Source organism: Taudactylus pleione, unplaced genomic scaffold, assembly GCF_031769625.1.
Source record: "Taudactylus pleione unplaced genomic scaffold, aTauple2 ptg000711l, whole genome shotgun sequence".
In the NCBI taxonomy this organism is placed as follows: Eukaryota; Metazoa; Chordata; class Amphibia; order Anura; family Myobatrachidae; genus Taudactylus; species Taudactylus pleione.
In genome coordinates, this window is record NW_028285113.1 from 5,507,420 (window position 1) to 5,651,598 (window position 144,179).

Sequence of the window (144,179 nt, forward strand, 5' to 3'; positions counted from 1 at the left end):
ACCCATTCCTGTACTCCCCATTCCAGAGTGATGTTATAGAGAGAAGCACCAGCCTCCTGCATCACCCATTCCTGTACTCCCCATTCCAGAGTGATGTAAGAGAGAGAAGCACCAGTCTCCTGCATCACCCATTCCTGTAATCCCCATTCCATAGTAATGTAAGAGAGAGAAGCACCGGCATCCTGCATCACCCATTCCTGTAATCCCCATTCCATAGTAATGTAAGAGAGAGAAGCACCGGCCTCCTGCATCACCCATTCCTGTACTCCCCATTCCATAGTGATGTAAGAGAGAGAAGCACAGGCCTCCTGTATCACCCATTCCTGTACTCCCCATTCCAGAGTGATGTAAGAGAGAAGCACCAGCCTCATGCATCACCCATTCCTGCAATCCCCATTCCATAGTGATGTAAGAGAGAGAATCACCGGCCTCCTGCATCACCCATTCCTGTACTCCCCATTCCAGAGTGATGTAAGAGAGAGAAGCACTGACCTATTGCATCACCCATTGTTGTATTCCCGATTCCAGAGTGATGTAAGAGGGAAGCACCGGCCTCCTGCATCACCCATTCCTGGACTCGCCATTCCATATTAATGTAAGAGAGAGAAGTACTGGCCTCCTGCATCACCCATTCCTGTACTCGCCATTCCATAGTGATATAAGAGAGAGAAGCACCGACCTCTTGCATCACTCATTCCAGTACTCCCCATTCCAGAGTGATGTAAGAGAGAGAAGCACTGGCCTCCTGCGTCACCCATTCCTGTAATCCCCATTCCATAGTCATGTAAGAGAGAGAAGCACCAGCCTCCTGCATCACCCATTCCTGTACTCCGCATTCCAGAGTAAAGAAAGAGAGGGAAGCACTGGCCTCCTGCACATCATTAGACATGTGTATTTTTGGTAAGAAGGGACTAAACACAGATTTTCATAGTAGCATCTTCTGTCTACTGGGTATAATAAGAAAACATGCATAGATAGAGATGACAAACACAAATAGCAGTTGTAATTGTCCATATATTCTGCCCTAGAATAGTCTACTATCCATATTTTACAGCAAATATAAATATTGATAAGATCTGCGTCACTATATAATGGCCAGACCATTACTGCATTTATTTCGTTGTTTGAATCTTTGCTTCTTGTTATTTATTATTTGTACACCCAGTATCCTTTGCAAATGCCTGGATACCTCAACAAAGAATTTCACTTTATCATCCTGAGAAATCAAATACTGAATGAAACACTGGTAATTGCATTTCAAGCAACTTGTGGGTACACACTGTTGTAGCTGATGAAATGTATGCAGGGACATTGTATGAGCATTACCAATTCCATTACATCTATTGACCCACCGTGACACGAGTCTTGAGTAATTTCCAGGGAAACGTCTCCTGCTGTAAACGAGAAAATCCCGTCATGACAGCCGCTGAACAAAAAAATTGCACTGCAATGCAAAGGGCACAGGATAAAACTGAAATAATTGTAAATAAGGGTTCTCCGAGCATAATGGATTTCACCCATGAGTTTAACCGAGCAATTAGGGAAATGCAGTGTGAAAATGAACTTTTAGAAAGCAATGTTTTTCTTTCTTAAATCTCTATATGTTACATTATCTATATTTAAACTGTTTTTGTTGTTTTTTAATAAATTTTTTAATTTTTGTTTTTTCATATATTTGAACTGAAAGAACAAATCTGGGATTTCTGGTACATTACAAATGTGCACATTTGCAAAGACTGTTCAGGCACAGTGATACTGTAGGTTAGGTAAGTTGAATAAAGATGATTATCTGGATTGGTGGTCATGTCCTCACATCCAGCATTGCTGGACAGAAGTTCATTATTTAATAAGATCAATAGTTGGAATGCAAGTCCTAAATTCTCCTCTGTACAACTCGCTATCTCGAAATATTGCTAATGTCTCGTGCCTACAGCAGAAATTGATCAAACACATATTAAATGCAGCTAAATGTCAAATTGCTGCGCGGTGGAAAATTGATTACACCCCCCTCTTTGGCTGCTACAATTAATTATATTTGGTCCACTTACTGGGCAGAACAAATCACCTCAGTTATACATGATACCCCAGATCTCTTTGTCAGAGTCTGTACTCCATGGACAACCCATTTTGAGACTGAACCTCCCTTGACAACAATATAGCTTCATTCTACCTCCACCCATTTTTATTGAAACTTGCAACTCTCACAGGACTGCCCCCCCCCCCTTCATTTTGTCTCCTATCCCCTCCTCTCCCATCTTTAGCTCCCATTATATGGGTTGGGTATGGGATGCCAACACATTCTGGGTCCTGGCGGTCAGAATCCCGATGCCAGCATGCCGACAGGGTTAGGATACTGACACTTGTCAGTCGGTAGCTTAACCCTTCCAATACCCCTAACCCTGGTGCCTAAATCTAATTTCCAACCTAGTGTCTAAACCTAACCTCCTCTTCACCGCACCCTAAACCCAACCCGTCCCCCTTAGTGCCTAACCCTAACCCTCCCCCTAGTGCCTAACCCCTAACCCTCCACCTAACCCCAGTACTTACCGTCGGTTGGCGGCGCTGGGATTCTGACAGGTGTTGGGCTTCAGGTGCCGGCATTCTAAGCGCCTGCATCCCAACTGTTGGGATTGTGACCGGATCCCCATTATACAGGTACACTTATTTTTTATATGGTCGAAATCTTACCTATTACATCAGTGGTTCCCAAAATTTTGCTGTGTGTGGCACCCTTATGTACTCAGAATTTTTTGGCGGCACCCCTAAGCCAAGGGTCACACATAGAGACATACATACACATACAGAACGGGTCATATATTCATACACACATACAGGCAGGGGGTATGCAATCAGGGGGTATGCAATTATACCGACAGCCGGCTTCCCAACTGTCATATCCCAGCAAGGGTGAAATGACCGGCGTCTAGATGTAGATGCCGCTCATTTTACCGATGCCGGGAGACCGGCGGCCGACATACCGATCGAAGGGATGCCGAGCACCACGAGCGGACAGTCGTGGGGGTGGATGGTTAGGTTTAGGGCTCCCGAGGGGGACTTAGGGTTAGGCACCCCCCCGGGAGGTTAGGGTTAGGCTAGGGGGAGGGAGGGTTAGGGTTAGGCACCCCCGCGGGAAGGTTAGGATTAGGCACCACCCCGAGGGACAGGTTTAGGCAGTGGAGAATGGGGGTTAGGTTTAGGCACTTAGAGGGGGGGATTAGGGTTAGGCACTTTGGGGGAGGTTAGGGTTAGGCACCCCTAAGGGAGGGTTAGGTAGGTAGGTTAGGTTAGTACTTACCTGGGGACGATCGGGATTTCCAGCGCTGTCGGTCTGCTGCTGCCGGGATCTCTTTCTCTGTCGGCCTGATGCTGCCGGGATTCGAACTGCCATCCATGCGGCCGGCGGTATTACATACTGATTCCAGGCAGGGTCACAACTTCACACACACATACATACACACAGGCAGGGTCACACATACAGACCTGGTCATATATTCATACACACCTACAGGCAGGGTCAGACCTACACACATACATACACACAGGCAGGGGCACACATGGAGACATACATACACATACAGACCGTGTTGTATATTCATACACACATACAGGCAGGGTCACACCTACAGACATACATACACACACATACAGGGAGGGTCATACCTACACACACATAACACACACATACATACACACAGGCAGGGTCACACATAGAGACATACATACACATAGAGACATACATACACATACAGACCGGGTCATATATTCATACACACATACAGGCAGGGACCACTCCAGTGTTACCATCCACATGGGCATAGAGGGAGAATATATTTTTGTGGCGAGCGTAGCGAGCCTATGAGGGGACACTTTTGGCTCCCCGTTCTGATCCTTGCCCCTCCCCCTTTGGTCACGGGTCACGTGGGTGTGATGTCAGAGGTCCTTTGCAGCACCCAATTCTAGACTTAACCCTTTCTCCATGCTGTACTCCCATCCTCTCTGCTGGGGTCAGAGGAGCATGTGCTGAGCTCCACCAATCAGGGCTCAGCACATGCTCCTCTGACCCTGAGTGTCACCAGCATAGAGCCGCAGGAAGGAAGATCTGGAGCTGCCTGCTACTCTGTATCCCGGCCGACACTTGACCCTTTCCTAATGCGCTTCTCTTAAAATCTACAGAGACTGGCTAGGGAGAACTCATTGTTCTCCCTATAGCCTGAAAAAAAAATATTAGTAAATGCCCGGCGGTAGACGGGCTCGCGCGGCACCCCTGTAAGTACGCTGAGGCGCCGCACACCAGAGTACCACGGCACACAGTTTGGGAAACACTGTTTTACATAATGATAGCTTTTGTACCGCTAATCACTGCTTTAGTATTTTGGTTATGCAGCTCTCTGTTTAACTAAACCCAAGTACATTATATTCTACCATACCGTATTGTACTGTTACTCAATCTTTGTTATAATCTTTTTTGTATTAGGCACATATACATATGTATTACAAAAACGTTTATTGAAAAGGTTTCTCTAAAAAAATTATAAAATATTATTTGGAATAAGATCCCTTAGAGGTCGGTACCTTTGTTATATAGCAGATAACTTATCCTCCTTTGTTGCAGAATAGTAAAAAATCAAACAATCCCTTCTAAATAATTAATGTTTGAAGAGAGAAGTTTACTTATTAGATGTGAATACCATTACTTATTAGATGTGAATACCATTACTTATTAGATGTAGATACCATTACTTATTAGATGTGAATACCATTACTTATTAGATGTGAATACCATTACTTATTAGATGTGAATACCATTACTTATTAGATATGAATACCATTACTTATTAGATATGAATACCAGTACTTATTAGATGTGAATACCATTACTTATTAGATGTGAATACCATTACTTATTAGATATGAATACCATTACTTATTAGATGTGAATACCATTACTTATTAGATGTGGATACCATTACTTATTAGATGTGAATACCATTAATGTCAGGGCTGGGAGGAGGAACTAGGTCTATTTATTAAATGGGAATGTGGCAGCTGGTTAGGAAGGAGTATTTTATTTATTTAATGTGAATAATATTCAATTAATGATGGTGTTGTATGATGTGCTTTAGGTCTATTTATTAAATAATGATAGTGCTGATTGTAGGGAGGCCTAATTATTAAATGTGAGTGATACTTATTTACATTGGGGCTTGTTGAAGGGGAGGCTTGGGGGAGATTTATCAAATCTTGGGGAGAGATAAAGTGGAAAAGCTGCTCATAGCAACCAATCATGTGTCACTGATTTAGCACAGACTGTAAGATGACAGTGAGAAGCTGACTGGTTGCTATGGGCAACTTCCCCACCCTATCTCTTCACTAGAGTGTTCACCCATTGCTAGGCTTCCCTTGTTGTGTATGCATACCTCCCAACATTTGAAGAGCTCCACTCAGGACAGGGGGCGTGGCCTAGTGACACGCCTCGTTTACATCACTAAGGGGCGTGCCCAGCATCTCCGAGATGCTGGGCTGCCCCCAGACTTCCCCCTGTTCTGTGAATAGAAGCTGTGAGCATGCGCACAGCATCTATTCTCGCTCTGTGTACACGCTGCTCTGCTATGCAGTGCAGCAGTGTATGCTTCCCCTAACTTTCTCCCTACCGCGGGACACTGCGGCCCGCGGGTGGGACAGCGGGACAGTCCCAAAAAACGGGACTGTCCCGCTGAATGCGGGACAGTTGGGAGGTATGTGTATGGATCTATGGTACTCAGCATCATGTGGTGGGACAACGTTACACCTCCCCTCCAGTCCAGGATCCCTACAGATGGGTATGATTTTCCCATCTATGGGTTATTCATACCCTGTCCCCCATCCCCTCTCAACACCATTGAAAAAGATAGTCCCACCCAGGGCCGGATTGGCCATTGAAGTCAGCGGGAAGATTCCCGGTGGGCCGATGCACTTGAGGGCCGCCTGTCGGCTGATGACTTTTTTGCATGGATGCACTTCCCATTATAGTGCTGCATTAAATGACAGGCGGACAGCTAATATATGAGGCCAGGCAGATATTACCTTCTTTCACCCGGCGGGGCTGAGGCAGGGCCGGGCTAACCAACGAGGTGGATGGAGTTAAGGGGCTGGGCTGACCGACGAGGTGGGAGGAGCTAAGGTCCGGCGGAGAGTGTCAGTGAAAGTAAAGTCAGCCAGCCGGCTGGGATGAGACTGAGGAGCGGATGACAGATGGAGCTGAACCTGGGTAGTAAGTAAAGGAAGGTACAGGAAGTACCAGTGTGTAGATCTGAAAGAGGAGCCGCTGGTGCTGATGATTGCAGCTGCAACTGCTTCTCACTCACAGACATATGTCTGCCTGTGAGAAGCAGTTTGGGGCTGGGATCATCAGCACTAGTGGCCCCACTGTCAGTGTTGTTAATTAGATCCAGCAAGGTTTTAGATAGGAGGATTGTGCTCCCCTCCCCCACTCTTGCAGGGGACGTCAGTCAGTCTTGAGTCTAGACTTGCAGTTTCACTTTTCTCTATTTGTTGCCCCACCTCCTATGTCCCCTTCAGCTCCTCCATTCTCCTCTCGCTGTTTAATTTTCCTGGCTGTGCTAGACTGATAGAGGCACTCACTTCCTCCTCAGCTGTACCTCTGCTCCTACCCTCCCCATGTCTGTCTCTAAATCCCCACCAATGGGTTTCTCTGCCACCTTTATCTGCTGTTCCTCTGCCCCTTCCCCCTTCTATGCCTCATTCCATTTTTCCATCAATACAATCTGTCCAGCTCTATCTGTGGCCCTGATACTTCTCCCTGCTGTGCCAGTGCCTCTGCCCCCTTTGCCATCTATCCCTCTGCCACCATCTCCATTTGTCCCTCTGCTTGTTTCCCCATCTGTACTATACCTCTGCTCCCCCCCCTTCCTCCTACCATTGCTGGTGATGGCTGGTGACTCCCATCAGGATCTGTGCTGCAGACCACAGAAGCAAGGCAGTGTACAGCACCACATAGTTTAGCTAAACATTGGGAGGTAAGCAGAATTTTTTGTTAATAATTTTGTATTTCTATTTTATGTGTATATATATATATATATATATATATATATATATATATGTGTGTGTATATATATATATATATATATATATATATATATATGTAAGTAATTTATTTAAAAAAATGTTAGTATGTGTCTATATAGGAGACAGTTGAAATACCCATGTGTGGTATGTCGGCGCTCGGAATGCCAGCGCTGGAGTCCCAACACCGGTGCCGGCATTCTGACGCTAAGTAGTGGGTTTAGGGGATAGAGTTAGGCTTTAGGGTGAGGGTTAGGGATGCCGGCATCTGGATTTATCCTGCCCCACAATTTATGTTACTGTGTATTATGTGGTTGAACCTCTGTTGCATGATGATGACATTTTCTTTATTCCTATGCTAAAAGGCGGCTTCCAGACCATTTGATCTCCTGCATGAATAAGTAATACCGACTCAAGACACGTCTTGTCCAGGGAGGATCTATATCATCAGAGGTTCCCCGTTGCAGAGAAATCATACAGGTAAGAAAATACTCATTCACATACTTGTTGTGCTTATTCACTAGAGAGAGGAACTGTGGGCATGCCCATGAGCTCCTGGAGCGGTGGGCATGCCCCCAGCATGATGGAAGTGTGGAGGGGAGTGGTTTGCTGACATGACACCCCTTTTCATGAGGCCACGCCCACTTTCGAGCGCACTTAGGGCCACTTTCAATATTTTTTCCAGGGCCACTTTAAATTCCCAATCCGCCCCTGGTCCCACCCCTTGCACGCTGGTCATGCTCACTCTTGCAGCATGGTCTATGTTCCCTACACATAACAATGCTGCACTATCCCCTGCTTCTGATTAATATGAAATGTAAATATGCACCTTTTGTGCAACGATCCATCTGCAAACTTGCTATTTGCAGTTACACACATTGTAAAATATGTTTAACCTTAAATCTAGCAAAAAGATACATCCAGAGCAAATAACTTGCTTCTGCACAACCTAATTGCACATTAGTATTGCTGATCCGCCATACTAAGTGCAAGGAGCCACACGTTTAATTGTATCTCATACCAATGAAAAAAACTTGTGTAAGTGTTGTGCAGATTTCACTGACAGTTTTAGAAAAGCTTCTTCTATGGCGAAACCTCTGGCTTTGATTAAATATTTACAGGTTAAATGTGAGGTGCAAAATATGGTACAATAGATACATCCACTTAGGCTGAGGAGCTGACAGTGACGTGTAGCCTATAACATCAGCTGGCGTCCTCCTGGATAATCTAAAGTTATAGAATGAACACAGAAATGTACTTCATTCACCCCAGAACGCTGAGCGACCACAAAGCCTCAAGGAGAGAAGATTAGCATTAAATGGATTGAAAAGAAAAGAATTGAAACACAAGCTGGAATTCCCACAGGTATTCTTCCCTGACAGGCGTGAGATCTGGGGCAGCCATCAGTTTCAGCCGCAATGTTATGTTTTCCCTGCTCTTCAGAATAGTAAGAGATACTTTACCAGAGCAGGAAAAAGGGCAGCATTAAATGTTCATATTTCACTGCTCCTCAATTATTTATAACCAGATCTTATTTAAAACACTACAAAAGCATTTTTTTTATTCTGTCTACTGTTTCAGCCATTTAATCGGTGCATATAAAGAACTGCCCTTCCCAAGCCTCCAATAAAATATGAAACCTATTAAAAAAATGAATGAATGTAATAATTATTTTTTGTTTACTTAGACACTAAAGAGACTTATTTTAAAGATATTTGGACAGCGCCACCTCTCTAATATCTGCCTCTTTTCAGCTGATGTGTACACCTCTCAGGATCACTGCATTGTGTGAAACGGATCATGCTGACACTTGTTCACTGTTGCCCGCTGAGATGCTTCCAATCAAAGCTACATTCCACCCAGTCTTTAGTTTAGCTATGTGGAGTCATATGGAACAGGACTGGTTAAATATAAGGCTTGATTCTGAGTTGGAATCAAAGCAAAATCAAGCAAGTAAGTTTGCACCTGGACAAACCAAGGGGTACAAAACTGCAGATACATTTATTATTTTTACATGCAGGGTAAACACTGGCAGCTTTTGCATGTAGCCCACAAATGCTGGACAGCTCTATTTTTATACTGTAATTTAGATTTTCATTTTGAAACGCTCCATTCCCATATCTACATCTCCTGCACATTTTACTGTACATGTGCCCCACCTGCAACACAACATGGATTTACCAAGGTGTACAGTTAAGTCCCCCATACATCAGCGATGGATTGGGACAATTCTACCATCCCCACATCCCGGGGTGAAAACATGTTGGATTTCCCTGATTTGCCAATCACTATTAAAATATGACTGTGATCAGCAAATCGGGGATTTTTAACATGAAGAGTTTCACTGATTCCCTGACAGATCGGCGATCATCTATGGTCACCGATTGGTATTTCCAACCAGCAGAACAGCGGTTCCAGTTGAATCGGGGAATCAGAGAAACGGCTACTTGATGTATGGGGCCCTTTACTTGTTTTTATCTTTTTTGCCCTCAACCCAGAGTCTCCCATCACTGTAAAGCTGCATACACACACAACGATTTTGTTACCAACAATTTTATGAACAATTTTATGAACGATTATCTGTCAGATTTTTGAAAGTGTAATGAACGATTTGTTTTGAATTACAAACGATTTTTGCATATTCCCTTACTGAAAATCGTTCAGTTGACAAGTTTTACTGAACCACAAACTACAAACGTGAAGGCGCATGAATGATAATCGTTCATCGTTTGACTCAGAAAGTGAACAATTTTTTCAAACGATTATCATTAAATGATATCGTTTAACGATAATCGTTCAAAAAATCGTTGTGTGTGTATGCAGCTTAAGCAGTGGTGCAAGCTAGTGTCTGGCTTTAGATAACATTGGCTGGGTCCTCCTACTGTAAGGATTTAGGAGTCTTTTTATGAAATAGCACATTTTCTATCACAGCGCTAAAAATAAAAATTTCTATTGGCCGCAATTTAACAAAAAAACTTTGCCAGACCAACTTAACGATTCTCAACTCCCCAGCCCATCAGCAGTAAGAGGAGACTTAAGCCGGGCACACACTAGATGATATGTCGTCCGATCCCGAGTGACATATAGAGTGTGTATCCATGATGTGCGCGCTCCTGTGGGTCATTAGCGACATCCACTGTGCAAATCTGCCATTGGCTTTTTCCCAGACCAAAAGTAATACATTAGATGAAGATAAAGTGACAGGGGTGCAGAAGATGGGACATGTACAATATAAGAGGACATATCATGCTTTTACAGAATGGGAATGGGAGTTATCGTGTTAACCATATGGCTTACATATTTTGCCTTATTCAACAGACATCAGCCATATAACGCACATTGCAGACTGCGCCATTCACTCTGCATAGTGCATAATATGGACTTTTTTCATGTAAAGGACAGAATACTGGGCCTGATTCAGACCCGCTCGCGAACGCTATGCGCTCGCAAGCGGGTCGATGGTGGCCCAGTGCGCATGCGCACGGCGGAGCCAGCTCCGTCGTGCGCATGCGCGAGACCCGGACAGCGACGGGCAAACCGTCGCTCTGGGTCTCCTAAAAAAAGGAGACGTGCTGTCGATGTTGAGTGACAGCACGCCCCCTTTGGTGGGTGGGCCGGGGGTGTGGCTGCCCAGACGGAGGCGTTCCCATGGGAACGCCTACCATCTGGGGCCAGCCCCACTGACATCACAAGTGATGTCAGTGGGAGTGCTTTCAGCTCTGTTTGAGCCGAAAGCACTCTTCGGCTTGCGGCAACGAGACCCTACCCCAAGGGTCTCGTCGCAAGCCCGATGGTCGCGATGGTCTTGACCATCGCAACCATCATCATGGCCGCTCGCTATAGCTGTGGGTGGTCACCCACAGCTATGCGAGCGGCCAGGAGGCCGTTCTGGAAAACCAGAGGGCCGGCCCTGTTTCAGAGCGAGCGCTCTGTCAGAGCGTCCAGCTCTGAATCAGGCCTTCTGTTTCATGTGGCGCCCCTATACGTAACAAGTAGCTGTTATGTTTTTATTTGTCTAATTTTATTTTTTTAAAATCCTGATTTGTGCAGAAAATATTTACACATTTACACTGCTTTATTCATACAAGATCGGCAAGTAGTTATAGACCAAAGGACCATCAGATATTGGCTTTTATGTGTGTAACTAACGGCAATTAGCCTGTGGTCAATGATAATATTTGGTTGATGACGTTGGAATTTAGACTGTGCTATTAGAGAGAAAAAACTTGAATGTGTACCAGTTATATAGATGGATTAGACAATACAAGTATTGATCTTTTCTACATGGAGCATTGTGGGCGAACGCTGAGACCAGACAGAAGGTAGAGGTAATAATTGTATTTTGCTATAATGAGAATGGATCGTCGAGAAGCTGTGAAGTTAAACAGTTGCAGGTGCTTCAGACACTTAAGTCATAATTGCAGCTGACTGACTACCTGTGAATCAGTGAGAATTTAGCAATAAATAGAATTTTTATCCCCAGAGAAAGATCAGTATTAGGAGATTAGCACTGACACTGATGTGACTATATAATGACATCTGTCTGAGCACAACGTGAGAGAAACGGTAACTGGAAAGACATAACAGATTAGTATCCGTCTTTGGCAAAGTCGCCTTTTGTTTTTCAAAGCTTAGTTTATAAAAGTTGTGTGTTTTAAAAAAAAAATATGTCTAACTCTACGTTCTTTATTCCAGAACAATTTTTTTTCTTGTATGGAATCTAAAATGTTATTGAAGAACCATAATGACTTGTTTTCTGGTTAGAGCTCAGGCATTAAAAGATAGACTTACCGTACTATCCCTTTATATTGGGACACTCATAAATTACACAGGTTCTGTGGCTGATTAAAACCAGACGTCAGCTAGCCACAGAATCTGTGTAATTCATATGTGGAGTTTGTATATTCTCCCTGTGCTTACGTGGGTTTCCTTCGGGTGCTCTGGTTTCCTCCCACACTCCAAAAATATACTGGTAGGTTAATTGGCTACCCTCAAAATTGACCATAGTGTGTATGTGTGTGTGAGCATGTGGTAGGGAATATAGATTGTAAGCTCCACTGGGGCAGGGACAGATGTGAATGGTAAGATATTCTCTGTAAAGCGCTGCAGAATATGTGTGCGCTATATAAATAACTGGTAATAAAACAAAATAAGGGACAGGAGAGGGGGGGGGGGAGCAAGGGGAGGAGAGAGAGAGAGAGAGCACCAGAAATTATTGCTGGGACATAGAATTGTCACTTCTATCTCTTACACGGTAAACTGATTAAATACTGTAGTTAACAGGTTTCTTTTTTTTATTTTTACAATGCAGATAGATCCTCTTACAATGGACGGATTGTCACTTACAATGGGTGGGCTGTAACAAATGCTGACTTGGCTGCTTATAGAACAGCAATTTAAACTCAGCAAAAACAGACATGTCAATATTTGATCAGCTGAGAGACTTGGGGGAGATGCACCCAGCTTTCTAAAGAGTGTAGAAGTAGGCAAGTGGAAAAGTTCCCATAGCAACCAATCAACTTCTAGGTTCTAGCTACCATTTATCAAATACATTCTATAAAATGATAGATGGATAGCTAGATAGAAGCCTATTGGTTGCTTCTCCACTCAGATCAGGGGCGTTTCTAGAGAGGAGGGGGCCTGTGTGCAGTCTCCAACACGGGCACCCCCCTCGCTGTCCGGTGGCCAGCAGCGCACTGAGCTGTGTGCGGCCAGCGCCGGAGTTACAGACTCTGGGCACTAGAGTGCGCCCAGAGTCTATAGAGTATGCGCATGTCACCGGGAAAATGGCTGCGGCGGCCATTTCCCCTGTACTGTGCATGCGCAAACGACGGGAAAATAGCTGTGGTGGCCATTTACCAGTAATTTTTACAGTGCCGGACCACCGTGCCGATGTGGGACTCCTGAGAGGTAAGTAATACTATGGGTGCAGGGTGTGCGGGGCCCATGTGCCCTGCACTTCCTGCACACATTATAGATACGCCCCTAACTCAGATACATCGCTCCCAAAAATTGTTTTGTCAATAAAGCATAGATGCTAAACTATACCTGCTTACTCTCCCTGTGCGGCTGAGATTCCCCTGAAAATCATGTGGCGCTCCTGGCATCCTAGAAGGGTGGGCAAGTCTCCCGGAGCCGGCTACCACCTGCCTGCAGCACCCCCATACCGAGCAAAAGTGGGTCGTCCAGGCGACGGATGGCGTGATTCACTTTAAATCGCTTCATTATAGCCCAGTCCATCGCTTTACAATGCCAGCAAATGCAGCATTGTGTAGCAGGGGCGGGGACACCTAGTGGGCAGGGGGCGCGATGTGGGCGGGGCCACAATTGTGTCACGAAGTCCACCGGCCTGCCCACTTTCCTGTGACATGCCCCCTTGCTGTGCCGACCTGGCTGAACCCTCCCGCAGGTGGAAGCCAGGAAGTCAGTATGTGCTAAACTGCCCTTTGTCTATAACTACATGATATCATTGTTCAATGTCTGTATACTTAATATGTGTGACATCACACTGCATGACTTGTTTACTGATGATCTACAAAGTCTTAACTGATTGATTCAGTTCAACCAATCAGAGAAGCCCAGTTTTGGTGTCTTCCATGTGATGCTAGAGCTAGATTTTTCAAATTGTATGTGTTGAGATGAGCAGTAGCCCAGGATGCAGACACAAGCTGGACATGGGGCATAATATCACACTGGGGAAGGGAAACACTTGCAATGGTGTCTGTACAGTGTGACCTGTTTATTGCAATGTATTTATATAAATGTTTTTTTATTTTTTTATATATATGAAGAAATGTTTTTCTAAATGTTATGTTGTACCATAGTTAGCATAGACTTCAAGGACAATACATGCTGAAAAGGCAATGAGGCCTGCAATTTTGCATGGGGGTAGGTGAAAAGAAAAATCTCTGGGCATCATTCAGTAAGGATCGCAAGTCTGCGTTCGCACGCAACCAGTCGATGTTTGTGCTCTGCACATGAGTATGCATCATAGTGCGCGTAGGCTGCTGCGAATGCGATCGCGATCGCGAACACAGTGGATATGAAGAGCCACTGAAAAATGATTGACAGGAAGTGCCATTTGGGGGTGGAGAGGGGGGTGGTCGCTGCCTGTGCGTCTAAGCGCCGTTACAGGGGCGTGCATAATTAAGCCCCTGCGATGGCATCCACAGCCAGAGGTCTGCATAACAACAGGAAGATTTGCAGGTTGTGATTCATGTCAAGCTCAATCACAGCTCTGCGCATTGGTCCGATGTTACTCGATGTTACCAATGTTTTTCGCTGACTTGCGGATGTTTGTAATGGGAAGTGGGCGTCTTGTTATAGTGCTGCGATCGCTGTGTGTTCGCATTCATTTGCAGAATTTCACAATGTGCGGGTGCGTGCGAACTCAGACTTGCGATCTGTGCTGAATCAGGCCCTCTGTGCAAATCAACCTAGTTACAATTCTGGTGGCTTTAAATGTCAGTTTGGGTATGTTGGGGTTTTTACACAATTTTATTCTTACATTGTTTTAGTTTTATTCTTGAAAAAAGGGCAAAATGACCCAGCGTTAAGACCTAAAGAAACATGGTATAGATACAACCAAACATTGTAAAATATAAATTTAAATTGTATTGAAAATAGACACCTGGGGGTATATTTACTAAAGTGCTGGTTTTCGGAAGTAAGGATAATGCCCTAAGCAACCAGTCAGTTTTTACTTAACATTTATCTAGCATCTTCTAGAAAATAATCGCCAGAAACTGATGTTTATGTTGTTATGGGCAACAACTCCACTTCTAAAAACTCTCACTTTAGTAAATATGCCTCATACAGTTTGAGAAGCTCACATGGATGTAACATATCACATACACTTGGCTCAATAGAATTCAAGAGACATAAACTCTCTATCGGCCAAGAACACTCCGCATTCACACTCACATGCACAAACTTAACTTCTAAATATAATAACGACACTGACAACTGGAAATGCGGGTGAAAACTGGAACAGCTTTTTATTAGTAGAATGGCAATTTCTTATTACTCTATTCCTATTTTAAACTAATATTAAATCTAATGTATGGTGGCAGGTAAAGAACGGCCTAGCATAATAAGCTAAATACTTGTAACAAATATAACGCATATAAAATGAAACCTTAAACCACTGACAAGGAGAAAAGCTACTCGCCCTGCCTCCCCGTCAGACAACTCGCAAGGGAAAGGCCAAAGCCCCCCACTCTCACAGGGAAAGACATCCAGAAAATGAGTCTGAAAGCCGCCATCGGCTCCAACTTCAGATGTGATCCCAAAATCCCGATCAAGGCTAAGGACCCGGTAGTCCCCTACCCTCTGATGTCTACGTCTATCCTCTGCCAGGGTAAGAGTCACATCCCAGGGATAACACATGAAAAACTCCATCCAAACACCAGCCATTCTGAACCCGGCCAAAAACCAGGTTCCTCAAGAACTGCAGCCCCCACCATACCAAAGACTTGCCTTACAGCGACCTCAAACCTCTGACCAAACCTTCCACAAACCTTCCACAAAGATAGCCATACCTAGCTGGTCAAAGCATTCCCGCCTAAATTGTTGACAAGGAATAAGGGAAACCCGAAAGACGCCACTGATTGGCCCAAGACTGTATGCAGTGCATTCCACTGTAGGCCCCATCGGCCTATCCACCGCACCAACCCCAATACTGGGAACCGCTGAAAATCTACAACAAATAAGCCAAACAGTACACATAAGAATGACCTACAACCCAAATCATAGCATCATCCAAACGAGAATCTGAAGAACTAAACCTAGCAACTAACGTGGGACAACTTGGGTGTGGTGCAGGTCATTAATAAGCAGAGAGCGTCTAGTCTGCCCGCAATTCGCTTGCTTGCACAGATGGTCTTGCGGTGTTTGCAGCATAATCTAGCTTTTAGAGTGAGGCACATTTCTGGGGTGGATAATGAGGTGAATAATGGGGTTGCCGATGCCCTCTCTTATGGTGATTGGGCCAGGTTTAGGCAATTGGCTCCGCATGCAAATTCTGTTGGTGAGATGTTTTGTGTGGCACTGAAGGGATTATCCAACCACTCTCTGGTTTAGTCGACGCTCACTGCGTATCAGTTGAGTCCTCTCTGTTTAAGTTGACCTTTGCCATTTCCAACTGTCTACAGAGAACTCGACCCGGCAAGCGAAACTGAACCTAGCAACGACTGAACCTGCCGCAGCGTCACCTTGCCCGCAGCCACCGAAAGCGCTATACCATCTTTTAGCCTCAGGACTTTAAAAATGGACAGTATTTAAGGGCAACAGGCGAAAAGTAGATTCCACATCTAGCTTGCACATGAGGGCTCTGTATCCGCATGAGCGCACAATGTCCACAGCCGCATCAAAGGATTGATAAACAACTCGACAGTAATGCTCAGGGATAGCATCATTTACTGAGGAACCCTCCGGCGAAGGCAGATGCTGAATGAGCCGAAATTTTGAAAGAGACTGCACCACTCCAACTGGGGAAAGAATGAGATCTATAAAGGAAGGTACGGCAAAGGGCCCCAACATATGCCCCAAAGCCACTTCTTGAATAACCTTTTGGCGCACCACGTCGGGCATTTCCAACACAGAGCGCAAGTTCCTAACTGTAATGGAAAGCGAGAACCCCCCTTCGAAACCCCTTTCCAGAAAAAAAGGCATCAGTATGGTTGGGATAGACAGCTAGCCAGGGCAGCATCGGTCCCTGCCGCACAGGGTGGGAGCTCTACTTAGGACACCCCTCCCCCAACGAGGCTACTGGTGCTATTCCACGCACAGTCGCGCATCAAAGTGACGAGTCAAGAGTGACAAAATCTACACGTAACACCCAAGTTACATTATTGTACCCAAAACACTTGCCATGCCCAATCTTAAGACTACTGGGTTTGAAGGTACAGCCCCATGTACCAATTGATGCCAGGTGACCTGACCCCTCAGCTGCCAAACGTTGTGGCTGCGTGACGTCAACGAAAACTTCTATGTCTTTTGGCACAAAATCTATAATTTCCTGCCCGTGCTGTTTGCGATGAAACTCTTCATCGTAACCCTCCATGCATTGCCACATGCAGAACTAAAAAGCTCATTAATGAGATACGTATATCGTATCACATTCATGTGCTCATCGGGCCTAGTCTCCATATAACACGACACAAATGTGAGCATACCTTTTTACCTCAGCGTTTACCTCAGTTATTATAAGGTAGATACCCCATCCTCGCTTGCGCCACCTCTTTTTTTAGCTGTGGCTAAGGTTTCTTCGCCTTGCTAGTTAAAGCGAAAAAGTTAACATAGCGCCCCCTTCCATATGCGGTCCTTCACCTTAGCCACAGACCTTGCAATACCGCTATATTAGAATAATGTACTGCATCAGAGGGTAAGGACTCAATGGTCATTCTACTGCTGGAGGAGCACCGTTTATGTTTATAGTGACCCCCGTGGACACAAGCTCCAGCACTTGCAGGCACCGCGGATGGGCGAATGATGCACTACCTCCGTGTAAGTCCTCCCATTTCATCCTGACCTGCACCTCCCATACCTCTGCCTCCCCCCGGACTAAAGCCGAGGGCGCTAAGCGTTACATCCTAGTACCCTGTGTTGAAGCCCCGCTTGAGCTAATGAGCGACTCCATGCTGCTGGAGTATATCACGGGTCCCTCCCCGCCATTACGCACCTCTGCTCCTGACACAAATTGGTGCCACTGCCTCACGGCCCGGCACACTCTAGCATTACCGTGCATCATAACACCATCCGCTGTCACCGCAGTCCCACTCCCTGCAATGTCCGGCAACCCCTCAGCTAACCCAATGGCTGTAGATGACATGGGAAGACCCCACGAACCCCCACACCAAGATGTCCTGCCACTCTCTGCACAGCCTCCGGAGGCCAGCGCCAGAGAGCTAGACAAACCTGCTAATGGCCGGCAACCACTGTCAGTGGCCACAGCACCCCGCGATGACAGCACCCCCGCTGAGGCCAGATAACATGCGAGGCCAATCCATCACTATCTCAGCAGAGCAAAGTAAAGATCAAGGGAAAGAATTAAAGAAGAGAGCAACAGGGAAAGACAGATAAAAAATAAGAAAGAAGAATAAGGAATAACAGAAATAAGCCCTGAGGTACTATCACACTATAAAAGGTTATAAAAAAGTATATGTCACGACCAGGGTATCTCTCCACAGGAGCCTGTGGTCCTTACCAGTCTTTACCAGTGCGGACACTGTGGCATAGTCCTTACGGCGGGGGAGCTGGTACTTGGAGACTGGCGCTGGTGCATGGGGGTCTGATGTCGGTGGGTCATGCTGGCAGGGGGTATGGCTATCAGCATCACCACACCACAGGTGTCTGGGCGCGGCCATCTTGGGCATGTGACATAGTGAGCCTATTCTGATGCATCAGGTGATCTCTCCTATCCACTCACGCTCTGCTGCTGGGTACTTAAGGGAGTTTGGAGCTCCCTGTAGTTGCCAGTGCAACGTGTTTCACAGTTTGTTGTGAGAGAGTTCCCTGTGCTCCCAAGCCTTGTTCCTGCTCCGGTGCTCTGCCTCTTGTCAGCTAAATCAGCTACCACAGATCTCCCAGCACAGCTCTGACCAGACCCACAGCCTCCAGTCCAGTGGTGACTGCTCGGTCTCCCACAGGTTACGCACTCCTGTGTTCTGAACCTGTCGTTAACCCCTCGTCCAGCCATTCTACAGTATATCTGGATATCTTGTTCCGCCATTCTACAGGATATCAGGATATTTCATTCAGCCATTGTACAGGATATCAGGATATCTCATTCAGCCATATTTACATCATTTCTAGATTTCACTTCAAACATCTCTGCCACTTTTCTGGACATTGACTTCATCTCTCTCACTACAGTTACCTATCATCCCCATACCCCGGTTCTAAGTTTATTTACATTGGGACTCTAGTTACTATCTGCATATTTTCATGTCTACTAATATCCATATTAAACAACCAACTTTCCAATTTAAATCTGTCCCTGCTTCCACTCCTGGATCCACCCCAGGTCCACAAATAACCCAGTTCGTAACAGTTTACACTGACTAGATGGATTCGGCCCTGGACAGGAGTCCAGAACAGATTTATTCCAGGGCATAGCAACACATCTGGAAGGCCTGGAGGCCATGCACAACAAATGGCACAGTATGTACAGGAGATGGCACTCCTGCAGTTACCGCTGTATCTACTTCTGTGGTCTCTATGGCTGGGTCTTCTCCTTGTTTGTATCTGCCTACTCCCAGCACGTTTGATGGCAACCCTAAACTGTGTCGTGGATTTCTCAATCAGTGCGATGTGCATTTTACCCTTCAGCCTTCAAATTTTCCTACTCCAAAGACCAAGGTGGCTTATATTGTATCATTATTATCCGGTTCAGACTTAGACTGGGTTTCTCTGCTCTGGGAACGATCTGACCCTCTATTGGTTAATTACTCAGAGTTTCTAACTTCATTCAGGAGGATATTTGATGAGCCTGGTAGAACCACTCCCGCATCATACAGTATCTTACATCTGAACAAGGAATCCATCCTGTCAGTCAATACATTATCCAGTTCCAGACATTGGCATCTGAACTCAAATGGAACGAGGAAGACCTGACATCGGCCTTCTGGCATGGACTCTCAGATCGGATAAAGGATGACCTTGCCACTCGTGATTTATCCACCAGCCTCAATGACCTTATCTATGCAATAAAGTAGACCTTCGCTTCAGAGAACACCAGGCTAAGAAACATAGATCGGAATGCCCTAGACCTCATCCTACGCCCTCTCCTGCCTATTCTCCTCCCTCATCTACAGATGAAGAACCCATGCAGGTTAATCAAACCCATTTTTCTAAAGAGGAACAACAGAGACGTCTCCAAAAGATTCTGTATGTATTGTGGAGAGACTGGTCACCTGGTGGCTTCCTGTACCCATAAGCCGGGTAAACTCCCATTCTTAACTAATCTCAGGGACACCCAGTTAGGAGTAATTCTTCCATCCCTAAAGAAATATGATTCTGTTTTGTCTGTAGCCCTTGATATCAAGTCTAGCCCTGTGTTTGTGTCTGCCCTCCTGGATTCTTGGGCAGCAAAAAACTTTATGTCTCTTCAGTTGGTGGATAAACTGCAAGTTCCTTGTGTCACCTTGGACCCTGCTATCTCCCTGACCTCTATCGATGGTTGACCCATATTTAATGGAATTGTTTTAAGAAAGATCCAACTTTTCCAGGTTCGTATCGGAACTCTCCATTCTGAACATATTAGTTTCTTAATAATACCCAAGGCATCCCATGATATCATACTTGGGTTCCCATGGCTACATAACCACAACCCTAAGATTGACTGGATGACTATCCAGGTTCAGTCTTGGAGTAAGGCGTGCCAAGGTTCTTGCCTTCTGAAGATTCAACCAGTAAGAAAGATGGTCACTTCTGAAATACCACAAATTCCTCGAGAATATCAATCATTTTCTGATATTTTTTTTCGGAAAAATCGGCTAATGTCTTACCTCCTCACAGGGAATGGGACTGTCCAATTGAATTGATGCCTGGAAAGACGCCTCCTGGTGGTCGAACTTATCCATTGTCATTGCCCAAGACCGCTGCCATGTCGGAATACATTAAAGAGAATTTGGAAAAAGGATTAATCCGACTTTCTACATCTCCTGCTAAAGCGGGTTTCTTTTTTGTTTCTAAGTAAGATGGAGGCTTCCGACCATGTATTGATTACAGGGGTCTGAATGACATCACAGCTAAAAACAGATACCCTCTACCATTAATTACTGAACTATTTGACAGAGTCAAAGGATCCACCATATTCTCTAAATTGAATCTCAGAGGTGCCTATAACCTCATCCGAATTTGTGTAGGAGACAAGCGGAAAGCTTTGTTCAATCGTGTGATGGTCACTTCCAGTATCTGGCCATGCCATTCGGGCTGTGCAATGCACCTGCAGTTTTCCAGGGATTAGTCAATGAGATCTTTAGAAATCTCCTACATGTCTCGGTTGTGGTCTATTTAGACGACATTTTGATTTTTTCTTCTCCCCTTGAACACTGGCATCATGTTAAAGAGGTCTTGTCTCGATTGAGGAAGAACCACCTATACTGTAAATTGGAGAAGTGTGTCTTCAGTGTCCCAAGTATCCCCTTCTTGGGGTATATCATCTCCGGATCAGGGTTGAACATGGACCCCAAGAAGGTCCAGGCAATACTAGATTGGTCCCGGCCGACATCTCTGAAAGCCATCCAGAGACTCCTTGGCTTCTCTGATTATTACAGACACTTCATTAAAGGCTTCTCCTCGTTAATGGCTCAAATCACGGCCTTAACACGGAAAAGTGCCAGTCCTTCTTTTTGGCCTCCTGAGGCAGAGACAGCTTTCCAGCTACTTAAAACAAGCCTTCATTTCAGCACCAGTATTGCGACAACCAGATGCTAACAGGCCTTTATTACTGGAGGTAGATGCCTCATCTGAGGCAGTGGGGGCTGTTCTATCTCAAAGGTTTGAAGACAATTGGAATCCATCCCCGTGGGTTCTACTTGAAAAGGTTCTCCCCTGCAGAAAAAAACTATGCAATTGGCAAACAGGAGCTACTGGCTGTGAAACTAGCCTTGGAGGAATGGCAGTTCCTCTTAGAGGGCATCAAGTTTCCCTTTACCATCTTCATCGATCATTGCAATCTTCTTTTTCTGAAAAACATACAATGTATTAGTCCTCGCCTGGCTTGCTGGGCCATCTTCTTTGCTCATTTCTCCTTTACCCTAACGTAACGCCCAGGAGTCCTTAATCAGAAAGTCGATGCGCTATCACGCTCATTTTCCACTGATAATGACTTGGACATGCTATGAGATACACCTCTAAAGTCTTTGCCGCTGTCCAAATACAACCTCCCGCTGGAAAGACCTTTGTGGCCCCGGAATTGTGGAAACAACTGTTGACCTGGGCTCATTCTTCCCACTTTGCTGGTCACTCCGGCATCCGTAAAACCATGGAGTTCCTGCAAAGGTCATACTGGTGGCCAGCAATGAAGTCTGAGGTAACTGAGTTCGTGTCATCTTGTACCCAGTGTGCTCAGCACAAATCCCCTCGACTTTCTCTGGCTGGTGAATTGACACCTCTTCCTATACCATCTCGCCCATGGACACACTTGTCCATGGATTTTGTGATGGATCTGCCTTCTTCCAATGGGTATACCACCATCTGGGTGGTAGTGGATCGTTTCTCAAAAATGGTCCACTATATTCCACTCAAGAAGTTATCGTCTGCTCCAGACTTGGCTCATCTATTTGTGCATCACATATTTAGGTTGCATGGACTGCCAACAGAAATTGTATCAGACCGGGGAGTTCAGTTTGTGGAAAAAGTTTGGAGGGCCCTCTGCTCCATGTTACAGGTTAAACTTAACTTTTCCACAGCTTATCACCTTCAAAGCAACAGTTCACTGAGAGGGTGAACCAGGACCTCGAAACTTTCCTAAGAATCTTCATGTCCTCATCCCAGGACAATTGGTTCGAGTCTCTCCCCTGGGCACATCCTACCATTCTTGATCTGGACAATCTCCCTTCTTTGTGGTCTATGGTTTTCACTCAAGGGTTCCCAAATTTAGAAGCTTGCCTACTTTTGATGAGCCTGCAGTGCGGAACTTCTCTTTGATTTGGTCTCAAGTTCGGACAGCCCTTACTAGGATTCCACTGCAATACAAAAAACAAGCTGACAGAAAACATAGAGTCGTTCCTAGGATGCAGGTAGTAGATCATGTGTGACTCTCCACCCATAATCTACGTCTTCGGGTACCATCTATGAAATTCGCCCCTTGTTTCATTGGACCATTCTCGATCTTAGAAGTTATTAATCTAGTCTCCTATCATTTACAACTCCCTCCACACATAAATGGAATTTGAGGTGGCACAGGTACTGGAGTCCCGCATTCATCATGGTCACTTGCAATATCTGCTGGATTGAAGAGGCTATGGTCCGGAGGAATACTGTTGGACCAGTGCTGAAGACATCCATGCTCCTAGACGTATACGTAAAATTCACCTGGCCCATCCTGGTAAGCCAAAGGAGTGTCCTGAGGCCACCCGAAAGGAGTGGGGTACTATCACGACCAGGGTATCTCTCCCCAGGAGCCTGCAGTGCTTAACAGTGCGGACACTGTGGTGTGGTCCTTCTGGCGGGGGAGCTGGTACTTGGAGACTGTCGCTGGTGCATGCGGGGGTCTGATGTCGGTGGGTCATGCAGGCAGGGGGTATGGCTATTGGCACCACCACGCCATGGGTGTCTGGGCATGGCCATCTTGCCTCGGGGCATGTGACAAAGTGAACCTATTCTGATGCATCAGGTGATCTCTCCCAGCCACTCACGCTCTGCTGCTGGGTACTTAAGGGAGTTTGGAGCTCCCTGTAGTTGCCAGTGCAACGTGTTTCACAACTTGTTGTGAGAGAGTTCCCTGTGCTCCCAAGCCTTGTTCCTGCTCCGGTGCTCTGCCGCCTGTCAGCTAAATCGGCTACCACAGATCTCCCAGCACCACTCTGACCAGTCCCACAGCCTCCAGTCCGGTGGTGACTGCTCGGTCTCCCACAGGTTACCCACTACTGTGTTCTGAACCTGTCGTTAACCCCTCGTCCAGCCATTCTACAGGATATCTTGATACCTCGACCAGCCATTATACAGGATATCTGGATATATCGTTCAGCTTTTTTACAGGATATCAGGATATTTCATTCAGCCATTCTACAGGATATCAGGATATCTCATTCAGCCATATTTACACCATTTCTGGATTTGTCACTTCAAACATCTCTGCCACTTTTCTGGACATTGACTTCATCTCTCCCACAACAGTTACCTATCATCCCCATACCCTGGTTCTAAGTTTATTTACATTGGGACTCTAGTTACTATCTGTATATTTTCATGTCTACTAACATCCATATTAAACAGCCAACTTTCCAATTTAAATCTCTGCTTCCACTCTTGGTTCTACGCTAGGTCCACAAAAATCCCAGTCCGTAACAGCATAACAGTACTTCTCTGTCCAAGTTCAAATGAAGAGACTCCTTTTTTCACCAGCTCCAGCACATCAACTTAAGCCCTCCCCCAAACTACCAACAACCAATCCTGTTGCCCTAACTAGCAAACTAAGATGCGCTTAACCCTGTGTGAGCCATGTCAATGCAGAGTGTGCCAGCCTGGAGGTTTATGTCACTCCAGTTATATGCCATGCACCAACATAACTGATGCTGGGAACAACTATCTGATAAAAATAAAGGACACGGCTTGATTCAGACCCGCTCGCAAGCGGGTCGATGGTCCCCGACTGCGCATGCGCCTCCTCCAGCGTGCGCATGTGCGAGACCCGTACTGCGACGGCAGCTCCGTCACAACGGGTCTCGCTACAAGACGGGGCGGCTGTTGATGGTGAGTGACAGCTCGCCCCGTTTTGTAGGCGGGGAGGTAGGGTGGCTGCACAAATGAGTTTGTGTGCGGCCCTACTGACATCACTCGGGATGTCAGTAGTGGACTTCCTGCTCTATTAGAGCAGGAAGTCCACTCGGGCTTGCGAGAGCTGAGACCCTACCACAGGGTCTCCTCGCAAGCCCGATAGTCGCGATAATCGCAACCATCGCCAGGCCCCCCCGCAAAAGCTATGGGTGGTCACCCACAGTTTGGCGAGCGGCCCGGAGGCCGAAAACAAAAAGCCCTGCCCTGATTCAGAGTGAGCGATCACAAACAGCGAGCGCCTCTGAATCAGGCCCACTGTCCATATCCCAGTAATGTACCCATGCGTGGCATGGGTGCATTGTGTACTGCACCTATTGTTCTAAACTTACTGCATTATTAGTTTTTGCATGAATTGCTGGATTGGAGGGATTGAGAGTCAATATGTCTGTATTTGGGTGGAGTTTGATGTTGTAGCCACTATATGTGCGTGTTCATGTCTGTTCATAGGGCGGCCAGATGGAGCAAAGTTTGCAGCGTTTGATATGTATACTTGTTTTTCATCCTTGTTTTATTTTCTTGGTTTATAGTTATACCTACAGAATATTTGCAGTGGTTTATGTATAGTACAGACAATATCAGAATGCATACGCTGGGCTCAATACTATTAGGTGTTAGTAGGGTCCTGCGAGCCGTTCACACGGCAAACTCACATTGTATGATGATCTCTGAAGTCCTAGAGTGAGGTTCAGTGCACCATAACGATAAGCCCCACTCCCTATGCTAAACTACAACTCCCGGCAGGGAATCAGTATGATTTACATACCCAGCGGTTCAAATCCGACAGCGGAGGTGCCTAACCCTAACCTCCCCCAGGGGTGCCTAACCCTAACCCTCCCTTCCCCTAGCCTAACCCTAACCTCCCGGGGGGGGGTGCCTAACCCTAAGTCCCCCCCATGAGCCCTAAACCTAACCCTCTCCCCCCCGGCTGTCCGCGCCTGGTTCTCTGCTTACCTTCGATCGGTAAGCCAGGTGTCGGGCTCCCGACGTAGGTCTAATGACAGGCGTCAGGATTTCGACTGTTTATATACTTTGGGCATAATTCAGGGATGAGCGCAATGGCGTTGTGTATAAAGCCGCACTGCGCTGCTATGTGATAATGAACGTACATAGGAAGATGAACAGAAGGCAGACTATAGAAAATAAAAGAAAAGATAGGATTTTCACTGTGCACTGATGGGGTCTACATATCTTCAGTTACAAATGTTTCTCTGAATTTTATTAAAACATCACTTTTATTGGATATTATTAAAATAATGGTCGTTAGGTCCAAAAAATAGGCGAAATAATATTAAAATAAATAGATACAGTTAGAGTGTGTATACATATGTAGAAAAATTAAAGAAAGTGATTAAAATCCCACCTGACGCCGGACTGCTACATGTTGTTAAATATAATGTATATCCGGTACTGAAATGGGATGACTTGTAATGTACTAATTATATCAAATGGTATCAATATTTCATTACACATAAAATTAATCACAAGTGGGGAGAAAAAAATTATTCCGCAATAATGGTAGGTTTTCTTTTGCTGAATTTGACTGTTTTCTTTTTGTCAGTGTCTTCAAGCTGTTCACATCCAGAGCTTGTCAGCAACTGGATTACACATATATTGCACTTTAAGTATATGGCATTCATAGATCGCTTAATAAATAATGTGAGATGTGACCGACTATTAATTTTATAATTATACAGTAGTGGCTCTCATAGGATTTTAAATAGCTTATCCTATAATATAGTAGCCTTATGTTGGCAAATGAATCTGCTTTAATATACTCGTCTCTCACAATCCCAAATCTTCAGGTCAGTGATGGTATATTGTTAGTATCAAAATTATGTTGCCAGTAACTTGATACTTATTAACACTATGCGACCTCTTGCAATTTAATGTTATGTGCACTTGAATGTAGCAACGTTGTAGCAAACAGTCTAAGCTGACAATGTTGCGTGCACTAAAGTATTTTAACAAGACAGTCTGGGTAGACTTAACATGCTCCTGTCACAGTATCAACTCTCCCCACGCTAGCGGTACTATTGAGCAGTCTAACCGCTTACAGCATCACTCCTTGTTTAACATACAAAGTCCCCTAGTGCTTGGTATGAATATGTATAATGATTTAGTCAGTAACGTGTCTAGCATATGATAGTGCTACAGTCCGGCGGCAGCGTGCTTGACGACGCGCGTTTCGCCGATAGCTGCTTTATCAAGGCAGTGCAACCAGAGTATCTGCCGTGTTCTGCTTATATCCCCCCTAAGGGAATCCCATAGGTCAGTTTGAATCTGCCTCTCTGTAGTGCCATTCTGATTGGTTCTCCTGCGGGCTCTATGATATAATGCTCCATCCAGCTAGTTAATTGAAAACGAAGGTGTTTCACAATAGCGTGTAATGATATCAATATTTACAAAATTTAAATATGATCTCAACATAATAGTTATTATCCTAAGATAGTCGCGATATTATTTTCTTTTTATGTCACTTTAGGATAGTATGATGTAGAGGTATATTCAGCATGATACCCTTATTAATTGATTAATAGCCTAATTAATCTGAAATGTTTATTAATTATCTATTCAATCATTATTAGAGCAGTCATATGTCTATTATACAAAAAATGTAAGGTATTTATAATTTTATTAAAGTATATCTAAATCTATATTGCCTTTCATATACTTTTATAACTATTAATCCCCTAATTAACATCTTTAAGTCTTATTTAAACCCAAAATTTCTGTTGTCACCATGGGAATAGTCATGATATTTTATAGTGCTGATGCCATTAAGGCTAAAAAATATATATATTTACTTATAAATATCGATGAACATGTTCTGTCCATAATATGGAATGGTTAATGATAAATCTTTAGATTTCATGATATTATAGTGATTAAATCCATATTATTATTAATACTATATATTTTAACAGTAAAAGGTGTGAAAAATATTATAAACCAAAAAGAACTAAAGAAAATAAAAGAAAGAGTGGGGTTTGAAAAGTGAAAAACGAAGGGGAAGGATGTGAATGAAAATATAGTGCTAAAAGTCAAATAAATGTGTATAGTGTTAGAAATATTTGTATTATAAAGTTTTCCATATCAAATATATAAAATATTAAAATGGATTGACCTAATATATTAGTTTATTGCCATTGGAGTAAATCTACCATACTATCTATCTAAAATTTCCTAGTTATTTCATACATGTATTAAATCTATTTATATAATAAATATATGAATCTATATAAAAATTCAAAAAGGCTTATTAAATATATTAGATTTCTCTTGATATAACATATCTATATATATATTGGTGCGAGATCATTTTTCTGTCGGTTTCCAGAAGGCAGACTATGCCTGTCGTGGGTTAAACCACAAGGCTATGGGGTCACATGGGTGAATCTTAGCCAGTTAGGTGTTAGTGGGTGGGACTAGAGGTTAGAGTATTTAAGGCTTGTGGTCTCATGGTACAAGCCTCTTTGTGAAGAATTTTCCCTCCTGCCCCTTTCGTTAGGATTTGTTCGGTTGTTGGCTATTTTACATTGGTGGCAAAGATCGGCAGGTCATTCAGCTCGGGTGCAGTTGATTTGTATTTGAGTGCAGTTGATTTGTATTTGGGTGCACTCAATTTTGTCTGAAGTCTGAACCACCCCACCGGGGGCAGCACTACACCTTTCCGGGTGATTTTTCTTATGTTGCAAGGTTGAGTTGGATAACCCTTTTTGTTAGTTGTGTTTTTGTAAGCACCCATATGGCGGACTCCGCCGGCAATGCATGTTTTGCTGGGCTGAGATGATTATTGCCCGTCTTTTCTGGCCACCATACAGTTTTTTTTTTTATTCTGTGAATAAATAGCTAACCTTTTTTAATGCCATTTCTGTCTTAGGAGGGTATTCAATTTGGAGCGAAAAGTCCGTGCTGGACTTTTCGCTCCACATCGGAGGTTTGACGGGGATAAAGTATCGAGCGCGTGCCCGCTTTATCCCCGTATTCAATTAGGAATCAGCGAAAACGGGAGCCGGCGGAAAGGTAAGTATCGCAAAAAAATCTTTGGGAATTGTTCCTGGGACCCCCCTAAAAATGTCTAGACATGGGGGATCACTATGGGTACCCCCATTTCTGCCTGCTGAAGGAAGTCGGGGTTTGTAATAGCCGCAGCAGGTGCATAAATGCGGCATTGAAGAAGGGATGAAGAATAGCGATTAGATTTTTTGGGTGGGGAAAAAACTATTTCCATTAAATTTGGGTACATGAAAATGGGTGCAAGCATATTTTTAAGCCCCTAAAGAAATTTTTCAAAATTCTTCAAAAATGCACTTGCCGCTACTACCTGCATTCTGTAAAACACCTGCCGCATACTTGGGAACCCCTCTGGAATTAATTTCAGTAGTTTAGAAGTTTGTCCCCCATTTTTTTTCACCCCAAAATTAAACTTAATTTTTGGGGGTGTCCCGATTTTTATTTTTTAACTTTTTTTTTACACAGATCTTTTTTAGAGGACATTCCCAGGGGTGCAGGCTATTTTTTTTAAGCCTGCACCCCTAAACACCAATTCTGCACTTTTTTCGGCATGTAAAATATGGTGAAAAATAATCCCGTTTTTTTACAAAGACTTTTCGCATCGGCGAAATGTCATTGAAATTGAATACGGGGATAATTAAAATAGGCGAAAATGACGTCATCGGCGATAACGGCTTTTCACAGCCAAATTGAATGCTGCTCTGTGTGTCATTATTTTATATACATGATTGTTCCAACTGATATGTGCACACAGTAATACAGTACTATACCTCGCCATTACCTTCATCTGTCTGAGTGCTCCTATCTCATCTCTACCAGATAACCCTCTCACAGTTTCCATCACTTCACAGGTCCCTGCTGTAATACTGTAAATGGAAATAAAGGATCATAAAATGAGAGCAAAGCATATAGACAATGAAATAAGAAGTCTGTTCCTCATTTCAGGTTGTAAAACTCTAACGTACATTTCATTCTATGTAAATCAATAATTGAATCATAACGATAGACGTGCTCAGGAAGTTCTGTCAGGTTTGTGTGGCAATATTTGGCCATGTAATACCAGATGTCTTTATTGTCATCATATTTAGGAGCCATTTTATCAAGGGGCATGAGGCAGTTTTGCAGCTGAACTAATGTTTCTTCCATCTTACCCTATGGGGCCGATTCGATTAGGAGGGATTCCTGCGATGCATCGTGCACTTAAGTCACTTACGGAAGCCCCTAAATTGCATATTTTAATCTGCACTCTTATGGGGCTGCAAATTGAAAATGAACAATTTAGAGGCAAATTTAGGACAAAATCTGGGCAACCTTAATGTGCCAACATAACAAAGCCATTGCAATGGCACATCGCAGGCATTGCTCGCAATTTGCCCCTAATTGAATTGTCCACTGGATATTAAGGGAATTAAAACCTGCAAAGACTTCCCAGACTTGTACTGCAGCCATGCTGTTAACGTCATCTCAAGATAAACCCTGTAAATAATACAAGAATGGGAGAACAGGTCACTAAAATGAGTGGTATTCTCCCCCCTCCTTTGTTTAGTTGCCTGTAATTTACTGCTCTGTTAATATGGTTGTTCTTATGGCACAACCCCGGTCCCTGATAGGAGCAAAACAACATTTCAAATAATGTCACAGGTACTGAACATTCGCTGCTTCTCTTCATAGCTATAATGTATGATGCAGTGGTTGACAGAAGTTGCACCATGGCAACCCCCCCCCCCCCCCACAGGTTCAGGAAGTGTGCCGGTGGCCATCTTGTTTACAGTTATGTCTGAGTAATGATACCTACTCCAGTGATATGACGACATGTTGTGTATTCTACACCCACAGCAAACTACAGAGTGCTCAGGACTATGAGCTGAGCTGGCCAAGGCAGTGTGGGCCTCGTTTATCAATGAGTTCTATCATTCGCAAAGAGTGATAAAACACGTTGCGTGTGATAATGGTGCTCCAGCCAATCAGCTCAAAACTGTCATCTGTTTGAAAAATGACAGCTGGGAGCTGATTGGCTGGAGCATCATTTATCGTACGCAACCAGTTATATCACTCCTTGTGAATGATAAAACTTGTTGATAAATGAGACCCTGTAATACATACTTACCGACCTTTTGAAAACTGTAGACACCATTAGGCTCCGCCCCTTTCGGGGAAAAGTCAGAGATTTGCTGGTCTGTGAGGAGGGGCGGGGCTAAATGATGCGTTTTCCCCGTAAAATCTCCCTCTTCTGCCCATTGCACTAGGAAGTGGTCGGGATGCAGGAGATCTGCCCACTCTTCCGGGGGGGTTACCTGAAAAGCACAAGCCTTCCTGAGGTGTAGGCAAGTATGCTGTGATAGCTAGTGCAGCAATATGCTGTTTCCAAGGCCGTTGAGAGCTCTGACGGGCCCAGGTACTGGTGGTGGCGTGGACAAATCTGGGGAGCCGTGGTCATACAAAATAACCTAAAGAAAGTGCTATGCACGGCTCTGCAAAGGGACCGCACTAGAGGGGGGGGGGCACTTGTAGCCTCCTCTCAGCCCACCCACTACCCCTGCCCGTGTAGCACATCGGCACATATAGCAGCACAGCAGCCATAGTGGCACATTGGTCAGTGAGAGGAGACTACTGTACTGCAGCAGCAGTCTCTGTTTTCTTGCTGCTTGATGTGCTGCTTTGCTGTGCTGCTAAACCAGTTAGCAGTAGTGGGAAAAGCAGTGGGAGTGGTCACTGACCCAGGCCCTTGCCGGGAATCTCCAACCGGCCCAGCACTGGGTAACTAGTGCCCCCCATAATGGTTTATGTCTAAGAATGTCCTGAATTGGTACCAAGGCAGTGAATTCAGCCGCATGCCAGACCATGAGGAGCATTCAGCCCAGCAACAGCCTTTTCAGATAGAGCTGTGCCTTCCGAACTTAGCTGAGTACAAGCTGGGAGAAAGCGTAATGCGCAGGTGGCTGTCATGCATGCACATTACTCAGCAGCCCAACACCGACGTGATTCGCACTGAATCGTGTCAACGTGGCCCCAGCTGCACAATGCCTATGATCTCGGCGTTGGGAAGCGGGGGCGTGGCCACGATGAGGTGATCATGCAGTCACGCCCCCAAATTCGCACGAGGTGATCATGCAGTCATGCCCCCAAATTCACATCACGCCCCCCTGCTGTGCCGATCTGCCTGCGTCCTCCCGAGGAAGAGACAGCCAGATTGTCAGCAACCCTTTACTATCTTTATTAAAAGGAGCCCTTTTTTCATGTTTCTAGCTTTACGTAATGTTATGCTGTGTAAGAGTTTCTATAACATTAGAATACAGGGGAAGATCATACTGCAGCTCTGTCAATACTAGATTAGTGGCTTATATTAGCACTATGTAAAGATTAGCGTTAAATCTAATGCACAAATGTAATAGTCTGCGGGATTCAGACAGTGGCGAGATTTTCTACGATGTTGTTGCAAGAAAAGCAGCAATTTCATGGTTGCAGCGTTGAATCTAGCGGCTACATCCAGTAGCTGAAATCTCGCCGCTGCCTGGTTTTCTCAGGCTGTTACGTTTGGGCCTCGTAGTCTATGTGAAGTCATTTTTTTTATTTTTATTAATACAGTATTTACTTTTTGTAGCATGACCCAGTGATCCCCCAAAGTGACAGGTGCACAGTAATGGGTATATTACCGCTTGTCACTAACCTACTTTGTATCACTGATTTCTCCTTCTGAAGCGATGAGAGCAGAGGGGATGAAATGCTGACACTTTGCAGGCGCTACAGACATTTGAAGCCTGACAAACACGTTGGCAGCTCTGTCCTGAGAGGTACTGTGCTTGGCAGACGGAGGAAAACATTACTAGTCAGACAGAGACTCAGGCTGAATATTCTATTAGGTGTGATATGCATGCAACAGAATGTGGAATAATAATTATATGTAGCTGCTTCTAACCTCACATCCATATGACAAGGTGGGAGATATTGTACACAGGGGTGTATCTAGGGGTCTGTGCGCCCCTGGCAAAATAATGGAATAGGCCTCCCTCCCTCCACATTTTCTGAATAATTATATTCTGTCTCCCCAGCCACCCCCTTCAGTGTCCCCAACGATTAGCCTTCCCCCTTTCTGTGTCCCTAGCATTCTCTTTTCTGTGTCCCCTGCCAACCCCTTCTGTGTCCCCAGGCATCCCCCTTCATTCTCCACAGCCTTTCCCCCTTCTCTCTCGCCAGCCATCTCTTTTTTGTGTTCCCAGCCATCCCCCTTCTACTCCTCCCCCCACATTCAGCCCCCGCAGCCCACACAGATACTTTTTGTATCTTCCTGGTGTGGTGTTGCTGCGGCAGGCTCCTCAGTAAGAACAGCAATGCGGCACACGTGACATCATGATGTCATGCGCGCCTTGTGTAGAAAAAACTTTATTGATCAGTTGCTTTGCATTCAGCTCCTCCACAGAGGACGAGGAAGAGGAGGACGCAGCCCCGCAATGGAGGAGCTCCAGCCCCTGGCACACAACGGGGCTCAAGCTGTCAGAGTCCCGGGTCAGAGACATGCCGCTGCCCTCCTCCCAACACTCCCTCCCCGGGCAACCGATCTCTGGCTCCTGCAGCATACCCACACAGGTTCCCATGCCTGAGAACACCTCCGTCTCCGCTCTGTCCCCCTTGGAGGCAGCAGCAGCATCGTGGGCCTGGCCTAGCACCCTCAGTGCCCCTGACGAGCCACCCCCCGGCCGGTGCGGGCGGGCGACTACAGGGGCATATCTACCCTGTATCTGCAGGTGACACCACCGGGCGGCGCACCCCTTTGGCCGCCTCCCCTGGCGAGTGCCATCCTGCCAATGGGTAGATACGCCCCTGATTGTACATTGTAACATATGATCAGTGACTGTGTGCAGAGAAAATATGGGGCCTATTCATCATTACATAATTGTCACAGGTGATAATTATGTTTTAAACTCGCTGCGAGTTTAAAAGATGTTCTGGAGGTATTCATCACTCCTCCCTAACTAAAGTATCACTTCCGAAAAAACTGCTCTTTTTGCGGAGTCAGTTTTTCGGAAAAGTGATACTTTTCCCCCTTACCACCGAGGTATCCATAAGGATTACCTCACTGCCCGGACCCCTTTCCACCCCCTACGGCCACTGGTGTCCATCCTGAACCCCCCTCCTCCACCACTGCTGCTTCTGCTGCTCTATGTGACCCTAACTGTCTTCCCAGCCCTCCTTCCTTCGATCCGCGGCCACCGGAGTCCTTTCTGGCCCCCCTTACCTCTGCAGCCGCCGGTGTCCATTACGGTATACAATCGGGAAGCGAGTTGCTGGAATCCCGGCAGCCGGCTACCCAACTGCTTTATCCAGACGTGGGATAAATGACCGGCATCTATATCTAGACGCCACTCATTTCCCCGACGCCGGGAGACAGGCGCCCGGCATCCCGATCGAGCAGATGCCGGGCGCCGCGAGCGGACAGCCAAGGGTGGGGGAGGGTTAGGTTTAGGGCACCCGGGGGGGACTTAGGGTTAGGCACCCCCCCCGGGAGGGTTAGGTTAGGGGGGGAGGGTTAGGGTTAGGCACCCCCGGGGGCAGACTTAGGGTTAGGCACCCCCCCGGGGGACTTAGGTTTAGGCAGCGGGGAAGGGGGTGGTTAGGGTTAGGCACTTAGAGGAGGGATTAGGGTTAGGCACTTGGGGGGGAGGTTAGGGTTAGGCACCCCTAAGGAGGGTTAGGGTTAGGGGGGGTTAGGTTATATTAGTTCATACTTACCTCACCACGATCGGGATTTCCAGCGCTGTCGGGCTTCCGCTGCCGGGCTCTGCTGTTTTGTCGGGCTGCCGCTGCTGTGATTCGAACTCCCGGCCATGCGGCAGCCGGCATATCATACCGATTCCGTCCATTACCCCCTCCCCCCATGACCGCTGGTGTTCGTCCGTGGCCCATGTCGTTCACCACCCCACGCAGACCTGGGTCTTCATCATCCATTTCATCCCAGCGGCTGCCAGTGTCTGGCCCCTCTTCCCTCCGCTGTTGCCAGTGTCCTTCACCCCGCAGCCCCGGGTGTTCATTGCACATTTCCTCCCAGCGGCTGGTATCTGACCCCCCTTCCCTTCACAGCCCCCAGTGTTCGTCCCCGCTGCCGCTTCCTCCAGCTCCCGGCAGCCCAAGCTCCCCCCCTTCCCCGGCAGTAGAGCACAGAAGGGAGCCAGTGACAGCCAGAGATGCCGGAGGTAAGTAAACACAGCAGGAGGGATCTGAATAGATCCAGCTTGTGCCTGGTATCGGATGCTATACGCCATCTTAGAGTGGCGTATAGTATCACTGTCAAGGTCCGAAAAAAATGCTTTTTTGGAACTTGATGAATTACATAATTTCCACATCCCCATACTAAAGTATGGGGACTGTGGAAATGACCAGGGCAGAATTGTAACCAGGAGATATAAGTGATATCTCCTGTGTTACATGCTTCATGAATAGCCCTGAGCCTTAATTTTTACAAAAGTAGGGGCAAATGTTAATTTTCACCTTTTTTTGTTAAAATTAAGTGCTGATGAATAGGCCCCTATGTCATTTCACTTTTGCCAACGTGTCACATGGCGTCATGTCAATTATATTACTGTGACCAACTTTACTCCATGCAGTAGTATAGTAGCACATTGGCATGTGTATGTGGCATACTCGGCTACTCTCCGAATTTTTGGGAGTCCCCACATACTCCCAGAAGAGCAGGACACGCTCCCACATTCTGTCCATTTCCTGCTTAGAGCAATCAATCATTGGTTGCTTTGGACAACTTCTCCACTTTGTCTCTTTCCAAGACTTGATACATCTCCCGCTCTAAGTGAATTGTGACATTGTGGCATTGGGGTGCCAACACCAATGCCCCAACACAATTCTCGATGATAATGCAATATTAGCCACCCAGCTTGCATGCCCCCCTCTTCCGATGGGACATGTATAAAGTAGGTGATATACCTCCCACCTGTCCGCATCTAGCGGGACAGTCCCGCTTTTGTGAGACTGTCCATCGCGGGCCGCAGTGTCCTGTGGTGGTGGGGGGTGAGTTGGGGGGAGCATACAACGGTGTTCTGCATAGCAGAGCACCGAGTAAGCAGAAGGAGATTAGATGCCGTGCGCATGACACAGCGTCTGTTCTCTAGTGCAGGGAGAGATTGGGGGCTGCCCAGCATCTCGGAGAGTGCTGGGTATGCCCCCACAGTGATGTAAGAGGGGGGTGCCATGAGGCTCCGCCCTGTTTTTCCCAATGCTCCGCCCCTTTTAACAACCGTTTGGACTTACGGCCAGCACTCTGACCAGCTGGAAACCATAGTACAATGACTAAAATATTATTCTGAATGTCTTTTTTTTATAACTTTAATTGTACTGTACAGTATGTAAGAGTTATGCAAAATAAAGCAGTTACAGTATCAAGTTTGAGTTTCCTTTAGACCTTTTCTTTATTCAGAATAAATAAAAATGATTACCTTTATTAAGTCCTTATTTAGTGACCAATTCGTTTAACAACCTAGTCGTAGGAACGGAACTCTGTCGTTAAGTGAGGAATGCCTGTACTTCTAACCAAATTATTGACCTTAAGGGCCTCATTTATCAACGAGTTTTATCATTAGCAACGAGTGATAAAACTTATTGCGTATGATAAATGGTGCTCCAGCCAATCAGCTCCCAACTGTCATTTTTCGAACAGATGACAGTTGGGAGCTGATTGGCTGGAGCACCATTATCATACGCCACGAGTTTTAACACTCTCTGTGATTGATAAAACTTGTTGATAAATGAGGCCCTTATTAATAGATCTGAAATGAGGTCAGCGATATGATACTGAATGCAAAGGAACACTAGAAATAACAGAAAAAAAACAAACAATGGAACGCTAATCACCGCAGGGTTATATCAAAATATTTTAATAATCACACAAATAAAACAATACACATGCGAGAGGTGTTTAATCCGAGGAGGGGGTCCGTGTGCAATTTCCATGCTGGCACCTCCTTAGCGCCAGCTCGTGCACAATGAAGACTGGTACTGTGCCAGAGTCTACTGCACATGCTCCTACCTCCGGGAATATAACATCAGTGCTATTTTTTAGGTGATTGCTTCAGCGCCATCTACAAGGTAAGTATATTCAATGGGTGCGGTGTGTGAGGTGCGGGCCCCCTTGACTCAGAGGCTCATGTGCACCCAGGGCCATAGAGAGCGGTGATGGGCCTAGGTACTGTATGGGACGTGGCCTAATTGTGCAGACATGACAATGCACCCTACAAAAAAGTCAGAAAAATATTAATTGTGGAGCTGCGAAGCTACACGCCCAGTGGTAGTGGGCTGAGAGGAGGCTATAGGTGCTCCCCCCTCCCTTTGCAGAGCCGAGCATAACACTTTCTTATGGTTATTTTGTGGGAGGGGATGTGACAACGCCTCCCCAGATTTGTCCACGCCACCACCGTACCTGCGCCCATCAGAGCTCTCAACGGCCTTGGAAACAGCATATGGCGGCACTATGTAGCGGCAGATCCAAGGGCAGATCCAGGGAGGGGCACAATCAGTGCAATTACTTCCCCCGTACATCAGCTGCAGTAAGGTGTGTTTCATTTTTATTATTTTATTTATAGGGGTCGTGGTTGTTTCTGCCTCATAAATAAGGGAATCAATATGAGATATGCGCATTTCAGCCATAAAAGTCTGTAACCTCTTCCCGTCATAGAGCCGATGCATTTCCTATCTTTGCAGGGAGGGATGCATTCAGATTGCAGCTGGACTCGTGGACGAAAACACTCTGGCTTTGAGAGAGGCTTTTTTTCGGGTGTAACACGCCCATTTTGGGTCTCGCTTAGCATCAACCCCAAAGTGCCTCTGAAACACTAAAATTCATTGAACCTTAGATTTCACTGAATTAATTCGCTCAGTACAAAGTGAATACGAGTATACATTCTGGTTGGCTACAGTTTGATTTAATAATATTGATTTTCTTTTAAGAGTCTCTTTAGCATTGCCTGCTGATTTGTGTACAGCAAAGACATAGCATTTCATTAGCTAAGAAATGTCATTAAAAACAGCTTTTCATTTCTGTGTTAGGATAGGAACCAAGGTAAGTATAATGTGTTTTGTGTAGGAAATCAGAAACTAGACAATGCAACTGCTATTTTCAATATTCATACACATCATAACTGCTTAACAGGCATAATCGTAATGTCCTCAGTAGCGTATTGTAAATAGACGTCTGCAAAACAGACAGCTTAATGTGCGGGGCTGGGGGAAAGACTCAACCGTGTGTAGTATTGTGGGAGCCAAGGGTCAAGGAACTAAGATATGCAACCTATTCTAAGTGTAGGAATAAAGGCATTTTGTCCACATGAACCAGACTTAAGGCACAGCAGAAATAATATACAGTATATTCTGATATGTACCAAAGTTCCAATCTGTGAATATTGCTTCACATGGACATTGGACAACTACCAATTTGGCCTATATAAGAGGAATTCCAAATTGCTATATATTAGTTGGGACCTTATGCTCTAAGGGGCCTATTCATCATCACTTAATTGTCACAAAAGCAGGTGAAAAAGCACATTTTCACCTGCAATTGTGACAATTAAGTATTCGGGCCATTCATTAAAAATATCACGGATATCTCCTACTTACCTTCCGTTTGCGGAGTGGCCCGCTGTCCCCATACACTAGTATCACAGTCAGGGCCGGTTCTAGACATTGCGGAGCTCAGGGCGAAAGTTCCCAGTGGCGCCCCAATCCCCCCCCCCCGAAAAGGGGCGTGTCCTTGAGGATCACCCCCAATTCATCACACTGTGGGGCATACCCAGCACTTATGAAGGTGCTGGGCTTCCCCCAAGCTCTCCCCTCGTGGCGAATAATTGCCATGTGCAGTAATGCCCTGTATAACACATTATGCCACATGCAGTAATGCCCTGTATTACACATTATGCCACATGCAGTAATGCCCTGTATAATACATTACGCCACACGCAGTAATGCTCTGTATAACACATTATGTCACACACAGTAATGCTCTGTATAATACATTATGCCACACGCAGTAATGCTCTGTATAATACATTATGCCACACGCAGTAATGCCCTGTGTAACACATTATGTCACACGCAGTAATGCTCTGTATAATACATTATGCCACACGCAGTAATGCTCTGTATAATACATTACGCCACACGCAGTAATGCCCTGTGTAACACATTATGTCACACGCAGTAATGCCCTGTATAATACATTATGTCACACGCAGTAATGCCCTGTGTAACACATTATGTCACATACAGTAATGCCCTTTATAACACATTATGTCACACGCAGTAATGCCCTGTATAACACATTATGCCACATGCAGTAATGCCCTTTATAACACATTATGCCACATGCAGTAATGCCCTGTATAACACATTATGCCACATGCAGTAATGCCCTTTATAACACATTATGTCACACGCAGTAATGCCCTTTATAACACATTATGCCACACGCAGTAACGGCTTTATAACACATTATGCCACATGCAGTAATGCCCTGTATAATACATTATGCCATACACAGTAATGCCCTGTATAATACATTATCCTCAATTCAAGTTATGCCACACAGTAGTCCCTTATTCATATTATGACACACAGTGGTGCCCTTTTTACACGATGCCCAAATTAGTGCCCCTTATACACAAGGCCCACAGTAGTAGTGCCCCTAATACAATACCCATGGTATTACTGCCCCTTATACAATGCCCACAGCAGTGGTGCCCCTTACACAATGGCCCAAGTGGTGCTCCCCATACAGTGCCCTCATTAGTAGTGCCCACAGTGGTAATGCCCCCATTGGTAATACCCACAGTGTTAAGGCCCCCAGTAGTAGTGCCCCCATGGGTAATGCCCCCAATAGTAGTGCCCACAGTAGTAACGCCTCTATAATAGTGCCCACAGTTGTAGTGCCTACATTAGTAGTGCCCCCAGTAATGCCCCCTATAGTAGTGTCCACTGTAGTAATGACCCCTATTGCTGTGCCTCCAGTAGTAATGCCCACTATATTAATGCCCCCATTTGTAGTGGCCACTGTTGTAATGCCCCCATTAGTAATGCCCCCCTATAGTCGTGCCCCTAGTAGTAATGCCCCCCTATAGCCATACCCCCAGTAGTAATGCCCCCTATAGAAATCCCCCCTATAGCTAAGCCCCCAGTGCTGGTGCTTCTGAAGAAAAAAAAAAAACAATTAAAATACAAACACAATACTTACCTTAAGCCCCGCTCCTCCGTCCACTGCCGTCCGGTCTGACCGCGGCTCCAGCACAGATCTATGGGAGGGACGTCCCTCCCGTAGTGCTCTCTGCCGGAAGCCGTTGCAGGGAGGGACCCGGGTGCCCGCTGATAACAAATATCAGCGGGCGCCCGCCAAATGAAGCCTCCTTGCGGCGGCTAGCGGGGGGGGGGACTGGCGCAGTTTTTTTTTCTGGGATTTTTTTCCGCTTCCTCCTGGGGACTCAGTGGCGCCCTCTAGGGGCTGGCGCTCTGGGCGACGGCCCTGTTAGCCCGCCCCTAGAACTGCCACTGATCACAGATATCTCCTGCTTACCTTCCTCTTGCGGAATGGCCGCTGTCCCCATACACTAGTATCACAGATATCTCCTACTTACCTTCCTCTTGCAGGAATGGCCCTCTGTCCCCATACACTAGTATCACAGATATCTCCTGCTTACCTTCCTCTGGCGGAATGGCCCGCTGTCCCCATACACTAGTATCACAGATATCTCCTACTTACCTTCCTCTTGCAGAATGGCCCGCTGTCCCCATACACTAGTATCACAGATATCTCCTGCTTACCTTCCTCTTGCGGAATGGCCCGCTGTCCCCATACACTAGTATCACAGATATCTCCTACTTACCTTCCTCTTGCGGAATGGCCTGCTGTCCCCATACACTAGTATCACAGATATCTCCTACTTACCTTCCTATTGCGGAATGGCCTGCTGTCCCCATACACTAATATCACAGATATCTCCTACTTACCTTCCTCTTGCGGAATGGCCTGCTGTCCCCATACACTAGTATCACAGATATCTCCTACTTACCTTCCTCTCCCGGAATGGCCTGCTGTCCCCATACACTAATATCACAGATATCTCCTACTTACCTTCCTCTTGCGGAATGGCCTGCTGTCCCCATACACTAGTATCACAGATATCTCCTACTTACCTTCCTCTTGCGGAATGGCCTGCTGTACTCATACACTAGTATCACAGATATCTCCTGCTTACCTTCCTCTTGCGGAATGGCCCGTTGTCCCCATACACTAGTATCACAGATATCTCCTGCTTACCTTCCTCTTGCGGAATGGCCCGCTGTCCCCATACACTAGTATGGGGACAGAATTCATCAAGCTCCGAAAAGAGCTTCGGGGATTGACTGCGGGGGCATTCGCCATCTTCAGATGGCGAATACCCCCGCTTGGGGTTTGCAACCCGCTCTTCCCTATGGGAAGTTGGTCCGGGTTGCAAGAAGGGATCCTTTGGGATCCCTCCGCCCCTGTCCGGCTCCTTTTGCTGGACATCGGGGCACTTGTGCGCATGCATAACCTGTAGGTCGCGCATGCGCACCGCCGTCACTGCTCCGACAGGAGCAGTGAAAAGATTAACTGCTCCGAAAAGGAGCTGTGAAGCCGCTCGCGGGGGCAGTCACATCAGCTGCCACCGTGCCGGAGAAATGCTGAATTGCTCCGGTGGCCGCGGCACATTAGAATGTCAATTATCGGGGTCTGTCAGACCCCGATAATTAACATCATGAATAGGCCCCTAAATGTTCAGATTGTCATCTCGTCAATTTATGGCACTGTGGGGCCTATTCATCAACACTAAAATAAAGTTTTTAAGGACATTTTCCTTAATTAACGTTATTTTAGTATTCATGAACACACTTAGCACAGGAGATATCACTGATATCTCCTGGTTAAATCCCCCTGTGTTAATTTCCTGTAAGGTGGCGAATAGCAGGTGACACTTACCTGTGTCAGCGTGGACAGGTCCCACGGCTTTTCCCTTCTGCGCTCTTGTCCGTCCTCTGGCTCCGGTGGCTGCTCTGACACGTGTTCTCCCGGTAGAACACAGTAAAGTTTAGAAAAAAAAAAAAAGTTTTTTTTTTCTAAACTGTACTGTGGTCTGCTGGCAGAACACGTGTCAGAGGAGCCACCGGAGCCGGAGGCGCTGCAGCGGGCAGGTAAGTCGGGGAAGGGGTGGAGGTATGCAGAGGGGGAAGGTATGCGGAGGGGGGTGAGGGGGACACAAAATTACCGCAAGTGTAGGCAGTGCTGCGCATGTGCCAGTTTTACAGATGTAACAGCGCATGCGCAGCACAGATTCCAGCTGCGGTAAGGTAGTGTAGAGTGGGAAAACTATCTATTTCCCGAAAAGCTGTCATCGCAAAAATGACAGTTTTTCGGAATAGTTAGTTATGGGGAGGAGGCATGATGAATTCCTCCGGTAATTAGGTAGAACTCCATGCGAATTCTAAACCTAATTACCTCCATCGATTTTTTTAGGTATGATGAATAGGCCCCTGTATCTCTTCTATTTATTTTATATTGCCTAAACTCTTTTGAACTGTGCTTGGTAGAAATGCAGGAGAAAAGATTAGAATTCTGCTGCCCTCTGGTGGCTATCTTTATAAGTGCACACAGCTTAATGTACTACTGTGTGAATTATTATTATTATTATTATTATTAGCAGCGACTCCTATCTTCTTGGATGATGGAGGCTGTCCGTGCTGCATTGCAGTCCAGAGAGGATGAGTGGAGGAGATATTCCCGGACTGGCTGAGCCCCGGCGCCTGTGTAATGGACCTGGCAGGCGTAAAGACTGGCACATGCGTTCAAGTGGTGGTGGGACTGCGTATGTGCAAAACACCGGCTTCTAAGGACTGCATCGGCTACAACCCCTAGAAACTGGGTAGGGTTGCCCGAAAGGCAGAAGAGTGGCTTCCCACTGGAAGCACGCTCTTTGTTAATCACAGACTAAACTGGTAGTCCCAGGGGGAGAACACACCTCCCCTGGGACTTCCAGTCCTGTGTGTGATTGGCAGGTAGTGCTTCCAATGGGAAGCCACTGCCAGTGAAGCCAGGGCACAGTCTCACTGCCTCAGGATTTAACTAGAGGGGGCTAGGTAAAATCCGCCATTTACTATTATTATTCTTTATTTATATGGTGCCACAAGAGGTCTACAGCGCCTTATAAAGTATATACACAAAAACAATGCAAACAAAGCAAGTAAAACATGCAAAAGACTTCCATTACAAAACATTGCCAACCACGGGATACAAGCTATATAAATATTGCTGCTTATGCAGCTGTAATACCCACAACAACAGCGCCAGCTGAACACAAATAACGGTCATGGTCTGTTGAAGCTGTACACCTCGTTCATTTGGCAACATAATCATCAGCCAGCCAACAGCTCACAGTACACATCAAAGATCCTTCTTTTAAATCTTGAACCCAAATTCTGGGACCACTCTGCCTCGATTGTGCTCAAGATTTCTTTATACACTTTTAGATGGTTGTAGATATTAGCCACGGTTTCCCTAAAGGTGGACACATCTATGGGGATCAGGGCCTCAACTTTTTGCTGAGTATGCTCCTGGCAACTGATGGTGCCGGGGGTTGCTGGATAAATATTTTTCGGATGGCTTTCATTGCTATATTTACGCCCTAATGCTTTCTCTATCATCAGATCCAGAGCTACTAGTAGTTTTAGAAGTGTAGTTTCAGAAGTATGGCCTCCAATTCGCTGATGCTTTGAGGGGATCCTTGGTTGGATGTATTATAGCTCGACCTGTTGACCTCTTTCTTGTCTGAGCCATCTCATCCATCAAGAACGATGTCCCCCTGCTTTCGACAGGCAAATGTCAATACAAGCCAGCAGTGTCCCTCGGGAGCAGCATCACAGGAGTCTTCTTCAAGAGGCTTTCAATAAGCCCACATCTAATACCAGTCTCCACACACAATCTATAACTTCATCCCCTTACATTCTCGGTTGTGTGGCTGGGGACCCATGCTACACAGCTAAGATGGCCACCCTGCATAGGAATGTTAAACGTCCTATGCTGCAGCACCATCGAGGGGATCTGTCAGCGCAATTGGGCTTATTCTGAATTGGAAGCAAAGCAAAAAAAGAGCAAGTAAGTTGCACCTTGGTAAAACCATGCGGCACTGCAGGGACTGGGGGGAACATTTGCAAAATGTGCTGAGAGATTAAAGGTACATACACACTAAATGATATTTTGCACGATTTGCCCGATTTCGACACATCGGAACAACAAATCATGTAAAATATGTCCAAATCGTGAGTGTCTACTCACGATGCCGTTGGTCGTATATCGCATCTCCAGATCTTGCCTACAGCAGGCAAGATCTGCCAATCTCGTACACGACGCACTGGAAATCATTAAGGATGCGCGATAGATTGTTGGTCAGATTGGACACTTTAGCAACATATCGTGTCCTGGAGTGCCAGGGGGCTGCAGGGGACAGATCAAGAAAACTTGCTCATGACATCGCATTGTGAGCACATCGTCTAGTGTGTACGTACCTTTAGATTTCAGAGGGGCATGTCCACACACATCTAAGTTGCAGTGTTACAATAAAGCTGTACAACATTTGTGGGCTACATGCAAAAGCAGTCAGTATTTACTAATTAGCCTGCATGTAAAAATAAATTCAGGATACTTTGACCTTTCAGCAAATGTAAGTGGAAGATTGCAGTGGCTGCAAGAAAATTTGCCATGCCACCAACTGAAGCAAGAGGTAGTAACAAGGTGGAATTTCACCCTTTATATGCTTTAGCAAATGGAGGAACAGCAACAAGCCATCCAAAAAAGTTATGTTGTGCAAGGTGCTGAAACCATTCAAAGTACACAAAGTAGTCACCTGTGAAGTGAGTTCAGGCTCTGCCAGCTTAAGTTAGGTGATTGTGACTTTAGGAAAAGCAGCTCGAGAAACTGAAGGAGGAAATTAAAGTGATTCCGCTAAGTATGTTAGACTTGTAGATAAAGTCCTATATTTGCTTAACCAGGATCCAAGTATTGTCAACATCTTGAAATTGGATCACTACATTTTGGTGACCGTTCTTGATACTACAGTAGGTTTAAGTTGTACATGTCTTTCTTTCCAACTGACACAGATCTTAAGTAATACAAAGAGCTCCTGGTGAGCAAGTTGTCAGCTCAAGTGGAACATGACACAACAATGTCTTCTCCTTCAGTTTCCCCCAGCAATTGCGGCTGCCAAGAAAAACTAAGCTTTACCAAGAGACCCACTGGTGATGCAAAAGAGTCAACATTTTGACAACTGGTCAGGTCCAAAAGAGTTTTCCAAAATGAGTGCTACCTCTACCGTAATGAATCTGATATGGTCACCATTCATAGAATGGTGGAGGATTATTTTAATAACAATGCACAAATTGACATGTCAGACAGTCCCTTTGACTACTGGGAGGAAAAAAACAAATTTGGAGGCCCTTGTACAAATCCTCCAGTGTGTATTCTGAAAGAGTTTTTAGCACAGCTGGGAACTTTGTCATTGATCGGAACAGGAGGCTACTTTAATGTGGAAAAGATGATGTTCATCAAAATGGACTATAAATTCCATGAGGAAGACCTTTACTGCCAATTACATCAAAGTACAGAGACTTCTGTAATGATGGATTCCAGCGGGGATGAGTTAATATTGTTTGAGGATGATGTTAACACTGACGAGGGTGAGGAGGAGGATGACAATGATGACATCTTGCCACTGAGAGATCATTAACAGCACAGTTAGCTGCCTTAAACCCATTGGTAGCTTGTTTTGTGGGGTCCCATACAAACCAACCACTTCAGCTGCAAAAGTGGCAATCCCTGTCGTTGATGTGATTGGTTTGTTAAACTGTGCATGTCCTTTTTAATATACAACATAAGGGTTGGTGGGAGGGCCAAAGGACAATTCCATCTTGCACCTCTTTTCTTTGGAGTATGCGCTGTTTGGGGCTTTGCTGACTGTCTTTCTGCATAGACAACAAACATTTTTATAGTTTATTAAACTGCCATTCTGTCTGCTACTGCTGTGTGGCAATGTTTCATAGATGTCCTATATTCTTTTAAACTGCCGTGCCTCTGTGCCGCTGATCTGTCGCTTAGTTTAGCCAGCCAGCTCGCTGCAGCCTTTGGCCTATATTGGTGAAAAGTGAAAACAATATTGTGAGCCGTGAGGATGTCAAAATTGACTGGAAATGACTGTAAATGAATGTAATTGAGGTTAGAAAAAATACAGGACCTCATTCAGAGTTGGTCGAAGCGGCCGCATGGTCGTACGCCACCGATGTTCGCTATACTGCGCATGCGTAAAGTTCGCAATGTGCGTGCGCAAACTAGCTGCCACGATCAGAAATTTCTCTCTCCTTGAACACAGCCAGGTCGGTAGTTTGAGTGACAGATTGAGGCGTTTCTGGGTGGTAACAGGGGAAGGTGCTTGAAAACGGGGGAGTGGAGATCCGAACGCAGGCGTGCCTAATTATGCGAACAGCGTTTTATGGGAGTGCATACGGTTTATGGGAGTGCATAATTAACAAAGTAGCGTCATGGCACATGTGACATGGGAGGTTTTTACTCTGACATGATCTTAGAGCTTAAGAGAGAGTATGGTCAACCATAAGCTCTACGACCAGTTCCGATGGTCTCGATTAATCCTTATATGCCCAGAGATGACGTGCAATGCGTACGAGAAGGGGCGTATTTTTTTTAATTCCGGCCGCTTCCTCCCCTTGGTCGGCCAGCTACCGATCCGAACTTAGGGATGCAACTTGCGAGGGAATCATGTGCATATCCGGCCCCTTTTCCCGTACGACCGTGCGGCCTCTTCGACCGACTCTGAATGAGGAAAAACCAAATCTGAAACGTGAGAGTGGTTTTGCCAAAAACAAAACCAAAACATGATTATGAATTAGAGCCAAAACCAAAACACGGGGGTTGGCGCATAGGGTATTTTAAATATCTTCGATTTAGAATACTGGTGGCAATGACATAGGGGTAGATTACTAAGCCTTGGAGAGCACTAAAGTGTAGAGAGATAAACTAACAACCTGTCAGCTCATAACTGACAGGCTGTGTTTGCAAAATGACAGTTAGGGGTAAATTTGCTAAAGGTCGATCTTAATTGATATGTTGTTTTTTGGCAAATCGGAGATTTACTAAAGTCAAAACTGTCATAAAAACAATCAAAATCCCGACTTTAGAACACTTTAACATCAGACCAACAATTTATATTTTTACTTACAGTAGGAACCAGAGATTTACTAACGGTCGGTTTTAAAACCAACCAAAATCCAAAGGCAAAACAATGGCTAGCTTGACCAAATTGGAGTTGGGGAGAAGCACTGCTGCGAGCGGCAACGGTTTTCATGGCAGTGTCCGCTCTTAGCCAAACACGCTTCCCTATTAATGGAGTGAGCGAGACTGACTTTCTGTCATATCTCTTGGCACCAGGCACTGTCTGGTGCCAAGACTGAAAGGTCCAGGGCTGGTTATGGATTTAGGGGTGGACCCCATACCAGTTTTTTAACTGTTACATTACTGTTTACTGTAACGAAGTCTGCACAGATCATAGTGATCTGTGCAGTTCTTCTGTTTGGATGGGGTTGTGGTCATGTTTTTGCTTCTATTTCCCATTGCTTTTGAATTAAAAGACCAAAACTGAGGCCATTTAGAGCTGCAAAATCCGACTGACATCACAATCGGGTTTCAATTGATGCTGAACCCTAACGGATGATAAATATGCTGATTTTACACTTCTAAACCCGTTTGATGTCTGCCGGTTTACTGTAGGTTTAGAACCAAAACCGACCTTTAGTAAATTTAACCCTTAGAAGCTGATTTGTTGGTACTTTAGCTCTTTACATTTTATCTCTCTCCAATGCTTGATACATCTCCCCCTAAACCTCTTATGATGCAGTAGGAATCAGTAACATGAAGTTACTGTTAGTAAAAAGGAATCCCCATACCCCACGGCACAGGGGAGTTTTAAGAGAGGAGGGGGCCCGTGTGCACTCCTCGTGCGGGGCCCTCTCCTCTCTCCATGGTGGCTGGCAGCCGACTGATGCGGCTGGCCAGCCACCGGAGCATTAGTAGACTCCGGGCACTTGAGTGTGCCATTATTGTGCCCACGGTGGCCATTTTCCGGCGTTCTGTGCATGTTCAGTAGACTCCGGGCACACTCTAGTGTAAGGGGGGTGTGGCGGGGACTTGACACAGCATTTGGGGGGGAGCGGGATGTGTCACCGGCCCCGCCACCGCTACACAAAGCCAAGATTACCGGCATTGTGAAGCAGGGGGTGGGGCCATGATGCTACGCTTGGGTGTACGGGGGGTCTGGGGGTTGGCAGCCAGCCAGGAGACATGCCCACTTCCAGGCGGCAGGCAGCGCAAACCGATTTTCAGGAGCCTACTGGCCGTTCCGGAAGAGTAGGCAAGTATGGCCGTAGGGCTGATAACATGCCCAGGACACGGTAGCTACCATGGGCTATGATTGCACTGTAAAACATTCCCAAAATATTATTAACAACAGTTTCTCATATAGCGCATATAGCATATTCCGTTGCGCTGTACAATTGGACATGGTAACAGACACAACTTTTCTGTATACTGATTGGTGGGGAAGATTAACCTTTATCACATAAACCACAATACACTACTCTCATTACATGTAGGATGGTTATCTGAGAGGGATCTACCTCCTATTTTTATTGTCCCTGTCTTCTAAAACAATGAGCCCATTTGTGATCAGAGCACAGTCTGGTTACTCTAATTAGGGGCCCCCGTGCTTCAGGGGTGCACAAACTCTTGACAGCCAACACAAATGTTTTGCACCTCTGCTGTGTTGTATGCATTGTGTTAGCCGTAACTAGACTATTTGATGCCCTGTGCCAGAAAGAGCATTGGCGCAAAATTTTTCAAATAGGGACATAGCCTCATGGGGAAGGGCCAGGGAAGAGATAGGGGAGGTCAGGAGATGCTGGGGATAAAAGAAGAGGAAGCTACAAGTGAGAATGATAATAAACAGGAAAGTTGACAGGCCCAACCAGTGCCCCCTGCCCTGCGGTGCCCTGTGCCATGGCCAGGGGCATATCTATAATGGGTGCAGGGTGTGCGGGGAACACGGGCCCCTGTATCCAGGGGGGCCCTGCACCGCACACCCTGCACCCATAATGTTACTTACCTCTCCGGAGTCCCACATCAGCGCGGGGGTCCGGCGCTGTAAAACGACTGGAAAATGGTCGCTGTGGCCATTTTCCCGTCATTTGCGCATGCGCAGTGAAGGAAAAAATGGCCGCCGCGGCCATTTTCCCGGTGGCCTGTGCATACACTATAGACTCTGGGCGCACTCTAGCGCCCAGAGTGTATAACTCCGGCGCTGGCTGCACACAGCTCAGCAGCCGGCCGCCGGGAGGAGAGGAGGGGGCCATGTCGGAGACTGCACACGGGCCCCCTCCTCTCTAGAAACGCCCCTGGCCATGGCACTGGTCGCACTACCTAGATACGGCCCTGGCGCTAGCAGCAATCGGCGGTGGCGGTGATGCAGTCATGGATACATTCAGCGCTGCGGCCTGTTGCATTTAAACGTGGTATAGGAAAGGTAATTATTTTTATTTTAGTTCTCCTTTGAGAAAAGTTAACAGTCCCACGCTGATGAGCCCCGGGGGGATTTTGATGCTATGTAAAGAATCATAAGTATGTTAATTATATTGTTTAAGTCTGACTACATACAGTATATAATTCATTTTGCATGTTTTATGTGGGGTCTTATAATGTGGTTTTTCAAATCTTTTTGAACATATATATATCTTAGTAAAACAAGTACAGTATGCTTCTTTTACTAAATAATTTAACAACAATTTGCCAAGTTAGACATATTTTTTTTTTATGACCTAAAATGACAAGATCTGGGGGCCTATTCATCATGCGATAAATGGCCCGGTAACCATGCGGAAATGCATTCAGATTACTGGACCATTCATCAATACGGGTCCAATAGAACCCCCTGGTATTCTGCAAGTATGCGGCAGGTGTATTCTAGAATAGGTTATAAGCAGCAGGTGCATTTTTGCAGAATTTAAAAAAAATTACTTTAGGGACATAAAAATATGCTAGTACCCATTTTCATGTACCCCAAATTTGATGGGACCACTTAAAAAAAATGAAAAAAATAACCTAAGTGCTCTTCTGCATCACTTCGTCAATGTCGGAAAAAAAACACCTGCCGCGGCTATTTAAAACCCCGACTTTCATTTGCAGGCTAAAACGGGGGTACCCATAATGATCCCCCATGTTTTGACAGCATTAGGGGGGGTCCTACAATTTATTCCAGATAAATTCAGTTGTTTTTTTTTGCCGATCCTATTTCGCCGGCTCCTGTTTTCGTAGCTTTTTAATTGAATACGCCCGTGCGCCCGATACTTTATCCCAGGAAAATCAGCGATGTGGAGCGAAAACTCCAGCATGGACTTTTTGCTTCAAATTGAATACCCCTGTAACTCTGAAAACTGAACGTTTTCGGGGTTTGCTTCTGAGAACAAGCACCATCTTCAGACTGCACTTGTTCTCAGATCCCCGCTCCTTCCTATGGGAAGGAGTTCCGGGGATTCGAAGAGGAATTTGAGTGGATCCCTCCGCCTCCTCCTTACTCCCTCCCCAGCTGCTTTGCGCATGCGTGACCCGAGGTCAGGCATGTGTAGCCGGGACGACGGGAGGCAGGTAAGTAACGCAGCTACAGAAGTAGCTGCGATACTTTCCACTGGGACAACTGCTTTTTGGAGCAGCTGTCCCCTCACCGGAGCAATGATGAATTGCTCCGATGTGACGCTTCCCCCGCTGCGAGTTGAATACTAAAGAATCCCTCGCAGCGAGTTAAAACTTCATCATCGGAGGCCATGCGGCATTCGATGATGAATAGGCCCCCTGGTTACAATTAGAGCCAGAGACAAAAGTATTGTAAGACCTCGTATTCACTGAGGGCTTGATTCACTACTGTATGCAACTGCGTATGCAATAGCGATTACGCACGCAGTTCAACGGCGATAGTATGCTAATTCATTGCTATCTCTATTCCCTCGCAGCACTACACAAGGACGCCCACTTTACTTAGTACACATCCGTAATGTTTATCAAGACTACGAATCGAGTACCATCGCAGCCTCGCGCACACTTGCACAAGCTGTGACCTTACTCAGAAATTGCTAACAGCCACGCACACTATGAGTCCTCAGACTGTATAGGCCATCGTAGTGGATACTTTATGCACGCCCCAGCAACGGCGTTGAAACGCACTGGCATGCCTGCATTCGCCAGACCACCCCCCTGACCCCTCCCATAAACGGCACTTCCTGTCAATCACTCTGCGATGGGTCTGCGTATTCACTGCGATCACAGTCTCGATTGCAATAGCTTGTTTGCGCACTCGCACTGCGATGTATACACATGCGCCGATTATGTGCGTATAAGCAACTGCAATCCTCGCTGAATCAGGGCCTTGCTACAATGTTTAGCACAGATTCCCAGATGTGCTGTACTGTGTGCCAGTGCCACGTCGGGAATGACATCTTCCCTACAAATCAGACTCTCATTGTGTCTGTTCCCGGAGCACCCAGTGCCAGGCGTGTAGGTATATTCATGTCATTGCCTATAAAGCTTCTGCAGTCTTTTATGATTGTGTCATGCAACTAAAAATAAAATGACGACCGGGAGTCCCAATTTCCTAAGTAGATTTGTTTTTGATCTGAACCACATTTTTGGAACAAACCCTAGAAAAGCCTGATCAGAATTATTATTATCATGTCGATGGAAAAACCCATATGTTTTGGTGCTATTGAGTTGAAAAATGATTCTGAACCGTTTTCTAAGAACATATTCATATTTTCCCATCGCTTATCTTAGTTCCTTCTTAGCATGCAAAATTATATAATACAAGGCATTGCTGGATGGACTAACGGAATCTTGCTTAAAGTTCCAGGGATATAAACATTGTGTTTTATTTATTTTTGGTTTGTAAACACTGTTGGTTGATTGAGTTGTTCTTACTGACTGCTCCTGTGGAATTTTCTATAATATCTGCCAATAGTTGGCCTTTCTTCACAAGACCCGCTTAGAGACTTCTTCTATGGGCAGAACTTTTAATGTCTTGGTAAATATATGTGAAGTGGACCATGACACATCCCACAGACAGAGATGTGAGGTCAAAAATCAGCATTTGCGCTTCTATACAGGGCAGGAGAAAAGACGTGGGAGTGAGCCGCAGCAGACGCAGAAGGTGCATGTCCCGATACGCCTCTGGGTTCTAGTGGCCAGCGGCTGTTGTGCAGTTGTAGTTGAGATGGTGGCAGCGCTGGTGGAGTGGCAATAGCCCTGCCATCCCGCCACTGTTTTTATGTACAGTAGATACATACCGACTTTTAAGTTTCCCTCCCCGGAGAAGCCTGGGGAGGAGAAGCAGGTGGGTGGAGTTGGAGGCAGTGCCGGCAGGGTCATTAAGCCCCGCCCCTCATTGAAATTCACTACGAACGCCTGATATTTAAATAGGGGGCGGGGATAAATTACTTGATTCTCATAGATTCACGACATCAGGCCCCGTCCCCAACGCATGGACCCGACGATCACCGGTAATAATCTCCCCATTCTTCCGACTTCACTAGGAAGTGGGCAGAATGTGGGAGAAGTGCCTACCCTTCCGGGGGTGCGGGGGATTTACCCGTAAAATCGGGAGCCTCCCACGTGTTTCGGGGGGGTAGGCAAGTATGATACAGTACTAAGGACCTATTTGCATAACAGGACAACTGTTATGAATGGGTTCATTTTGAAGCATCTAGTGAGCAGGGCCATAACTAGGGGTGTGCAACTGGTGCCGCCGCACAATGCGCAGGGTTCTGTGAGTCAATAAGATTAAACCATTAGGGGTCTATTTACTAAGCAGTGTTAGGAGACAGAGTGAAAAGTGATAAGGTGCCAGCCAATCAGCTCCTATCTGCCATCTCACAGGCTGTGCTTGAAAAATGACAGTTGGGAGCTGATTGGCTGGCACCTTAATCACTTTTCACTCTGTCTCCTAACACTGCTTAGTAAATTGACCCCTAAGATTTATTGGTACTTTTCATCAAAATCAGTGTTTAAATAAAAAATGATGCCATGTAGCCCTGCCCCCTGCTCGGACTTCATCTCCCTCTTCTCTTCTCCAGCCTGCAATACAGTTCCTGCTCTGCTCTGCACTGCAGCTGTGATTAAAGTATTGGGGGTCCTTTTTAAAGATGGGGGCTGTGCCCCCTATGCCCCCGCCCCCTTGATTTGGATCTGTGGCTGCAGGCTGGGGGGCAGATAGAAAATGCTGCCTGGCTGCTCTGATTTTCTGTAATTCACAATCAGAGCGGCCGGGGAGCATCTTTCTCTGCCTGCCTCTCAGCCGGCTGCCCTATGCATGGAACAAGTGGTCACACACTCCATGTAGATGCCCCCTCCGGCCCAGCCTGCCCCTGCTTAAATGCCCCTAGAATGGTGGGCAGCTGCCCTGTGTGCCCATACGTTAAGATGGCCCTGGCTAGCAGGGTGCTTGGAACAGCACAGTGCAGCCAGTTTCACTGCTGCGGTGCCGACAGAGCGTCCTTTAGATGAACCGGACAGGCATCCTGCAGTCTGTGCAGCGGATCGGAGCTCCCTCGGGATGCACCAGTCAGCGCTGCATGCCGCCCCCGCCCCCTCTGCACAACATAATAAGGGGGCGGGCCTGCACAGGGCTCATTTAAGCCCTTTTACAGCTCTGCTAGTGAGCAGTCTTTGCTAGTACTGGTGAGATTCACCTTCACATACTAGACGTCTGCGAAGACTGTGATTTTGACCTCCTGAATATATGTCATCTAGCATTTCTCAGGGTGATAATCCAAAATGCCAGCCATGTGCTGCCGGTTTAAAACCAACACATCATTGGTGGTGATGGACCAATAGTGTTAAAAAACATGCAAATTGAGTTACAGAGCGGTAAGGTCGTCTACTAAATAGACAGCTGGCCAATCAGAAGCAGTCAGCTCCTAACTGTCATTTTTCAAACACAGCCTGTGAGATGACAGTTGGGAGCTGATTGACTGGCACCTTATCACTTCCTTATCACTTTTCACTGTGGCCCTGATTCAGAGCTGGACGCTCTGACAGAGCGCTCGCTTTGAATCAGGACCGTCCGTCATAATTTTTAGAGGGGCCTCCCGGCCGCTCGTATAGCTGTGGGTGACCACCCACAGCAATAGCGAGCAGCCAGGAAGATGGTCGCGATGGTCAAGACCATCGCGACCATCGGGCTTGCGACGAGACCCTTGTGGTAGGGTCTCGTTGCCGCAAGCCCTGGAGTGCTTTTGGCTCTATCAGAGCCGAGAGCACTCCCACTGACATCACTAGTGATGTCAGTGGGGCCGGCCCCAGACGGTAGGCATTCCCATGGCACGCCCACCAAAGGGGGCGTGCTGTCACGCACCATCGACAGCACGCTGAGAAATAGCCTGTGCTTTGCAGAAAGAAGAATTATACATGACATTATTGTAAATTAAAAAGAACATAGGTGTTGTGTTGCAGGAGCGTATTAAGAGAGGAGGGGGCCCGTGTGCATTCCCCATCCGGGGCCCCGTCCTCTCTTCTCGGCAGCCGGCAGCAGTCTGACCTCAGCTGTAGACTCTGGACACTGGCCATTTTACCAGCAATTTTCCCACTGCGCATGCGCACAACGCCGGAAAAATGGGCGCTGCGGCCATTTTCCAGGCGTTCTATGCAGGGCTGCGACAGCTGACGCGGGACTTCGGAGAGGTGAGTATTAGAAAATAAGGGTGTGTGGTGTGGTCCCCCCCCTGGTCCTAGGGGCCCGTGTGCACCGCAGAACCTGCACCCGTTAAAGATACGCCAACTTCAGTGAATAAAATGCTATCTTGAAAAATTTCATATTAATAAGCAGTTTGAAAAGAAAATAAGAGGTTTACATTTAGACATCATCACCCAGTAGGAACATGTCTTTATTTACAGTAGATACACACATAGCATGGACAATTTATAAAGTACACTGAGTTTTCCATAATCGTTGTGTATGCACTAATATAATTTGTGGTAGTGTTTGCCTTCGTTTTTGTTGTTGTGAGGGCTGATTAAGCCCGAGGATATATAAGCGCCTAGGTTGCAGTGACTATATGGAAAATGGCAGTGCCTCACGGCTGTGAGGCAGTATGTAGTGATTGATAAGTTATGATGACTTATGTCAGGCTATGGGGCATATCCAATTAGCCGCGGGGTTTACCCCTGTGGCTAATTGTCGCGCTGGACAGGATTCAATTAGCGGGGATTCCAAGCGCGGGTGTCCCTGAGACCCCGCGCGCGAGTCCCCGCTAATTGACTTTACCTCGTAAAATCAGCCATTCGGCCTCGCGCGAGAGGGTATTACACACTGATTCCGCAGTTCTCGCAGAATCAGTGTGTTCTCGTGCAGGAGTCCTGGTCTAATGACGCGGGGAAATAGCTATTTAATTGAATAGCTGAACCGCGCGTCGCGGGACTTTTGCCTGTCAATTAGCCGCGGGTGAAATCCCGCAGCTAATTGGATATTCCCCTATGTAATACTGTACATCAGTTTGGGTTTATGAACAGGATACAAATTTGATTGGGGGAGTTCTCCCTTTTCCAGCTTGGAGTTCCGGCGCCCCCTCCCTCCCTCTCTCCTTTGTATGACTGTTTCATTTACTGTTTCTTTAATCATGTTTTTTACTACTGTTTTCTATTTATGTCTTGACCACTTTCCTTTTACATATGGGCATTGCTCTTCAGCGGCCACAGGGGGCGCAATAAGTAGTTGTTGTGGCACGGGTGTGGTATGATATATAGACAGTGATGAAATGTTGAGATATTAGAATGGTATACCGTTATAAAACTCTTACTAAACAACTTACAGAATAGATTTTTACATCATCTGGCTTTTCCAGATCCCTGAGAGGTCACGTGTGGAAATATATTTTAAAATCTTGTATGATACAGTTACACATGTTTACATTACAAAACCCGTCAGTGCAACAGCTATAAAATCTACAAGAAAACAGGACTAACTTTTGTTTTTTTGTTGTGCTGAATGCAACATGTTGCACTTCAGTTTGGCCGCATATTTTATTTTGGTACTGGACCACCAACCCGTGGCACCCTTGCAGATGCCCTGTGGCACCCAGTTTGGGAACCGCTGCAACAAAGTATATGTGAGATTCAGGTTTAAATGTTGCATGTTTGGAAAAAGACTTTTCTGTGGGAGACTGTAAGGATCAATTATTTACACAAAAGTGTATTAGCGCAGAGCAAATGTTTAATTTTGTACCCAGTTTTACAGGGATACATATTGATATACTGATGACAACAGCAGTGTTAAAGCCTCAATGCTACAGACTGAGCTAATCTATTAAAAAAAAAAAAGAACAAACACATACAGTAGAGTAGATGGCCTGTAGAATTGCTCCAAAATCAATAATATTCATCTGGTTTGTCCCTCTGAGCAACCCATACTTGCCAACTTTTGTTAAAACCCCTCCTGGAGGAGGCAGCCCACTCCATTGGTGGGGGACATGGCACTGCATTCTTGGCCCACCCCCTGCCGGTTAATGCTGCTATTCACTCCATTTTTGATAGTGGAGCTCTCTGCGCTGCTTCTATTCCTGGCCCCAGAGTTTTTGGGCACTCGGACCCAGCATGGCCCTTTCCGGAGGTCCGAACTCCGCCATATGCATCTTTCTCCAGCGCCATCCTGCATGTTAGCCTTAAGACTCCCAAGCCTTACAGAGCCATACAAGGCCCCCATAGGTTCCCTGTTACACTTTGCCATCACTGCTTACATAGAGGACCATACACAATGCACATTACAATGCCCAGCATACCCAAACGCTCCTGGCTGCAGCTAGCATCCAGTTAACCTGTTTAACCCTTTGTCTACAGCCACTGGTATCTCCACCTGGTTTATAAACCAACACCCTGGTTAAACCAAACTGCTGTGTTGACTCCATATGCACTTCTGCTGCGCACTTGCTGAACTCCGCACATTAGCCAAACTGTCAGTAATGTTTACAGTGGAGGCAGAGCTATACTGCATGTTGGCCCAACCCTGGCTGTTCAAAGCCGTAATTCGCTGCATTTTATCGTGGTGGATGATCCAATTCAGTACGAAACTCATCACTCAACCTCCCGGCCGACCACTACAGTCAGGAAGTGGGTAGCAGCAGAAGACTGGGCAACTTTGTTGGGAATCAGGGAGAGCCAGAACCCCCCCTCCCCAAATTGGGGACTCTACTGGTCCTTCTGGGAAAAAGTTGGCAAGTAAGAAGCAATCCAAAGATCAGCATCCTGAGGAATTCCTAGAATCCTGGCTTTTGTATAAATTTTAAGCCAGGTACATACTGGAACGATGTTTGGTTGATATGCTGTTTCGTAACGACATATTGCCTACATCGCTCAGTGTGTACGCATGATTGCGTGCTCCTGTGGTCGCTAGTGACGGTCGCCTGGTTTCATGTGCTGCACATCAAACCTAGTGATATCGCTAGTGGTGAGTGCATTGTTAATGAATGACGTAAAGTGATTGTTCCATTCATTAAAGTTGTCCAGTGTGGACGCACAATCACCGCCGCTCTAGTGTGTACCCAGCCTTAGGCCCGTAGAGACGCTTCAGCTGAAAATGTAGCCATGCTGGCACATCATCCCTGACTTATCCACTGTTAGTTCACAAGGTTGATATGCCCTGAAAGCCTCATTGAGGGGAATTCAATTCAGTACGATGTTGAATAGCCGCAGGAGGGAGCTCCTGAAGCTATTCAATACACCGCGCTGTTTGGGCAGGCTAAGGATTTCTTCTCGCACCCACCTGGGGATGCGTGGAGAAATACAACAAAAGTTCCGGGCACGCAGCTGTTTTCCTGCTTAGGACGGCGCTAACAGTGGGCCGGCACTTTAGTCAAAGAAAGTTCAGATCAGACCCTTTCTCACCCAGGATGCTACTAAAACCCTCATACACTCACTGGTCATCTCCAGATTGGACTACTGTATCCCCTCCTATCTGGCCTCCCCAACTCCCATCTCTCTCCTCTCCAGTCTATCCTTAATGCTGCTGCATGGCTTATCTTCCTCTCCAATTGCTATACATCTGCCTCCCCTCTCCTACCCTCTCCCTCTCCACTGGCTCCCCTTCCCTTTTAGAACCCAATTCAAGGTTCTCACACTCGCTTACAAAGCCCTCACTCAATTTTCTCCTATATACATCTCTGATCTCATCTCCCTTCACTCTCCTCTCCACTCTTTTTGTTCAACTAATGCACGCCGCCTTTCATGCCAGCTGATTACTTCCTCCCACTCCTGCCTCCAAGATTTTGCCCGCACTGCTCCCCACCTCTGGAACTCTCTCCCACTCCCCATCAGACTCTCCACCTCTTTGCAATCCTTCAAACGGGCTCTTAAGACCCACTACTTAATCAAAGCCTTCCAGCTATCATTCTAACTCCCCCTTACATGCTCCTTCCTCCCCATCTACCCCATCTGTGTCACCCCTGTTTGTCTTCCCCTCCCCTTTTAGAATGTAAGCTCTTATGAGCAGGGCCCTCTGCCCTCTTGTGCTTCTCCCTACTTTAGTTTCATCTACTTCTTACTCACCACTAGGGCACCTAACACTTGGTTGCTGATGCTCTGTTGCTTATCTGGGTGTTATGGTCGCTAATGTAGCAATATATATTATCCATGTCCTGGTCCTGTATTGTATTGTTCTGTAAGTCGCTTGTCTACAACTTGTTTATGTACTTTGTAAGGCGCTGTGGCGCCATATAAATAAATAATAACAATAATAATAAGTCGCAAGGACCGTCATTCTCCTACATAACAGCGCACTGTACTGAATAGCTCCGGGAGCTCCCTCCCGGCGCTATTCAATTTGCGTTGAACTGAATTCCCCCCCATTGTTTGTGTGCAGGAGTTACCATCTCAGATCATGGATTAAAGGCAAAGCTCTCCAGTGTTTTGGCTTTAATAACATTGCCTTTCCCCCCACCCAAGCCTCTTTTCCAATATTGCATGGTGGTTTCACAACCAAAGACCAAAGCGGCACTACTGGGGGCACTGCATAAGAGCCACTACTGGGGGCACTTTATAAGGGGCATTACCGGGGGCATTGCATAAGGGGGACCACTATTTGGGGAGCTGTATAAGGGGCACTACTGGGGGCACTGTATAAGGGGCACTGCTGGGGGCACTGTATAAGGGGCATCCTTGGGATGTCTTGGAAACAGAAATGAATGAATGTCTGACCCTTATTTGTAACACAGGCCATGCTGAGTCGTACACAAATCCGTCACATCACATCCACTTGCAGCTGAATGGATGAAACTGGGTGCTATATGGGGGGGGGTCCGCACACAGGCTATGGCTATCAGGAGCGCGTCAACGGAATTGCAAGTTGTGCATACGGGATCGGTATGTTCAAATCCCGGCAGCGGAAGCCCGGCAGAGGTGAAGATCCCAACTGCGCTAAAGGTAACTATAAACTAACCTAACCCCCCCCCTAGGGGTGCCTAACCCTAACCTCCCCTACCAAGTGCCTAACCCTAACCCCCCTCTAAGTTCCTAAACCTATCCCCCCCCTTCCCCGCTGTCTAAACCTAAGTCTCCTGGCGGGATGCCTAACCCTAACCTCCCCCCGAGGGTGCCTAACCCTAACCCCCCCTTCCCCTAGCCTAACCCTCCCAGGGGGCTGCCAAACCCTAAGTCCCACCCCCCGGGACCCCCTAACCTAACCCACCTCCCCGCGGCTGTCCGCACCCGGCACCCGGCTTACCTTCGATCGGGATGCCGGACGCCAGAGTCCCGGCGTAGGTAAAATGACAGGTGTCAGGATTTCGACGCCTGTCATTAGACCCTTGCCGGGATTAGACAGTCGGGATGCCTACGATCGGGATTTAGACCGTCGGCATCCCGACTGCATACCGTGCACACAGTACACAGAACTTTGGCATGAAAGATAGGGCTGGTGCAAGTGGTCACTGATAATTGTGACACGAATAGTGTAGGTGCCATCGCATAGGTGCATAGAACACTACACATGAGCAAAGATCTGCATTATTCCCCTGTGCACGCAATGCTGCGTCAGCCCCACGGAGCGTAGATGGGAAATTTGTGTGTGATAAATTGTTGGAGGTTGACGCGAAATACCGTGTACTAAAATCCTTTGTAAAGCTTCTACAGGAAGTTTGAAATTGTAATGTCCATTCTCAGTGTAGTAGACGTATTTGTTAATTTTATAGATGAGATTACTATAATGATTGTTTAATAATAGCCACTGTACCTTACCCAATCTCCAATTCCATTGCATAATAGACCCTTCACAAGTAAAAATGGATATAATTATCTGTGCAATGGGGCTGCTAACCAGGAACTGGTAATGAGGAAGATTAATATCATGATTTATAGCTTCTGTTTATTGAATTTTGAAAATGAATAATACATAAGGAAAATTGCCATGTGGAATTTAATTAAATTTTCTAGCAGTAGAATACTTGGACTGGAAACCTTATATCCCATTAAGGGAATGCAAATAGCGTAAAAAAAAACAAAACTTAAAGTACCACAAGTAATAGAAATATATAAATACAAAGATCTTAAATAATATTATTTTAAAAATGTTTATAGACACTTTGCTGTACTTAATAGGTTCCATTTAAGAGTGCTGTATATTCATTATTTCTATAATATTAACAACCAAAATGAGTAAGGAAATCAATTAATGAAAGGGGAAATGAGTTCTCTTAATTTTAATTGAAGCAGATTTGATTTTGACAATTGCATTGTTTTCTTTCCATGTGTCCCAGTGAATGCCCGAAACTTCTACAGATCTTGTCACTCGGTGAAAATCATTCAAGTTGGCTAAACCGCACTGACTGAACCACCAGCCGCTCCTGTTGTTGTGCTGACTGCAGCTGGTCACTTTGCTGCCACCGAAGGTGCACGAAGGATAACAGTTATCGTTGTCTACATCATAGGTGCTGAAGGGCATGGCATTCTGGTTGTCTTCTTTCTTGTAACCACGTATAGCATCACCTGCACATAAATTAACAATTAGGCAATTTATACATAAGGATAAGTGCTAAATATTGCAAATTGTTCTAGCCACATTGCAGAGGTTCTTGGTGGGCTACATGGTCCAGTCACACAGCAATGTCGGGGTTGTGTGAGTGTAGAAAGAGAACATATGTAAGTTTTGTGTGAACTGTGTACAGGTCAGGTAATTGGGGAGAATAGTGTACTGTATGGAGGTTATGTGGGTGGGTCTGGAATTTGATAGGCTGCCTAAAGAGGTGAGTTTCTATGGAATGCTTGAAGGTTTGGAGTCTAGAAGAAAGTGTTATTGTGTATGAGAGGACATTCCACAGAGTGGGTGTAGCCCGAAAACAGTCCTGTTTAGCAGAGAGATGTATGTTGGTGTAGTTTTGTTTATGACCTTGTATGTTAGCAAAAGCATTTTATATTGGATTTGATAAGCTACAGATAACAAATGTAGGGACTGACAGAGCAGCAGCAGAACGTTTTCCGAGGAAAATCAATCTAAGTCACTACATTCAAAATAGATTGTAGGGGTGGAAGTCTATTTAGGGAAAGACCTGTAAGGAGGCTATTGCAGTAATCATTCTGAAAATATATCTTACAAGAATGTAACAGGATTTTGAAACAGATTGAATGTGTAGAACAAAGGACAGCCCAAGTCAAAGATGACACCTAGGCAGTGGGTTTGGGCAGTAGGGATGATTGTTGTGTTTTCAACAGAGATATATATCAAGAAGATAACTTCTGCTGACTGGTGGGAATATCATTAGCTTTGGTTTTGAGAGATTAGTTTAAGTTTGAGGTGAGGATAGGACATCCAAGATAGGGCCTGACTCAGAGATGTACGCTAACCTGATGGTTAGAGCACACCTCCGATGTTTTGGGGTCTGCACATGCATGCACAGACTCTCCCAAGAGCAGCATGATTGACATGCTGCAGCATTTTGGAGGAGGCAGAGAGGGGGCATGGTTGCCCACTGTTCCCAGAAATGGGGGCGTGTTGTCCCTGCTTTGTGGGAGGAATGAGGCCAGGGTCTGCATCAGTGGCTGCAGATATCCTGGCCTTGCAAGTGACCAGGACCCAGTCAGGCTGCGGTAAGCCTGGCCAAATAGGTGTAAAATTGCACTCTTACACATGTACGAGTGGCACATATCTTAATATATATTCAAATTGAAAGAATGTGGTTGCATCAAGATCAGGGGCAGACAGGAGACAATGGAAGGTGGTCAACTCCAGAAGGCAGACATGACGGAAGCACACTGACATCCTACATATCTCCATGTTCTGCTTTATGCACCCTATAACAAAACTAAGCAGGGAGCCCAGCGTGTTAGTAATGAATGCACGGATGGAGATGTGTGTCTTGGTGCTGCTCGTGTGTTATTGAAGGCAGGGGAAGAGTGTATGTTGGTGCTTCTAGGGTTTAGTAGTGAATGCACAGAGTTAGGGTGTGAGTCTGGATGCTGCAGGAGTGTTGGCAGTGAATGCAGGGGGGAGTGAGTTCTGCTGGGGTGTTGGCAGTGAATGCAAGGGAATCTGTGCAATGCTTTGAAACAGCTACTGACTGCTTCTATTTGGCTGTGGAGTCTATCGCAAAGGGAGCAATCCGACTGAAATCGCACACAGAAAAAAAGATGAGTGTAACTGTCAGATTTAAATAGACAGTTAAATACGCTGCTGTGCTTAGTAAATTTGTGTTTTTGTCCTTCCATACTACCAGCGATATCCAGCAATTTGGTTTAGAAGTCAAACATGATTCTTAGTAAATATTGCCCATAGAGAGACATTTATGAAAACATTGAAGACAAGCAATATCGAATAAAATCTTATTGGCTGTGTGGCAATATCAAGCTAGGTGGTGACAGTAAGCCATGGATTCTGGACCTTATTCAGAGGTGGCCATACGGTCTACGACCGCATGGCCGCCTCGATGTTTGGCCAGTGCGCATGCGCACGAGGGAGCCGACTAGGGTAGGGTCTCACTTGTCGTAAGCCCCGGAGAGCTTCTGGCTCTGTCAGAGCCGGAAGCTCTCCACTGACATCACTAGTGATGTCAGTGGGGCCTCCCCCAAACGGCAGGCGTTCCCATGGGAACGCCTCCGTTTGGCCTGCCACCCCCCCGGCCCGCCTTCCAAACGGGGCGAGCTGTCAATCAACATCGACAGCTCGCTCCCTTTGGAAAGAGACCCGCTACGACCAGCGCTGTCGGTCGTAGCGGGTCTCACGCATGAGCACGAAGGAGCCGGCTCCCTCGTGCGCATGCGCACTAGACAAACATCGAGGCGGCTGTGCGGTCGTAGACCGTACGGCCGCCTCTGAATAGAGCCCTGTGTGTCTAGTGTAAGATCCCGGCTGGTTCAGGCGGTGTTGGTTACTGGAAAAATGGGAGGACCCTATGCCTGTTTTTCCCAAAATGTTCTAGTACCAGACTGGGCTCAGTGTTCCGGGGCTGATTTTGCTATTGGTAAAGCATACAATATTTTGACCGATGGTGTATTGCCATCTATTGGCATGTTAAATTGTGTTTAACATGCAATTTCAATGCAATTTTGCCTTTAGATTTGCAAATTCGGAGCGATATAGCATAAAAAGCCAAAATCGCCTATAAACGATTTGTAGTAAATTTTGCCCTAAATGTTAGAGCAGGGATGATAAAAAGTAGTATTTAAAGTGAAGTGTTTTGCCTAAACCATCACATTTCCTTTAGGTTTTTGAGGGATTTTGCTGTGGCTGTCTGTGTATTTGCCTGTAAATAGTAGGCAATATAAGCAACTTGTCTCTATAACACAAGGGGCGGGATGTACTAAGGTTGCAGTGACCATTCCGCCAGTCACCGCAACCTTACTGATCGCATATGTACTAACAAATGCGATTAGTATCGCAAAGGACAGCTCTTGCGATAAGAGCTGCCCTTTGCGAAGCAGCCGACGCTGGGTGACGGGGTCTCCGTGGGACCCCGCCCCCTCCGAGCCTCGGGAGCTTCCTGCTGGTGACCTGTACAGGAAGCCCCGGGCTCCTCCTCCTCCCTGCACCCGGTGGAAGATTAGGAGGCGAGGAGGCGGAGGACGCAGGAGGAGCACGGTCTGCGACAATGGAGAGTCAGATGAGTGGGGGTCATTGCTGTGCGGTGGCGGCGAAGCGTCGGGTGCGGTAAGAACCCCATAGGCTTCTATAGGGAAACGCCAGGTTTTTGCCTACGGCTGTTCTACTTTTGTGAACATTCTAATGCTTATTGATTATATGTTGGTTTAGCCCAGTGGACATTCTAATGCTCCAATTACAGATTAGTCGAGCTATGTGAACATCCTAATGCCCCGATTGGCTACAGGTTGGCTCAATCATGTGAACATTGGGTATGGGTTAATCTAATCATGCAAACGTTAGAACGCTCTTATTAGCTATGAATTATTCTAATGCTATGAATACAGATTGGTTAATCTCTGTGAATATTCTAAAAAATGAATTGTATGGAATATAAGCACACCCATACCAGTGCTTATGCTCCAATCATAAATATTTTACCTGCAGTTCCAAAATAGCGTCCGACATGCATTATAAAGGCAGTCTTTTCATCTTCAATCCAAAAATGATCATATGTTGCATACGCCAACGTCCCGTCCTCAGCTTCTAAGGCAATGTTCAGCATAAAGCTGGTGTTCTTCTGATTCAGAATGCAGAATGTTTTCCTCAGACCCAGCCAGAACTCCCCTGCAAATACCAAAATCAAACCAAAGACAACCATTTGCATTTATCGTTTCAAAAAAGGAAGTATAGCTAAAAACACATAAGCAACACAATAAAAAGTAGTGTCTGTACATTTGCATATACTTATATGAACATGGCAAACTGCAGGATCTGATGACATTTGCCAACTCTCCCTGATTGTCAGGGAGACTCCCTGAAATAGCAACAATCTCCCTGTATCCCTGAAGAGTCTAACAATCTCCCTGATTGCACCTTACCCCCATTATGTAGCTGTTATCATTTCCCTGCATTGGTTAGAAGGCACAATGATCCCTATGGCTACATGCATTTTCTGAAAAGTATCAGTGTGTTTTCCTTCAACAAGTAGATCTTACTAACTGCTTTGGGGCTCATTAACATTTAGATGTGTGATGCTCTGAAAGTCTCTCTAGTGATGCATCACTAGCACCAGGTTCAGGTGTGTACGGTATGCTTCTGTGGCCGATCTCCCCATCGTTGAGGTAGGACAAACCGTGATAGAGAGGCAAGCCTTAATGATATCCCCTATTATAGATACAGTGACCAGTCCGGAAGGAAGGTACAACGCAGTTTTATTGTTGCAAATAGATAATCAACAGCTGATATACAATGTAAATATTAGACAAAATACAAACTTACAGTTTTCAAAACCAATGTAATTACTCAAAACCTCCCTGTCCTGTACCGGTGACCCCAGCTGGCAAATAAAGATAATCAAAATAAAACACAGTTATAGCAGAACCATACGTTCCTAAGGAAAGGAGAAAGAACATGGAAGATACAGGTACAGATTGTACCAAGTACCAGTCCAACACAAAGCAACAGTTGTGAGATTTCTGCAGGCTTCTGGGAGTGCACAGAGGGCCTGATTCAGACCCGCTCACGAGCGCATAGCGCTCGCAAGCGGGTTGATGGCTGAGCAGTGTGCACGCGCGATGTGCGCGAGTCCCGGAGCGAGTGAGAACTTCACTCGCTCGGGGCTCGCAGAAAAACAGGGCGGCTGTCGATGTTGATCGACAGCTCGCCCCATTTTGTAGGCGGGTCAGGGGGGTGGCTGGCCAAACGGAGGTGTTTCCGAAAGAACGCCTGCCGTTTGGGGGCGGCCCTACTGACATCACACGTGATGTCAGTAGCAGGGCCGGCCCTAGCCCAAATTTTTTGGTAAGCGAGTATTTTTTTGGCGCCCCCCCCGTATGCAGTGCCCCTTTTACAGTGCCCCCGGTAGTGGTCCCCCCAGTGCAGTGCCCCTTGTGCCCCCAGTAGTAAGCCCCTTATATAGTGCCCCAGTAGTACTTCCCCCCCCCATGCAGTGCCCCCTGTAGTGGTACCTCCCTATTTCCCCCCCTTGTAGTGCCCCCAGTAGTATTCCTCCCCTTGTGGTGCCCCCAGTAGTATTCCCCCCTTGTAGTGCCCCCAGTAGTATTTCCCCTCCTTGTAGTGCCTCCAGTAGTATTTCCCCCCTTGTAGTGTCCCCAGTAGTATTCCCCCCTTGTAGTGCCCCCAGTAGTATTTCCCCCCCTTGTAGTGCCCCCAGTAGTATTTCCCCCCCTTGTAGTGCCCCCAGTAGTATTCCCCCCCTTGTAGTTCCCCCAGTAGTATTCCCCCCCTTGTAGTGCCCCCAGTAGTATTTCCCTCCTTTAGTGCTCCCAGTAGTCCCCCCCTTGTAGTGCCCCAGTAGTATTCCCCCCCTTGTAGTGCCCCCAGTAGTATTCCCCCCCTGTAGTGCTCCCAGTAGTCCCCCCTTGTAGTGCCCCCAGTAGTATTCCCCCCCTTGTAGTGCCCCCAGTAGTATTCCCCCCCTTGTAGTGCCCCCAGTAGTATTACCCCCCTGTAGTGCCCCCAGTAGTCCCCCCCCTTGTAGCACCCCCAGTAGTCCCCCCCTTGTAGTGCCCCAGTAGTATTCTCCCCCTTGTAGTGCCCCCAGTAGTATTCCCCCCTTGTAGTGCCCCCAGTAGTATTCCCCCCAGTAGTATTCCCCCCCTTGCAGTGCCCCCAGTAGTATTCCTCCCCTTGTAGTGCCCCCAGTAGTATTCCCCCCTTGTAGTGCCCCCAGTAGTATTCCCCCCTTGTAGTGCCCCCAGTAGTATTCCCCCCAGTAGTATTCCCCCCCTTGTAGTGCCCCCAGTAGTATTCCTCCCCTTGTAGTGCCCCCAGTAGTATTCCCCCCTTGTAGTGCCCCCAGTAGTATTTCCCCTCCTTGTAGTGCCTCCAGTAGTATTTCCCCCCCTTGTAGTGCCCCCAGTAGTATTCCCCCCCTTGTAGTGCCCCTAGTAGTATTTCCCCCCCTTGTAGTGCCCCCAGTAGTATTCCCCCCTTGTAGTGCCCCCAGTAGTACTTCCCCTCCTTGTAGTGCCTCCAGTAGTATTCCCCCCCTTGTAGTGCCCCCAGTAGTATTTCCCCCCCTTGTAGTGCCCCCAGTAGTATTCCCCCTTGTAGTGCCCCCAGTAGTATTCCCCCCCTTGTAGTGCCCCCAGTAGTATTCCCCCTGTAGTCCCCCCTTGTAGCGCCCCCAGTAGTCCCCCCCTTGTAGTGCCCCCAGTAGTATTCCCCCCTTGTAGTGCCCCCAGTAGTATTCCCCCCCCTTGTAGTGCCCCCAATAGTATTCCCTCCCTGTAGTGCTCCCAGTAGTCCCCCCCCTTGTACTGCCCCCAGTAGTAATCCGCCCCCCTGCAGTAGAGACATAATAAAAAAAACCACTTACCTGACACCCGCTCCTGGTCCCGCCGCCGAGATCAGCTCCTCCGTTCGCCGCTTTGCATTATGGGAGTGACGCGTCACTCCCATTACCCACTGCGGGACCCGGAAGATGTCCTGCTCTGGCAGTGGGAGCAGCAGCTGATGAGTCTGTCTGACTCTCATCAGCTGCTAAAGCAAACACACAGCTGCTGGCGGCTGTGTTTGTGCTGTGTAGCGCTGACCGAACTCCGTCCGGTCAGCGCTACACACGCGGTGCAGCTGTGTCACAGAGACACAGTCTGCACCGCGGCCCGCATGGTACGCAGCTGAGGCGCCCTTCACTATGTGGCGCCTTACGCAGCTGCGTACCATGAGTAATGGGAGAACCGACCCTGGTCAGTAGTGAACTTTCTGCTCTATTAGAGCAGGGAGTTCACTGGGGCTTGCGGTGGACGAGACCCTATCACAAGGGTCTCGTCGCAAGTCGACCATCACCTGGCCGCCCGTTAAAGCTGTGGGTGGTCACACACAGCTTAGCATGCGGCTAAGCTGTGGGTGACAGGGCGACAGGGCGGCTGTCGATGTTGATCGACAGCTCGCCCCATTTTGTAGGCGGGTCGGGGGGGTGGCTGGCCAAACGGAGGCGTTCCCGAAAGAATGCCTGCCGTTTGGGGGCGGCCCTACTGACATCACACGTGATGTCAGTAGTGAACTTTTTGCTCTATTAGAGCAGGGAGTTCACTGGGGCTTGCGGTGGCCGAGACCCTACCACAAGGGTCTCGTCGCAAGTCGACCATCGCGACCATTACCTGGCCGCCCGTTAAAGCTGTGGGTGGTGACCCACAGCTTAGCGAGCGGCCTTGGGGCCGGCCAAAAAAAAAAAACAGGCCGCCCAGTTTCAGAGCGAGTGTTCGCTGTTTGCGAGAGCCTCTGAATCAGGCCCAGAGACACTAATGAAGAAGCAGGTATCAAGGTAACTTATGCAGCACACATATATGGCAATGATGGGAAAAACACCTGCAGGCCTTTGTGTATGCAGTTTTAGGGGGGTATTCAATTAGAGGCGAAAAGTACGTAATTGTTGCCTGTTTTATTCATCCCGTATTCAATTTCAAAGACTTTTTGCTAGTGCGAAAAGTCTTTGTTAAAAATCGGGGATAAGTTTTCACCATGTAATACATGGCGAAAAAAAGTGCAGAATTGGGGTCTAGGGGTGCAGGCTTAAAAAAAATAACCTGCAGCCCCGGGAGTGTCCTCTAAAAGTAATCTGTGTAAAAAAAAATTACAAAATCCTCGTGGCACCCCAAAAAAAGTTACTTGAATTTTGGGGTAAAAAAAAATAAAAAATTTGGGGACAAACTTCTAACCTAGCGAAATTGATTCTGAGGGGTTCCAAACTATGCGGCAGGTGTTTTCAAGAATGTGGCTGGTACTGTAGCAGCAGGTGCGGTGCTTTTTTGAAGAATAAAAAAAAATGAGTTTAGTGACTTAAAAATATGCTTGCACCCATTTTCATGTACCCCCAATTTGATGGAACAAGTTATTTTTCCCCAAAAAAACCCTAAGTGCTATTCTTCACCCCTTATTCTAAAGCTGCATTTATGCACCTGCCGCGGCTGTTAAAAACCCCAACTAACTTCAGCAGCCCAAATCGGGGGCACCCATAGTGATCCCCCATGTCTCGACATCCTTAGGGGGTGCCAGGATGATTTCCCGAAAATTCTATGCACTTTTCCATATTTACCTTTCCGCCGGGTCCCGTTTTCGCCGGATCCTAATTGAATACTGGGATAAAGCGGGCACGGTCCCGATACTTTATCCCAGAAAAAACGTTGATGATGGCGAAAAGTCCGATTTGTGCCCACAAATGTGAATGCGCATGAACGATAATCGTTCATCGTTTTAACTCAGAAAGTGAACGATTTTTTCAACGATTGAATGATAAACTATATCCTTATCGATAAACGTACAAATAATCGTTGTGTGTGTATGCACCTTTAGACTCAAAAAGAACAAAAAAACCCTCTCTAATACAGCAGAAAACACTCTCTGGGGCCCATTTATCAATAAACGCATTTGTAATATGATCTGGGCGCAATATTAGCACTCCAAAATTGCAGGATGTGATTATACCGTCCAGATGTATTAAATAGCACACTCAGGGACAGGGATTCCGAAAGTAGCCTGTCCCTGTGATCAGGGCCACCAAGACCCGCGGCGGGTCAGGGTAGCAGGTGGCGTGGCCTAATCGCGGGAAGTGTGGCCACGCCCCCTTCCCCAAAAATAGAAAAAAACAAAAGTTTTGCAGCGCTGCAAAGTGGCGCTGGGGAGGGGGGCGCTCTGAGCCACCTCAGCCCGGCTCAAAGCCAGGGGGGCGCGATCAGGGTGATCACTTCCCCCCACAGGCATAGGAGACTGCTGTGACTGCTGCTCAGCTGCCTCGAGCAGACTCCCACTGCAGCTCAGCACACGCTGTGTGCTGGGCTGCTGTGAGGGAGGGGGGGGCGGCGCCAGACCCGGGCCCCTGCCGGGCCCCTCAGGCCTCTGTACCCGCCCCCCCCTCTCGGCACCCCTGCCTGTGATGTGCTCTGAGTGAAGAGACCACATCAGCACTCTCTTCACTCCTGTGCATGCACAGTCTACTAAACACGCATGCACGGCGGCCATTGCTGGGGAAATTTTAAAAATTTTACAAATGTGTAGCCCATAGGCTACAGAATCACAACGCCATTTTGAAATGGTATCAGCTCCGGGGGCCAAACCAATGGGGGGTGCGGCTGCTGATGGAAACAGAGGGACTGCAGCGGATATCTAAGATATCTGCTGCGGCCCCTACTTCATACATTGGGGTGATACTAAATATTTGCAGGTATCCCCCGAAAACGTGTGTTTTCAGGGAATATGCCCAATATTTAATGATAAATAGGCCCCTCTGTTTCAAGGAAAAAGTTTTTCTTTTTGCTAATATACGCAAAGTAAAGCAGAATACATGCCCGAGCAACAAAGAAAGAGCTTTACATTTGCAAACAGCCAATCACATGCGGTTTTCTAGTGCTGGTGATGTTTTCATCATCAGTTTATTTGCACCAGCCTCTAACCAACAAATGATATGGCTTTCTCAGGTGTAAATGCATCTGTGTCCTCACCAGCCTGTGGGCATGCCCTTACAGTACTTGGCCTGGAACGACACCCTGTAGCCAGGATCGCTGCTGCAATGCCGCCAGGGGCATTCTTTGGGTGCTCTAGACCCACACCCTACAGTCTGTACAGAACGTTCCAGATCATGCTGCACTTCCCGGTGTTGTCGACCCTGCTCCCATTGTGCGACGTCATGCGCTCTCGGGGAGGGGACACCACAGGGTGCACTGCAGCCCTGTTATGGCGCTGCCTCTTTCTGCAAGCAGGCGTAGGTGGCAAAATAAATTTACGCTATGGAAACTGGTGCTCACTCTGCATCCAGCCCTTTATACATAGTTGCCTACTTTTGAAAAAGCATTTCAGGAAGATTGTGACAGCCCCACCTATGATCGCGGTGGTAAAGTGGGCGTGTACTGCTACATCTCAGAGGCGTGTCATAAACTGACTTACATGTGTGATACCCCTGTCAGTTTTTTTTTTCCATAAGATAATACAGCACTATTGGCCCCATAGCCAGGAATAGTGAACTCTCACCGACCATGCTCTCTCTGGACCCTACTGAGAATGTGCAAATAGAGGGGAAGAAAATGCCCCTTGGTCAGTAACTCATTTTTGCGGGAAAAATACCCCCCACTCATTGGTAGCCTGGGTGTCCAGGCAGAGAACCTCGGGGGCGGTCTGTTGCTGTGGTTTTTCTGGCCATTCAGGGGAGTTGGACAAGCAGGGAGGAGAGGGGTAGTTCATAAATATAGCACCCCTGGAGAGGGGTCAGTCAGTAGGATTTTTCTGTGGAGTGCCCACAGAAAAAATTAACGAAAATCGTTTACTAAAATCGTTCATTTACTAAATCGTTGTGTGTGTGTATGAAGCTTTAGAGGTATATTTCCTAAAGTGAGTTTTTAAATGTGGAGATGTTGCACATAGCAACCAATCAGATTATACATAACATTTAACTAGCACCTTCTAGAAGATAATAGCTAGAATCTTATTGGTTGCTATGGGCAACATCTCCACATCTAAAAACTCTCACTTTAGTAAGTATACCCCTTAGTGATGCCTAATCGTGAATAAGTATTTTGCGAGCATGTATGTGATGTATACCTGGTAATCACCAGACCTGTACAGCTCATTGTATGGGCGGAGTATGCTATACGTACATGCACTTTATTTTGTGTGTAAATAACACCCGTTTTGTGATTAACTCCAACTCAAAATGTATAATCTGTAGTCTGTAAAAGAACATTTGCTGTACTTTTCTTGCAAATTCTAAATGACTATAATATGACAACAAAATAAACCCAAGAGGGAACATTTTAATGCAAGTATTCTAGAGATGCATAATGTTCCGCTTGTCTTCCATGTGCCTAATAAAATATGTGCATGCAGTGTGTGAGTCACAGGGGCTGGGTGAGTCAGTACAGAACCGTCTGGCCAAGACATTGCAAGAAACTTTCTGATGTGGAGAAATAATTGAATGAAGTGATCTCTTAAAGGATGGTGAGACTAGAAAAAGAAGAGCCTTCACAACCAATCCAACTATTATAGAAAAACACCTGTAATCTGGCTGGTTGCTATGGGCTACAGGACATATTTAGGAGTCAATCCAATTAAATGCGAATTGCTGTTTTCTCTTCAATATTCGCTTAGCGAATTCATTTTGCAATCCAATTAGCAACTTGCGCTGAACCAGAGTGAATTCACATTATTCCATTCGCACCTCCATGAGAGTCAGAGATGGAAAGGAAAATCTTTATTTTAAGGTTAAAATTTTGCGACATGGGGCTGAGCCCCTTGGGAAACCCCCCCCCCCCCCTAATAACTAATTAGGCAATTGGAAGTTTCCAATTGGCTTAATTAGTCCAATAATTACATGTAATTTTCTGGGGTTATAAAAAGTGGCCTCAAATTACCCAAAAATCTACTTTTTTGTTATTACAGGCTCACCAGATTTAATTACAGTATTTTTTAAATTGAAAAATAATTGTTTTTTTTTTATTGTTTTTTTTTACAATTTTCCAATGTGCCCTCAAAGTACCCCTATATCTCCATTTTTTTGTTACTTTTTCTTTGCATTTTTCGTTTAATACGTTTGGGATTTAACAAAGAAAGTTAGCTTTTTATCATTAAAAAAAACAAAACACAAATCAGCCATTTGATACGATTTAAAAACCTTCCGTACTTTTCCAAATGCCCACAAACAGCCTTCTACACGGTCCTGGTAATGAAATTATCTATTTTGTGGGGTCCAGGATGGTCTCCCCACTGTTTCATACACTTCTCTCACATCGCATTTGCCAGTCAATTCGCAAACCTCCGCTGCGAGTACCATGAATAGGCATTTTTAATTGGATTGGAGAATTCTCGGGAGCGTGCATTCGTGTCTGTGAGTTTAATGAATCAAACTCACTACTAGCAATTTGCACCTAATTGGTTTGACCCCTTAATGTACTTCAAAATATATTATCATTATTATTATTTTCATTATTATTATTTATTATTATTATTAAGTCATTTATAAAATGAACACATATTACGCCAGACTTTACAGATAATTTCTAATGATGCACATCAGATCCTGCCCCAGTGGAGCTTACAATCTACAACATTATATTTCCTACACGGGCACACACTATGGTTTTTTTTTAAACAAAAAGCCAGTGCTGCATGTGCAGTATAAAAGGGGCTGTCGCCGCATGGGCCATTAACATTCTAGCCAATGCACAATGCGGCTTATGAGCCTGACTCTAGGTCGGACACAGTGTCGATGCCGCATGTAGTTGGCCGATGTTTTAAATCTGTGCTTGTGAGAGTCTCACAGCCCAAGCTCCCTGACTGTCAGCGCCCAGAGACGACCTTCAGGTTCGGACGCAGGTTCTGTGAATTTTAGTGGGTGTTTCCGGGAGGTAACGGGGGTGCCAAAGCTGACGAGGGCGTCTCGCTGACAGCGGCTGCATGCAAAGAAGCTGAACCACTCACACACCCACTCACAAGCTGCACCTGCCTGAGATTTTTCAATGGTGCGGCGGATGGTACCGTCTAAAGACGCACAGAGGCCAGAATGCTCGGTTTCAAGACGCTGCAATCGGGCGTCTCAGTTTTGTCAAAATAGGCCGCAGCCTTAGCATAAGAAGCAGAGCAACGGTGCCAAAATACGTAGCAGCATCCGCGTGTGACATGGAATCAGGCCCAATATAGGGTCATTAATGGGCAAATATGACTGGAGTCCCATTTGCCCCCGGGATCGGGGCCAGAGTGGTAGCATACCTGTGCACTCGCTCCCTCTCTGTCACACGCCGGCCTGGAGACCCCAGAATCAGACCCCGTCGCTTACCTGTGCGGGCGCTGACCCGCGCTGTCTTCCGGCTCCCGCGCTGTACGCTCCTTCCTCTTCTACCAAGGCAGTCTCCGCTGTTGTCCTCTGGAGGGTCCCGCTGCTGTGCTGCTCCCACGCCGGCTCCTGCTGACCGCTGGTCCCCGCTGACTACCTCCAGGAAGCGCTGTCCTCCGGTCCATGGGCGTGGCCATCTTGGATTGCCCATGTGACCCCACTACCACCAATGAGGAGCCTTCTCCTTCTCGCTCAGCCTGTCAGCTCCCGGTGTCCACTATAAAAGGATCCCCAATGCTCACACAAGTTGCCAGTGCAACTAGTTTCTTAGTTTAGCTAAGCAAGCCTTCCCACTGCGCTCCAGCCGCTCCACGTAGCCGCTCAGCTACCAACGTCTACCCACGGCTAACCAGCCGCTCCACGTAGCCGCTCAGCTACCAACGTCTACCCACGGATGACCAGCCGCTCCACGTAGCCGCTCAGCTACCAACGTCTATCCATGGCTATCCAGCAGCTCCACGTAGCCACTCAGCTACCAACATCTACCCACGGCTATCCAGCCGCTCCACGTAGCCACTCAGCTACCAACGTCTACCCACGGCTATCCAGCCGCTCCACGTAGCCACTCAGCTACCAACGTCTACCCACGGCTAACCAGCCGCTCCACATAGCCGCTCAGCTACCAACGTCTACCCACGGCTATCCAGCCGCTCCATGTAGCCACTCAGCTACCAACGTCTACCCACGGCTATCCAGCCGCTCCACGTAGCCACTCAGCTACCAACGTCTACCCACGGCTATCCAGCCGCTCCACGTAGCCACTCAGCTACCAACATCTACCCACGGCTAACCAGCCGCTCAGCTACCAACGTCTACCCACGGCTAACCAGCCGCTCCACGTAGCCACTCAGCTACCAACGTCTACCCACGGCTATCCAGCCGCTCCACGTAGCCACTCAGCTACCAACGTCTACCCACGGCTATCCAGCCGCTCCACGTAGCCACTCAGCTACCAACGTCTACCCACGGCTAACCAGCCGCTCCACGTAGCCGCTCAGCTACCAACGTCTACCCACGGCTATCCAGCTGCTCCACGTAGCCACTCAGCTACCAACGTCTACCCATGGCTATCCAGCCGCTCCACGTAGCCACTCAGCTACCAACGTCTACCCACGGCTATCCAGCCGCTCCACGTAGCCACTCAGCTACCAACGTCTACCCACGGCTATCCAGCCGCTCCACGTAGCCACTCAGCTACCAACATCTACCCACGGCTAACCAGCCGCTCAGCTACCAACGTCTACCCACGGCTAACCAGCCGCTCCACGTAGCCACTCAGCTACCAACGTCTACCCACGGCTATCCAGCCGCTCCACGTAGCCGCTCAGCTACCAACGTCTACCCACGGCTATCCAGCCGCTCCACGTAGCTGCTCAGCTACCAACGTCTACCCACGGCTATCCAGCCGCTCCACGTAGCCACTCAGCTACCAACGTCTACCCACGGCTATCCAGCCGCTCCACGTAGCCACTCAGTTACCAACATCTACCCACGGCTAACCAGCCACTCAGCTACCAACGTCTACCCACGGCTATCCAGCCGCTCCACGTAGCCACTCAGCTACCAACGTCTACCCACGGCTAACCAGCCGCTCCACGTAGCCACTCAGCTACCAACGTCTACCCACGGCTATCCAGCCGCTCCACGTAGCCACTCAGCTACCAACGGCTACCCACGGCTATCCAGCTGCTCCACGTAGCCGCTCAGCTACCAACGTCTACCCACGGCTATCCAGCCGCTCCACGTAGCCGCTCAGCTACCAACGTCTACCCACGGCTAACTAGCCGCTCAGCTACCAACGTCTACCCACGGCTGACCAGCCGCTCCACGTAGCCACTCAGCTACCAACGTCTACCCACGGCTATCCAGCCGCTCCACGTAGCCGCTCAGCTACCAACGTCTACCCACGGCTAACCAGCCGCTCCACGTAGCCGCTCAGCTACCAACGTCTACCCACGGCTATCCAGCCGCTCCACGTAGCCACTCAGCTACCAACGTCTACCCACGGCTATCCAGCCGCTCCACGTAGCCACTCAGCTACCAACGTCTACCCACGGCTATCCAGCCGCTCCACGTAGCCACTCAGCTACCAACGTCTACCTACGGCTATTCAGCCGCTCCACGTAGCCACTCAGCTACCAACGTCTACCCACGGCTATCCAGCCGCTCCACGTAGCCGCTCAGCTACCAACGTCTACCCACGGCTATCCAGCCGCTCCATGTAGTCACTCAGCTACCAATGTCTACCCACGGCTATCCAGCCGCTCCACGTAGCCACTCAGCTACTAACGTCTACCCACGGCTATCCAGCCGCTCCACGTAGCCACTCAGCTACCAACGTCTACCCTCGGCTATCCAGCCGCTCCACGTAGCTTCCTAGCTACCTCGTTACTGCCGCATTCCTCAAATTCCTGTCAGTTCGCTGCTGTAATACAGATCCAAGGCCCAGTCCGGGAACACAGCTCCTAAATTACACGCTTGTGACAGTTTGCACTGGCCAGATGGACTCGGCAAGTGGTCAAGGATCTGGGATAGAAGCCTCGCAGGATGTACTATCCCGTCTGGAAAGACAGGAGACCTCTCAGGCTCAGCTGATCCAATTTATCCAAGATATGTCGTCATGCCTGGACAACATTCAGTCCTTACTGGCTCATCCCACTCCCGCTGGCTCCCAAGCCGCCTCTCCTCCTGTGGTGTCACCTGCTCCTCCGGTTCTACCTCTTGCTCATCTTCAGCTTTCCCCTCCGAGCAAGTTCGATGGCAACCCCAAATTATGCAGGGGTTTTTTAAACCAATGCAAAATCCAATTCGAGCTACAATCCGCCAACTTTCCGATGGCCAGAACCAGGGTGGCATATATCATCTCTCTACTCTCTGGCCAAGCACTCGATTGGGTCTCGCCCCTTTGGGAGAAGTCTGATCCCCTGCTCTCCAACTACCCCGAATTTGTTGCTACATTTCGCAAAATCTTTGATGAACCCGGAAGAACCACTTCCGCATCAGCTGATATTCTACGCCTCCGTCAGGGCAGCAGGACCGTCGGCCAATACGTAGTCCAGTTCCAGACTCTGGCTTCAGAACTCAATTGGAACGAGGATGCCCTCATCGCTGCCTTCTGGAGTGGCCTTTCTGAAAGGCTCAAAGACGACCTAGCTTCCCGTGACCTTCCAACCAGTTTGGATGGGTTAATCTCTCTCTGCAACAAGGTGGATCTCCGTCACAGGGAGCGTGCCTTGGAAAGAGGCAGATTTGATCGTGGAAGGCCACGTCCAGTTTCCCGCTTACCCTCTCCTCCTCTGGGCGAAGAACCCATGCAGGTCAACCGCTCTCATTTATCGGCTGAGGAGCGGCAGAAAAGGCAGAGGCAGAACCTCTGTATGTACTGCGGATCTCCTCAACATTTAGTTAAAACTTGTCCCATTCGTCCGGGAAACGCCTCCTCCTAACTTATGAAAGAGAGGTTAAGTTAGGAGTTGCCATTGAATCACAAAGGAAGTCTGATTCCACCATCCAGGCTCATTTAAAGTGTCCTCGAGGTTCCAAAGCTGTATTAGCTCTCCTGGATTCCGGAGCGGCAGAGAACTTTGTCACTACTGAATTTGTCCAGAAGCATCAAATCCCCATGGAAGCGTTGCCTCGAGTCATCACTTTAACCGCCATCGATGGTAATCGCATTTCTAGTGGAACCATCACCCATCGTACAACACCACTTAAACTTACCATTGGGGTGCTCCATTCCGAACAACTATCCTTCCTAGTGATTCCCAAAGCCTCTCATTCTTTAGTCCTCGGATTACCCTGGCTACAGAGACATTCACCTCAAATCGATTGGACCACCATGCAAATAATCTCCTGGGGTTCCAATTGCTTCAAAGGTTGCCTTCAGCGGGTAATACCTATCAGATCTTCCATTGTACGGGATTCTACAGACCTGCCCAAAGCCTACGATGGGTTTCAGGACGTCTTTAGCAAACAGAGCGCAGACCTGTTACCTCCCCATCGTGATTGGGACTGTCCCATAGATCTGATTCCCGGGAAGAATCCTCCTAGAGGCCGAACCTACCCTCTATCTCTCCCTGAGACTCAGGCCATGTCGGAGTACATTACGGAAAACTTAAATAAAGGCTTCATTCGACCTTCCACGTCTCCAGCAGGGGCTGGATTTTTCTTCGTAAAAAAAAAAGATGGTGGCTTGCGTCCGTGTATTGACTACCGGGGTCTTAATGAAATAACTATTAAGAATCGCTACCCTCTTCCTCTCATTACAGAGTTATTTGATAGAGTCAAGGGAGCCACAGTTTTTTCCAAACTCGACCTAAGAGGAGCCTATAATTTAATTCGTATCCGTCCAGGCGATGAATGGAAAACGGCCTTCAACACCAGGGATGGGCACTACGAGTATCTCGTTATGCCCTTCGGCCTCTGTAATGCTCCGGCCGTCTTCCAGTTTTTCGTCAATGAAATCTTCCGGGACCTCTTGTACAAGTGTGTGGTCGTTTACTTAGACGACATTTTGATTTTTTCTCAAGACCTCCAAACTCATCGAGACCAGGTCAAACAAGTCCTTCTGAGGTTGCGGTCCAATCAACTGTTTTGCAAATTAGAGAAGTGTCTGTTTGAGGTCTCAAGTGTACCATTCCTGGGATACATTATCTCCGGAACAGGCCTTCAAATGGATTCGTCAAAACTACAAGCCATTCTTGATTGGTCTCTTCCTTCTTCCTTAAAATCCATACAAAGATTCCTAGGATTTGCCAACTACTATCGCAAGTTTGTAAAAGGTTTCTCGACTCTGGTAGCTCCGATTACAGCCCTCACCCGCAAGGGAGCAGATCCAACTATATGTCCCGTCGAAGCTACCTCTGCATTTCAACTCCTTAAGCAAGCCTTCATCTCCGCTCCCTTCTTAAAGCAACCAGACTCCACCCGGCCCTTTATCCTGGAGGTGGACGCATCCTCTGAAGGTGTCGGTGCAGTGCTCTCCCAGCGATTTAAAGATGAAAAACTTCATCCCTGTGGTTTCTTTTCCCGGAAGTTTTTACCTGCAGAGAAGAACTACACCATTGGAGATCAAGAGTTACTCGCCATGAAACTAGCCCTCGAAGAATGGTGATATCTTCTAGAAGGAGCTCATTACCCCATTACCATTTTTACTGACCATAAGAACCTCCTTTATCTTAAATCTGCAAATTGCTTGAACCCTCGTCAAGCCCGGTGGGCAATGTTTTTCTCCAGATTTAACTTCAAAGTCTCCTATCGCCCCGGTTCACAAAACCTCAAAGCCAACGCACTCTCCCGTTCCATGACGAGCAACCCTGATCTACCCATGGAACAGCCCCAACCAATCTTGAATTCAGCTTTCTTCGCCTCTACCCAATTATCTTCTATACCCCCGGTTGGGAAGACTTTCGTCGCTCCGGAACTCCGCAAGAGGTTACTGCATTGGGCTCATGCTTCCCGGTTCTCTGGTCACCTGGGTATGGATAAAACCCTAGAATTTATCCAGCGGTCCTATTGGTGGTCTTCGATGAAAAAGGACGTCAGGTCTTATGTGTCTTCATGCATCAAATGTGCCCAACACAAGATACCTCGGCGGGTTCCACACGGTCAACTCCAACCTCTTGCAATTCCATCTAAGCCATGGACTCACCTATCTATGGATTTCATCTCTGATCTACCTCCATCTCGGGGCCACAACACAATTTGGGTTATCGTGGATCGTTTTTCTAAAATGGCTCATTTCGTACCACTTACTGGGCTTCCGTCTGCACCTCTACTCGCCCAGAGCTTTATAAAAGAGATCTTCAAGCTCCACGGCCTTCCTCAAGAGATCATCTCCGACAAGGGAGTACAGTTCGTAGCGAAGTTCTGGAGGTCACTCTGCTCAGCCCTTCAGGTAAAACTCAAATTTTCTACCGCTTATCATCCCCAGACCAACGGTCAGACCGAAAGGGTCAATCAAGACCTGGAACAGTTCCTGCGCACTTTTGTCTCCTCCTCCCAAGATGACTGGATTGAACTTCTTCCTTGGGCCGAATTTGCCCACAATAATCATTATCACACGTCCACCAGCTCAACTCCTTTTTTTACAGTTTTTGGTCAACATCCTCGAGTGCCAGATTTCCCTCTTCTTCCCACATTAGATGTGCCTGCGGCCAAAATGTCCCTTCAACGGTTCTCCAACATCTGGGAAAAGGTTCGTTCCTCTCTGACTAAAACGTCAGCCCGGTACAAGAGATTTGCTGACCGCCAAAGACGAGCGGTTCCAAATTTCCGACCTGGGGATATGGTCTGGCTCTCTACCCGAAACCTAAGACTCCGAGTACCCTCGATGAAATTTGCTCCGCGATTCATTGGTCCATTCCCAATCATCAAAGTCTTGAATCCTGTGGCTTACAAGTTAAAGCTTCCTCCATTTCTTCGCATTCCAAGTTCTTTCCATATTTCTCTTTTAAAACCACTAGTCTTAAACCGATTTCAGAAGGTCCTGCCTAAAGCTTCTAGTGTTCAAACACAGCAGGGAGAGGAGTTCGAAGTTGATAGAATCTTAGATTCCCGTTGTCGATACAACCGTCTTCAATACCTCATCGACTGGAAGAATTATGGTCCGGAGGAACGAATCTGGATAAATGCCTCCGATGTCCACGCACCCCGTCTGGTCAAAGCGTTCCATGTGAAATTTCCTCATAAACCAAGGAAGTGTCCGGTGGCCACTCTTGAAGAAGGGGGTACTGTCACACGCCGGCCTGGAGACCCCAGAATCAGACCCCGTCGCTTACCTGTGCGGTCGCTGACCCGCGCTGTTTTCCGGCTCCCGCGCTGTACGCTCGTTCCTCTTCTCCCAAGGCAGTCTCCGCTGTTGTCCTCTGGAGGGTCCCGCTGCTGTGCTGCTCCCACGCCGGTTCCTGCTGACCGCTGGTCCCTGCTGACTACCTCCAGGAAGCGCTGTCCTCCGGTCCATGGGCGCGGCCATCTTGGATTGCCCATGTGACCCCACTACCACCAATGAGGAGCCTTCTCCTTCTCTCTCAGCCTGTCAGCTCCCGGTGTCCACTATAAAAGGATCCCCAATGCTCACACAAGTTGCCAGTGCAACTAGTTTCTTAGTTTAGCTAAGCAAGCCTTCCCACTGCGCTCCAGCCGCTCCACGTAGCCGCTCAGCTACCAACGTCTACCCACGGCTAACCAGCCGCTCCACGTAGCCGCTCAGCTACCAACGTCTACTCACGGCTAACCAGCCGCTCCACGTAGCCACTCAGCTACCAACGTCTACCCACGGCTATCCAGCCGCTCCACGTAGCCGCTCAGCTACCAACGTCTACCCACGGCTAACCAGCCGCTCCACGTAGCCGCTCAGCTACCAACGTCTACTCACGGCTAACCAGCCGCTCCACGTAGCCACTCAGCTACCAACGTCTACCCACGGCTATCCAGCCGCTCCACGTAGCCGCTCAGCTACCAACGTCTACCCACGGCTAACCAGCCGCTCCACGTAGCCGCTCAGCTACCAACGTCTACCCACGGCTATCCAGCCGCTCCACGTAGCCGCTCAGCTACCAACGTCTACCCACGGCTATCCAGCCACTCCACGTAGCCACTCAGCTACCAACGTCTACCCACGGCTAACCAGCCGCTCCACGTAGCCGCTCAGCTACCAACGTCTACCCACGGCTAACCAGCCGCTCCACGTAGCCGCTCAGCTACCAACGTCTACCCACGGCTATCCAGCCGCTCCACATAGCCACTCAGCTACCAACGTCTACCCACGGCTATCCAGCCGCTCCACGTAGCCACTCAGCTACCAACGTCTACCCACGGCTATCCAGCCGCTCCACGTAGCCGCTCAGCTACCAACGTCTACCCACGGCTATCCAGCCGCTCCACGTAGCCACTCAGCTACCAACGTCTACCCACGGCTATCCAGCCGCTCCACGTAGCCACTCAGCTACCAACGTCTACCCACGGCTATCCAGCCGCTCCACGTAGCTGCTCAGCTACCAACGTCTACCCACGGCTATCCAGCCGCTCCACGTAGCCGCTCAGCTACCAACGTCTACCCACGGCTATCCAGCCGCTCCACGTAGCCGCTCAGCTACCAACGTCTACCCACGGCTATCCAGCCGTTCCACGTAGCCACTCAGCTACCAACGTCTACCCTCGGCTATCCAGCAGCTCCACGTAGCTTCCTAGCTACCTCGTTACTGCCGCATTCCTCAAATTCCTGTCAGTTCGCTGCACCCTCTCATGCGGAGAAACTTCATTAAGCCAAGTCTGCTCCAGCGAGCGTCTGCGCCAAGTAATACAGATCCAAGGCCCAGTCCGGGAACACAGCTCCTAAATTCCACGCTTGTGACACTCTCATCATTACTCCAGGTTGGACACAATAATTGGTGTTAGTTACAAGGAGTTTGACAGCAGATTCGGCAATAGCCAGTGCTGCATGTGCAGTGTAGGGGGGATCTGACTCAGGAGAAATTGTGGCCCATGGGCAAATGTTTATTTTTCCATTACTAGTATATGATACACAGGTGTAAAGATTTGCAGTGCTCCTGCCCAGTGGCAAACGCAGGATTTCCAGAGGGGGCTTTCCAAAGTCTTAATTTAAGAGCGAGTGTGGCCTGTCAATGAAAAGGGCAGAACTAGTACTTAACCAGCTTTAATAAGCGTCATACAAAGTGTATTGTGTTGCATAATTCCAGCATATACAGGACCAGAGATTACAATAAGCCATTTATTTTAGATGTGAGCACCATTCCAGACTATTGGAGCAAGTCCAGGAGCCTGGAGGAGCAGCAGAAGAACCTAGCACTGCCCTGGACATATATGTACATATTGGGCTCTATAGCAGTGCATCTCTAACAGTGCATGTTTTCCAGATATTCTAGTTGGTGCACAGGTTATTTATGACTGGCTGATACATGTTAAAAGATCCACAGGTGGTGCTAATTATTTCATTTGTGATACTGAGAAGAACATGCAGCACTAGTAACAATCTATTATATTACTATTTCTATTGTGGTCATGGTGTGGGATGGGGAGGGGGGTTTCCAGGCAGACGGAAACCCCCCCTGCGTTTGCCTATGCTGCCTTATGATGCCACCCTACAGCTACAATACCACCTTGTAACATATTCCTCTCCCCTTGCTGGTGGCCTGTAGCTGCTTCATGCAATCATTTTACTCAGGGCTCCATCTTTCCTCTTACAGCCCTGGCGGAAAACAGGGACCTAGCGCCCACATCCCTCCTTATATATGAATTCACTTTTGTGCAGAGAATAAAACTGATGGTGAGTTTCGGTATGATATGAAGGGGGTGGTATAAAGAGCGACCCCTGTGCCACCATGACAGGACATATATAAAAGACTTCATTACCTGAGAGTTCCCCAAATCCTTCCATGTATTCAAGCCACGTTCTCTGGAAATCAATTGTTCCATCAATTCTCTTTTGAAGGACGGTCCAACCTCCTCCTCTGTAATCCATATCACAGAATGCCTAATAAGGTATTAGAGTAGAGTTAAGGACATATATCAGCTACTAAGAAACAAAATATATCACTTCCGTGCTGCTAATCTGATTTTTATTCATCTTTACAAGTGGTAGTGGGCAAAAGTAAAAGTAAACTTTTTGGAGCTTTTTGACCTGGTCACATCCCAACATCAATATCAGTAACTGGTATTTTGGATCCGTCACCGCCAGGTCGCTAGTTATTGTGGCCACAGTTACAGGTTATTGGATATTTTTTTATTCTCCCTCTATTCCATCCTTCTTTTCCCCCTTCTCCTTAGCAGCAAAGGGGATAATGCATTCTGAAAGCCCCTACTCTATCCTACTTTCTACCTCAGGGTCCTTAGGGATCCACAGGGATACCTTGTGGTATAGGGCTTGGCTCCAGCCATGGGTACCACAGAGTTAAAAATTATCTCCCAGGATGCACCGGGCCCCCTCCTATACCCCGCCCCCAGGCCAAGGCACCTCAGTTTTCAGTAGGTGCCCGGCCGGGAAGCTGGGTCATCGCAGAGGGGGGCTGTATAACAGCCCCTGAAGATCTTCAAGAGCGGTAGCATATGACTGTCCAGCGGACGTCCATGCTACCGCTCCGACACCCCCGCCGGCGCCGACCACCGGTAGTGATCCGGGGAGCTTGGCAGGCTCTTGGGGGTTACAGCTAGCGGAACCCCCGGGGGGCCTTGGGCTGTGGCCGGATGTACGGGGGGCAGCAAAGGTAAGCAGCGGGCATCTGTGGTAGGCGCCCGCTGAATCACAGTCCGGCGTCCCCAGGGCTGGGGGCTCCCTGGGGACGGCAGTATAGTGGAGCCAGGCGGATGCCTGCGCTCTCCACTAGACCACCAGGGATACGGGGCTGGAGCGTTGCGGAACACGCTCCAGCATCCCGGGGGGTTAATGGCCTGCCAGGGGAGGACGACTTCCCTATAGCGCACAGGAGGCTCCTCCCCATCACTGCTGTCGGCGCCTTACATTAAGGCTTTTGGCGGGCTGAGGCAGTGATCCTCCCCAAGCCCGCCACCCTTCATCCTCCGGCGGCCATTTTATGTGACAAGACGCTGTCACATAAAATGGCCGCCGGAGGTATGTAAGGGGCACCCCAGGCTCTGCACCCTGTGGTGACAGGGTGCAGAGCCTGGGGTGCCCCTTACATACCTCTCCTCCAGTAAAGGTCAGCGTATGTAGCGCTATCACTGCCAGGCTGTAAGTCTGTGTATGTGGTAGTGCAGTTAGTGCAGGGTTTTCTGCATGGTATGTGACTTTATGCTAGCGCTGTGTGCCTGATCTTTCTCCTGTCAGCCATTTTACTATCCCTATCTCTTCCTCCTGACAAGCCCTCTCAGTGCCAGTACTGTCAGGGTAGGAATTTACCTCACAGTTTTAGATATTTCTGTGAGAGGAGTGTCACATACCACTATGTCCAGTGAGGACTCTGTTAGAGGAGCACTTCTCCTATTTTCCTGCTCCAGATGTAAAGCAGGTGTGGGGGAGGGGGCGGTACTCCAGGATGGGTTATGTGCTGCATGTTTGGCCTTCCCTGGTACCTCTGCTTTACCCAGCACCTCTCAGGAACCACCTTGGGCTTGTTTTGCACAAGCCCTGACTGTTCTTGTAAATAGGCTTGCAGCCCCTCCTACGTTTCCACAATTGGGGTTTGCACAGCAGGCGGTAGTCCTGCCTCCTGTTCTGGGAGTTCCGGGACCGATAGTAATGCAGTGCCCCCCGCAACAGGTCCTTAATCAGGCTGACCCAGGTTTGTCTGATTCTGGGGTGCGGAGCACTCAGCAGGATCAATCTAGACCTGCTAAAAGACCGTTATTGTCATATCCATCCGCTCAGGATGATGAGGATGACGGGTCGTCTGATGAGGGCAAAATTGTAGATTTTTCGGACACTGACACTCCTCAAGCAGAGGCTAAGTCTAGTATTTACATTCCAGGCCTCATACGGGCAGTCCGTGCGGCCATGGTAATTACTGACGACAACTTACCTGCAGCGCCTACTCATGCTTATTTTAAAGAGGTTAAAGGAGCTGCAGCAGTTTTCCCTCTATCTGGTCAGCTAGTTGATCACATGGAGGAGGCCTGGAAATCTCCAGGAAAAAGATTTCAACCTCACAAGCGTCTGGCACGTACTTATCCCTTTGCGGAAGATTACTTCACTAAATGGGAGTCTCCTCCTCAGGTGGATTCTCACGTTATGCGCTTAGTAAAGAGCGCAACTTTGCCTATGCCATCTATGTCTTCTCTAACGGATACTACAGACCGTAAGGTGGAGGTGTGCCTTAAGTCTATTTATTCCCTTGCTGGAGGAGCATCTAGACCAGCTATGGCTGTGTGCTGGGTGGCCCAGGCTATGGAAAGGTGGGCGGACGCTTTGGAAGCATCATTTGCTTCTGAGGGTACCAGCGAACAGGTTATGTTAGTGGGTAACCTTCGGGATTCCGCTACGTATATTAACGAAGCAGGATTTGAGCCTGCTTACTTCTAGGATTTCTGCGGCGGCTTTGGCCGCTCGACGCTCCTTGTGGTTACGTTCGTGGAGGGCGGACGCTGAATCCAAGAAAGGCTTGGAATGCTTACCCTACAATGGACAGGTCCTGTTTGGACCAGCCTTGGACAAAATAGTAGAAACGTTGGCGGCTGCCAAATCTGCATGTCTACCCTCAGCCCCGACTCCGTCTGGGTCTAAAAATCCGTCCTTTCGGCCCTATCGTCCTCCAGGAAAACCTAGGGTTCAGTCCTTTCCGAGACCTTCAGGTCCCAAAAAGACCGCTAAGATCAAGAAGCAAGCTTGGAGTACCAGACGTCCAGCTGCCAAGCCGGACGACAAACCCTCAGCTTGACGGGTTGGGCCTCCCCTTGGGGGATCCCAGGGTGGGAGGCCGACTTCTGCAATACGCCCAGTGTTGGTTCAAAACCACCACAGACACTTGGGTACGGGAGGTGGTATCTCAAGGATATGCCCTCTCTTTCTGCAGAAGGCCTCCTCATCAGTTCTTTGTAACAGCAGGTCCTTCAGTTCCAACGAAGGCTCTAGCGATCCAAGAGTCGGTGCGTTCTATGCTTCAAATGGGAGTAATAGAACCTGGTCCGTTATCCCTGAGAGGGACCGGATATTACTCCAACCTTTTTCTGGTTCAAAAACCAAATGGATCATACCGACCTATACTCAACCTCAAGTCCCTGAACAAGTTTTTAAGGGTTCCTCGGTTCCGGATGGAGACTCTGCGTTCTATTGTTTTAGCTATGCAGCCTGGGGATTTTATGGTGTCCCTGGATATTCAGGATGCTTACCTGCATATCCCCATTGCCAGGGTTCATCAGCGTTACCTCAGATTTACAGTGTTGGACCTCCATTACCAGTTTCAGGCCCTACCGTTTGGGCTTTCCATGGCTCCTCGGGTGTTCACAAAAGTAATGGCGGTCATGGCGGCACACCTGCGGTTGCAGGGAGTTCGCCTGTTACCTTACTTGGACGACCTTCTGTTGTTTGCAGGGTCGCCACAAGTCCTTTGCAGCCATCTACAACTGACAATATCGGTATTGCAGGCTCACGGCTGGATAGTGAATTGGAAGAAGTCCTCTCTAATTCCTTCTCAGAGAATGGTCCATCTCGGGGCATTGTTGGACTCTCAGCAACAGAGGATCTTCTTGACGGAGGAAAAGATAGCCCTGTTGCAGTCCAAGATACGCAATGTTCTAAGCAGTCGCCGAGTGTCTCTTCTCTTGGCGATGAAGTTACTGGGATCCATGGTGTCAACGTTCGACATGGTGGAGTATGCCCAGTTCCACTCCAGGCCTCTACAAATGTTGATCCTGTCCAGATGGGACAGAAATCCCCGTAGAATAAAGACGCAGATGATCAGGCTCACTCCGGAAGTGCGCCTGTCTTTGACGTGGTGGTTACAAAAGTCTCATCTCAGCAGGGGACATCCGTTTTGGATTTCGGATTGGGTCCTTCTAACAACGGATGCTTGCCTTCGGGGCTGGGGCGCTGTGACAGGCCCACATGTCTTCCAGGGCCGGTGTACACCCGGGGGAATGGTCTCTTCACCAGGAGGAGTTCCAACTCCTGGTGGACAAGTGGGGTCTTCCCAAAATAGACCTCATGGCCTCCAGACACAACCGTAAGCTGTGGGCGTACGGATCCGGAACAAGAGACGCAGGAGCTTTCCTGGTGGACGCTCTGTCGGCACGATGGAACTTCCAATTCGCGTACCTGTTCCCTCCATTCTCCCTGCTGCCACAAGTAATTTGAAAGTTCAGGCAGGAAGGAGGCAAGATCCTGCTTGTGGCCCCTGCATGGCCCAGAATGAGTTGGTACTCGGATCTCCAGTGTCTATCCATCGACACTCCTTGGCTGTTACCTCAGAGGCCGGACTTATTGTCTCAGGGTCCTTGTCTCTACCCGGACCTTAGTCGGCTATCTTTGACGGCGTGGCTCTTGAGACTTCCCTCTTGAGGTCCAAGGGTTTCTCTAGAGCAGTGGTCAATACCATGTTACATGCTCGTAAGCCGGTTTCAGCTAGAATTTACCACAGGGTATGGCATACCTATTTTGAGTGGTGTCGCCCTAAAGCATACGATCCTCACGAGTTTAGAATATCGAGAGTGTTGGCTTTCCTTCAGGCAGGCTTGGATTTAGGTCTACGCCTTTCTTCACTGAGGGTACATGTTTCTGCCCTGTTGGTTTTGTTTCAACAAAGGATTGCTATACGGCCTGATATCCGTACCTTTATGCAGGGTGTCCTTCACATCCAGCCTCCCTATATCCATCCGGTAGCTCCATGGGATCTGGCTGTGGTTCTGAAGGCGCTACAGGATCCTCCATTTGAACCTTTGGGTTCTGTGGATCTAAAATGGCTTACAGCAAAAACAGTGTTCCTTTTGGCTATTGCTTCAGCCAGAAGGGTGTCAGATTTGGGGGCTCTTTCGTGTCGTCCCCCATTTCTAATTTTTCATTCGGATAGGGCGGTACTTCGTACCCGTCCCGAATTCCTTCCTAAAGTAGTGTCTAGTTTCCACATTAACGAGGAAATTGTGGTCCCAGCCTTTAATTCATCTGATCTCTCAGCTGGTGAGGCTTCTTTGGATGTGGTACGGGCTCTGCGGATTTACGTGGACCGTACCAGTTCTTTGAGAAAATCAGACTCTTTGTTCGTCCTATATGGATTTCATAGGAGGGGTTGGCCTGCCAATAAACAGACTTTGGCATGCTGGATCTGCATGGCGATCTCTGAGGCATACACTCACGAGGGACTTCCAGTGCCACCCTCGGTGAAAGCTCATTCTACACAGATCTGTGGGACATTCGTGGGCAGCTCGACGTGGCGCCTCAGCTCTTCAGCTATGTAAGGCGGCCACGTGGTTCTCTGTCCATATTTCGTCAAGCATTACGCCTTTGACACATTTGCTTCTCAGGATGCTTCCTTTGGGCGGCGGATTCTCCTCTCGGCACAAGAGCGTCCCCTCCCTTGAAGGATACTGCTTTGGGACATCCCCAAGGTATCCCTGTGGATCCCTAAGGACCCTGAGGTAGAAAACAGGAGATATGGTAAGAACTTACCTTTGTTATCTCCGTTTCTACGAAGTCATTAGGGTCCACAGGGCGCCCGTCCTGATGCCCTGTGCTTCCGTAGGGTGTTGTTCTGGTCACCAGTTTCTGTCTCCCTTTTCTAAGAGAATGTGAATCTTGTGTGTTCCAGACTTTCTTCTTCCTTTTTTCCTCTCTCCCGGCCTATGGCTTGATACTAAAACTGAGGTGCCTTGGCCTGGGGGCGGAGTATAGGAGGGGGCCCGGTGCATCCTGGGAGAGAATTTTTAACTCTGTGGTGCCCTTGGCTGGAGCCAAGCCCTATACCCCAAGGTATCCCTGTGGACCCTAAGGACTTCGTAGAAACGGAGATAACAAAGGTAAGTTCTTACCATATCTCCTGTTTTACCTTATATGTATTCAAGACCAAAGCCCCCATGTAATAGGCTCCCATTTGCTGGTCCAAGCGTCATTCCAGTGATATAGCCGCTACATTCACAGCGCCAATTAGTTTTAAGGCAAAAAATATCCCGGTCTTGCCTTTACATCTCGCAGCTATATATCCAGCATCGCGCAGGAACCAGTAAGTCGGAACCTGTTACATTTGGGCCGCAGAGTATTAGGGCCTGATTCAGAGCCGCTCGCTCTGAATCAGGGCCGTGTTTGGTTTTTTTGGGAGCGGCCTCTTGGCCACTCGCATAGCTGTGGGTGACCACCAACAGCTATAGCGAGCGGCCATGATAATGGTCGCGATGGTCAAGACCATCGGGCTTGCGACGAGACCCTTGTGGTAGGGTCTCATTCATCGCAAGCCACAGAGAGCTTTCGGCTCTAACAGAGCAGGAAGCTCTCCACTGACATCACTTGTGATGTCATTGGGGCCCAAGCGTTCCCTCGGGAACGCCTCCGTATGGGCAGCCACCCCCCCGTCCCGCCCTCCAAAAGGGGCAAGCTGTCGCTCAACATCGACAGCTCGCCCTTTGGTGCGAGACCCGGAGCGACGTATTGCCCATTTGCTGTGGGTCACCATCGACCCGGTTGCGAGCGCTCAGCGCTTGCGACCGGGTCTGAATCAGGCCCTTAGTTCCTTAATGACGCTTTCAATCTAAATTATACTCTTTAACTGTATCTTTTTATATTAAACATTTCCTTCCATACGACTAGAAATTAATAGTTTTGAACTTAATTACCTCAAATGAAAAATTTGTCCCTTCTGGTTGTATTATGTATATACCACTTGGAGCTTTTGAAATTGGTCCAAAATTGTCCTTAATATCAGTGCAATCAAACCCTATGTACAAAAATAAGGAGGAAAAGCTACAGTATTTGTTGTATCCATACAATCAGTAGCCATTTTTCATACAGCTGCCGCTTCAATTTGCCCTTTTAGACTTTTAACAGTGAAATGTAGCAGTTACAGATGTGTCCTCACTTACTGGTTGTCTGTACGCAGTATTTCGCAAGGCACTCTGAGAGGAGAAGCGTACCGTATTTTTCTTTAACTTAGTTGCAACGCAGACGCAGCGCTCACAGTGTACCAGAGACAGTGGCCTGTGACTTTAACCGCACAGGAATTGGTATAACACACTTTTAAAGTGCAGATGAAGCACAACGGAACTTGGCGTGAGGGAAAGCCGCGGCCGCTGCCTCGGAGCCCTTCGTACACAGATTCAGACTCAGTCGCACACAGATGTACAAATGTCACACATCAAATTGAACAGTGTAATCTAGCAATGTATTTTGTAGCTCCTAGTTGTTTTATTTGTGGGAATAAAATGCACATTTTGGGGTTTGCGCAGGCGCACAAAGCCCCAATGTCCAGTGGAAGATGCCGGAGAGGGGTGCAGGGATCCAAAAGGAACCCTCTTCGCAACCTGGGTGTGCGCTGCGAACAGGAGCAAACGCCATCTGATGAGTCACCTGTGCTCAAGGATCGATATCCTTAAAACCTGGACTATTAGGTGTGCCTTGAGGACTGAGGGTCTCATTCAGACCCACTCGCGAGCGCTGTACGCTTGCAAGCGGGTCGATGGTGCCCAAGTGCGCATGCGCACGACGGAGGGAGCTCCGTCGTGCGCATGCGCGAGACCCAGCGAGCGACGGGGAAGCCGTCGCTCCGGGTCTCGCACCAAAGGCGGCGTGCTGTCGATGGTGAGTGACAGCAAGCCCCCTTTGGTGGGCGTGCCAAGGGCTTGGCTGCCCAGACGGAGGCGTTCCCATGGGAACGCCTACCGTCTGGGTCCGGCCCCACTGACATCACTAGTGATGTCAGTGGGAGTGATTTTGGCTCTGATAGAGCCAAAATCACTCCAGGGCTTGCGGCAACGAGACCCTACCGCAAGTCTTGACCATCGCGACCATCATCATGGACGCTCGCATAAGCTGTGGGTGGTAACCCACAGCTATGCGAGCGTCCAGAAGGACGCACAAAAAAAAAAAAAAAACGCCCTGATTCAGAGTGGACGCTCGTTCAGAGCGTCCGGCTCTGAATCAGGCCCTGAGTTTGGGAACCTCTGTTCTATGGCAGAGACCAGCCGCAAACGGGTAAGCATGCAGGAAGGGAGGAAGGACAGGGGCAGGTGGGGAAGGGACAGAACAGAGCTGCAGAAACACTGAGGTGTAATAATATAGAATGACCTGAGCTGTCTTAGCCTTCTTGATTGTCAGCACAGTTCTTTGAATAAAGCTTACTTTCTGATTACTGCATGTTGCCATATATCTGAGAAAGCTCAGCTCACACTGTCAACTGTTTTTGGCCCTCATTCAGACTCGGACGCAATTAGCGCTCGCTCGTCCTGAATATAGGGGTGGCTATTCAAATGAACCGTTTGCTGTTTGCGGTCTGTTCACGCCTCTAGGTCTGAACGAGCGTTTTTTGGGAAACTACGCCCCCTGGCCGCTCGCATCCTACGCCATGTCCGCTATTTATTAGATTAATCGAGTACATCAAACAGGGTATGAACTGCTCGCTATTCTTGTGGTTGGTCTTTGCTACCACAATTTTGCGAGCAGTTCTGGCTTTTAAAAAACCCAGTGACGTGGTCAATGACGCTGCTGTTTTAAATATGCACACCCATAAAACGCCCATTTTGACCTTTAAGCACGCTTGCGATCGGATCTCCACTCCCCGTTTTCAAGCACCTTCCAGTCCATACTTGAATGATCAGATCTCATCCAATTTATTCACTTACAGCTACTTAAAGTTGTTAGGAGGTTGCCATGTGATCCATTGCTTGAATAGAGCCACTGATATAACCTCGAGGGCATCCATTAATGACCAACAAATTAGCCCCAATATTGAGCAATAATTCCCTCCTGCCACTTATCATTATAATTTTTTGTATACGTGAATAACGTTCCGTAAAAGCAATATTCTTACCATGCGTCTGAATAGGTCTATGAAGAAAAGGATCTGTAGGTTTTTTCAAGACTTCTGCATTCAAAAGAAGAACCTTATTGGTTAATTCACTCACCTATAGGTGCAATAATAAGATGGATAAGTATACTTAAACAGTCAGTAGCTCCTGTAATAGTGCACATTGTACGCGTATAGATGCTTGTCATTGTCACACAAATGTATTGTGTTCCTCTATATGGAACAAAGTTTTCACAAAAAAAAAATATAGAAAGGGCTGGCCATGGGCACTTGCTGTACGCTCCAGTGGGGTAATGACTAATGTGATGACTCTGCATAAAGCACTGTAACGTAATGTGGTGGCTCTGGACAACTGGACAATCAGAATATGCCGGGATGCTCAATTCTAGGGCATTATGATGGCTGGGTTATTGCCTAAAGATAAGTTACACATTTTAGTAAACCCAGTTTAATAATACAAAAAAATATGTGGATGTAAGCAGAGCAATTAGTAGTTTTCAAGCAAAGTAAGAAACCTATTTATTTTTTAACTGCTCTTTGATGGTTTTAGGTCATAGTTATTTTTGACAGAATCGGTATGGGATGCCGGCAGTTGGTATTTTGACTGTTAGAATCCCGACACAGGCATCCCGACAAGGCCAACATACTGACACTTGCTGTTCAATATACTAACCCTCCCCCTATTCCTAACCTAATCCTCCTTCTTTGGTGCCTAACCCTAATTCCCCCCCCAGTGCTTGAACCTAAACCTAACCCTCCCCCCTTAGTGCCTAACCATCCCCCTCATGCCTAACCCTGTACCCTAACACCCCCGCACCTGGCTACTTACCTTCGGTATCCCGGCGGTCTGGATGTCGTTGCCAGGATTGTGATAGGTGTCGGGATTCCAGCGCCCGGTAATATCAGTGCCGGCATCGCGGCCGCTGGGATACTGACTGTATCCCTTTTTCTCATATGTTCTAATAGTGGATAATGGGCTAGATTCAGATTTTGTACGTTATGTGGATATTTACGCAGTTGAGCAATTATCGGTAAACTGCGAATGCATTTAAGTTGCACTGCGCATGTGTCTAGGTACATTACCACAGTCAGTCCCAGCTATTTTTTTACTTGCAGTGTTACTGACAGTCAGGGAGAGTTTTGTGGAAGGTAACGGGAATAACGGCAAAGAACGCAGGCGTCTGCGATCCCATACGCAAGAAAAATGGCTCCGATGTCTCATTTGTGACCGATGGCGAGTCTCTGTAGGCAGCAACTTGGAATTGGCCTGCGGCATTTGCCTATTTTCGCATAGCAGCTGCGTACACAGACACAGTGGCAGTGGTATTAGTGTACAACTCTGAACCAGGCCCAATATTACACATTTATATCCATGGATCAAGTGATACTTTGTTACCTACCTGAATATAGGTCTAATGGCATATAATGCAATGATCAAGTATCAACTGCTTTTGTTAAAATGATTGCACCTGATTGGAGAGGAATTCCAGAGATCTTTGATGTTCTTCCATCATGTTCTTCAGCATTGTCTTTGTGCTTCTTGCATAAGTTACAAGAGAGTGTTGTAGATTCCCTATAAGTAAACAATAATTAGGTATGTACTGTAGGACCTGATTCAGCAGCAATCACAACTGCGATTACGCATGCAATCGGCCGATTGTTGCTTTCTGTACATGCGTATGTATCACACTGCGCGTGCTACGAACACTCCACTGTGATCGGGATTGCGATCGCAGTGACTACGCAGACACATCGCAGAGTGATTGACAGGAAGTACTGCTTGGGGGTGGTGACAGCGAGGTGATCGGCGAAACGCAGGCGTGCCAGTGCGTTTGAACGTTGTTGCAGGGGCGTGCATAAAGTAGCCACTGTGATGCCATACGCAGCTTGAGCTCTCACTGTGTGCGATGAGGTTAGCAATTCCTGAGTAAGGTCAGACCTTGTGCAAGTGTGGGTGAGGCTCCGATGGTACTCGATGTTACCGATGGTTTTGCAGTCTTGCTAAGTATTACGGATGTGTGTAAGGTCAAGTGGGCGTCCTTATGTTATGCTGCATATGGCATTGCGATTGCAGTCATTACAATATCTTCGCAATGAGACTGCGTACGTAATCGCTATTGTGATCGCAGTTGCGATCCATACTGAATCAGGCTCACAGATTGATACTTAATCACAGCAACTAATCAAAAACTTGCTTTCAAAATCGGTAGTCTGGTGCGCCCCTGGTGTCGAGGGCGAAAAAGGGGGCACTGCTTTTTATTTCTCATCCACTTTACATCAGCTAGTCTCCACTGTAGACAGCAGAAACAATTTATGGGGTTCTATTTGCAGCATAAATAAATGAATCCCTTGCACATTTGGTTCCAGGAGACCTGCACGATAACAACATCACACGGCACACCTGGAAATTATCAAAATGTTGCTAAATTCTATAGTAGCCCATATGGTACAGTATATAAGAGTAAATTGCTTCTATATAAGTCAACACATTACAGGCCTGATTCTGAGTCGTATGCAAAGCGGTCGCAAGTGCGGATGGCCACAGCGGCCATATTGACTACCTTATGCTAATGTAAATATCCATATGGCTTTATGCGTATAATCACACCAACTGTTATTTCATCTGCAGCCATCATCACTAGTATCAGCACTTACAGCTCCCCCATGCTGGGTGCTACAGATCTATCAGGAAGGATTCCCCATAAAATGCACACGGAACTCTGGTTACGCGCCCATGATACTCCCATAAAATGGATCCCGTGTGCGTACACGAGGTAACCGCACAGCTGACTCCCAGAAATGCCCATTTTATGGACAGAGAGCAGTAGCTACGCACGGAGCCTCTGTCAGGAAGCTTGTGCATGATACGGCCTCGGGGCCTGATTCAGACCCGCTCGCAAGGGCTATGCACTCGTGAGCGGGTCGATGTTTGGACACTGCGCATGTGCACGCCAGAGCCGGCTCCGACGTGCGCATGCGCGAGTCCCGGCTAGCGACGGGTGCTCCGTCGCTCCGGGTCTCGCACCAAAAGGGGGCAGCTGTCGATTTTGATTGACAGCTGGCCCCGTTTTGGAGGCGGCCCAGGGGGGTGGCTGGCCAAACGGAGGCGTTCCCGAAGGAACGCCTGCTGTTTGGGGGCGGCCCCACTGACATCACGAGTGATGTCAGTGGGTGAGCTTCCGGCTCTAATAGAGCCGAAAGCTCACTGGGGCTTGCAGGAACGAGACCCTACCACAAGGGTCTCGTCGTAAGCCCCGATGGTCGAGACCATCACGACCATCATCTGGCCGCTCGCAATAGCTGTGGGTGGTCACCCACAGCTATGCGAGCGGCCAGGAGGCCGCACAAAAAAAAAGCCCTGATTCAGAGCGAACGCTCTATATGCAGTTTGCTATAAATTGCTGGATGCGTCTGCTTTTGCATTTGCGTGTGATTCAGCATCGGCCATACGCGCGTGACGTCTACTTACTGCAAATGTTGAGTTTTTTCTCTCTAAATGTTGACGACATGTCTTTCCATATCTGAGAGCACCTCTCCTCACTCGTCGCTACAGGAGATTTCGTTCTCTTTATTGATGAGGTCACATTCTTCAGTGTCTCTCCCACAACACTGACGGAAACTGCACCAACAATTACATTCCCCTAAAGCGGAAACATTTACAGTAAGACTAAATGTATGACACTGATGTGGATGTCTGACTACTGTATAAGGTGTTTTGCCATTTCTTACTATAAATTACTATACTGTGAAGGGCATGGCCTGGACGGGCATGGAGTAGGACGTAAGTCTTACACATTGATAGTGACTATTCTCCTGGTTTCGTGTTGCCAGGGCCTGAAAGGCGCGTTCGGGTACCCGCTTTACTTTCATCGTAATGTATGGGGTTTTAGTATATGCAGACTCTATGGGGTACATTTACTAAAGTTAGAAGTCGAGATATTGCCCATAGCAACCAGATTCTACTAAACATTTAATTAGCACCTTCTAGAAGATAATAGCTAGAATTTGATTGGCTGCTATGGGCAACATCTCCAATTCTAAAAGCTTTCACTTTAGTAACTGTCCCCCTATGTATTATGTGAGTTACTACTTGCCTTCATTTATTTATAGGTGGTGTAATTACCCCAGTTTATATTTCCCTTCATGTTTCTTCCATTGTGCTGCCTAACAGACATTGCTGTGTTTTGTGTCCCTGACTACCAGCGAGTGGCTCGTTCTGTGCAATATTTACTGGGTTCTGCTTTTGTCTCATCTGTCACATTTATTATCCTCTCTTTATTCATCTATTTTCATATGTATCAGAGTGTTTTATGCTAAAGGTGCCCACACACTAGGCAATATTTTACACAATCAGCCCGATTCCGATGCATCGGGACGACAGATCGTGTAAAATATGTCCTAATCGTGAGTCTCTACGATGCCGATGCGTGTACCTGCTGGTAGTACATCACATCTTCAGATCTTGCCTGCTGCAGGCAAGATCTGAAAATCTTATCACGATGCACTGGAATAGTATTGGATGCACGATAGATCATGGGTCAATTTGGATAGTTTTTAACACCAAATCATGCCTGCGACTGCAGGGGGAGAAATCAGACACGATATCGGATCGTGACCTGAACGCCTAGTGTGTGAGCACCTTAACCCTTACCCTTCTATTTGTGTACACTGGTCATCTCTCCCATTTAGATATTCCTGTGGGTTTAATCTTCAAAATCTTATAAATAAACACAATTTAAAGATACATTACTATATTATATGTATCTTCAAGTGCCAAACGTTCAGAACACGTGCTGCCATAGGCAAAGGCTGGGATTGCTGATCTTATATATGCACTGATACATCAGGCAGCAGAGCCGTAACTAGACTTTTTGGTGCCCTGTGCCAGGAAGAGCATTGGCGCCCCCCTCATTTTTCAAAGGGACATAATGCACCCAAAAAAGGGCCATGGACTCATGGGGAAGGGCCAGGGTAACAGATAGAGGAGGCCAGGAGATGCTGGGGATGAAATAAGAGGAAGCTACAAGCAAGAATGATAATAAACAGAAATTTGACAGGCCCATACAGTGCCCCCTGACCTGTGGTGCCCTGTGCGATGGCACCGGGTGCACTACCCTAGCTACGGCCCTGTCAGGCAGTAGCAGGTTATTATACCAGGAACAAAATATAATTTATTCTTGGCAGGGGTGAGTACCTCAAATAAGTATCCTCACTATAAAACACTCCAAAAGATGCATTTTATTTTATGTCTAAAATATTTCCAGAACTCTCATTAGCCTCAGGCTGTACATCTGAATCTCTCTGGTTTAGCTGTGAACATACTATCTGTATCTCCCTCTGCAAATCCCTCCCTCCCATTCTGGTTACTACAGTCATTTGGGACTCACTCAGGCTAAGAGAAGCTTCTCACTGGCTAAGAGCTCCATGCTGTGATACGAGCCTCCAGGGGGTATATTTACAAAGGATCGATTTTGTTTTTTGTTCAATTTTGCATTCGATTTTGGTTTTTTATGAAGGGATTTACTAAAGGCAAAATCGAATGTCAAATCGAACAGAAAAATTATTTAAAATGAAATTGAATTTCTGAAAAATATTGATGTTTTCCCATAGAGGACAATAGGATCCCTTCATTTACTAACATTCGATTTGTAAAATCAAATGAAAAACGAACTCAAAATCGAACTGCAAATCCCCAAATGAATAGAAGAACTTCATGCATTCATTTTCAGCATGATCAGTTCGATTTCACACAGATACATGCATACATCAGTGAGATGTATGCATGTGTCTTACTGTAAAAAGCTTGTAAAGAGTTAATGTTTTAAAAATAAATGACGTGGGGTCCCCCCCTAAAACAGGACCAGCCTCGGACTTTTCATAGCCAGTCCTGGTTGTGTTAAGTACAGGGAAAAAATGGCGTAGGGTTACCCTGTACTTAGAACAACCAGCACCAGGCTCTGATCCGGTCCTGGTTCTGGAATTACAGGGGAATTTAATTTCCACAACCAGAACCGGACCCTTTCTAGAGAGGCTAATGTCACAGTCAGGGAAACCCTATCACCGGGTTTCCCAGCTGAAACATTACTCCTGGTTGCTAGTCAGCCAGGCTGGGGATTTGGGGACCCCCCAATAAAGGTGTCCCCCTCTCCAGGGCACACCAGGCCTAGGTTGATAGCCCGGGGCTATCCCTGGCACCCATGGGCGGTGGGTGCCGGGTTGATAGTGTAAGTGTAGTTTAAAAAGAGAATAGTAAACATTGTCTTTACAAGTAGAATTGCAGGTCCCACCTACATTGTTTTCTTATTATTTAACAAAAAATTGTTATTCTGCCCCCACTTAACCAGCTGCCTTACCTCCTCCCTATAACTATCCTCCTCTCCCTTACCAATCAGACCCACAAGCGTGGTCTACCTAAATACATGTCTATAGAATGATAGTTGACCTAATGACCTTATCATCCTTTTTAATGTCAACATTCAGAATGTGCCAACCTTCTGAATATCAACATTTTTGCTGCTATCCGACAAGACAAGGTAACCAGGTATATGTCAATATGCCGCACAAAGAGGTAAGTTATGTTTTCTACTGTAAGTTTTTGCAGTTGGTCCATTTCAAACGTTACATGTCTACTGTCCATTACGTGAATAATACTGCATAGCTTCCAAATAGATGGAAGATGTATAAAATATAGTATTACAAGATAACCATAATTTTATGTGTTTTCTAAGTGTAATTTACTTTCTTTGCTGAAAAACGTAGGTTGGCATTTAATTAAAAATTCTGGTCCAGCTTGCCGTAACTAACGTTACATGTAATGAGTGATTAAAAGTACTAGCCTTTGTTACAATTTAATTTTCTGCTTCTCTATATAGTTGATGTAAATGGAATTTTTTTTCTGCCTGTCATCTCTCCCTGTCACCCACTGCTTCTCACTGTCACCCTTTCCTTGTCACCTTGTTGCCTCTCCCTGTCACCCACTGTCCTTTGAACTTGGAGTAGGGCGGAGGAGGGGGGCCCAAAGCAAATTTTTGCCCCTGGGCCCACCACTCACAAGTTCCGCCGCTGTCATGTTGGTATATTTATTTAAATGAAATACCATGAGTTTCAGTGATGTTACCTATTTATAAAATAGATGTTCTTGTAATTAACTTACACACATGTAACTAACATTACAGAGATAGAATATAGGCCCTGATTCAGCTTCAGACGGAATAGCTAAGCTGCTCGCAAGCACTTAGCTATTCCATCTGTGCTGATATGGTAATGCAGCAGAAGGCATCACGTGCACTGCTGAATTAGGCCCATAATACAGGAAAAATAGTTCTCTGTATAGTATAATAAGAATAAACTCAATTATACAGGTTGAGTCTCCCATATCCAAATATTACGAAATACGGAATATTCCGAAATACAGATTTTTTTTGGCATGACTGAGATAATGAAACCTTTGATTGTTGATGGTTCAGTGTACACAAACTTTATCTAAGGCACAAATTATTACAAATAATCTATAAAATGACCTACAGGCTGTGTGTATAGGGAGTATATGAAACATAAATGAATTTCATTTCTGTACACAAACTTTGCTTGAGCTGCAAAATTATTGAAAATATTGTATAAAATCACCTGCAGGCTGTGTGTATAAGGGGCATATAACACATAAATGCATTCTGTGTGTATATTTGGGTTCCATTCCCAAGATTTTTCATTATAAAATGCAAAAATTCCAAAATACGGAATATTCCGTTATCCAAAATTCCCCTGGTCCCAAGCATTTTGGATATGGGAGACTCAACCTGTACTTAGTGAATCAGACAAAAAATGTTTCTCACACATTTTGTAAGAGTTCGGACTACATGCCATGAATGATTAAAAAAACCTCAGTATTCACATTTATATTTTAACCTCAGTATTAAAATAAAATTTTGGATAAATTTATTAAATGAGGTAAATGGCAACTTTTTTCTTTACAATAGCCTTAATATTCAGGGCCTGATTCAGCACGGAATGTAAGTCTGCAGACGCATGCACCCAGTTGCTGCTGCTGCAAAATTATGCAAATGAATGCGATCGCATTACTTCCCATTACTTACATCCACAATATCTTAGCAAGTCTGCGAAAACATCGGTAACATCGACTAACATCGAACCCATATGCACTCATAAACTGCTAAACTTCCTGTCGGTATCTAGAGCTGAGGCTGAGTATGCCGTCGCAGGGCAATTATGCACACCCCTGTAGCAGCGTCCAAACGCACTGAAACATCTGCGTTACACTGACCACTCCGCTATCACACTGCTGAACGGTCACTTCCTGTCAATCACTGTATGACGCTTCCCAATTGCAGTGAAGGGTTCGCGCACTGCGACGTGGACGCATCGTCTGGGTCCGTGCAAATTTGCGGCTGTGTTCCTTGATGAATCAGGCCCTTTGTTTGTATAATTAGTTAAATGAAGTACCAGAAATTATCCAGTTATATTTATGCCTAATATTTATCAAAATAGGCATACATTTTTATAACAAATACTACATAATATAACTATGTTACACAGAGAATATACTTTATACTCTGTGCAGTATAACAATAAACATTTAACAAAATACAACCTCCAACTACCGACCCATCTCTCTCCTCTCTTTTCTCTCCAAACTCCTTGAACCTATTGTTTACTACCGCCATACCACCTTTCTTTCCTCCCACTCCCTCCATGACCCATTTCAGTCTGGCTTCTGTTCTCTCCACTTCACTGCCCTCACGAAAGTCAGCATGACATCCTAGCTGCCAAATCCAAGGACCACTACTCTCTGCTCATTCTCATTGACCTCTCTGCTGCTTTTGACACTGTGGACCACCCTCTCCTCAATCAGATCCTTCACTCTCTTGGTCTACGTGACACTGCCCTCTCCTGGCTGTCCTCCAACCTCTATGTACATTCCTTCACATTCCTCTCATGACTCCTCTTCCCCCAACTTCCTCTTAAAGTAGGTGTTTCCCAAGGTTCTGTTCTTGGACCCCTCGTATTCTTCCTCTATATGTCCTCTCTAGGTGAACTCATCAGCTCTTTTTACCTATGCTGATGTTACTCAGATCTACCTTTCCTCCCCTGACCTTCCCCCTCCCTTTCCTCACTTGTTTTTCCAACTGTGTCTCTGCTATCTCTTCCTGGATGTCCCAGCGCTTTCTTAAACTTAATACAGCTGATCATCTTCCCATCCTCCCGAATAACCTCACTTCCCACAATTTATTTAACAATTGATGGCACAACTATCTCCTCTAGCTCCAAAATGCGCTGTCTATGTGTTATCCTGGACTCCTCCCTCTCCTTAAAATCGTGCCTCTCACAGTCCTGCAGTTTCCAGGATCAGACCCTTTCTCACCCAGGATGCTACTAGAACCCTCATCCACTCACTCGTCATCTCCAGATTGGACTACTGTAACCTTGGCCTCCCTGACTCCCACCTCTCTCCACTCGTCTGTCCTCAATGCTGCTGCTTAGCTCATCTTCCTCTCCAAGCATTCTACATCTGCCTCCTCTCTCCTACAAGCCCTACACTGGCTCCTCTTCAGAACCCAATTCAAGGTTCTTACATTCATTTTCAAAGCCCTAACCCATTCCTCTCTAATTTACATCTCTGACCTCATCTCCCTTCACATTCACATCGAACCCTCTTTGCTCAAATTCATTCCGCCTCTTCTGCCAACTAATTACTTCCTTCCACTCCCACCTCCAAGATTTTGCCCATGCTGCCACCTACCTCTGGAACTCTGTCCCGCTCCCTATCACTCGCCACCTCTCTACAAATCTTTAAACGGGCTCTCAAGACCCACTGCATCAAAGCCTTCCAGCTCTCATCCTAAGCCTTCCAGCTCTCATCCTAACCTGCTGCTATCTGTGTCACGCCTGTCTGTCTGCCCCTCCCCTTTAGAATATAAGCTCTCACGAGCAGGGCTCTCTAACCTCTTGTGCTTCTCCTTGCTTATACTTTAATCTAATCCTCACTCCCCACTAGGGTTCCTAACGCTTGGTTGCTTATGTCCTGTTGCTTATTTGAATGTTATGATCGCTAATACAGCTGTGTATAAACTATGGGTCTCATTCAGACCTGCTCACAAGCGGGCTGATGGTTGTGCATTGCGCACGCGCGGCGTGCGCAATGCGCGTGTGCAAGCCCCATAGCGAGTGAGAAAATTACTCGCTCCGGGGCTCGCTACAAACGGGGCGGCTGTCGATGTTGATCGACAGCTCGCCCCGTTATGTAGGTGGGGTGGGGGGGTGGCTGGACAAACGGAGGCGTTCCTGAAGGAACGCCTGGCGTTTGTGGGTGGCCCTACTGACATCACCAGTGATGTCAGTAGTGAGCTTCTGGCTCTATTAGAGCCGGAAGCTCATTGGGGCTTGCGGCAGACGAGATCCTACCACAAGGGTCTCGTCGCAAGTCCGAGGGTCGCGACGCTCGTGAACATCACCTGGCCAGTCGCAAAAGCTGTGGGTGGTCACCCACAGCTTAGCGAGCGGACAGAAGGCCGGCTTTTTATTAAAAAAAAGCAGCCGCCCTCATTCAGAGCGAGCGGCTCTGAATGAGGTCCTTTGTCCTTGTCCTGCATTGTATTGTATTGTAAGTCACTGGTTTTCTTGTTCACTTTTTTATGTACTTTGTAAGGTGCTGCGCAACACTTGTGGCACCATATAAGTAAAGTATAATAATAAAAATACATGGCAAATTAGAGAAATAATGTTCACCACACAAATCACGTGGCTTTGCTAAAGTACACAGCACTAAATCTGTGCTTATGATGTCATTGTCATCTTTCTCAGGGAAAACCTATTCCTCTAAACATAGACCACCTTTTCTTTTCAAGTATTGTACAGTAAGAAAGTTGTCATTAGACTCATTACTGATACTTATAATGTTTCCAATGTAGTGTTTGTGATCCCCTTTTACTGTAGGGTACTTCACTATGTTTCATGTATGAGGTCCTCTGACTATTACTTGCTCTGTCATTGCAAACAAAAAAAATATTAAACCACAAAATGATCATCATCCTACAAATGCTTCTACCTCTTGTATATTTTAATACTTCAGAATTTTATAATAAAAAAAACAAAACAAATTAACTACAGTTGAGTTTTCTAGAGCCCGTTTTATTTTCATGCTCAGTGTGCTTTATCCCTAGTAGGTTATACAAGAGGTCAAAGTAGGAGATAATAACATTTATGTAGCCTATGATATTGATTTAAATACACAGTAACGTTAGTTACCATTTATAAGATAAGCTGTTTTATTTAATGGCCATCAGTGGACATTAAGGTTAGATGTTAGATGTCCAGAATCCTCATATACCTTATGGTATCTAAAAATTACACATCTTACAAAGCTGAAGGAAACTTATTCATGTTTTGTAACTAACATTACAAGTTAAGGTACGTACACACATATCGTTCATTTTTATTCAGTGAATGACCAACGATGTGCGTTCCCGCATGAACGATAACGATATGTATGATCGTCCGTAAATGCAGGCCAACTTGCACGATATTGTCAACTTTGCCTGTTCAGCGATGTGTCAGGATGACTTCACTGAAAGATATCTTTCAAGTCGTTGGTGGTACAGAGGGTACCGTGTGTATGCAGCATTAGTTATATTGATGTTTTAACTTCAATATTCAACTTCTGACACTGATTGCTCTTGCATGGGAACACATGTGGTCAACCACCATATACCAATAGTAACACCACCCCGTGATAAATTGCGGAACTCCCATTTACAATGTGGGAACATCAAACATTAAATTGCATCCTTTATCAACATTTTCTTCTTTAGAACTATGTTAACTTTAAATAATATTCTCTCTACTTAGAAATGTAGATACCAACATTATATTTATGATTGATATTGTTCCATCTATGACCTAATTTGTAGGATACCGAAATGTATTTATTTTTATTTTTTTACAAAATGTATCCTCTTTTTGTGTGTGAAATGTCCTTGCTGTGTGTTATATGTGCCGATCAGCCGAGGAGGGCCTATAGGGAAATCATAACCAGAGTGCTACTTATACTCTATTCCTTCTGAGAAATAACTACAATGGCCTATTTACTATTATACAGTCAGTCAGGATCTTTGTAGCTATGTCTATATAAGCTGTATGTTATTATAATCTTGCAGAGAACTCATGAGACTGCTTCACAGTTCACATCAGAAGTACATTCATTCTCTTTTGATTGTCTGCCGCACTCAATTAGGCTCTGATGTCACTATCTATCAACACAATAAGCTGCCATAGGGACAAAAGAGAAATCTATGCAGCTCTAGCTGTGATTATATAATAACGTGATCTTGTCATTCCTTTACACACTGGAAAATGACACTTTGGAGGAGATCTATCAGGGCCGGCCCTAGCCAATTTGGTGCCCTAGGCAAGATTTTGGCTGGTGCCCCCTAGAAGATAATTCACCACCAATCTTAAGTGGGTACACCACCACCAAGTGGGTACACGGCTGATGGATATATCTGCAGATCGACTGAAAGAGGGGATAGGGCCAGGGCAGAGGTGACAGGACAGTGGGGATAGGGCCAGGACAGAGGTGACAGGACAGAGGAGCCAGGATAGAGGTGACAGGACAGAGGTGATAGGACAGTGGGGATAGGGCCAGGGCAGAGGTGACAGGACAGTGGGGACAGGACAGAGGTGACAGAGCCAGGAAAGAGGGGATAGGACCAGGACAGAGGTGACAGAGCCAGGAAAGAGGGGATAGGGCCAGGACAGAGGGGATAGGGCCAGGACAGACGTGACAGAGCCAGGAAAGAGGGGATAGGGCCAGGACAGAGGTGACAGAGCCAGGAAAGAGGGGATAGGGCCAGGACAGAGGTGACAGAGCCAGGAAAGAGGGGATAGGGCCAGGACAGAGGTGACAGGACAGTGGGGACAGAGCCAGGAAAGAGGGGATAGGGCCAGGACAGAGGTGACAGAGCCAGGAAAGAGGGGATAGGGCCAGGACAGAGGTGACAGAGCCAGGAAAGAGGGGATAGGGCCAGGACAGAGGTGACAGAGCCAGGAAAGGGGAGATAGGGCCAGGACAGAGGTGACAGAGCCAGGAAAGAGGGGATAGGGCCAGGACATAGGTGACAGAGCCAGGAAAGAGGGGATAGGGCCAGGACAGAGGTGACAGGACAGTGGGGACAGGACAGAGGGGCCCGGATAGAGGTGACAGGGCCAGGACAGGGGTGACAGGACAAAAAGGGCAGGGTAGGACAGAGGAGACAAAACCCAGGATAGGGGTTAAAGGCCTAGAGGTGACAGGAACAGGACCAGGACAGAGGGGACAGTGCCACCCCCATCTTGGGCTCACTTGGTACCACCCTCCCTTCCCTTTCTGGGCACACTTATTAATCCTCCCCCTTTTACTGGGCACACGTAGCAACCACTCACTCCATTACTGTGGCTATATTTAGCACCCCCCCCTCCATTACTGACACTTAGAACCCCTCCCCCATTTCCAGGCAGACTTACCACCATTCTTAATTACCTGGCACACTGTAGAGCCACCAGGTGCTGGCCGCATCTGGGAGTCCCACTTCCTGGCTGCCACCCGCCATCCACACAGCAAGGACGCTCTGAGGCACCTCTGCAGTCATCACCGGCACTCCGACTCCCTTCTCCCGCTGATGTCCCGAGTCCTGCTCCTGCCGATATGTGCCTGACGTCACTGCTCTGCTCTTCCAGGCTTCCCCTGCAAGTTCCAGCGAAGGAGGGGTCAGGTACAGGGCAGCAGAGGAGCAGGAAGGAGAGGGGAGGAAGGAGGGAAAATAGCAGGGGGGCGGGACTTTGTGAAGAGCCTTCCTTCTGGTTCAGCCCACAGTGCAGTGTGTGCACTTCTGTGTAGCAGGCTGCCGCTGCATGTTGTACAGGTGCAGCGGCGGCAGCATCAATGGACCCAGTAGCAGCTGCCGAGAAGGGGGAAGAGATAGATCCTCTTCCGTAGATGACGCTCTCGGGGCAGTGCTCATTAAGTTACACCAGCGGCAAGCGGCAGAGGAGGTGTGGGCAAGTGGCAGGGGGCGGAGGGGGACAGACAGGCAGAGCCCTGGAATGCCCCTAGCATTCTGAGTCGCCCCTAGGCATTTGCTTATAATGCCTATGCCTAGGGCCGGCTCTGTCTATAACATGTCGATTATAAGTGATTTGTTAGTGACACAGATAATGATTTGTAATTCACCAACTTCATCAGTGCGACTATCCGGTGACTATTCGGTGACTATCAGGAGAGTGGGAGAACAATGAGAGTAGGGATATTCTGAGCCTAACAATGATCAATTCATTAGATCCTTTAATTTACCTCAAACTTTGTTTGTGATACTGGAGATAATACACTATGGTATTCTATACGTTTTTGCTATTTTATTACATGATAAGAACAAACTGAGAGGAATCCCCCATTTAGGCCCTGATTCAGAGCCGGAAGCTCTGACCAGAGCGCTCGCTCTGAATCAGGGCCCACCTCCATTAATATGGAGCGTCCTCCTGGACGCTCGTATAGCTGTGGGTCACCACCCACAGCATATACGAGCGTGCAGGATGGTCGCGATGGTCTTGACCATCGCGACCATCGAAACTGCGAGCAAAAGCCTGCGGTTGGGTTTTTCAACCGCAAGGCCAGGAGTGATTTTGGCTCTATCAGAGCCAAAATCACTCCCACTGACATCACTAGTGATGTCAGTGGGGCCGGCTTCAGACGGTAGGCGTTCCCATGGGAACGCCTCCGCCTGGCAGGCACGCCCACCAAAGGGGGCGTGCTGTCAGTCACCATCGACAGCACGCCCCCTTTGATGAGACACTCCGAGCGAAGGAAAGTTCTTCGCTCGTCGGGTCTCGCGCATGCGCACGACAGAGCTCCCTCCGTCGTGCGCATGCGCAGTGGGGACCATCGACCCACTTGCGAGCGGACAACCACTCGCGAGTGGGTCTGAATGAGGGCCTTAGATCCCAGACGGGACAGGAGAAGTCCCATAACCCAGATGGCTCATATGAGCTGGTGATCTGTAAGTTCCCACCCTGATTATAAACAGAGACGGAACATTTGTGGGCTGATTCTGAGTCGGGACGCAGCCACGGTCGTGTCTTTGCCGCAGTCGCTTCTTTATGTAAATGCTGTGACAAAGGCGTTCCCTGGAGTACTCCCGTATGTCTGAATGCCAAGGTCTGAGATGCCTACTGTCAGCGTCCGCTAACGCTTATATACCGCTGTGTGCATCATTAGCTGCACCATCGGCCATGTCATCTAGACCTGCACCAGCCCCAAGTGAGCGGATCAGTGCCTTCTATGTGAGCGGCCCAGCAACTCTACGCAACCACTTTTAGCGACGCTCCTGCGATAATCCCATGAGGCAAAACTTTGTGTGTCTTTTTAGCCACACCCCCATTACCTCCCAGTCACTATCCAGGAATGCCTGTACGTACAAATTTGAGACGCAAGCGCAGTGCGACTCAAATTTATGCACATACAGTACGAAATACATTGCTCCACTCTACCCTGACATCGCCGCCATGTCCGACTAAGACCTTTGATGTAATTTTTTTTTTTTCCAAAAACAATTTTAATTGACTCAGAAAAAGGATGTACAAATACAAAAAGTCCTGCTGTACGAGAAAATCGGAATAAAAGGATTCATATAAAAATCAGTATCTCACAGAAGCATCACAGGCTATAAAACAAATTAGAATTATCCACTTAACAAATTTCAAATAGAACAAAATACAGCACAGCTAAGTGAAAGTACATAATTATGTTTAAGACCTCCATTGGTTTGGCAAAAAACCCAGGACTCTTATTTATTCTCAAGCCTAAACGGTTTTTGCCTGGTATAAGACCTCCATTGGTTTACTGCCGATTAATACCTTAAACATCCTTACGTAACACTTAGCTTATCCAATAAATAAAGAGATGGACACAAATACAGCTTGGCTAAAAGGTCACAGCTTTTATTTATCAATTAATGAATTCACCTAATCGAGGTGGCCAGGAGATGCTGCATACTCTAGCTTTCAAGCTGGAGACATACACGGGGAATGACTGAACGCTCCCTCTAAAGACGCACTTATGTTTTGCGAGGGACTCGCTTCCCTCCTGGGCCTAGTCCGAGAGTTTCCATTCAAAAGCGCTCGGGTCCCCTCATACGAGAAGGACAAACTTGCCATAATCATCGAGGTCCAGCACCCTCACAACGCTCTCTTGTGCCACAATAAAGCCAGAGACTGGCCCGCCACCAAGAGAGAGACTAACTGATCTAAAAACAAGCAAATCCCTAAAAAAAAAAACCTAAACCCAAAGCCTTAAAATGCACCGCGTCTGAATGAAAAATCTGTCCAACTCCGAGCCCCAAAAGCCACACCTAGCTACCAAGCCACCCAAAGGCAAAACATGCTCATTCACAGCCCTATTAACTGAACGCCTCGCTCTGACCAAGGCCTTATGATCCTGTGCACCACGCCACACAAGACGAGGCACCATTTCAGACCATACCATTGCGCACATTCGGCCAACAAACGTACCGCATCCACCAGCCCCCTCAACCAAACTATCAGCTCTAAACCCTCCAACTAATAAAGATAATTCCCACCAACAAGCAGGACCAACCAATTGAGGTATCACCCAATTCACGACCGACCCAATCAACAGAGACTTCACGGATGCACACAGCAGGCCACGCACAACAATCCAGTGAACATGCCTGCTACCCAGCAACAAAACGGCACGGCTAGCCAAACCTTGTCGCTCTACCCAGAAAATATAGGAATGGCCAACTAGCCAAACCTGCTCTTCTCCAGTATCTTCCATAGCAAGGAAAGAACAACTTAACCATGAGCCACCACACCAAAACCAAGCCGCACGCAACAAAATTGAAAAACACAGCAACTAACTAGCAGGGATGCCAATGGGGAAAACATAAAACCCGAGTGAAGAAGAAAAACTAAAAAAAACCTTCCCTGTGAACCAAGGTGTGCCATATAATGGACCCCGGGAGGAAAAATTAAAAAATCCCTTCACACCCCCACTTATCGAATGCTATCCATTTGATTACTGACGGGTAAGCAATGTTTTCGGGTTGGTGCAGGAAGCGCTACTAAAGCTTATCGCGGTGCACATAAGATCTGTAAGCAGAGACCCCACCTACCAAATTACATTGCAAAGTAGGGATGTGCAGGCTTGGATTAGTTCGGCTTTTCCCGACAAATTCAGATTTTTCCCACCAAAAATCGGGTCTCAGAAAGAGGCAAAACGTCATCTTTCATGGACAAACATCATCATTCCTGGACAAAAGTCCATGAAATCCGAACTAATCCGAGCCTCCACATCCCTAATGCAAAGCACCATATAAACCCCACTCAGCTAAACTTCACTAAAGAACATCATTAAACTAAATTGAAGAGAGAAATAAAAACGGTAATATACTTACCACTGGGCACGACTAAAGGGCGACACACCATGTACAAGTAACGGATCGCACAGAGCAAATAAAGGAATACTCAGCTTCTGTAAGGTAAGCCATCTGCCCCTTCCCAATCGGATAGCCTGGAAAACCTAAGCTTGCGCAACATGTCAAAGCCCTGAACAAAGTGCATTGAAACAATGAACCCGAGAAAAAGAAAGCCTTGCTGGGCACTACAATTGCCCAGACCCAAACACAACCAAATTGCAACTGAAAGGTCAAACTGAAAAGGGCAACCACTAAATGGACAGAAGTCAACTACCAACTTCATACCAACAACCTGCCCAGAGGGATGAAATGACAAGCACAAAAATTGAACCTAGGAACGACTGCACTGTAAGCAGTATAAGCCTAATATGCCTAAAAACCTCCGGCAAAGGAAACAAAAAATAGACCATATCACCTGAGGCAAATGACAGCGACTAGCAACTATGCCTAACTAAGTGCCCAGATACAACAATCATGAATAGAAAATCTCTGTCTCATTATGCACTACCGAAACACCCGAAATCAGAAAAGAGGAGGGAAGCACAGACATAACTCCCCCTGGCCCTATAAAGATAAATGTGATATAAATAATGTGCAACTTGGGCCCGGCAAATCCAGCGGGAATGCACAAGTGTAAAAGGAAGTAAAGTTCTCAAAATAGGGTCAGGAGTAAAAAGGTATCAGCAAATACACCACGTCCCAATGAAACCATATAGTGCATGCCTATGGATGCAAAGGCAACAACCGGAACACCGATACAATATCTAGCCTAGTAAACAAAATACCTGAACCAAAACTACGAATCAGCCACAAGACCTCAACAAACAGCTGAGAAAAACCACTCTGCAGGCCAGCTCTGGTATGGCGTAATAAACAGGAAAAACTGTAGGACCAAGGTAAATATTGAATAATCAGATACCACCCCGGGGCCTTAAAAAGGGGACCTGCCACAAAGAAGAAATAACAGATCCTGCAGGGAGGGGCAAGAGAAAACGGGCCCTACAACCTACCCAACAAAACTCAGTGCCCACAGCAACCCACAAAACCCCAGGGACACGCCGGCAGGATGTAAATTGCAGAGCGTCCTAACATTAAGTAACCCCGAATGGTAAACCACAACCAACCAGGTCCCCCCCAAAGGGTAGTGGACAAATGCAATAGCTTCCCATCAGAGGTGGTAGAGGCTAAGACAGCAGAGCAATTAAAACATGCATGGGATAGACCTAAGGATATCCTTCAGAAGAAGTAAGGATCAATAAGGGTTGAGGTAACACTATGTGTAAAAATGGGGCAGACTAGATGGGCCAAGTGGTTCTAAACTGCCGTCAAATTCTATGTTTCCATGTATCTAACTTGCAAGAAAAAGGGAAGAAAAAACACTTTCGGGGGTACCATTACAACCATATTGCACTCCTAGGGGCATAATCAGCAATAAATACGAACTATACTCCTCACATGCAAGCTCATTGTACTGGGTGAACATAACAGGAACCAAATATAAGTAGTTAAACAAGTTTGCATATTCCTAAGTACATACCTAACAATAGCAAGTTGAAAAGACAAAGATGCCATGACGTAAACTACCACATGCTTCCTCCCCTACATCACGTGGTGTCCAAGCTAGCACCAAACCCATGTCATTTAAATGGAAAGCGAGAAAAACCACATAAACACCTATGCAAATGTTCTCGCGCACGCTCTTGCGCAACCCCTAAAGGACCGTTGAATTGGCACAATGTACAGAGTCCACCCCCATCTCAGGCTCCTCAGTCTGTGAAGCAGTTGCCCCCCGACCCTAGCAACTGACTTTCGGACAACCGTTGCGCAAACAACCTAATAAGCTTGCGCAGACGCTCGGGGGAACTAGACAAGCGAGAGCTGTAACAGAATTAGGGTAAGACAAATCAAGCAATCCATACTCCCCACCACCAGAAGGCACGGGAACTGCGTTGTCCGCGACTTCACGCGGAGTCGCCACCGGATTGTAATCTCTATGCGCACTGGAACAGCAGCCGCACAACTACTGCATCATCTTAAGGAACCATAGCTGAGTCCAGCAGACCTGAAACTAAAGGAGAAATGTGAGCAGCAGAGACAGAAGCAGGAGTGCTGGGCAGAGGGGTGGGGAAAGGAACCCAAAGGAAGGAGGGGGGAGGCTGACAAAGAGAGAGGGGGAGCACTGTAGAAAAACTGAAGGTGTGTGGGGGGGAACTTGACATGGGCCAAGGCTGGAGGGGGGGGGCAATGAAAAGGGGGCAAATGAGAAAACAGGAAAGCGGGAAAAAGCAGGAGAAAGATGTGCCCAAGGGGCAGGGGGAAGGACAGTGGGGAGGGGGCAATACAAGGCTGAAGGGAGACTGGCCCAAGGGAGGGTGTGTAAAAAACAAACTGTCCGGAAGTTGAAATGGCTATGGATGATGGGGGGGTGATCCCCAAGGGACTGGAGTCACGGGGAGGGTCTAGGCCCCTGGGGCACTTAAATGGGGGGGCACCAGCATAAGATCAAAAATGCTGGATCCCACTATAGGAGTGGGATCCAAGATGGCTGCCGCTACATGAAGGTGGAGAGCGCTCACGCGCTGCTGCAGCTCTGGGCGCGAGGGCGGCAAGGATACGGCGGGGGGGACCTGCGGGGACAGGGATGCGAAAAAGGAGGAGGAGAAGACAAATTTGAAAAGAAAGGGAGAAAGAAATGAGCAAGGGGGAGAGGAGGTAGGGATGACAGGGAAAAGAAGGGGAGAGATGAAGAAAGAGAAAGTAATAAAGCTGCAAACAGCAGGATACTTATCCAGTCCTCCAGAAATGACAAAGAGGCTGATCACATGCACAACCACCTCTTATATACATAATCCTCAAACACACCCACAATTCACTCCATTGGTCAAATAACCAACCACCTGACCAATAACTCTAATCTAATCTACCTAGTAACAATGCTGTCAAGGCAGCCAATCAGCAAAAAACCCAGGACTCTTATTTATTCTCAAGCCTAAACGGCTTTCGACTGGTATAATAAAATTACAATAATAATAACAAATTAAAAGAAAACAAACATAAAACAACACAGCAGAAGAGAGAAAAGATAAACAAAACAAACCCCTCAGATTGAAGCCGGAACCCCAGTGCAGCTAGACCCATACCATATACTGGCAGTGGAGAAATTACAGTATCTCATAGAGGAGAAGGAAATACCCCCTAAAATGCATTATACTATAATATAGGATTGCAAATATATGGCATTAAGAGTCCAGTATATGTCACTCCAAATTTCGATATAAAAAGCAGTTTGTAGTCTCAAACAACTTCAATATTTAAATCTTAACTTCAAAATCTAAAGATTCAATATTAATGCCCCATTTGGCATAGAAAGGCACCCCTTTCTCAACGTCAGGTATAGTGGCCTGTCTATTAAAATAAAGAATTTTTAACCGCTTGAAGAGACGGTGCAGTGGAGACTGTCAAATTACGGAGTGTTGTTTTTTTTCGCTACAGTTACAACCACTGTAAGAAAGGGCAGCAATTCTGTCTTCCGACTCTACAAATCCCAATTCACAAAATTAGCACATAACATGGCTAGGGAATCTTTTATAAGATGTAACGCACATATTTCATTTATAAACACCATGGGGGTCGATCCTATTAGCTGCGATGATCTTGCCGGCGCAAGTCATCGCGGCAATGGCCGCATTTTATGGCAGCCTGGCTTTGCAGAAATTTGTTCGCAGCCCTCAGGGCTGCAAGCAAAATTCTGTGAATTCGGGCTCAGAGCGGGCCGCGAAGGGTGCGAGGTGCCGGTCCATTGCCGGCGTTTTAACGCCATTGCAATGGCAACTCGCACCCCTTGCGGCTAATTGGATTGACCCCCATGACTTTATTCCAAAAATTTTGTAATTTTACCACGCTTCCACATGTTATAATAAAATGTATCCCGGGAAGCTTTACATTTTGGACAACTTCCTGATTCCCCCTGAACCACATGTTGCCTCTGAGGGTGTGGCAGTGCGTTCCCCCCCACCAGGGAGAGTGTCATTCGGACAATTGGAAACTCTATGAAGAGGGAGAGCTTCTCCTTGCATTTTTTTTTTATCAAAAACATCTTTGTATTCTTGACACCAAATGAAATAATGGGATGGTCCCAAGGGTAGATGCACTAAGGGGTTAATTTCCTAAAGTGAGAGTTTTTAGAAGTGAGTTTTAAAAGTGATGTTGCCCATAGCAACCAATCAGATTCTACTTAACATTTAACTAGCACCTTCTAGAAGATAATAGCTCAAATCTGATTGGTTGCTATGGGCACCATCACTTTTAAAACTCACTTCTAAAAACTCTCACTTTAGTAAATTTATCCCTAATAGTCAAGTCAGATGCTCGGAAATCCCGTAACACTCCAATACGGTTCTTTGGCTACATCTGCATGTGCCTTTCAAACCTAGTCATTGAAGGTTGCAAGTCCAAGTTTAAAAAAACAATGAAAAAAGATGCACGAAGGCACTAATAAAGGTGCAAGTTGCTGCTAAAAATGCTGCAATTCACATTTATGTACAACTCTGAATAAGGCCCAAATTGTGCAGTAACGTAACTAATTATATTATACACTGTATAGGGTGTTATTGTCTATGGATCACCAGATAATAATTACTAATGAGCACAATGTTTAAAAGAGGGGTCTTCCCTCTTTTAAATGAGAGGAGTCCCCTCTTGTGGTCTGAGACTTGACACTTTTGAGATGTATTCTGAGGATAAGTCCCACTAGTCCTTAGCACTGAAGAAGGGGTAAATCATCTTTTTGCCTGAGCTGGTTTTAGCTACTCTAGCTCTGCATGTGCTGCATTAATTTCAATAGGACAGTATTTTGTGTGCATATTTTACAGAAAAGTACAGCAGGGGGAAATAACGGCAGAGAAAGCACCCGTGAGACACAGCGCTTAGTCAATGAACACTTCTGAGAGAATAGTGATTGTCTGTCTGCAGTTCTAGGAGTGAATGCAGACATGAATGTATCGGCAATGCTTGTCACCTATACAATCCTGTACAATCCTAGTCCTGCCACCTTGTGGAGAGAACTGTACAGAGGAGTGCATGTTATATTCAAGGTTTTTAAACTTTGTAACGTTTTCTTGTGAATTCTGTTCAAAATAGTTTCTGCTTCCTAAATGCACATTTACTAGACAGAAACAGAAGCAGCTGTCAGAGATTAGGTCACGCAAGGCTATTCGCAATGTGTTCTCTACCAGCACACACACAAATACACTTTTCCAAGTGTTATACACCCACAAAAAACATTCAGCATTGCAATTACTTTTTTTTTTTAACTACATGCTTTATTAATATTCAGTTATCTAATGCTATGACAATTACACACTTAACAACACCAGGCATGATCTACTGTAACATTTATTTGCTCATTGCCGAGGTTGTGCTTATTTGAAGAACTCCACCCATAGTTTAAGGAAGACACCGAAGAGTTTAAAAATGGAAACGAAAGGGTTTAAATGTTCTAGTTCTGCATCATCCGAATTCAAATGGCATAAATGGGCATGTTCTAAGCTAGATGGTTAAAACAGAAAGAGGTACATGAGTTGTTTGATTAAACAATTCTACATACGCTTTATCATTGTTATAGATTGTATTTATTATTATTATTAGTATTAGTATTATTATAGTCCCTGTTATATGATGGCTAAGAGGGCCATTCAATTAGTCAAGAGGCCCGTAGTAGCCTTGTGTGTTATGTTTATGTGCAAAAAAGGTGTTACAATAATGAAACCATTGCTCATATTGCTGAGAATCTGACACTCTCCATGCGCACAACGTCAGATTCTGGAGCCGGACGGAGGCTGCAGGGGAGGGATCATAAGATCTGCGAGATTACCTCCATAGGCTTGAAGTGATTAATGCCATCCAGGGCCGTAACTAGGTTAGTGCGACCAGTGCCATGGCACACGGCACCGCAGGGCAGGGGGCACTGTTTGGGCCTGTCAGTGTTCCTGTTTATTATCATTCTCACTTGTAGCTTCCTCTTCTTTTATCCCCAGCATCTCCTGGCCTCTCCTATCTCTTCCCTGAGATGGCCATTTTTCAGGTGCACTATCTTATTTCCCTATTTAAAAATTTGGGGGGGGGGGGGGAACGTCAATGCTCTCTCTGGCACAGGGCACCAAAAAGTCTAGTTACGGCTCTGATGCCATCTGAGTAAATATCCTGCATTAGGCTGTTAGTACATATCGGGAATTGTGCAAATTTTATGAAAAATGGGCTGGATAAACTGGCCCCTTAGTGTTTTGAATTTAAAAGTGTATGTTTATGCTGTATGAATAAAATATTAATGCTACAGTCATTAACAGACAAAATTGCTACACGCATCTCTAAGTGACATGATTATCAAAACCAGAAAACAAAAACACATGTTGACAGAGTATCAAAGATGATGCAATAAACAATCAACTGCTGTAAAATATCAAGATAAAACTGTTACAGTACTTAACTGTTTATATACGTGACATCATTGAAATAATATATTTACACTCTCAAAAACAAATCACTTTTGTTGTTTATTGTGTACAAAATGAAGGAATAATTGCTATAAGACATATATTGCGTCTTTCTTCCAAGTTTCTAGTATTCACTGTTCCAGCTTCTGAGTTAATGGAATTACCGGTCAGTCCAAATAACAGGGGAGGCTGTAAAAATAAACTAACTGCCACACGTCAAATGTATTAAGTGCACCAACATAAAACATATTTACCAGCGGTGGCTGCACTACAGTATGTGGGTAAACAGAAATATGCCACCACAAGATAAAATAAGAAAATACACATTTACATAAAAATGAGAAAAAAACAACATCTTTAAAGTCTTCAAGTCCAGTAATTAATGTCAAATATATGCATAGCACATAAAAAATACAGTCATTATCGCTAGCTGTATGCTGTTTTTATTCTTTTGTGTCTAGACTAATTGAGCTATGTGTTACGTTGATTGTTATTGTCAGATACAGAGGACAGAAATATTAAACTGCTTACCTTTGCAGAGGGGAGGGAGTAATTGCTGGCCGTAATACTTTCTCCTCTATGAATAAAAATGTGGCAAAAGATCAATACAGCTGCACAAAAGTACATCATCTTTTATTTGAAGAAATAGAAACACTTGAAGAAACTTCAGACTTTCTTTTGAGAACACAGCAGACCGCAGATACTTGAGCTAAGAGCTGATGGTAGCTGCTTGGTACTAACAGCGCCAGCTCTCCTGCCTGGATTTAATCACGAGGGGAAAAAAAAGTCTCACTTGTGAAGCTGACAACTTCCTTGAAATCTGGAAAAGAATTCACTTGCTCCTAATTAGTAGTTTGCTAAATTATTTTAGCTATTTATATAGATTTGTATTACATCATTTTAGGTTTAGATGTTTTAACTGTTCCCTCGTTGAGCTCTGAAAACTGAGATGCATGCTACAATTCCATTTGGGGTATATTTACTAAACCTCGCCTTTGACTGCTGGATTTAAAAGGGCAATAATAATAAATGTAAAAAAGACATGATTTTGCATTTATTATCATTGCCCTTTGAAATTCAGCTGTCAAAACCAGCATTGAAGAGCCACTGTTTAGTAAATACTTGATGTTCTCCTTATATTTCTTGAATAAAGGGATGAATGTATAAAATATTATTGTTATGGGGCTTTACCTGGGTTTTATGAGGGTGCTAGTAAATCGGCTTACAGAGCTCACCATTCAGTACAGTTGCCATTGTTTACCTTAGCTTCCCCATAATCCCTTTCTCCTCTCCCATACTGTTAGTCTTATTCAGAAGTGATTCCCCTGTCACAATATCATGGCATAGTGTAGAATATGTGTGGAATTGTTAGGAACAATGGTGTATTGATAATGGTTGCAGGGTGTGCGCTACACACGGGCCCCTGGGTCCAGGGGGGGGGGGGGCACGCCGTGTACCCTGCTCCCATATATAGCAAAAATCACAGGGAAGATGGTTCTGAATCACTGAATCAGGTCCCGAGTCTGCACAAGGGCCCTCTCCTCTCATATCACACTCCCCTATGAGGAGCAGTGTGATATTACTACATTTGCGAAAGGACTAAAAACTAGAAAAAAAGGGCAAAGAAGTGACGAACACAAAGAGCTAAGTTTGTTCATAGTTTAAACCCAGGGATAACACATACTTATCTACTCTCCCGAAATGTCTGGTAGACTCAGGAATATTAGGGGACTACTCTGGACTCCCAGAAGAGTCCAGAGTAGTAATGAATCCCACATCTGTAATGAATCCCAGGTAAGATTCACTTCTGAAGGAGGCAATAGTGCTGAGGATTATATGAGCGACGGGGTCAACTGAAAGATTGTGCAGTTGCAGTCTAGAGGCTGGAGATGTTTGGCAAGGTGGTGACCTGGTGGTCACGTTGCAGCCTTGAGGGCTGGAGATACTTTTCAAGATGGTGACCTGGTGGTCACGATGCAGACTTGAGGACTGGAGATACTTGGCAAGATGGTGACCTGGTGGTCACGATGCAGCCTTGAGTGCTGGAAATATCTAGAAACGCAGAGCAGCAGAAATAGCCTTGATGTTAGACTTAGTCCGCTCAGACGCCGCAATGTGGTGAATGCCACCGAGAAGTGGTACAGCAACTGTGGTGACTGGTGATGCAGAGCAGCGGAGATTGCCGTGATGTTAAAGCTGAGTCCAATCAGACGCTGCTATGCGGTTAATGCCGCTGGGAAGTTGTGCGTCCATTGTGACTGGAGACGCTTTGAAGCGGAGATTGCCGCGGTGTAATGCTGAATACTCAAACGCTGCAGTGCGGCCAGTGCCGCGGAATATGGTACGGCACTGAGATAGCTGGAGACACTTTGCAGCGGAGAGTGCTGTGGTGTAATGCTGAATACTCAGACGCTACAGTGCGGCCAGTGCCACCGGGATATGATTCGGCACAAGCCTATAACACTAACAGGATGTCATGATCCGGGCTGCACTGCCACGGAGCACTCGGACCTTACCTGTCCGGGCGCTCTGGCAGGGTCCTTCCTGCGGCGGCTCCTGGAGGTGATCCGGGCGCTGGGGGGCTGATGGCAGCGGACATCTGCGTTCGCCGGCGGCTGCTGGGCGCCGCCATCTTGCGGCAGACACGTGATCTGAGGGAAGCCTATCCCATCCCTGCATTGCTCTGTGAGCTCCAGCCAATCCCTGCACAACCCATGGTACTTAAGGGTGCCTTGCACACTCTTTCCTTGCCAGTGCAATGTCGTACACAGCGTGAGCTGTGTTAGTTCCTGAGCTCCTGTCCGCTGCAGGTTGTCACAGTCTGTCTGTATTTGCAGCTCAGCTCCAGCTTGCCTTCCGCTGTCCCCAGTTCCAGTGTGTCACTCTCTGTTCCTGCTCCCCAGGAGGGCCTGCCGTCCCCGAGACTCTGGTCCTAGTTCTCCACTCCGGTGCCCGGGTCCGACGTACCTTTGCTTCTGCAGTACCTGTCCGGATCTCCTTGTCGTCTCGTCATTCATGATTCGCACCCCCTTAAAACCGGCTTCCTTCCAATACCAGCAAACCGTTCCACTGACGTCCTCTGTCTCCACACCGGCTCCTACCCCAGACCCAGCCGTGACAGTTTGCACTGGCCCTATGGATACGGCTAGTGGACAGAGTCCTAGTGTGGACCTTTTACAGGGTATTGCCAACCGGCTAGAATGTCTGGAAGCTTTGCAGTGGCAGTTAGCCCAATTCCTGCAAGATATGTCTCTTAGGCAGGACTCCTTACAAGCCTCCCTAGTTACGGTGAACATGCCCGCTGCTACCAACCCACTGTCACTTCCAGTCGCTACTCCTGCTACCACCTTATCGCATTTGCACCTACCCACTCCTAGCAAGTTAGATGGAACGCCTAAACTGTGCCGCGGTTTTTTAAACCAGTGTGACGTTCATTTTACGCTCCAACCATCGAATTTTCCCACTGCCAAGTCTAAGGTAGCCTACATCGTCTCTCTGTTGTCCGGTTCAGCTCTGGACTGGGTATCCCCGCTTTGGGAAAGATCTGATCCCTTCCTGGACAACTACACCGATTTCCTGACCTCTTTTCGTAGAATATTCGACGAACCTGGGAGAACTACTTCCGCGTCCACTGAGATTATGCGTCTCCGCCAAGGATCCCGACCAGTCAGCCGATATGTTATACAATTCCAAACCTTGGCATCCGAGCTAAAGTGGAATGAGGAAGCCTTAGTCTCCGCCTTCTGGAATGGCCTCTCGGAGAGGTTAAAAGACGACCTTGCCACCCGGGAGGTTCCTGCTAAACTAAACGATATGATTTCCTTCTGCAATAAAGTAGACCTACGTTTCCGCGAGAGACTGGCAGAGAGATTCAAGGGAGATAGTTTTAGGTCCCGAGTTACAAGTCCACCTGTGGCACCTTTGTCTGAAGCTCCGGCTGACGAACCCATCTAAATTAACCGGACCCGGCTCTCTATTGAAGAACGGCAAAAGCGCCGCCGTGAGAATCTGTGCTTATATTGTGGTGAGCCCGGACATCTGGTCGCCTCCTGTTCTCGGCATCTGGGAAATCCTCGCTCCTAACTGGCACTGGAGACACCAGGTTAGGAGTCTTGTCCCTATCTCCAATTTTAAACGAATCCGTTATGTCTCTTGTATTAGACTTAAAACAAGGACCTCAAACAATTTTTTCTCTTCTTGATTCAGGAGCCGCTGAAAATTTCATTTCTGCCGAATTGGTTCAAGATCTCCAGATCCCTGTCACTCCTCTCACCCAAGCCATCTCCTTATCAGCCGTGGATGGTAGTCGAATATTCAACAGGAATGTCTCCTTACAAACCCAGGCCATTCAAGTTCGTGTGGGGGCCCTTCATACAGAACTCATTCGCTTCCTGGTGATTCCCAAGGCCTCCCACGGGATAATTCTGGGATATCCGTGGCTATGTAAACATAACCCGCGTATCAACTGGAGCTCCATGCAAGTCACGGCTTGGGGAAACTACTGCTTTGCCTCTTGCCTCCCTTGTATAAAGCCTATTAAAGAGATTAAAATACCAAGAGATTCGTCCGTGCCTCTTCATTATCGGACCTTTCCGACGTTTTCTGCAAGACCAGGGCTGACGAACTTCCTCCGCATCGGGACTGGGATTGCCCGATTGATTTGGTTCCCGGCAAGAATCCGCCCCGGGGCCACATTTATCCCTTATCGTTGCCAGAGACCCAAGCAATGTCTGACTATATACAAGAGAATCTCCAGAAGGGCTTTATTCGGCCATCCACTTCTCCCGCTGGTGCTGGGTTCTTCTTTGTATCCAAGAAGGATGGAGGTCTTCAACCCTGTATCGATTATCGGGGTTTGAACAACATTACCATTAAGAATCGATATCCTCTGCCCCTTATTACTGAATTGGTCGACCGTGTCAAAGGAGCTACAGTATTCACTAAACTGGACCTACGCGGGGCGTATAACCTCATTAGAATCCGTGCCGGCGATGAATGGAAAACCGCCTTTAACACCAGAGACGGTCACTTTGAATACCTTGTGATGCCATTTGGACTCTGCAATGCCCCCGCTGTATTTCAGAACTTTGCAAATGAAATATTCAGAGATTTGTTATATGTTTCCGTTGTCGTTTATCTGGATGACATATTGATCTTCTCCTCCTCTCTTACTAAACATCGCTCTCATGTGAGGGAGGTCCTATCACGCCTGAGGAAAAATCATTTGTACTGCAAACTGGAAAAGTGTGAGTTCGAAGTTCCCTCCATTCCTTTCCTAGGTTATATTATCTCTGGCCCGGATTCCTTGAAAGCAGTCCAGAGGTTTCTGGGGTTCGCAAATTATTACAGGAAGTTTATCAAAGGATTCTCAACCCTAGCGGCGCCAATTTCCGCCCTTACTTACAAAGGAGCTAGCCCCTCTGTGTGGTCCCCAGAAGCGGAGACAGCCTTTCAAATGCTAAAACAAGCGTTCATCTCTGCACCCATCCTGAGACAGCCCGACATTTCCAGACCCTTTCTCTTGGAGGTAGACGCCTCTTCTGAAGCGGTGGGGGCGGTACTGTCCCAGAAGTTTGAAGATAACAGAATCCACCCCTGTGGATATTTTTCAAAAAAATTCTTACCGGCAGAAAGAAATTATCCGATTGGGGAACAGGAACTGTTGGCAGTCAAAACAAGAGATATGGTAAGAACTTACCTTTGTTATCTCTGTTTCTACGAAGTCCATAGGGTCCACAGGGTGACCTTGGGGTATAGCTGGATCCTGGATCCTCGGGCACCACGGAGTTAAAGCTTTTAGCTGCTCCCAGGATGCACTTGGGTCCAACCTCCCCTATACCCCGCCCCCGAGCCACAGGCACCTCAGTTGGTAAGCAGCCCAGGCCGGAGGAGGAGACGAAACAGAGAGAAGGAAGACTGGAACACACAAGAACCATACTCACAGAAATGGGAGACGGAAAACCGGTGACCAGTCACAGAGCCCATATGAAGCCAGGTGCGTCAGGGCGGGTGCCCTGTGGACCCTATGGACTTCGTAGAAACAGAGATAACAAAGGTAAGTTCTTACCATATCTCTTGTTTTCTACTTCAGGGTCCATAGGGGTCCACAGGGTGACCTTGGGGATGTCCCAAAGCAGTCCAACTAAGGGCGGGGATGCTCCTGTGCTGATAGGAGAACCCGGCGCCCAAAGGATGCATCCTGAGAGGCAAAGGTGTCAAATGCATAGAACCTCAAAAAGGTCTGAATGGAAGACCAGGTGGCCGCCTTACAGAGCTGAACAGCAGAGGCGCCACGGCTAGCAGCCCAAGAAGGGCCCACAGACCGAGTGGAATGAGCCTTAACAGAGGCTGGAACAGGTAAACCCTCCTGCATATAAGCCTCAATAATAACAGAACGAAGCCAACGGGCTAGAGTCTGTTTGTTGGCAGGCCAACCCCTCTTGTGAAAACCAAAGAGGATAAACAAAGAATCCGACTTCCTCACAGAACTAGTCCGGTCCACATAAACCTGGAGTGCACGGACAACATCTAAGGAAGCCTCCCCAGCCGAAAGATCAGGCGACTGAAAGGCTGGTACAACAATTTCCTGATTAATGTGGAACCTGGAAACCACCTTAGGCAGGAACTCAGGACGAGTGCGAAGCACCGCTCTGTCCTGATGAAAAATCAGAAAAGGGGGACGACAAGAAAGCGCCCCCAAATCTGAAACCCTCCTGGCAGAAGCAATTGCCAAGAGGAAAACAGTTTTAAAAGTTAGCCACTTGAGCTCCACTGACTCCAAGGGCTCAAAAGGCGGACCCTGTAAGGCCCGAAGAACCACCACCAAATCCCACGGGGCCACAGGTGGCACAAAGGGAGGCTGGATTCTCAAAACTCCCTGGAAAAAGGTGTGTACGTCCGGCATAGCAGCGATCCTGCGCTGGAACCACACCGACAGAGCAGACACGTGCACCTTCAGCGAAGAAAGACGTAATCCTAAGTCCAAACCCGACTGAAGGAAAGCCAGAATACGCGAAACCCGGAACACCTGGGGATCATAGTTTCTGGCCTTGCACCACTGAAAGTAAGTGTGCCACACTCTGTGATAGATCCTCGCAGAAGCAGGCTTGCGCGCCCTCAGCATGGTGGTAATAACGGAGCTAGAAAAGCCCCGAGACCTCAGGACGGCTGTCTCAAGAGCCATGCCGTCAAAGATAGTCGACCCAGATCCGGGTGAAGACAGGGCCCCTGAGACAACAGGTCCCTCCGTTGAGGTAGGAGGTACGGAGCGTCGATGGACAGGCTCCGCAGATCGGAGTACCACGGCCTTCTGGGCCACGCTGGGGCCACCAGGATCAGTGTGCCTCCGTCCTGTTTGAACTTGCGCAGGACCCGAGGCAGCAGAGATATCGGAGGGAACAAGTAAGCCAGATGAAACAGCCATTTCACCGACAGCGCATCTATCAGACTTGCGCCTGCGTCCCTTGTCCTTGACCCGTACACAGGCAGCTTGTGATTGTGACGGGACGCCATCAGGTCCAGCTCTGGCAGCCCCCACTTGTCCACGAGTAGTTGGAATACCTCTGGATGAAGCGACCATTCCCCGGGATGCACGTCGTAACGGCTGAGGAAGTCTGCCTCCCAATTGAGGACTCCTGGGATGAAAACTGCCGAGAGAGCTGGAAGATAGCGCTCCGCCCAAGCCAGGACGTGGGACACCTCCGACATCGCAGCTCGACTGCGAGTCCCTCCCTGGTGATTGATGTACGCCACCGTGGTGGCGTCTGACTGCACCTGAACGGCCCTTCCGTGAAGAGCGGTGCCGGACAACTGCAGGGCTCTGTATACTGCCCGCAGTTCCAGGATGTTGATGGGAAGAATCGCTTCCTCCACCGACCAACAACCCTGAAGTGACAAGGAGCCTGTCACCGCCCCCCAACCCCGGAGACTGGCATCTGTCGTGAGCAGAACCCATTCCGGGATCCAAAAGGGGCGCCTCTCTAGGAGATGAGCCGTCTGCAGCCACCAGGCTAGGGACAGATGCTCCTCCGAGGACAACACCAGCATCTGAGAGCGGATCCTGTGTGGCAATCCGTTCCATTCTGAAAGAATCAGCCCCTGCAGGGGCCTGGAATGGAACTGGGCAAACTCCACCATGTCGAATGCCGACACCATGGACCCCAAAACTTTCATCGCTGAGTGCACCGACACTCTGCCACTGCTCAGACAACTGTGAATCCGCAGCTGTAAGGAGGAGACCTTCTCTGGAGTGAGAAAAATCCGTTGCTGACGAGAGTCCAGCAGGGCCCCCAAATGAACCATCCGCTGTGATGGGATGAGGGAGGACTTCTTCCAGTTGATCAACCAGCCGTGTGTCTGTAGACAAGCGACCGTCAGGTGGAGATGCTGGATCAGTACCCTCCGGGGAGCTTGCCAGCAAGAGGAGGTCGTCTAGATACAATAGCAACCGTATTCCCTGGCTCCGAAGATGAGCCGCCATGACCGCCATCACCTTGGTAAATACCCTCGGTACCGTGGAGAGACCAAAGGGTAGAGCCCTGAATTGGTAGTGGTTGTGGAGAATAGCAAACCGCAGAAACCGTTGGTGCGATGTTGCTATAGGCACATGGAGGTAGGCGTCCTGGATATCCAGGGAGACCATATAGTCCCCTGGTTCCATCGCCAGAATGATGGAATGCAAAGTTTCCATCCTGAATTTGGGAACCTTGAGAAACCTGTTCAGGGACTTCAAATTGAGGAAGGGGCGATGAGAGCCATTGGTTTTCTGCACCAGAAACAGCGTAGAGTAATACCCCATCCCACGTTGAGACTGTGGTACGGGTATAATGACCCCCGCCGTCAGCAAGGCCTCTATGGCTTCCTGAACCTGCAAGGCCTTGGTTTTGTCCTGAGAAGGACTTGTGCAAAAAAACTGGCCAGGCGGCCTGTGCCAAAAAGACAGGGCGTACCCCTGGGAGACCACTTCTCGCACCCAGGCATCCGTGGTGGTATTGTGCCAGCACTGGGCGAATTGAAGAAGTCGGCCTCCCACTCTGGGGTCCCCCAGAGGGAGGCCCGTCCCATCACGCAGAAGGCTTATCTTCTTGTTCGGAAGAAGATCGCCTAGCACTCCAGGCTTGCTTCTTTGGTTTTGAGGCGGTCTTCGGTGCGGACTGCCTCGGGAAGGACAGACCCTTTGCCTTGCCCTGAACCCGAAAGGAACGAAAGGCCGAGCTCCGGACCTTAGCAGGTGTAGTAGCTGAAGGGAGGAAGGCTGACTTGGATTTTGCCAGGGTATCTACTATTTTGTCCAGGTCCGGACCAAATAGTAATTCTCCATTAAAAGGTAAGGCCTCCAAGCCTTTCTTTGAATCCGCGTCTGCTCTCCAAGACCGCAACCACAAGGATCTACGAGCAGACACTGCTGCCGCTGAAACCCTAGAGGTCAACAGGCTAGCATCCAACGATGCTTCTCCAATGTAGGAGGTGGCATCTCTCATCTGTCCTAACAACGCCCTCTGGACGTCCGGAGCTTCATCCATAAACGTGTCCTCCAAGGCGTTGGCCCAGCCCTCAATGGCCTTGGCCACCCAGGAGATGGCCATGGACGGCCGGGCTACAGCCCCTGAGAGAGAATAAATAGACTTTAGACAAGTCTCCACCTTCCTGTCCGTAGGATCCTTCATCGAGGATATAGACGGCAATGGCAAAGTAGCACTCCTGATGAGGCGTGTTACATGGGAATCGACTGCAGGCGGAGTTTCCCATTTCTTACAATGCGCTTCCGGGAATGGATAATTGGACGCCAAGCGTTTCTGTGGCAGGAAACGCTTACTGGGTGTCTGCCAGGCCACCGCCATGTGATCAGTCAACTGATCAGACAAGGGGAACGCTGCAGAAGTAACCTTAGCTTTTTAAAACTAGGATACCTCGACTTGGGAGCGGGTGCCTCATCCTCAATCAGAAGAATGGCCCACACCGCCTTAACCAGAGCCTGCACATTGATGGAAGACTTAGTGTCTACCTCCTGGACTGAGGCATCTGAGGCTGAGTCATCCTGCACCTCACCATCATCCGAGGACCCCTTAGAATCCGAAAGATGCGCAGCCTGCGCCATGACTGAGCGTTTAGACGCCCTGGAGGGCACGTCACTGCACAACATCGACTGAAAAGCCGAAGATGCTGCCGCCAAATCTTGGACAGTGTGGGAAAGCGCATCCACCCAGGGTGGAGGAGCTGCCACAGGAGCCTGAAACGGCACCACAGCCTGCTGTGCCACAGGGGTGGACTGAATATACATTGGCAACCCCGCATAGGGACCAACAGGCTGAGACCCCAGGGGAGTGTGCAATAATTGTGGGACACCCGGGGAATGGGGGATGGCAGGCTGGGGCAACGCACTAGTAGGGGCGGCAGTCGGGACCGACAGACGGTCCGCGATGGACACCAGCACCTGGGAAAACATCACCCATGGTGGCTCCTGCGACATGGGAGGTTTAGACATACCAGGGAGCGCCTGACACCGTCCACACAGGCCGTCCTGTGACAAATCCTCCCTATCCACTCCTGCAGAACAGCGCCTGCAGGAGAATAATACCGGAGCCCCGGAGTGCTCAATCTCCTCCTCGGACATGACTTAGGAAGAAAACGTGCGCACTCACCAGTGTGCTGAACAACAGCCCACAATATGGTACTGTGTAGCACACAACTGTATGTGACGGACCTCACAAATACGTGATTTATATAGGTGAGGTCTGTAGAAACACCCTTCCCCCACACACCTGTAGGGCTTGTAGGAGAAGGAAAGGGATAGGTATAGGCTGACAGTAAGTAGAAAAAAGACACAGACAGGCAGCACTAGCAAAAGTCACATACCATGCAGGAAGATATACTCACTGCACCTTTCCACTACAATCAACCTCCCAGATTCAGTGTCTGGGAGGGCTATAGTGCTGTGTACACTGTCCTTGTCGGGGGAGAGGAACACAGGGGGACCGGTCCGCGTGCTCCCTGAGAGTATCTGCGCTGCCAGTAAGAAAATGGCTGCTGGAGACCTCAGAGAAGGAGTGGCCGAGTAGCTGCAGCTCAGCGACGCCAGACTACGTGCTGAAAGGCGCGCTGAGCTGAGGGAAGGAGCCGCTAGACAGGGAAGGCTTCCTCCCCTGGCTAGCATATTTAACCCCCGGGTTGCCGGCATCCCGCTTGCCGCATAATTTACCCTAGTGGTCTGGCGGGGTAGGCCTCCGATGGAGGGGGGGCCCGCCGCCACCGCTAGCGCCCCCGGTCTGTCCCCTAGACCGGGGGCATGGGACTGCATTTACAAGGAACCCGCGCACCGCCGCTAATCAGCGGTGCGCGGCTTACCTTAATCTCCCCGACGTCTTCCGGCAGCAGTCCCGGGGGAAGCCAGAGTCCGGCTAGTACAGACTCTGGCTTCCCCCGCCGCGATCCCCAGTTCAGTGCTGGTGTCGCGGCGCCAGCAGGGAGAAGGAGCGGCAGCGTGGGCGTCTGTACAGACAGCCCATCGCTGCCGCTCTGGAGAAAAAAACTATAGTAAAAAAAAATGAAACTAAGTTAAAATAAAAAGCTTTAGGGGGCTGCTCCTGCAGCCCCCCCACGCAGGGTGACCCGACTCCGGCCGGGCACCATCTTAAACTGAGGTGCCTGTGGCTCGGGGGCGGGGTATAGGGGAGGTTGGACCCAAGTGCATCCTGGGAGCAGCTAAAAGCTTTAACTCCGTGGTGCCCGAGGATCCAGGATCCAGCTATATCCCAAGGTCACCCTGTGGACCCCTATGGACCCTGAAGTAGAAAGCGGCCTTTTCTGAGTGGCGTTATCTCATCGAGGGAGCCCAGTTTCCCATCACGGTTTACACCGACCATCGGAATCTGCTGTACCTGAAGAACGTCCAGTGCCTCAGTTCTCGCTTAGCTAGATGGGCAATATTTTTCTCCAGGTTTCATTTTATTTTGACCTTTCGTCCTGGAACCCAGAATCAGAAAGCAGACGCTCTCTCCCGTTCGCTCTCCTCCGAAGCTCTCTCCGGTCTTCCAAAGGAAACTCCAGCACTAGAGTCCAAGGTTTTCGCTACTATCCATATCCAGCCACCTCCCAGGAAAACTTTTGTTGCTCCTGCCCTCCGTAAACGACTCCTCACTTGGGCACACACGTCTCATTTTTCTTGACATACTGGCATCCGCAAGACACTGGAATTCTTGCGCTGTTTCAATTAGTGGCCCGCCATGAAGTCTGAAATTGCCGAATTCATTGCCTCCTGCTCTGCGTGTGCCCAACATAAATCTTCCAGATTACCTCCGGCAGGAGCCCTCTTGCCACTCTCCATTCCTTCTCGACCCTGGACTCATTTATCTATGGATTTTGTGACGGACTTACCTACCTTCAACGGATTTACCACCATTTGGGTCATGATTGACAGTTTTTCTAAGATGGTACATTTTATCCCACTCTCCAAGCTACCCACCACCTCTGAGTTAGCTAGACTCTTTATTCATCACATATTCCGCCCACATGGTCTTCCATCGGAGATCGTTTCGGATCGAGGGGTCCAATTTGTGGCCAAGTTCTGGAGGGCCCTATGTTCTACGTTCCAAGTTAAATTAAAATTTTCTACCGCCTATCATCCTCAATCCAATGGATCTACAGAAAGAGTAAACCAAGACCTAGAAACCTTCCTAAGGATCTATATATCGTCTTCCCAGGATAATTGGTCCGATTCTCTTCCATGGGCAGAATTTGCGCACAACAATTCCTACCACTCTTCGACTGGACAAACTCCCTTTATGATTGTTTATGGCCTCCATCCTCGAGTGCCCGAGTTCACAGACTTACCAACCTTCGATGTGCCTGCTGTGACCTCCACTATACAAGACTACTCTAAAATTTGGACTCAAGTTCACTCCTCCCTTCTGAAAACGTCCCTTCGATACAAGCTAAAGGCTGATACTAAAAGAAGGGCCGTTGCTAGTATGAAGGTGGGAGATCAAGTGTGGTTATCTACCCGAAATTTACGACTCCGAGTTCCTTCGATGAAATTCGCTCCTCAGTTTATCGGTCCTTTTTCTAGCATCGAGGTCATCAACCCTGTAGCCTACAAGTTAAAGCTTCCTCATTACCTCAGAATTTCGAACTCCTTCCATGTCTCCTTATTGAAACCGCTAATCCTAAATCGGTTCTTCAAGGTTCTTCTTCCAACTCCCAAAGTCAAGACTGTGAGGGGGGACGAATTCGAAGTTAAACAAATTTTGGATACAAGACTCCGTTTTTGTTGGACTGGAAAGGTTACGGTCCAGAAGAAAGGTCATGGGAAAAGGCCGAATATGTCCAGGCTCCCCGTTTAATCCTCGATTTTCATTCTAAGAACCCTAAGAAGCCTAGGAAACGTCCGGGGGCCGTCCCTAAAGGACGGGGTACTGTCACGATCCGGGCTGCGCTGCCACGGAGCACTCGGACCTTACCTGTCCGGGCGCTCTGGCAGGGTCCTTCCTGTGGCGGCTCCTGGAGGTGATCCGGGCGCTGGGGGGCTGATGGCAGCGGACCTCTGTGTTTGCCGGTGGCTGCTGGGCGCCGCCATCTTGCGGCAGACATGTGACCTGGGGGAAGCCTATCCCATCCCTGCATTGCTCTGTGAGCTCCAGCCAATCCCTGCACAACCCATGGTACTTAAGGGTGCCTTGCACACTCTTTCCTTGCCAGTGTAACGTCGTACACAGCGTGAGCTGTGTGTTAGTTCCTGAGCTCCTGTCCGCTGCAGGTTGTCACAGTCTGTCTGTATTTGCAGCTCAGCTCCAGCTTGCCTTCCGCTGTCCCCAGTTCCAGTGTGTCGCTCTCTGTTCCTGCTCCCCAGGAGGGCCTGCCGTCCCCGAGACTCTGGTCCTAGTTCTCCACTCCGGTGCCCGGGTCCGACGTACCTTCGCTTCTGCAGTACCTGTCCGGATCTCCTTGACGTCTCGTCATTCATGATTCGCACCCCCTTGAAACCAGCTTCCTTCCTATACCAGCAAACTGTTCCACTGACATCCTCTGTCTCCACACCGGCTCCTACCCCAGACCCAGCCGTGACACAGGATTGGAAATGCTGGAGATTCACAAGGAGAGATACCAAGTCTATGGAACTGAAAACACGTGTATCACCGGCATCCAAGCAACGCACCAGCAGGAAAGAAAAAGGGGGAACTAATCCAGTCCAGTCAGAGATGACATAGAAGCCAGAAGAAAGGCATAGCAACCTGGCGCCCCATCCAGTTGAAGCCTTGAGGGCTGAAGATACTTGGCAAGATGGTGACCTGGTGGTCACGCTGCAGCCTTGAAGCTGGAGATACTAGGCAAGATGGTGACCTGGTGGTCACGTTGTAGCCTTGAGGACTGGAGATGCTAGGCAAGATGGTGACCTGGTGGTCACGTTGCAGCCTTGAGGGCTGGAGATGTCTAGAAACGCAGAGCAGCGGAAATAGCCTTGATGTTAGACTTAGTCCACTCTGATGCCACAATGTGGTTAATGCCGCCGGAAAGTGGTACAGCAATTCTGGTGATTGGTGATGCAGAGCAGCAGAGATTGCTGTGATGTTAAAGCTGAGTCCACTCAGACGCAGCTATGTGGTAAATGCCGCCGGTAAGTGGTGCAGCAACTGTGGTGAGTGGTGATGCAGAGTAGTGGAGATTGCTGTGATGTTATAGCTGAGCCCACTCAGATGCTGCTATGTGGTTAATGCCGCTGGGAATTGGTGCATCCACTGTGGTGACTGTAGACGCTTTGCAGTGACTGTAGACGCGGTGTAATGCTGAATACTCAGATGCTGCAGTGCGGCCAGTGCCGCCGGGATATGATTCGGCACAAGACTATATCACTAACAGCTCTGGAAACGCTGGATATTCAGAAGGAGAGATACCAATTTTATGGAACTGGAAACACGCATAAGACGCTATCACCGGCATCCGAGCAACGCACCAGCAGTAAAGAAAAAGGATGAGGAACCAATCCAGTCCAGGCAGAGATGACATAGCAGCCAGATGGGAGGCGTAGCAGCGTGACATCCCCTTCTCCCAGCAACAGGTCTATGAGGATCCGCAGGAGCACCATTGTCCAACAAGACGCAGCGGCGGCTAGTGACAGCATCCTGCCCACTTCTTAAGGCAAAGGGGTGAAAGACACAAATATCTAAGTTTATTCATAGTTTAAACACAGGGATAACAAATACTTATTTACTCTCCCGAAATGTCTGGTAGACTACCGAATATTAGGGGACTACCCTGGACTCCCAGAAGAGTAGGTGGTCATCCGCATCCTGACCACGTCTCAGTCAAGTGGGCATGATGGTTAGTATTAGCGTTCCTGCTAGGCTGTTTCAGCGGGGCACCGTGCCCTGCCCTATTTCTGAAGGGTAGAAAGCATCTTGCCCTCCAGCGCGGCGCCCCACTGAAACAGCCTGCGGTTCTGTCCTCCACCTGTGGGCCGCAGTGTCCCGCGGGTGTGGAAAACTGCAGAGCAGCTGTCACCGCCGGTGAATGGAAGTCGTGCACATGTGCCCGACATCCATTCACAGTGACCGTGGCATTTGGGGGCTGCCCAGGATGTCCGTAAGTGCCGGGCACGCCTCCAAAAGTGACAAAAAAGGGACGCGTCATAAAGACATGCCCCATTTTAATTGGCCATGCCCCCTTTTTGGGCTCGCGCGCGCAGGTGTGCCCTAGCTCTAGGTCCGACACCCTGCCTGCCACCGGACCTAGGGCCTGATTCAGAGGCGCTCGCAAATAGCGAGCGCTCACTCTGAATCAGGACGGCATGGTTTTTTTTTTTGGCTTGCCTCCAGGCCACTTGCTAAGCTGTGGGTGACCACCCACAGCTTTAGCGGGTGGCCAGGTGATGGTCGTGACCATCGTGCTTGCGACAAGACCCTTGTGGTAGGGTCTCATCCACCGCAAGCCCCAGTGAACTCCCTGCTCTAATAGAGCAGGAAGTTCACTACTGACATCAGTACTACTGACATCAGTACTGACCATATGGATGTTGGTTCAATAAAAAGGTCTACAAAACCTAGTGCTTCCAATCCTCAAACGCGAGCATAAAAACATTCTTAAGACTTATGGTGCATACACACGGTCAGATTTTCCTTCAGATCTGTACAATAACGATTTTAAAAATCGTTCATATCCGAAGGAAAATCTGACATACTGTATCTGACATGTTTTGAACAATGCGCGTTCCCGTTTGTCAGATAACTATATCTGACATCTGATGTGTTTGCAGTCAGATTTGTCAGATTTTCATTCATCTTAATACAGGCAAAAATCATTCGAAGTTCGTAGTTCATGAAATCGTTGGTAAAATCGTTCGTAGTTCATCATTTGTCTGACAGATCTGACCGTGTGTGCGCCATTACTGAGCTTGAAATGTTTTCTGAATATGATACAACCAAATATGATAATCTATCTGTTGCATAAAGGTCGGCTTTAAAAGGATTGATTCATAATGATATATTGGTAATCCAACAGGCCGATAAGGGTGGCGATGTGGTCATACAGGATTGGCATACCTATGACCGTGAGATACAGCAGCAGTTGTCAGATGTTAACACTTATTTTAGACTCTCAACCAATCCAATGTATGACATTAAAAGAATTGTGGACATGACAATCGACCTGGTGGCTCAACATAATTAGTTGGATAAAAAATAGCTAATTTTCTTTAGGTTGAGCACCCCATACTGTATATCCGATCATTTATATGCCCCCAAAATACATGCGAGTTTAGTTAAACCACCAGGCCGCTTATCATATCTGCTATAGGTTCGGTTCTACAACCACTTGTTTTGTTTCTGGATAGCTTTCTGCAAACTTATGTCCATAAGATGCAGAGTTATATCACTACAGTCACTACAGATTTTCTTGATCCAATTTTCACATTGGGTGATATCTCAGATTCCATGTGATTGTCATCAATGGATGTTGACTCTATAGACACTGTCATACCGCATGATGGTGGTATTGACGCTATGTGACAGGCTTTAGTTGGTAGCCGACAAAATGGCCACCCTACTGAGTTTTTGCTTGATTTGGCAAGACTTGTTATAACTACCAATCATTTTGCATATGGTAATGAGGGCCTGACTCAGACCCGTTCGCAAGGCTGCGTCCGCTCGCAGTCGACCGATGTTTGCTATCTGCTCATGCATATAAGACGCAGTGTGCGAACCAGTCACTGCGATCGGGAAGCAATTGCAGTCACTACATAGATGTTCCACAGGCATGAGTGACAGGACGTGCCATTTGTGAGTGGTGACAAGGGGGAGGTCGATGGTAACTGGGGTGTGGTGGTGCGAACACAGGTGTGTCTGTGCATTTAAACACCATTTCAGGGGCGTACATAACTAAGACGCATTGTCAGCATACACGTCACATGGCTGAAATACACACAGCAGCACTCGCAATGCTTGCGGTAGGTAGGGTCAACCACAAGTGTGGTGGATGGGTCCGATGTCAGCCGATGTTACTGATTGTTTAATACACTTCCTGGAGATGACGTATGTTACTAAGGGAAAGTGGGCGTCTTGTGTTAGACTGGTGGGCATCTAATTTCAAACAGTGATCGCGAGGCAAAACTTAGTGGGCGTGCTAATGTCTTGCTTGCGATCGCGGGATTTGCATACTTTGACTGTGGACGGCTGCATGCGAATTCAGCCTTGCGAACAGTTCTGAATCGGGCCCTGAGTTCTATATACAAAAAAAAGAGACCGTCATGGGCTCCAATCTTGCACCATCATATGCAAATCTATATATGCATCAATATGAAAGTACCTTTATTTTCTCCATGTTTGGTGCGTAGATCTATTTTTACGGGTGCTATATTGACAATTTTTTTTATTGTTTGGAGTGGCACAGATGATGAGTCCAGTAAAATGGTAGATTACCTCAATGCCCTGGATAGCCCTATATGTTTTACTTGCAAGATTGACAAGTTCTCCATGAATTTTTTGGATGTTACTATTTATTGTGAGAATCACAATTTATGCTTGAGGTTGTACCGTAAGGAGACCGAATGTAACACTGTCTTACATGCAAGAAGTAATCGCCCCAGCACCTTAAAAGAAAGTCTACCCATCTCGCAATTTATGCGGATTTTACAAATAACAGCTCTACAAAGAGGACGGAGTACAAATCTCAGAGATGCGGCAACGGTTCCCTGCAAGAGGGTATACAAGCTCCACTATACAGAGATGTTTTTCTAAGGCCAGACATAGCACCAAATATCAGCAGATTTGTTTAAACATACTTTAGATCCCAATAGGAAGATTTTCATGACTACTTTTGATGTTTCATTACATCATATACAAAAAGTAAAAAAATGTTGGCCTCTAATTACTTCTGACCCTCTCTTGTTAGTGAGAAACCACCAATATGTTCTTATTGCCGTGGTTCCAATTTGAAACAAATGCTAATGAGACCCACTAGAAGAAAAGTATTGTGCTATGCGCTCACCTCTCTATAGGAAAATGAAAGTATAGCAGTTGTATTGTAGCAATAATCTCAATGAAAACTAAAGAGGAATTGAATATGTTCAAAAATCGTTATTTTATTCTGGAAGACACAATGCTCCAGTATCTATAGTGGCTGTAAAAGTTCTAAATATAGATGGTTAACTGGGGAAATTAGAGACTCCTTTAGGGTGTCTCTATCCGTAGTGTCAAAACAAACTACGTCTCCTCTATAACCCTTATGGTCCAGCAGTGGGATATGGGTGATAGGTGTGCCCATTGAGGGGGTTACCTTCCGTATTTTACTACGCCACCCTTATTTAATAGTCAATGATGTTCTGACTGATTCTGGGTGATGTGTGTACCCTTCTGAGAGGTTGCCTATTGTATAGTTCCCTCTCACTGCAGGAAATCCTGAGTGTATGGGCACCCCGCTGGTGATTGTAGGGATATGAGGAAAACCTAGGCAACTAGGCGCCTCTCCATATGTAACCCATACGTCCCCTATTATGTTATAATGAAAGACAGTTCTGTGAAAAATGTGCCTATATCCGCGGCGTCCCGCACATGAGGCTTACCAGTGGAAGTCTTCAATCAGCTCCGTATTCTTTACACTGGTGTCTCGTATTGCTGCTTTGCAGTGTAGATCTTGGGAGAGACCTCTCCTAAAAGCATCCAGCAAAAGAATGCTCAGTGCCCGACAAGTGTCCAGAGACGCCGGCCGTGGTGCAGCGGTGGAGTTCACAGACTGCTGTAGTGCATACCGCGGGCTGGCTAGGAAATCATCAGTCTCATCCTGTGGTGGAGCTGCGGTCAGCTGAAGATTCATTGGGATGTAGATGATAGTCCCGGGTGCACCAGCGTGTGGGGGTAAAAAACCTAACACGATTCTCAGCCTGTAATCTCCGGCTGTTTCCTGTGGAGGAAATCTACCTGGAATAACTATCTACAATTATCTTTGGTAGCACCAGCACTTTACACCAAACAACGGAGGGGACGAACTATTGTGCATGGACTAGTACCTGCTAAAAAAAACCTGGATTCAAAGTCATGGTCTGGTAATACACCATAATAACTGGACAGTTCTCTATAAAAATATATATAGATATACTTTTAGGGAGAAGATATATCCAGGAATGAACTTTGATAATTAATATCTACACAACCACAGAAAATTGGACCAAGTAAAGATGTATTTGGGGGTCAATGGGGTCTGCAATGTGATCAGTATTTCTTTTATATCAATGTATGCCTTTTTATGCAGTAATATATCTATGATTCTAAAATACATCTTTTTTAATTCAACATGAAGTATAATTATTGATTTGTCCTCATAGCGCTACTACAGCATTATTTATATTTTGCTATTGCCTTGCAGCATCTTGAAACCGTGCATTTCCGTCACAAAGCATCTTTAGATGCCATCATTGGTGGCACCATCCACACTTGTACCAGTCCTATGGCAGGTGCAGTTTCCCCATCTGAGGACGGTCTCAATACCGACATCAGAATCCCAGCAAGGGACTTAAGATAGGCGTCAAAATACCGACACCTATCTTAACCCCAACACCAGAACGCCATGGACGCAAGCCCGAACTAGGTAAGTGTGGAGCGCCCTTAGCATTAGCTGCGGGAGGGGGGGTGTTAGGTTTAGGGAGTCTAGCGGGGTTAGGTTTGGGGGGGAGATTAGGGTTAGGCACCCCTAGGGGGCAGGGTTAGGCACGCCATGGGAGAGTGCCGAAGAGGAGCAGCATCGCGGTAATACAGGAGCAGGAGACCCAATGCAACAGCTGCATCTCCTGGAACCTGAAGTGGAGAAGAGAGGGGGCACTACCAAACACTATCAGGAGGCTCACGAATAATCGGGTAGCCCACCTGCACCGCCGGAAGAGTACCCTGATCTCCTGCATCACGCCTACTTTCTAGTGAAGTGGGCAGGGTGGGGAGATATTTGCCAGGAATCACGGCTCCACGTGGAGGTTTCGGGGCAAAACAACGTGAAACAGTCTAAGGACATAGGAACCCGGCCCTGCCCCCTGAAGTGGCCAGCTGTGTCTCCTCACCTGGCAACTCCCGGAGAGGAGATATTAAAAGTAGCTCCGGATTTCGGTCTACTCGACAGCAGCACATCCATACCAGCATTTCCATCGGCAGTGTTTCCAGACAGAGTCCTCATATCATCACGTGCACCTAGCCCACCAGGACGCAAGGAGGAGTCAGATCAGCAGACATTCATTCTGGGTAAGTAGTTCTCACTTACCTTATACTGCGTTATAGTGTCATAAGGCATCCTGATACTGCGTTTCCTATTTCCGAGGTGGCGTTGATTACAGAGGAGGTGGCACCCACAACATACAGCTTTCGTCATAACAAAAGGTCTCATTACAATATCCAGCCTACAGTTTTTGTCTACCAGTTCAGCCAGATAGACTGACAAAATTATACAGCAATTGTATAAGGACAGTTGGTCCCGATTTCCAGCACCATATAAAGCCCTAGTACATCATATTTAATTCACAACACCCAGCCTACAGTTGTTGCCCACCTGTCAAAATCAGAGAGACTGATTATTTCAAGTATAAAGACATCGCTCACGTATATGATTGGACGAAATCCGCATTAATTGTTTATCAACCTCCAGCCTCAAGTTATTGCCCACCTGATGTCATATATTTACTTCTAAACACCATAGTTAAAAAGATTAGATTACCGTATATACTCGAGTATAAGCCGACCCGAATATAAGCCGAGGTACCTACTTTTACCCCAAAAAACTGGGAAAATTTATTGACTCGAGTATAAGCCTAGTGTGGGAAATGGCAGCAGCTGGTAGTGCCCCCAGTAGTAATTCCTCCTGGTAGTGCACCCAGTGGTAATCCCCCCTTTCAGTGCCTCCAGCAGTAATCCCCCCCTGGTAATACCCCCAGTGGTGATCCCCCCTTTTAGTGCCCCCTGTAGTAATCCCCCCCTGGTAGTGCCCCCTGTAGTAATCCTCCCCTGGTAGTTCCCCCAGTGGTAATCCCCCCTTTTAGTGCCCCTGGTAGTGCCCCCTGTAGTAATCGCCCCCTGGTAGTGCCCCCAGTGTTGATCCCCCCTTTTAGTGCCCCCTGTAGTAATACCCCCCTGGTAGTGCCCCTGCAGTAATCCTCCCCTGGTAGTTCCCCCAGTGGTAATCCCCCCTTTTAGTGCCCCTGGTAGTGCCCCCTGTAGTAATCGCCCCCTGGTAGTGCCCCCTGTAGTAATCGCCCCTTGGTAGTGCCCCTTGTAGTCCCCCCCCCAGTAGAGAGAGATGTGATCAGAATAAAAAAAATAAAATCACTGAAACCCCGCTCCTGGTCCCGCCGCTATCCGCTCCTCCGGCCGCTTTGCATGGGAGAGACGTCGTCATGACGACGTGTCTCCCATTACCCACTGTGGGAGCCGGAAGATGGCTCCCGCAGTGGGAGCAGCAGCAGCCGCTGAGAGTCTGACAGACTCTCAGCGGCTGCTGGTTACAGCAAACACGCAGCTGCCAGCTTCGGCGGCTGTGTGTTCGTGCTGTGTAGCGCTGACCGAACTCCATCCGGTCAGCGCTACACTTCACTCGAGTATAAGCCGAGGGGGTACTTTTTCAGCACAAAAAATGTGCTGAAAAAGTCGGCTTATACTCCAGTATATACGGTACTTAGACCACAAATCCTCACATAATATTTGACATTTATATACCCAACTACCACGGAGCGCTTTTCTCTTCTTTTTGTATTCCTTGTTATTGGGAGAGCTTAGGACATCTTCCGAGAAAGCAGCTAGTGGTAACATTTATCCTTCTTCTGCGAGCCATGGGAGAGGTTAGGCACCCCCCACCCTAGGAGGGTTAGGTTTAGAGAGCGGTAAGGGGGGGCGGGTTACGGTTAGGCACCCCCGGGGGAGGTCAGGGTTAGGCACAGGGGGGGAGGTTAGGAACCACTAAGGTAGGGTTATGGGGGGGGTGAGGGGTAGGGATAGGGTACTTATCTGCTCTATTGGGATCTTCTGCCTTCGGACTGCCAGCATCGGGATATGGCCGCCCATTCCGTACTACCTGTATCATACCCTCCAACATGACCCGTTCCATTAGGTACAAAATGCTCTCCTCCTGGACTTCCCTCTTAATTGATGATTGCAGCCACCTGTGCTGAAACACCTGTCCCATCAATTACCTAGTTAAACACAGGTGTCTGCAATCATATTGGGAAGTCCAGGAGCAGAGCATTTTGTACCTAATGGAAGGGGTCATGTTGGATGGTAGGATGTATGTGGGTTTAATTACAAATTTGTCAGATATCTGAGCAATTAGCAATGCAATAAGCAGGACCGGCTCTAGGGGTGTTCGACCAGTGCGGTCGCACAGGGGCGCCACCCGTAGAGGGGCGGCACCCCTCCCCAGCATCCTGAAGTGGCCCGCGGGTGGTCAAATCGGGAGACTGGGGACCCCCACCGCCGCAGCTGTGCAGCGGTGCCGGACCCCAGACAGTGAATGGATGCAGCGCGGCAACCATTCACTGACGGGAGAGGCTGGGGGAAGCACTCCTCACTACAGAGTGCTGGGCTTTACCCCCAGCCTGACGTTATTTGGCGTGCAGGCACGACTCCAAATAACATCACGTAGGGGGCGTGGCCTATGGTAATTAGGCCACCCCCAAATTCGGTCGAAGCTGCGCGCGATGTTAGGGCGCCATCTCGAGGGCCGGCACAGGGTGCTCCGAACCCTGGAGCCGGCCCTGCAATAAGAGCAGTCTGGGTGGCTGGTGGTCTGGTTACATCATGTCCTCCCTGAGCTATGGGCTGCGCACACCAGTAAGTACAGACAGGCTGCAGGCCAGGGACACACTGTCAGCTACACACTGTTTCTATATATGTGACATGTGTGAGAGAGCGGCGCCGTGTGGCTGGCACTGCCCTGCCAGCCAGAGGCTGAGCTAGTATACACCACGCGATCCTTTCCTCAGAGCCGGATTTAGACCGCACGGGGCCCTAGGCAAGATATTAGTTAGGGGCCCCCTCCTTCAAACAATCCTGTGCATATATTACAGTAGGTGTCACTGGAGCAAGACACACACATCATATTATATATATGCATCATATTATACACACACTTCATTATATATATATATATATATATATATATATATATAGTGTTCCCGCTAGGCTGTTTTAGCGGGGCGCGGCGCCCTGCCCTCCTTCTGGAGGGCAAAAAGCACCCTGCCCTCCAGGAGGAGGGCAAAAAGCGCCCTGCCCTAACAGCCTGCGGGAGCCGTTCTCACCCGCGGGACGCAGTGTCCCGCGGGTGGACAAACATGCGGTGACCCGGTCACCGCCGGGGAATAGACGCCGGGCGCATGCGCCCGGCGTCTATTCTCTCTTTCTGCAGCGCTTGGGGGCTGCCCGGCATGTCCGTAAGCGCCGGGCACGCCCCCAAGTATGACGAAAAGGGGGATGCGTCTTATAGACACGCCCCCTTTTCATAACCACACCCCCTTTTCGGACGCGCGTGCGCCGAAGGCGCGCGCACAACATTGCCCTCTCTAGCTCCGGCGCCCTGCCTGCCGCCGGAGCTAGAGGGAACACTATATATATATACAGTTTTATATCTCCAAAGGAAACCTGTCTGATCTGTGGAAAGGAATAGGCGGCACTCTTGAATCCTGACGAAAAGGTCTTAGGACCTTGAAACGTTGACTATGTATTTAATCCATTGGTGATCAATACACGTTTGTTTGGAGGCAAAAGAATGCCGCCTATTCTTTTCCACACGGGGAGGGACAGGTTTTCCTTATCTTGCTCCAATGACACCTACTGTACTAGATGCACAGTTACTACAGTCTTCCTAGAATACAATATATATATCTCTATCATCCTGGTTCAATGTGTATACATACATACATACATACACAGTGTGATAGGCGAGACAGGATGAAAGGGGGTCAAATGAACAGAGGAAGAGGAAGACAGGAGGAAAAGTAGTGTGAGACTGTAGGAAAGGGGGAAGAACAGAGGGAGACGGGAGGAAAGGGGGAAGAACAGAGGGAGATGGGAGGAAAGGGGGAAGAACAGATGGAGATGGGAGGAAAGGGGGAAGAACAGAGGGAGACGGGAGGAAAGGGGGAAGAACAGATGGAGACGGGAGGAAAGGGGGAAGAACAGAGGGAGATGGGAGGAAAGGGGGAAGAACAGAGGGAGACGGGAGGAAAGGGGGAAGAACAGAGGGAGACGGGAGGAAAGGGGGAGAAACAGAGGGAGATGGGAGGAAAGGGGGAAAAACAGAGGGAGAAGGGAGGAAAGGGGGAAGAACAGAGGGAGACGGGAGGAAAGGGGGAAGAACAGAGGGAGACGGGAGGAAAGGGGGAAGAACAGAGGGAGACGGGAGGAAAGGGGGAAGAACAGAGGGAGACGGGAGGAAAGGGGGAGGAACAGAGGGAGACGGGAGAAGGTGAGGTAATAGAAAATAAAATAAAAATACCTACACAATAAGTAGTAACTCAGTATATATATATATATATATATATATATTTATATATATATTCTAGTGACATTGTAAAAACTGTTCATAAATCCAGTGGGTGTCAACAGGTCAAGTCTTGACCTAGTGACACCTACTGGATATATGCAATTTTTACAATGTCAACAGATGAGAAAAAAAAAATTATAATAAAAAAATATATATACACAAAGATTCCCCTATTATTTGCGCTAAAACTATTGATGAGACTGATATGTAACCAGCACTTAAATCTAATAGAGTGGATGGCTGCACCTTTCACCTAATATCTCTGTTAGACAGATATGGAGGGAAATGGAAACAAAGAAAGAAGAGAAAGGGCGGTCTAATGTACAGAATATAACAATATATTATAATACAAAATGTGTAAATAACACAAACGGAATAATTAAAAAATCAACAATTAATGCAGCAATGAAGCTACTTCAATGATCAGTCCTGGATGTCGACACAAAGGATGAATCTCCCTTTCGTTTCCCAGAGAGTGGATTTATTGAGTCCTTTGTTGGTCTTTAAATGATTTTGTAGAGGTCATAAATCCTGTTTTCATGGTTAACAGTGATTCCTTGTAATGTTACTGAAAAATACCCTTCCACCAAAAATACACCCAAACAGACAAACGGCCACTATTAGTATTTAAATAAAACACTTCAATCTCAATAAAATAGAACAATATTTATTCAATAAAATCAGTGAATCTGATGAGCTTACATCAAACACTAGTCAAAATATGATGGAGACCCAACGCGTTTTGTCCCCACATGGGACTTCACCAAATGACTGAGAGTATAAATCCATCCACTATATAAAGTGCGTCTACTCCAGTTTATTCTCCATAAACAGATTTTAGGATCGTTTGATCAGTGTTCACATTTTCCTGACTATTAATAGGACTGATAATACAGTCATTTGATGATGTACTCCTGATGTGGGGACAAAACGCTGGGAGCGCTGTGATCCTGTAATTTCTAAGGGCATAGGGGCCCGTCCACGGGCCCCTTGGGTCCCGCCGGGCCCTAGGCGAGCGCCTAGGATGAATAACGGGAAATCCGGCCCTGCCTTTCCTATCCTCCGAGTCCTCACTATGCGCTGGTGGGAGGGGCCTTACCAGTCTGTAACTGACATGAAGTAAGATGGTGGGCGGAGCTTCGCTGTGTTTGCCTGCTGGCAACCGAAGAGCAGCTCAGCCCCCCGGCAACAAGATGGAGAGAACACACTGACAGGTATCTGGCACTGGGGGCCGGCTAACCAGGGATACGCGACTACCGGGGAACGGCTGCTGAGGGGCCTCCACCTACTGAGCCCAGCAAAGTGCTGTGTGCCCCTCTATAGTTACCCCTCTGTAATCACCCCACTACCTACCTCATATTCTGCACCTACTGATTATCATCACCTATATATTATCCCACTGCTCTATAATCACCTACATACCTCCCAACATGACCCTCTCCAGGAGGGACACAATGCTCTGGTCCTGGACTTCCCTGGTAAGAGGTGGGGCTGCAGCACAGTTTAAAAGTCAAATAGGGGAGTCACACCAACTGTCATTTCACACGCTGCCAAACATCACTGGCTGGGACTCACTGGCAGTTGGTGTGACTCCCCTATTTGAATTTTGGACTGTGCTGCAGCCCCACCCCTGGAGCCTCCACCAATCATAAATTACCAGAGAAGCCCAGGACCAGAGCATTGTGTCACTCCTGGAGAGGGTCAAGTTGGGAGGTATGCACCTATATATTATCCCACCGCTCTATAATCACCTATATATTATCCCACTGCTCTATAATCACCTATATATCATCTCACTGTTCTGTAATCACTGATATATTATCCAGTTACTCTATAATAACTTGCATTATATCCCACTGCTCTATAATCAGCTGTATACTATCCCACTGTGCTACTGTATAATCACCTATATATATTATCCCACGGCTCTGTACTAACCTATATATTATCCCACTGCTCTATAATCACCTATATATTATCCCACTGCTCTATAATCACCTATATATCATCTCACTGTTCTGTAATCGCTGATATATTATCCAGTTACTCTATAATAACTTGCATTATATCCAGGAGAGAATTTAAAGTGTCCCTGGAAAAAATTCTGAGAGTGGCCTCGTTCAAATCTAAACTGCAGGTGCCCCAAAACAATCAGAATTGTGCTAACAAACAGCCAACTTGACTGCCATACAATACAGAGAGCATCTCTTGTGCCTGCCATCCACACAGCTATAGTAGGAGACTGCGGCTGCTACGGGCACCCTCTCTCTGAGCCCCAGCTTTTCTATTCTCACCAGAGTGCTGCTGCAGGGTATCTGGGCCCAGAGCTGATCTACGCTACAGTCATCTCTAGCTGCTGCCGGCATGCTTTGTGATGTCACAATGCAGGTCACAGCCCTATATAAAGGATGCCCAGCTACTGGCAGCCATATTGTGGTGACATTTTGCTACATTGATACTCTCTGAGTAGTTCCTGCTTCATTTAGGTGACTTTGGATAACGACTTCTGATATGAACATTGGATTATATCTCCCAATAAGGTTCTGAACAGTAACATTTTCAGAAAAAGAATCTGAATAACATCTTCAGGTAAAGACTTTATAACAAATTTTGGCCTGTCACCCTTACCCATTCAGACACCTCCCTGCATTTTATCTATGGTTTTTAATTTAGATACAATGGATAAAGCAAATTATTAATCTGATATGACACTGCATGACTTAAGATGGATATAGACTTGTTCAATCCTCTGAGGATTTAACTCCAGGCCAGACTGTTAACACAATCCTACTGGAGACCTGGATGCAGATTTAACACCCAATATATTCCTACACAGCCGTCCAATGTTGCAGCAAGTCTCAGACAGTAGGTACAGAGATTGGGGCTGCTATGGGCCAGCCTGCCCTGTTGCTGCAGGGCATCTGCTGTAACTGGCCCAGATGTCTCTACCTCCATCTCTCTTCATTAACTGATTTATTCATGAATCATAGCCTTCTTATATACCATGTTGTATAAGAAACATTTAGGATTAGAGAGACTATATCTTTTTTTATATATACCATTTATTTAATCCTGCATGTCAGCTAAGTAGGTAGATATTAGATCATTTACAATCAAAATGGATAAATTGCAAAATAATTTGCACGGGGGAGGGGAAGGCCTTT

At 47.3% G+C, this 144,179-nt stretch overlaps 1 protein-coding gene across 1 annotated transcript; it reads right to left on the reverse strand.

The window, feature by feature from the left end:
• Window positions 1–60,389: 60,389 nt before the first annotated feature.
• Window positions 60,390–116,652, reverse strand: ANGPTL5 (angiopoietin like 5). Its single transcript, XM_088456703.1, has 8 exons — window positions 116,554–116,652; window positions 95,521–95,692; window positions 93,521–93,624; window positions 92,055–92,148; window positions 89,866–89,966; window positions 83,008–83,128; window positions 64,233–64,418; window positions 60,390–60,706 (listed from the first exon to the last, which is right to left on the reverse strand). The coding sequence occupies exons 1-8, from the start codon at window positions 116,650–116,652 to the stop codon at window positions 60,390–60,392; spliced, it is 1,194 nt and encodes a 397-aa protein (XP_088312829.1).
• Between the last annotated feature and the right edge of the window lie 27,527 nt (window positions 116,653–144,179).

Bases quoted from the DNA above. Each gene is read 5' to 3' on its own strand.
- ANGPTL5 (XM_088456703.1), bottom strand. From the start codon at position 116,652: ATGATGTACTTTTGTGCAGCTGTATTGATCTTTTGCCACATTTTTATT. The intron at 83,129-89,865 runs GTAATTAAGTTC...ATACCTTATTAG, and splicing joins GGACAAATTTTTCATTTGAG to GCATTCTGTGATATGGATTA. The intron at 64,419-83,007 runs GTAATGAAGTCT...TGGTATTTGCAG, and splicing joins AGGATTTGGGGAACTCTCAG to GGGAGTTCTGGCTGGGTCTG.